Source organism: Hemiscyllium ocellatum, chromosome 37 (assembly GCF_020745735.1).
Source record: "Hemiscyllium ocellatum isolate sHemOce1 chromosome 37, sHemOce1.pat.X.cur, whole genome shotgun sequence".
NCBI classification, from domain to species: domain Eukaryota; kingdom Metazoa; phylum Chordata; class Chondrichthyes; order Orectolobiformes; family Hemiscylliidae; genus Hemiscyllium; species Hemiscyllium ocellatum.
In genome coordinates this window covers 40,460,561-40,572,516 of record NC_083437.1, presented here as the reverse complement: position 1 = coordinate 40,572,516, position 111,956 = coordinate 40,460,561, and the positions used below count along the sequence as shown (strand labels likewise).

At 44.5% G+C, this 111,956-nt stretch overlaps 2 protein-coding genes across 6 annotated transcripts; one reads left to right on the top strand and one right to left on the bottom strand.

Annotated features, from left to right (window-relative positions):
• Positions 1-19,954: 19,954 nt before the first annotated feature.
• nmnat1 (nicotinamide nucleotide adenylyltransferase 1) lies at positions 19,955-72,344 on the bottom strand. Its single transcript, XM_060851969.1, has 10 exons — positions 72,241-72,344; positions 71,542-71,651; positions 65,680-65,807; positions 61,865-62,048; positions 58,196-58,314; positions 54,414-54,824; positions 32,876-32,950; positions 28,878-29,056; positions 21,848-21,949; positions 19,955-20,063 (listed from the first exon to the last, which is right to left on the bottom strand). The coding sequence occupies exons 2-10, from the start codon at positions 71,571-71,573 to the stop codon at positions 20,004-20,006; spliced, it is 1,290 nt and encodes a 429-aa protein (XP_060707952.1). The 5' UTR covers positions 71,574-71,651; positions 72,241-72,344; the 3' UTR covers positions 19,955-20,003.
• A 12,390-nt stretch (positions 72,345-84,734) lies between these two features.
• Positions 84,735-108,390, top strand: LOC132833723 (uncharacterized). 5 transcript variants are annotated; one of them, XM_060852237.1, is made up of 8 exons: positions 84,735-84,902; positions 85,143-85,201; positions 90,155-90,253; positions 95,221-95,283; positions 99,631-99,710; positions 100,578-100,708; positions 102,197-102,263; positions 107,994-108,390. In XM_060852237.1, the coding sequence occupies exons 3-8, from the start codon at positions 90,180-90,182 to the stop codon at positions 108,122-108,124; spliced, it is 546 nt and encodes a 181-aa protein (XP_060708220.1). In that variant the 5' UTR covers positions 84,735-84,902; positions 85,143-85,201; positions 90,155-90,179; the 3' UTR covers positions 108,125-108,390. The 5 variants fall into 5 exon arrangements, with proteins under 5 accessions (XP_060708220.1, XP_060708221.1, XP_060708218.1 ...); XM_060852238.1 differs by lacking the exon at positions 85,143-85,201 and having other exon boundaries at positions 95,267-95,283; XM_060852235.1 differs by lacking the exon at positions 85,143-85,201.
• The last annotated feature ends 3,566 nt before the right edge of the window (positions 108,391-111,956 follow it).

Here is a 111,956-nt window from a genome sequence, read left to right as displayed (position 1 = left end):
GGCAGCTTCTAGTGGTGACAATGCACCTTCTAATTTACCATTGACTTCTTAGTATATCTTTCCCCTTTTTGTTTGTACAGCTGTGGCTTAGATGGGTAACGGCCTCGGTCCCGACTCTTTTTCTCTGGGGGAAGTGCTAGGGATGCACAGATCTATGGAGAGAAAGATATAGACAAATAGCTAACGGTTCGAATCTAATGACTCGTTGGAACTCTTCAGAGAGTTGAGTGCACCCTGTACGCAGAGGGAGTGCTACATTGTTAGAGGTACCCTCTTTCAGGCGAAATGAGAACTAGAATGATTCTAGCCTTTACAGTGTACTCAAAAGTTTGTCTGATCCAATTCTAAGTTTAAAAAATCTGAAATTACAGTGGGTCAGGCAGCATCCATGCACCTAGAGCAAGCTAATGTAATGAGTGTAGAGGACTCCTGGTCAGAGCTAGTGAAGAGTCATTGAGACTTAGTGTTAGCTTGCTCTTTCTCCACTGGTGGTGCCTGACCAGTTGTGATTTCCAGCATTTTTAGTTTTTCAGCACTGATTCTGGCATCTGTATTAATTTGCTCCTAGTTCTGAATGTTTATCCCTCAATAAACATCACGAAGAACAAATTATCTGGGTTCTTTTAAAATTGCTGTGTGCAGGAGCTTGTTGTGTTCTTCAAAATAACTTAATTGGCTATAAAATTTGATAAGATTTTGTGTGGTAATGAAAGGTGCCTCATGAATGCAAGTTTTTTTTTTGTAGGTAGCAAAGATTAATGAGGACCACCACCACAGCCCCCCTCCACCAAAGTAAAAGGTAAAGTTGTCATAGTCCTGCTCCCTCAGAAGAGACAGATAGCTGTTGGTGGCTTAACTGAGGAGTCATTGTGCCTCAGGTGAGGGGAGAAGTTGAAATCTTCATGGTCATCTTTGCTAGTGTGAGGAATTATACAATGCTGTGGATTACCTTGCAATGCAACTGAGCTAAACAAGATTCTTTATGCAACTAATAGCTTAGCAAATTTTGCTACATCCAACTATGTTGGAAAGTCCAAGATTTTCTGTAAGTTGCAAGAATTATGCTAGAAATAGACCCAGAAAATGCTGCAAAATGGTTAGAACAGGAGTGAAAGTCTACAATTTTGTGGCTGAATTTTCTAGTTTTATGGTTTGTGTATTGTCAATGCTTTCAGCTGCATAAAATTGTCATGATTAATGTTAGGGGAAAGTGTATCAGAATTAAATTAAGGTCAGGAGTAAACCATTCTCACTCTTGAGGTCAAGTCCAACCTGCTCCTGGATGTAATAATTTCTCTAAAATACAAAATAGTTTCTACCCCTGATGTATTAAATACTCCCACTCTATCATGCTGTGGGGAAAGGGAGTTTCAACAACTCAAGTTTCAGGGGGAAAAAAGCCTCCTTATTTCTGTCAAATGTTGATGTCTTATTTTGAGCTGTTTCCCAGCTTACTCTCCGAGTAAAAAATGAGGTCTGCAGATGCTGGAGATCACAGCTGCAAATGTGTTGCTGGTCAAAGCACAGCAGGTTAGGCAGCATCTCAGGAATTTCTCCAGCTTCCTCATTTCCCCTCCCCCCACCTTGTCTCAGTCGGTTCCCTCAACTCAGCACCGCCCTCCTAACCTGCAATCCTCTTCCTGACCTCTCCGCCCCCACCCCACTCCGGCCTATCACCCTCACCTTGACCTCCTTCCACCTATCCCACCTCCATCGCCCCTCCCCCTAGTCCCTCCTCCCTACCTTTTATCTCAGCCGGCTTGGCTCTCTCTCTCTTATTCCTGATGAAGGGCTTATGCTCGAAACGTCGAATTCTCTATTCCTGAGATGCTGCCTAACCTGCTGTGCTTTGACCAGCAACACATTTGCAGCCCAGCTTACTCTCCCCTACAAGGGGAAATGTTTACATTCTGCCATGTCCCCTCAGGATGTTATATGTTTCAATCAGCTCAACTCTTACTCTTTTAAACTCTGGATAGAGATCAAGCATTTTCAACCTTTCCTCTTTGGGTAATGCTGCAAATGTGTTGCTGGTCAAAGCACAGCAGGTTAGGCAGCATCTCAGGAATAGAGAATTTGATGTTTCGAGCATAAGCCCTTCATCAGGAATAAGAGAGAGAGCCAAGCAGGCTGAGATAAAAGGTAGGGAGGAGGGACTAGGGGGAGGGGCGATGGAGGTGGGATAGGTGGAAGGAGGTCAAGGTGAGGGTGATAGGCTGGAGTGGGGTGGGGGCGGAGAGGTCAGGAAGAGGATTGCAGGTTAGGAGGGCGGTGCTGAGTTGAGGGAACCGACTGAGACAAGGTGGGGGGAGGGGAAATGAGGAAGCTGGAGAAATCTGAATTCATACCTTGTGGTTGGAGGGTTCCCAGGCGGAAGATGAGGCGCTCCTCCTCCAGCCGTCGTGTAGTTGTGTTCTGCCGGTGGAGGAGTCCAAGGACCTGCATGTCCTCGGTGGAGTGGGAGGGGGAGTTAAAGTGTTGAGCCACGGGGTGATTGGGTTGGTTGGTTCGGGCGGCCTGGAGGTGTTCTCTGAAGCGTTCCGCAAGTAAGCGGCCTGTCTCACCAATATAGAGGAGGCCACATCGGGTGCAGCGGATGCAATAGATGATGTGTGTGGAGGTACAGGTGAACTTGTGGCGGATATGGAAGGATCCCTTGGGGCCTTGGAGGGAAGTGAGTGTGGAGGTGTGGGCGCAAGTTTTACATTTCCTGCGGTTGCAGGGGAAGGTGCCGGGGGTGGAGGTTGGGTTGGTGGGGGGTGTGGATCTGACAAGGGTGTTACTCTTTGGGTAATGGCCATCTTACCACAAGTCTCAGTCAACTGAACATTTTCAGAACTGCTTTGACACAATTGAAATCCTTTCTTAAATAAGGAGATGAAAATTGTGCATAAACCTCCAGATGTGGCGTAATCAATTCTCTATACAATTGTAGCAAAGCAGCTATCCTTATGATACAGGAAAGAGGCCACATAGGGGCATGGGTAAGATGCTATGATACAGGAAAGAGGCCACATAGGGGCATGGGTAAGATGCTATTATAAATGTAGTTGATGGACTATGATACAGAGAAATGTGAAATTGTCCATGCTGGAGGGAAAATTAGAATATTTTTCTAAAGGTGTGAAACTAGTCAATGCCATTCCTCAGAGGTAACCTGGTCTCATAGAGTTATAGAGATGTACAGCACGGAAACAGACCTTTTGGTTCAACTTGTCCATGCCCACCAGATATCCTAACCTACTCTAGTCCCATTTGTCAGCACTTGTCCCTATCCCTTCCTATTTATATACCCATCCAGATGGCTTTGAAATGTTGTAATTGTATCAGCCTCTGCCACTTCCTCTGGCAGATTACTCCATACACATACCATCCTCTATGTGAAAAAGTTGCCCCTTAGGTCCCTTTTAAATCTTTTTCCCTCACCCTAAACCTATGTCCTATAGTTCTGGACTTTCTCACACCAGGGAAAATACCTTATCTATTTATTCTGTCTATGCCCCTTATGATTTTATAAACTTCAGTAAGGTCACCCCTTAGTCTCTGACACTCCAGGGAAAACAGCCCCTCTCTGTAGCTCTAATTCTCCAATATTGTAAATCTTTTCTGCATTCTTTCAAGTTTCACAGCATCCTTCTGTTATGAAGGAGACCAAAATTGTAACCTCATTCCAAAAGTGGCCTAACCAATGTCCTGTACAGCCACAACATGACCTCCCAACTCCTATACTCAATGCTCTGAGCAATAAAGGAAAGCATACCAAACACCATCTTCATTGTCCTATCTACCTTATGCAAGAATCAGAGAATGTTCATAAATTTTTTTTTAAATTTACTCACAGGGCATCACTGGCTAGGCCAGAATTCATTCCCCATTCCTAATTGCCCAGAGGACAGTTCAGAGTCAACCGCACTGCTGTGGGTTTGGAGTGACAAATCGGCCAGACCGGTTAAGGATGGCAGTTTCCTTTGCTAAAGATGAGTTTTTCCTGACAATTGATTAATGGTTATCATTGCACTCTTAATTTTCAGATATTTAAAAATTAAATTCAAATCCACCATTTACCATGGTGGGATCAAACCCATTTCCCCACCGCATTACTCTGGTCTCTGGATTAACAATCCAACGAGGATACTACTAGACTATTGCCTCCCTGGTGCCGCAGCAGTTAAGGAAAGGAAAGGGTGTGTAAGCCTTCATACAGAGCAAGTAGAGAATAAACACACAAAATTCTTACTCCAATTATGGATGATGTTAGTGAGACTATGTCAGGAGCACTTTGCATTGTTTTTATCTCCTTGCCTAAAGACGAACATAATTGTGTAAGAGTGAGTGTTCACTAGGCTGACTTCTGGGATGAGGGAATTGTCCCAAGAGATTAAGGAGCATAGGCTCCTTAATTCACTAGAAATTAAAACAGTAATAGAGATCCCATGGAAATATAAGTGTTCTTTAGGTGCATGACAAATTAGACATTAGGATAATGTTTTCCATAACTTTGAAGATTATGACTACAGGTCTCAGACCCTGAATAACATCTGAATAACTGTTCAGGACTAAGATAAGAAGTTTCTTCATTCAAAACATTACAATTCATTGCAATTTTCTCTCCAGTGGTTACTGAGTGCTTCATCATTGAATTTATACAAGATAGATATTGATGAATGTTTGGATATTAGTGAAATCAAGGGATATGGAGATAATGTGGGAAGTGAAGTGGACTCAAAGGTCAGTATTGATGGAGGACGTTCAAAGTGGCCTATTCCTGCTATTATTTCAAATGTTAGCTAGAACTATTTCTGTGTACACATTGAGTTAAGAACCATTTATCACCATTCATTGCTCAGCAAAGTAAAGCACTCAAGAAACCAGAAACACGTAACATATTTTAATACATATATAACGCAACATAGTATGCTTTTCATACTGTTTTATCAAGTAATAAACAAAAATACATAAATATATATTGAATACAATAACTAACACCTTGAATTTGTACAGAGCCTTTAAAGCAGTTTAACTTTCCATCATATGACAGAGCCTTTTATTAAATATAATTTGACAGCAAGATACCAATGAAGATATTAGGACAATTGACCAAAAGTGCAATTGAAGAGCATAGGAACCAGATTGAAGACAGCTGACAATAGTGCAGGTACAAAAATAGGATTGCATTCGACAGCTGAAGTGGAAAAGTGCAGAATTCATGGGAATGTGATCATAAGGCAGGAAGAAGTTACAGAGATAAGAAGGTGGCGTAAGGGGAATGATGCAAGATGGTAGAGGGGTTTGAAAACAGGAGTGAGAATTTTTAATCATGCCATTTCAAGAGCAGGAGGCAATTAGACATTAGTAAGACCAAGGAGATGGGTGCACAAGACCTGGTACAAGCAGCGAAGTAGAGTTTAGAAGAGCTCAACTTTATAGGGAATGGCCAAAGGGAGTTGGGGGGGTGGGTGTCACAATTGTCAAATGTACACGTAACAAACACTGATATTAGATAAAATAACTGTATTATCTAATTTTAATCTACTAATCAGAAATGCAATTTGCAATATCTGGATTCCAAAAGTAGCCATATACAATGAGCAACTAACATAGTGGAAAGCACCAGGTTAGAAAGAACTTGTATTTATTTAGTACCTTCATAACCAATGCATTACATATACAGTGTAATAATTTACTATGTTGACATATCTGGTGGGATGTGTACAAAAGGAGATGCCCCAAACAATAAATGAAATTTATTTTATTGAATGAATGATAATCTTGGCCAGATGTGTTCAAGGGTTCCTCATAACAGCTACTTTTATTCTTTCAATCATTCTGGATATTTAGAGCCAAATCATTAAAACAATTGATGGTATCATCAACAATGCTACCATGTGGCACTGAATCAGCAATATCCTGTTCACGGATGCTCAATTCAGGTGTCGCCAGGGTTTTTTTTTAAAGCCTTGGTCCAAACACACACTAAAGAACTGAACTGAAGAGGTGAGGTGAAAGTAACTGCCCTTGACATCAAGTTCGCATTAGACTGAATGTAGCAGCAAGAAGCTCTAGAAAAAAATTGGACTCAAAGGCTACCAAGGGAAACTCTCTGCTGTGTTGGAGCAATACCTGGCAGGAAGAAAAGTGACTGTGGTTGTTGGAGGTCCACCATGTCAGTTATGCAACATCACTGTAGGAGTTCTGGGAAGGTCCAAACATCTTCACAAGCTTCGTCAATGATCTTTCCTCTGTAAGAAGGTCAGAAATGGGGATCTTCATTGTGCGATCGCACAATGTTAAGGCCTGTTTGTGACTCTCCAGCTACTGAAGCGTTAGTGTCAATGCACCAAGACCTCAACAATAAGCAGACTTGGAATGCTGGTTCACAAGTACTCACCTCCTGACTCCCTATGGCAATCTACCATCTATAAGTCATGTCAGAAATGACTCTCCAGTTTCCTGCATGATTTCAGCTCCAACAACACTCAAGAAGCTCAACACCATTCAGAACAAAGCAGCCCATTTGTTTGGCACCCCATCCATTACCTCCAACATTCATTCCCTTGACCACTCCTCCCCAACACACACACACACACACACACACACACAAACTGGCAGCAGTGTGTCATTATTGTGAGCTGTTGCTCAGTTTATAGATGATATCTACCCAGGGTCACGATTTCTGCTGTGAGTTCTGATGTGACTGAACAGGCCAATGCTTCTTTACCTGTAGGTCTTTCAGCACGAGGTCATACGTCCCACAACATTATGGGATCCGGTATGCAGTGTTTGCTTCATCAATGTGTATCAACTATACAAGCTGCTTTTCAACGGCACCTTCAAACCTGGAACCCCTGTCATTCATGAGGTCAAGAGAAACAGATGCATGGAAACACCACCACCTGGAAGTTCCCCTCCAAGCCACTGGCCAACTTGACGTGGAACTGTGTTGCTGTTTCCTCATTATTGCTGGGTCAAAATTCTAGATCTATATTCCTTTTATCATTCTGGCTGTACCTACACTTAGTGGTAGGCAGCTCACCATCAGCTTCTCTGTGGATGGGCAATAAATAACATGATGGTCTAGCCAGCTATGCCCTTATGCAAGAAATATTTTTAGAAATCGTACTGAATGTCGCTAGTATTACGTTATTTTAAATTGATTAAAACATCACATCAAGGAATTTCTCATACGTAATACATTTGTTACTAATAATATAGTGTGTTTTCAACCCATTTGACTTTGCAGTACAATTCTTGGAAAGATGTTCAGTAAGCTGATAGCACGTATCACAAGCCAATACTTGCCCTGATCGAAATGTTACTGAATGACTTTGTTGTTGTCTCAAGATGTTCTTAGATGAAAACATCTTCAAAATGAGGCACTTGGACAAACTTCTATTTTGTCACGGAATTTATCAAACTATTTTATGCCAGTACAATGTCCCTATTTGTAGAGAGCTTCATTGGTAAATCTCTGAGTTGGAAAATTGTTGGCTCAAAATCAATTCCAGGACTCAAACAATTTAATTAGGCTGGCACTTCTGTGCACTACTGAAAGAATGTAACACTTCCAAACAAACCTGACCTTCCAGTGAAACGTTCACCCAAAATGTATCCCATCTATCTATCCTGCTCATTTCTGTTGATGTTAAAAGATTTCACAAAACAGGAAATTGTGTAACTGAAATGGCTTAACACCCTGACAGCTCAAACAAGGAAAATAGTTAATCAGGTACTTTCCCTCCAGCCAATTGAATGATTCAGCAAGATGAATGCCAATATTAGACTACATGGAAGCAAAGAATCACAGTTACAGCGTGGAAGGAGGACATTCAGCTCAAAGTATCTTGACTTAGTTCTTTACAAAACCCACTGAATCCCAATTCATTGCCTTTTCCCTACTTGTCTTTTTGATGCGTATCCAATTGCTTTTAACTGTCTTCACATCCCTTAGATAACATGTTCCACATTCTAGCCACCCTCTGCAAGAAATGGCTTTTCCTCTTTGCTCTGCCAATCACCTTACATTACTCCTTGGGTCTTTACCCTGCCACTACATGGGAATGGTTTCTCTTTTTCTATGCCTCCAGAACCCTCATGGATTGAGCACCTGCACCCCTCAACATTCACTGCTCTAAAAAGAGTAACCCTAGCTTTTCAAACTATCCATATTTTTGAAGTCCTTCAACCCTGGAAGCAATGGGGTGAATTTTCTAAATCACAGTCTGACCATAGCCAGAGCCAACTCTGCTTGTGACACTACACCACAGCAACAAAATGCTAGGAGCAAAGGTCATCACTTTAAGTTGAGGTTTCTGCTTCTTTCCAAGTGGGACTCTCACCTTGGAGAGCTGCTGGCCAATTGGACTTGAATTTTAACTCTATTTCTTCTCCCACAGATGTTGTCAGACCTGCTGAGTTTCTCCAGCATTCTTTGTGTTTGTCTCCTGTTTGCACAACTTGCCTGAATTCCTAAATCCCCCCTTCACTGGACAAACATTTCCCTCATTTCTGACCATGATTTGTGTACAAAATTAAGCCTCCAGAAAATTGCTTCAATTCACAAAAAAAGAATCAATTGTTTTTGACTTAAGCAATGTATACCATCCTATATTACACAAATGAACCGAATATTTCCTTGTTCAGCACCTCAATAACTGAAGTAGAATAATACAGTGACACATTAATAGCTTATATTGTGATAAATCAGGTTGTTAACGATATAGCTTGGCACAAAATGCACGAGCAAAGTCTCGGCTCACTGAAGGCTAAAAAATAGAAGGAAACAAATTCTACTTGTACCAGCAGCAAGAACAAGTTGTTGTCTTGGGTTGAGAACATCACATCACTTGGAGTTGTAACAATACTGAGTAAGTTCCTTGACAATGGTTCTCAAGGTTTCACCCATCGAGCGATGATGGATTACAGTTTTGCAACTCTACAGCTGATGCACTGTGTTTGATTTGCTAGGAGTGCCTTAGACTGCAGAAATCATTACCTTTAGAGATGTTCCTCCGGCAGTCTTCCATTGCAACACCACATTGTGCAATGAGCATGTGATGGAGCAGGAACAGCAGATCGTCTCACAGTTATGCCACTGGCTAGGGCAAGGCTTTCCAAACATTTTCTCATTATGACCTCATATTGGAAATATGTCGCCGTTCCTTCAGTGTCACTTGGTCAAAATCCTGGAATTCCCTCCCTAAGGGCATTGTGGGTAATATAGTCATACAACATAGAAAGATAAAAATCACACAACACCAGGTTATGGTCCAACAGGTTTAATTGGAAGCACACTAGCTTTCGGAGCGACGCTCCTTCATCAGGTGATTGTGGGGGGCTCGATCGTAACACAGAATTTATAGCAAAAATTTGCAGTGTGATGTAACTGAAATTATACATTGAAAAATTGATTGTCTGTTAAGTCTTTCATCTGTTAGAATACAGTGATAGTTCCACTTTTTTCATGTGTAAATCACAAAACCCTTTTTTTTAAAGTTGCATTCTCGGGTTAGCTGTTAACAATGGTGATAGCTAGACAATATGTTGAAGGTGTTAGCCCCCCGTGTTCTCTGTCTATGGCCTGATGTTTAGATTAATTCTAATCTATGTGTGTAGGAATATCTGTGTGTGTGTATAGTTCAATGGTGATCACCTGTAATGTGACATGAACCCCAGATCCCTGTTGAGGCCCTCCCTATGGGTACCGAACTTAGCTATCAGCCTCTGCTCTGCCACTTTCCTCTGCTGTCTGTCCCGAAGTCCACCTTGGAGGATGATCACCCGAAGGTCCGAGGCTGAATGTCCTGGACCACTGAAGTGTTCCCCAACTGGGAGGGAACCCTCCTGTTTGTTGATTGTTGTGCGATACCCATTCACCCATTGTCGTAGCCTTTGCTCGGTTTCCCCAATGTGCCATGCCTCCGGGCATCCTTGCCTGCAACATATAAGATAGACAACGTTGGCTGAGTCACATGAGTATCTGCCATGTACAAGGTGAGAGGTGTTCCCACGCATAATAGTGGTATCTATGTCCACAATCTGACACGTCTTGCAGCGTCCACCGTGACAGGGTTGTTTGGAGGCTGATAGCTACGTTCGGTACCCATAGGGAGGGCCTCAACCGGGACCTTGGGTTCATGTCACAATACAGGTGATCACCATTGCACTACACACACACACTCTCACATACACACGGACACAGGTACACACAGACGCGCACACAGACTCCCACACACACCTGTATAGACACACACACTCACACACACACACACCCTCACAGACTTAAGACACTCTGCACTCACTACACACACACACTTTCTCACACTCACAACCCCCACCCCAGACAGACACACACACACAGACAGACAAAGACCCACATGCACACATATATTTTGTGTGGTGAATTTGTACTTGCAGAGTTACATTGTACTTTGCTGAAAAACTGCGTATATTCATGTAGAACTCTGAGCTCAAAAACTGCATTAATTTATGTAAAATTCTGTTATCTCACTTTTTAGATTAGAATTAATCTAAACATCAGGTCATAGACAGAGAACACAGGGAGGTAACACTTTCAACATATTGTCTAGCTATCACCATTGTTAACAGCTAACCCGAGAATGCAACTTTAAAAAAAATGGTTTTGTGATTTACACATGAAAAAAGTGGAACTATCACTGTATTCTAACAGATGAAAGACTTAACAGACAATCAATTTTTCAATGTATAATTTCAGTTACATCACACTGTAAATTTTTGCTATAAATTCTGTGTTACGATCGAGCCCTCCACAATCACCTGATGAAGGAGCGTCGCTCCGAAAGCTAGTGTGCTTCCAATTAAACCTGTTGGACCATAACCTGGTGTTGTGTGATTTTTAACTTTGTACACCCCAGTCCAACACCGGCATCTCCAAATCATGAACACAGAAAGACATTCTGTCCAACCAGTCCATGCCGACCATAATCCCAAATTAAACTATTCCCAACTGCCTGCTTTTGGCCCTTATCCCTTCAAACATTTCTTATTCATGTATCTACCTAAATGTCTTTTAAATGTTGTAACTGACCCTGCATCCACCACTTTCTCTAAAAGTTCATTCCACACATGAACCACTTCCTGTGTAAAAATAATTGCCCCTCATGTATTTTTTTAATCTTTCTCCTCTCACCTTAAAAATATGCTCCCCAGACTTGAAATCCCCACACTAGGGGAAAGACACCATCCATTCACCTTATCCATATTCCTTATTATTTTATAAACCTCTATAAGGTCACCTCTCAACCTTGTATGCTCCAGTGAAAAAGGTACCAGCCTATCCAGCCTCTCCTTAAAGCTCAAACCCTCCAGTCCTGGCAGCAGCCTGGGTAATTCTCTTCTGAACCCTCTCCAGCTTAATAATACCCTTCCTGTAACAGTGAGACCAGACCTGGACACAATACTCCAGAAGAGGCCTCACCAATATACTGTATAACCTCAACATAACGTCCCAACTCCTCTCCTCAAATGTGTTAGCAGTAAAGGCAAACAATATAAATGCTAGGCCTCAACCCACAGCACATGGACTGCAGTGATTCCAGAAAGTAACTCACCACCACCTTCTCAAGGGCAACTAGGGATGGGCAGTAAACGCTGACCAGCCAGTGATACCTCCATCTCCAGGTGAATTTTAAAAATTCCAGGTTTGAAAACAGTAGCAACGCCTCAGTAACAGCTGTGAAATTGGGCCGGCGGGGTGGATTACTACCGTTGTAATTCTCAGTTCCATGGCAACCATCATTGTTCAGAGCTTGTGATCCCAAAGTTTCGACTCGTGACCCCGCTCGGGGTCCCGACCCCCTCCCCCACTTTGTGAAGCCCAAGGCTGCAGCCTTGCTCAAGCTCCAATACAAATGGAGCAGAATTTTGCTTCTCGTGAGAATCAGCAAAGAGAGATGGCAAAACAACCGGAAAGTGGGAAAAAAAACAAAAAAAAACACAGATGCTGTAAATCTGAAACAAAAACAGAAATTGTTAGAGAAACTCAGCAGGTCTGGCAGCATCTTTGGAGAGAAGAACAGAGTTAACATTCCAAGGCTGATACCCCTTTAACAGAGCTCAGTTCTGAAGAAGGGTCACTGGATCAAAATGTTAACTTTGCTTTCCTCCACATTGGAGAATTATTCTGGTTGAGAAGCAGGGGAGTTGCTGTGCATCTGGAGTCACATGTAGGCCAGACCAGATAAGGATGGCATTTTTCTTCCTCAAATTGACTCAAGTGGGTTTATTTCTGACAATTGTTTCATGATCACCATTGGACTTTTAATACAGAATTCAAACTCCACCCTTTGTCCTGCAGGATTTGAGCATTATCAAGGTGTCTGGATTAATAGGTGAGCAATAATGCCACTAGGCCATCATCTCCCCCTTCAAACAGGCTGGCCTTGTTTCCACTGGAGTTCAGAAGGAACAATAGCCACATTGGTAAACTTGATTTTTCCTGAACGGTTGAACACCTAAATAGATTCCATTGATTAAGTATAGTTTCTCTGCAAAACTCCCTAACATCTTAATGTCCCTCAAGGATTACATCATAAAATATTACGCAATCTGTGTCACATTCCCTGGTATTTATGAAGTTGAGGGATGGCTCAGTGGTTAGCACTGCTGCCCCACAGTACCATGGAGCTGGGGTTCAATTCCAGCCTTGGGTGACTGTCTGTGTGGAGTTTGCACATTCTCCTCATGTCAGTGTGGATTTGCTCTGGTTTTCTCCCAAACTAAAGGTGTGCGGTTTAGATGGATTAGCCATGCTAAATTGCCCATTGCATCCAGGGATGTATAGTTTAGGTGAATTAGCCATGGGAAATGCAGGGTGATGGGGTGGTTTGCTCTTTGGAAAGTATGGGCCTGTTCCCACACTGTTGGGGTACTAAGGCAGTTTAAAGAGAATGGACAGGGTCAACAGAAGAACCCTATTTTTGAAGTTTGGGGATCTAGAACTGGAAGAATAATCTAAAAATTAGAGCCATGCCTTTTAGAAGTGGAATTAGTAAGAATTTTCTTCAGGCAAAGTGTAGTGGAAGTGTGGACCTTTTTTTTTCAATTATATTAAACAGTACAAAATACAGTTAACAGAAAGCAAGTATGGAACATTATTCAAAAATGACAATTGATGCTTGATCAATTATAATCTTTAACTCTAGGTGGCACAGTGGATAGCACTGCTGCCTCACAGCGCCAGAGACCTGGGTTCAAATCCTGTCTCGGGCAACTGTCTGTGTGGAGTTTGCACATTGTCTGTATGGGTTTGCTCCGGTTTCCTCCCACAGTCTAAGATGTGCAGGTTAGGTGAATTGGCCGTGCTAAATTGCCTGTAGTGTTAGGTGAAGGGGTAAATGTAGGGGAATGGGTCTGGGTGGATTGCTCTTCGGAGGGTCGGTGTGGACTTGTTGGGCCGAAGGGCCTGTTTCCACACTGTAACTAATCTAACCTCTAAGATTGGCAGTTTTTCTTAAGCAGAGTTGTTAAGGGATAGGAATTGTCAATCTGCTAAAATGTGAAGGAGGTTTGAGGGGCTAAATTTCTCATTTATGTTTTGGATTTAAAGATAGCTTTGTGCAGTATAAAATCATGTCCACCTTATACACACCTGTGAACGATGTTAACATCAATGTTTGCCAACAACTGCATGGAAAATATTCCTCTCAATGTAGCAGGTTCAGTCTTGATCTGAATTGCAATGGAACAGTGCACTCAGTCACACACTGTAATACTTAGAAAACCTGAGAGAATTATTCAGGATAAAAACTGGAGTGTTATAAACATGAGCATGACACTATTATGGTTTCTACCTTTATAAATTGAACTCTGGTGGGACACTATAACAAAATGACAAGGGGTTATTGGGTATTTATAATGGAAACTTATCAAAATGTAATCAAAATATTGTTACCATTTGTGAAGATGTACCGTAATTTGAGGTTTCTAACATTGCAGCTATATCAAAACAAAAATTCACTTTCAACATTCTAATTAGATTTTTGGCTTCCAGATAGAACATGTTCTTCATAAAAACAAACACAAGCCAAAACTTTGCTGTTCTGGTGATGAATGAAATTGGAACTAGACAAGCTGCATTTCAGAAAGTCTGGTGGAGAAACTGAGAAGCTTCCAGGTTTTGAACTGAAAGGTTACATTAGAGAAATCTGAGGTAATCAGACCGAGTGATAATACACAAAAGGGAGAGAGGTGTTCTTTTTAAATCAACAACCAAATGGATCCTTAATGAGCAAACATTCACAGGCATGGTTGGGTGAGAAAATTAATTTGGGCACTCTGTGTCCCGCAGAGCAGTGTGGCTTAACGCATTAACCACAAGGCACAGGGTTACTTTCACTTTAATGATCAGAACTCAACACAGCACTCTAGTTGCAAAATGATCAGAGCTTTGGCAAGGCAACATATAGTTTAAATTCGGTGATTAGATTAGATTACTTACAGTGTGGAAACAGGCCCTTCGGTCCAACAAGTCCACACAGACCCGCCGAAGCGCAACCCACCCATACTCCTACATTTACCCCTTACCTAACAGTACGGACAATTTAGCATGGCCAATTCACCTGACCCGCACATCTTTGGACTGTGGGAGGAAACCGGAGCACCCAGAGGAAACTCACGCAGACATGGGGAGAACATGCAAACTCCACACAGAGTCGCCTGAGTCGGGAATTGAACCCGGGTGTCAGGCGCTGTGAGGCAGCAGTGCTAACCACTGTGCCACCGTAACAATCCGTGGGTGGAAACTGACTGTGTGGAGTTTGCACATTCTCCCCGTGTCTGCGTGGGTTTCCTCCGGGTGCTCCAGTTTCCTCCCACAGTCCAAAAATGTGCAGATTAGGTGAAGTGGCCATGCTAAATTGCCCGTAGTGTTAGGGGCAGGGGTAAATGGGTGGGTTCTGCTCCGGTGGGTCGGTGTGAACTTGTTGGGCTGAAGGGCCTGTTTCCACACTGTAAGTAATCTAATCTGATTCAATGTCTGCAGGCCATAGAAAGAGCTATATGGGCTGGGGCTATATTCCCTGGAGCATCAGAGGCTGAGGGGTGACCTTAAATAGGTTTATAAAATCATAAGAGATGTAGATAGGATAAATGGACAAAGTCTTTTCCCTGGGGTGGGAGAGTCCAGAACAAGAGGGAATCGGTTTAGGGTGAGAAGGGAAAGATTTAAGAAACCTCAGGGGCATATTTTTCATGCAGAGGGTGGTGCATGTATGGAATGAGGTGCCAGAGGAGGTGCAGGGGGTGGGTACAATTACAACATTTAAAAGGCATGTGGATGGGTATATGAATAGGAAAAGTTTAGAGGGATATGGGCCAAATGCTGGCAAATGGGACTAGATTAATTTAGGATATCTGGCTGGCTCAGACAAGGTGGACCATGCTGTACAGCTCTATGACTCTATGGTAAAGAATTTTACAGATTTATAATTCTCTGAGAGAAAAACATTCTCCTCCACTCTGTCTTAGCTAGGGCAGCCCCTTACTCTGAGATGGTGCCCTCTGGTCCTAGCCTCTCCCACAGGGGGAAAGAACCTCTCTGTACTGTCCCAGACAAGCCTCCTAGTAACATATTTTATTCATTCATGGGAATCTGAACATCACTAACTGCTCATCTCTAATTGCCCCTGGAGAAGGTAGTGATGAAATACCTACTTTTACCACTGGAGTCCTCAGGGCATAGGGATATTTGGGATGGAGTTCCAGGATGTTGACCCAACTGCATTGAAGGAACGGTGAGATATTTCCAAATTAGGGTATGTATGTTTTGAAGAAGAACTATTTAGGGCGGCACGGTGGCACAGTGGTTAGCACTGCTGCCTCATAGCCCCTGAGACCCGGGTTCAATTCCCGCCTCAGGCGACTGACTGTGTGGAGTTTGCACGTTCTCCCCGTGTCTGCGTGGGTTTCCTCCGGGTGCTCCGGTTTCCTCCCACAGTCCAAAGATGTGCGGGTCAGGTGAATTGACCATACTAAATTGCCCGTAGTGTTAGGTAAGGGGTGAGTGTGGGGGTATGGGTGGGTTGCGCTTCGGCGGGTCGGTGTGGACTTGTTGGGCTGTTTCCACACTGTAAGTAATCTAATCTAAAAACAAAACTTGCAGGTGGTCCCCTGTACAGCTGCCTCTGTTCCCCCAAGACGATAGAGGCCATGGGTTTGAAAGGTTCATTTGAAGGACCTTCATGAATTGCTGGTACAGGCTGCTGTCACAGTGTGTTGGAGGCGAAGGGGTGAATGATAGCTATGTGGTGGATACTACTTCCACTATTCCTTTGTAATGACTGGACATTATTGGATTTGTGTCTGTAATTATCCACATCCAGGTCTTTCTCTGTTCCTCCTCATCTACTTCAATGCAACTCAATAAATATTTCTCTCCAACATCCACCAATCTTTTGTAGCTTTCCAAATAATCTGTAGAGAATATAGTCTCTGTTTTTTATGTATCAGGTTTGCTGCCTCACTCAGTCTCTCCTCTTCTTTATCCATCCTTCTCTTTCATTTTCTCTTTCCTCTTGTGAAATAACTCCATGGAGGCTGGTATCCTGTCACCAGGACACCCTTTACGTACACACGCACAATACATGGACTCTGACCAGCCAGCTCAGAGCCTGTCACTAGAGTGAGGAGTCAAGAGCGTGGTGCTGGAAGAGCACAGCAGGTCAGGTAGCATCTGAGGAGGGGGAGAATCGACGTTTTGGGCAAAAGCCCTTCCTCAGGAATGAGGCTGGGGGCCTCGGGGGTGGAGAGATAAAGGGGAGGTGTTGGGGCTGGGGGGAAGGTAGCTGAGAGTTCAATAGGTGGATGGAGGTGGGGGTAAAGGTGATATGTCAGAGAGGAGAGTGGTGCAGATAGGTGGGAAGGAAGATGGACAAATGGGACAGGTCATGAGGGTGGTGCTGAGCTGGAAGTTTGGAACTGTGAGGGGGGAATGAGGAAACTGGTGAAATCCACATTGATGTCCTGGGGTTGGAAGTTCCCGAGGCGGAAGATGAGGCGTTCTTCCTCCAGGCATTGGGTGGTTAGGGAGTGGCAATGGAGTCCCAGGGCCTGCATGTCCTTGGAGGAGTGGGAGGGGTAGTTGAAGTATTTGGACAAGGGTGGTAGGATTCATTGGTGCGGGTGTCCCGGCAGGTGTTCCGTCACCTACAAAGAGACCCCAACACCAGAGATATATTTCCCTCTCCAGCCTTATCCGCTTTCCGTAAAGACTGTTCCCTCCATGACTACCTCGTCAGATCCATGCCTCCCAACAACCCACCCTCCCCTCCCGGGACATTCCCCTGCCATCGCACAAATTGCAAAACCTGTGCCCCCACCTCCCCCTCACCTCCTTCCAAGGCCCCAAAGGAGCCTCCCACATCCATCAAAGTTTCGCTTATTCTTTCACACATGTCATTTACTGCATCCATTGTTCCCGATGCAGTCTCCTCTACATTGGGGAGACAGGACGCCTACTTGCAGAGTGCTTCAGAGAACATCTCCAGGACACCGGCACCAACCAACCCTACCGCCTTGTGGTCGAACACTTCAACTCTCCCTCCCTCTCCGCTGAGGACATGCAGGTCCTGGGCCTCCTCCATCACCACTCGCTTACCAGTGTCGGACACAGTGAAAAACAACAAGCATGTAAATCTTTATTTATATTCCACCACCAGGAAGAAAGTAAACATCCAAGTGGCCGGTGACAAGCAGTGACCTTCTCAAAGGGTAATGCTGCATGATCAAACATTGAAGGGGAGGGCAGGCATTAAATCAAAATAGAGTTGGGGGAGTGAAATAAGAGTCTCGTGTTTATATTTTTTTCTTGTTTTCCTTTTCTTTTTTTTAAACCCCCACACTACCGCCTAACTGCGATAGTGCTTATTTTTTCCCTGGCATCCATGGTGTGTGTGTGCAGGTGTGAGACACAGTGAGAGACACAAAGTGCACGAATCTTTATTCAATTTCCACCACCAGGAAGAAAGGAAAACACCCGAGTGGCCAGTGACAAGCGGTGCCCTTCAGAGCAAAGGGGAGGGCAGGGATTAAATCAAAATAGAGTTGGAGGGGGAATGATGCACTCCACTCCCTGCGGCACCCACCTCTCCCTGAACAAAGTCTCGTGTTTATATCTTGTCAGCCAGGGTTCCCTAATTGGCCCAGGTTAACAACATCTATTACTGAATGAATACTCAATGAGACCCACCTGGCCCTGGTCCCAATCACTACAAGGAAAAGGAGCCAGGAATGGAGGATGTGATGAAGACTACGGATGACTTGTGGCCTGAATATCTTTCTTCCTTTCCACTTTTTCAATCACGTGAGTCACTCCCACTCACAATGTCTCTTTTACCTCTTTCCCACTTTCCTTTCTGAATCTCTGATCAAATATGAACACAATTTTCAATGAACCCCACTTCCCATGAATGGGTACAGCTGGCTGAAGATGGAAAAATGAAAGATATTCATTTGAGAAGGTACGTTCTGGTGGAGAGTGTGTTTGAGTGTTGTGCCTGACTATTCCAATTTACAAAACTGTTCTGGAACCATAAAAATTCTCAGATGAAGCTGAGCTAATGAGACCAGCTAAATCAAAAGAGATTGCAGAAGGACTTAGACAAAATACAAAGGAAGGTGAAATGTAATGGTGACTAAGAGTAGTACTGGACAAAGGAATAAAAAGTAGTCAATGCATTGTACTCCATGATTTTTATTGAAATGCTTCAAAAATGATGAACAAAGCCAAGGAGCTTTAGTAGCTCATGAGGTTGATCTCAAATCCCAAGTAGGAATGTGACCTTCTCGATTCATAGAGAAGTACAGCCTGGAAACAGACCCTTCGTTCCAACTTGTCCATGCCAACCAGATATCCTAATCTATTCTAGTTCCACCTGCAAAGTCCATCTGGAAACCGGGGTAGATCTCCTGGCCTGATGGCAATGGTGGAGTGAGTATACTGGGCCTTAAGTTGGCAGATTGTGGTTGAATACAATGCTGTGGCACCTGATGGCCCACTGTGCCACGTGGGTAGCCAATTTTCTGCTAACCAACTGAAGTTTCCCTTGTCCGTATTTGACCTGATGTCATTAGAGCTCCTTAGGTAGGGGGACTCTGCAGGATCATCAGACCTGGGTTTGCCATTGTTGTTTCTCATGACTATGGGAATGCTGGGTGGTCTGTCCAGTTTCATTCATATCATTGGGCTTTGTAGGAGATTCACACAACTGAATGGGTCATTTCAGAGAGCAATGAAGAGCCAATCATAGCTCTGATCATCCATGTAGGACAGGTGAAGTAAAGATGGCAGATTTCCTTCCTAGAAGGGCATTCATGAACCAGGTGAGTTTTTATGGTAATAGTTACATGATCACATTGGGTTGGCGTTTAATTACAGATGTGATTCGTATCCAGGTTTCCCAGAACAGTTGCTTGGGTCTTTAGATTACGAGGCCAATGACAACAGCAGAGAGTCCCCATTCAAGTTTTGCAAGAACATGAAAGAAGATGCTAAACTCCTGCTCATGTCCTCTCCCCCTTTGGGATGGGAGGGAAGTGAAAGGTATTTCCTTACTAAAGTCAGAGGAGGGATATCTCTATAACCCCATAGAGTTAGTGAAGGAGAAAAGAATACTTTGGAGTTATATAAATGAAGAACACAGCACACACATTACTTTGGTATTCCTTTATGGTTATCAGATTCTCACATGCATTTGTTTCCAACAAACAACCATTTCAAAGGTATCAGGTGACCACACAATACAGAAGTTGATCACAGAAGATCCAAACAGAACAATAAACTATTTCAATTTTTCAATAACACGGAATGATAAGGTATCTTTATCACAGTACACTAAGAGGGCTAGTTATCCAAAACCAATGGATGACAGGTAAATTGATTCCTAAATGAAGAAAACCAGCTGTAAAATGTAGTCAAAATCATCATCTTTAAATTGATAGGAATCGTTTTTGTTTTTTTTCACCTGTTTCTATGCTGGGGGCACTTTCTTGTAAACTTGTTTGCATACTTGGTTTTCACAGCAGAGTTCCTAAAGAGAAAGAAATGATATAGGTTTATGGACACCAACAGTGTTATTAATCTGCAGCTTTTCAGGTTGTGATTTTATCCTCTGACTAGAAGAGGTACCATTGTGTCAGGTTCATCAGGTCATTCTTCTCCCTTTACCTTGAATATAATTGCAGCTATTTTAAAATGTTGTAATTTAAGAATCCTATTTCCTTTCTCTATTAAGGACTAAGAGGTCTTATTATGATACAAGGACGAATCAATAGCGGTTTGAGTTAGAACACTTTACGTCAGTCTAAGTAAGTCTTTGTTTTCAATATTTTATTTTTTTAAAATTAATTATCTATAGCTGAATAACAAAAAATTCTCTCATAGCAACATAAATGTAAGCAGCAGGATAATGTACTTTGAATTTTCAGTAACAACAGCGTGTTTTTAATTCATTTGTGGGACGTGGGCCCTGCTGGCTGGGCCAGCATTTATTGCCTGTCTCTAGTTTCCCTTGGGAGGGTGGTGGTGAACTGCCCTCTTGAATCCCTGCAGTCCATGTCCTGTAGATTAGATTTTTGATTAGATTCCCTACAGTGTGGAAACAGGCCCTTCGGCCCAACAAGTCCACACCAACTCTCCGAAGAGAAACCCACCCCGCTATATTTACCGCTGACTAATACATCTAACACTACGGACAATTTAGCGTGGCCAATTCACCTGGCCTGCATCTCTTTGGTTTGGAAGGTGCTGTCTGTGGTAAATTTCTGCAGTGCATCCTGTAGATGGTACACACTGCTGCTACTGACCATCAGTGGTGGAGGGAGTGGAGTTTTGTGAGTGGGGTGTCAATTATGCACACTGCTTTCTCTTGGATGCTGTTAAACCTTTTGAGTGTTCTTGGAATTAAACTTGTCCAGGGGGTATTCTATTTACTCCTGATGTAGGCCTTGTAGATGGCGGACAGGCTTTAGGGAGTCAGGTGGTGAGTTACTCGCCACAGTATTCCTACCTTTGGTAAGAACAGTAACAATGGTGCTGAAAGTCTGTAGTAATAATTGGTATTAGGAATCTAACTGGGCAAGATATGGCTTTTTGCAGAGCTCATCCAAACAACAATATATGTTTAAAATTATCATTTTGTTTAGAGGTCACAGTCCTATTTGTTTTGTGTACAACATTTTTCTCTTGACAGTTAAAACAGTTTAATTTGAACTTTGAGCAAAATAGTAAACTATTGTTTTAACAATTACTACATTTTACAGCTTTGGAATGAATGAAATTTTAAACTAAATGAATTTATCTCAGACTGACACATCAGCACTGGAATTTCAACTTGATATTTCAGAATATTGTGGGGAGTTGGGGTAAACAGAGGAAATAAAAGAGACAAATAATAACAAAAGAAAGTCCAGTCATGAAACAACAACAACTTCTATTTAGATAGTGCCTTTAACATGATAAAATGTCCTAAGGTGCTTCACAGGAGTTTTATGAAGTATACAATCACAAGACACAGAAAGGGTTAAGAGGACAAAAGAGGTTGGATTCAAGGATTGTCTTAAAGGAGGGCAGAGAAATGGAGAGGGAATTCCATGACCAAGGATCTGAAGGTACAGTGACCAAAGGAACTGTACACATCCAGATTGAGAGCTTGATTGGCAGAATTTGAGACATCAGGAGCCAAGCTGGTTCATATCCCACAACATGAACTGAAGAACGAATATCAACCACATTGCTCACTATTATTCAATTCTTCAGGAGCATGCCTACGTATAAAGTGATCTATTGGCATCTTGAAATGTCATGAGTACATACCAAGTATAATTTATCGCCCTCTATCCAATGGGTCCATCCTCGATCCTTCTTCTCTCCTTTCTGCACACACACCAGTTTGTTGTTGTCCCATGTAACAAGAGACTGAAAAAGAAAGCAGCAACATAGAGGTACAGCATCTTCAAAACCTGTTTCTATTGAAGTGTGTTGTATCCTAGGGATATGGCAGTCAACTTGTGCACAGTATGCTCCCAATTACAGCACTGTGATATTGACCAGTGACCTAACTGCACAGAGGCTGGTATCCTGTCACCAAAGTCATCCTTTATTTACACATGCACAGTGCATAGAGTCTGACCAGCTAGCTCAGAGCCAGTCCCTAGAGTGAAGATAATCTCTGAGACTCTTGTTTATATCTGTCAGCCAGGAGTCTCTGATTAGCCCAGGTGAACAGACCCAATCAGGGATCTCATATTCAATGAGATCCACCAAGTCAACCACATTCCAATTACGACAATCAAGTAATCTAACTTTGTAATAAAGGCAAAATGCTGTGAAAGCAGAACATTTTCAACATGAGTACATCTGGAAGAGGAATGACAGTGAATTAAACACTCAAATGAAAGCAAAATACTGCTGCCACTTCTGGGCTCTGAAGGAAAGTCACTTGCATTCCAAACGTAACTGTTCCTCTCTGCACAGATGCTACCTGACCTATTAAGTTTCTCCAGCACTCTTGCCTGACTCTGATGTTGTGATGTTGATTGAGAGAGCACCATCAGGAACAATAGCTCTCCACTCTTCTTTGACATAATGCCATGGGATATCTTAGGTTTACCTGAGAGAGTAGACAGGGCCTCATTTTAACAACTCATCTGAAAAACAGTACCTTGAATAGTGCAGCACTCCCTTAGCCCCGACCGTCAAACCTAAATATCTGGAGTGGGCTTGATCCTACAAATGTCTATAGCAAAATTTCTGACTGAAACACAAGCTGAAACCTAGGGAGGTGGTGTGGCTAAATAAGACCATACAACCATAAAGACTTAGGAACAGATGTTAGGCCATTTACCCATCGAGTCTGCTCACCATTCAGTCCTGGCTGAAAGACTTTTCAATCCCATTTTCCCGCTTTCTCCCTGTAACCTTTGATCCCTTTGGCAATTAAGAACTTATCTATCTCTGTTTTAAATGTATTCAATGGCCTGGCCTCCATGGCTTTCTGTGACAATATGGCAAAGAGTTATAGAGTGAAGGACTGCTTTCATTGTTTGGCAAATCATTAAGGGGGTATTTCTTCTGGGCTATCACTGGGAAAATAAAGATAGAAAATCATTTTTTTACACAAACCTGTGAGATTGGAATGTTTTGTTTGGTCATTAATGTAGAGGTTGTTACAACATTTAACACAGAGTAAGAAGCATTTAAAGAAAAGATTATGAAAAAGATAGCATTCTATCCCCATATCATTGTACACAGGGTGGAGAATGGGTGGTCATTTTAAGTATGTGTAGTTTTGTGAAGTTTATATTGTTCCTTAATGTTGGCAAATCGTGGATGCATTTTACATCATTTGCAATTTTTAATTCTGAAAGGGAGGTGCCAGTGTTGGACTGAGGTGGACAAAGTCAGAAGTCACCTGATGAAGGAACAACAATCCGAAAGCTTATGATTTCAAATAAACCTGTTGGACTACAACCTGGTGTCATGTGACTTCTGAATTTTTAATTCAGTTGACTTCAGTGGAAATAAAACTGAGAGTTTAAAACAAAGAGCGAACTTGTTATTACCCCTTTTACTTGATCACACAAAGTTAAGGTCTAACCAGGAACTGATGCACCCTTGGGAGAAGTGTTGAATGTGTTAAATGTTGTAATAGTCTTTTTTCTGTGAACACTGGTGATAAAACATTCCATTCTAATGGGTTTGTGTGAAATATATCTCCTAACCTCTTCCTTTATTCTTCTATGAGCTCATGGAGCTCATTCAAGGAACAGATACTGCAGGTCCTTGATAACTATATACCTATCAGGCAGGGAGGTAGTTATCGAGAGAGGGAGCCATGGTTTATTTAAAAAGTTGAAGCTGTTGTCAAGAGGAAGAAGACTTATGTGAGGATAAGGTGTGGAGGCTCAGATAGGGGGCTTGAGTGTTATACGTTAGTGAGAAAAGATCTAAAGAGAGGGCTAAGAAGAGCCAGGAGGGGACATGAATAGTCATTGGCAGATAGGATCAAGGAAAACCCTAAGGCCTTCTGTAGTTACATCAGGAATAAATGAATGACTAGAATAAAATTAGGGCCAATCATGCATAGTAGTGGGAAGTTGTGTGTGGAATCCAAGGAAATAGGGAAATGCTCAATGGTGGCACAGTGGCACAGTGGTTAGCACTGCTGCCTCACAGCACCAGAGACCCGGGTTCAATTCCCGCCTCAAGCAATTGTCTGTGTGGAGTTTGTACCTTCTCCCTGTGTCTGCGTGGGTTTCCTCCAGGTGCTCCAGTTTCCTCCCACAGTCCAAAAATGTGTATGTTAGGTAAATTGGCCATGCTAAATTGCCTGCAGTATTAGGGGAATGGGTCTGGGTGAGTTGCTCTTTGGAGGGTTGGTGTGAATTTGTTGGGCTAAAGGGCCTGTTTCCACATTGTAAGTAATCTAATCTAATACTTTTTGTCAGTATTCCCATTGGAAAAGGAGAAAGTGAGGACTGCAGATGCTGGAGATCAGAGCTTAAAAATGTGTTGCTGGAAAAGCGCAGCAGGTCAGGCAGCATCAAAGGAACAGGAGAATCGACATTTCGGGCATAAGCCCTTCCTCATTCCTGAAGAAGCGCTTATGCCCGAAACGTCGATTCTCCTGTTCCTTTGATGCTGCCTGACCTGCTGCGCTTTTCCAGCAACACATTTTTAAGTTCCCTTTGGAAAAGGGCAATGTTAGTGAGAATACAGAGATACAGGCTACAGGATTAGATGGGATTGAGGTTGGCAAAGAGGAGGTTTTAACAATTTTGGAAAATCTGAAAATAGATAGGACCCCTGGGTCAGATGAGCTTTACGCTTGGATTCTCTGGGAAGCCAGGAAGGAGATTGCAGAGTCTTTGACTTCGACCTTTATGTCATCATTGTCGACAGGAGTGGTGCCAAAAGACTGGAGGATAGCAAATGTTGTTCCCTTGTTTAAGAAGGACCCTGGTAATTATAGGCCAGTGAGCCTTACTTCGGTTGTGAGTAAGGTGTCAGAAAAGGTTATAAGAGGTAGGATTTATAATCATTTGGAAAGGAATAATTTGATTCGGGATAGTCAATATGGTTTTGTGAAGGGTAGATTGTGCCTCACTAACCTTATTGAGTTCTTCGAAAAGGTGACAAAACAGGTGGATGAAGGTAAAGCAGTTGATGTACTGTATATGGACTTCAGTAAGGCATTTGCTAACGTTCCACATGATAGGCTATTGCACAAAATACATAGTTTCGGGATTGAAGGCAATTTAGTGGTATGGATCAGAAATGGGCTAGCTGAAAGAAGACAGAGGGTGTTGGTTGATGGGAAATGTTCATCCTGGAGCTCAGTTACCAGTGGTGTGCCGCAAGGATCTGTTTTGGAGACACTGCTGTTTGCCATTTTTATAAATGATCTGGATGTGGGTGTAGAAGGATGCATTAGTAAATTTGTGGATGAAACTAAGGTAGGCAGAGTTGTGGACAATGCTGAAGGATGTTGTGGATTACAGAGGGACATAGATAAGATGCAGTGCTGGGCTGAGAAGTGGCAAATGCAGTTTAATGCGGAAGTGTGTGAGGTAATCCACTTTGGAAGAAATGACAGGAATGCAGAGTTCTGGGCTAATGGTAAAATTCTTGGCAGTGTAGATGAACAGAGAGATCTCAGTGTCCAGGTGCGTAAATCCCTGAAAGTTGTCACCCAGGTTGATAGGGTTGTTAAGAAGGCATAGAGTGTGTTGGCATTTATTGGTAGGGAGATTGAGTTTTGGAGCCACGAGGTCATACTTCAGCTGGTACAAGACAGTGGTAAGGCCACACCTGGTGTATTGCATGCAGTTCTGCTCACTTCATTATAGGAAGGATGTGGAAGCTTTGGCAGGGGTTCAGTGGAGATTTACTAGGATGTTGCCTGGTATGGAAGGGAGGTCCTAGGAGGAAAGGCTGAGGGAACTGAGGCTGTTTTTGTTGAAGGGAAAAAATTGAGAGGTGACTTAATGGAGGCATATAGGATAATCAGTGGGTTAGATGGGGTGGACAGTGAGAGCCTTTTTCCTCGGATGGTGCAGGCTAACACGAGTATACATAGCTTTAAATTGAGGGGTGATAGATGTAGGACAGATATCAGGGATAGTTTTTTTAACTCAGAGAATGATAGAGGCATGGAATGGCCTGTCTGCAACAGTAATAGACTCACCAACTTTAAAGCTATTTAAATGGCAATTGGATATACATATGGATAATAATCGAACGGGCATCAGATTATTTTCACAGGTCAGCGCAACATCGAGGGCTGAAGGGCCTGTACTGCACTGTAATATTCTATGTTCTATGTTCTAATGATAATCCAGTAAAAATATAATTTTATTTAATTAATTTATGGGATGAGAGCATTGCTGGCTAGGTCAACATTTATTTCCCATCCCAGAGGGCAGTTAAGAGTCACTATCCCCTTTTTAATGATATGCCAGATGACCGAAATAATCCTTTACATGATTTATACCGGACATTATAGATGTAACTCAGACCCCCATTCTAAAATCAGTATACTCTGTTCTGTTCATATTCCCAAAATAATTGTGTTGGTTTAGACATTTCCTTTGTGAATTTATCATGTTGCAGTTCCACCTTCCTTCTTCTGGTGGCGCTGTAACTCTTCCACAGGGTGTGTTGAAAGCAGCTTATAATTAAATTGTATTATAGAGTCATAGAGATGTACAGCATGGAAATAGACCCTTCGGTCAAACCCGTCCATGCCAACCAAGTTCTTCGGTGGTCTTGTGGCAAAGTGGCAGTGTCCCTACCTCTGAGCCAAGGGCATCTGAGTTCAAGTCCCACCTACTCCAGGTCACATGGGTTGACTGAAACTGTCTTAAAGATTGTTGTACTACAGTCATTGAGCCCATACCCTGCATTTGACATCCCACCTGCTCCAGGAGTGTGTAATAACAGACAGTCTGGGTTCAAGTCCTGGACTGCCCCTGTCAACAAGTTGATGAAAGCAATCTTAAACTTGTTAGCCAAGCTTTCAATGAGTCAAGATTGTGTATTATTTGTTTAGATTACTTACAGTGTGGAAACAGGCCCTTCAGCCCAACAAGTCCACACTGACGCACAACCCACCCAGACCCATTCCCCTCCATTTCACCCAACACTACGGGCAATTTAGCATGGCCAATTCACCAACCTGAGCGCTTTTGGACTGTGGGAGGAAACCCACACAGGCACAGGGAGAATGTGCAAACTCCACACAGTCACCTAAGATGGGAATTGAACCCAGGTCTCTGGCGCTGTGAGGCAACAATGCTAACCACTATGCCACCGTGCCAGGTGAAACGCAGAGCACAAGTAAATTTCAAATTCTTGTTTTTCTTTCTCTATGTATTATTATCCATCCAGAGAATGTTGCTGATGCTGCTCATGTATTGCAGAGTGTAATTACAATACAAAAACTGAAAGAAGTACGGATGCTGTAAATCAGAAACAGAAATAGAAATTGCTGGAAAAGTCCAACAAGTCTGGCAGCATCTGTGAAGAGAAATCAGAGTTAACGTTTCAAGTCAAGGGACCCCTTCCTCAGAATCGTGACCTGAAACGTTAACTGTGACTTCTCTGCACAGATGCTATAGATCTGCTGAGTTTTTCCAGCAATTATAATATGTTTGCTTACATAGCTTCCTTTGTAAATGTACACAAAGGAAATTATGACAGTAAGAGGCTGTCAGGACATTCATGCAGATGCAAGACCTTTATTTTTAGTGGGAAAAGGGAAGATTGCTACTGTTTTGAGCTAGCATCAGTATAATGGATCAAACTATTACTGCGCTGTAGTGTTTCTACTGTGTGCTAAGCTTGTATGTGATGACACAGCAAGGCTCATCTCTGAATCATCGTGTGAGGTTTATGATCAGTGGAAAGGTAGGGTTAAGTAAAATCCTCAGTGTAACTGTTACGAATCACTCAGACTGAATGGGCAGAATTTTCATCTCCAATAACACTGAATCAACGCACATCAGGAGAACCAAAAGGAGCCAGTCTCCCTGACTGCAGGTGACATCCAGCTCTTAGCAACCAAAACACCAGGTGAATGGACTGACTTTCCCCAAAGCCAAGAACATGACATTGGGAAATGGCTCTGCTCACAGTATCCAAATCAAAGCAAAGTCAGCCTTGTTTATCGCAATGTAATTATAATAACTGCACAGAGGCTGGTATCCTGTCACCAAGTCACCCTTTATTTACACCTACATTATATACGAGCGCTGACCAGTCCCTAGAGTGAGGAGACTCTCTGAATCTCCTGGTTATACTGTCAGCCAGGGCTCCCTGATTGGCCTATGTTAACAACCCGAATCAGGGATCTCATAGTCAATGAGATGCACCCAGCCCCAGTTCCAATCGCTACAGTAACTCTACATGAAGTTACTGGAATTAATCTGCAGTGCTTCAGACAGCTCAGTTGTCATTACAAGTACAACCACTGATCCCAGGGAGCACGACGGACTTTTTCCATATTTCCATTCTCTTGGACATAGACAGAAAGCAAAAACAAGATTTAATGCCTGTTTATTTTCTCCAACTAATGGTCATTTCACTTCTGTTATAAATAAGAGCCACACTGCACTCAAAACATTAACTCTATTTATCTCCCTTCGGATGCTGCCAGACTTGTTGAGTTTCTCCAGCACTTGCTGATTTGATCTGGTCATTTAGCTCCTATTGTCACAGGTCCAGCAGGCAGTTTAGGACATAAAGCCAAGAGCTAGTAGTAGGCTAGCCAGCCTTTCAAATTTGCTCCACTATTCAGTAAAATTGTGACTGATTATTATGAGCATTGTGTTGATTTCTTTCTTACCTGACATTTCCGATTGTCTAAACCTTTTGTATTTTCTTCAAATTCTTTCCCCACAGTAAACTGGACTTCATAGTTTCTGAATGTGCTTATGGTTTTGATAATGAAGGAATCTCCTTTCTGTTCAATAATCTTCTGAGGACTCAGCAGATTGGCAACTTTACGAGTTGCAAAGTCAATATCTACCGAAAGAACAAAAACTGTTATTTTTTTAAAAATTTCTTTCATGGGTTCTGGTAGTAACTATCAGGGACGGCATTCATTGCCTATTTGACCTTGGCCGTTTCAGAGGCTGGTTAAGGGTCAACCACATTGCTGTAGGTCTGGAGTCACAGGTAAAGATGGCAGATTTCCTTCCCTAAAGGACATTAGTGAACTAGAGTACCTTTTACAACAATTGGCAATAGTTTCATGGACACCATTATTGGAACTTCCATGTTGTAAATGTTAATTTAATGATTGAATTTAAACTCCACCAACTGTTTTGGTGGGATTTAAGCTCATTCCCTCCCTAGCTGACCCAGAGCATTAGCCTGGTCCTTTAGATTACACACTCAATGACCACGGCCTCCCATACATTTTGTGTGGAATTGGCTTCCTTTTAAACTGAGGAAGCAAACTGAGTTCTGAATCCCCACCATCAAAAACTATACCTTTGCAAAGGGCAGGTATGTGAAAAGGCTGTGATGCCTACTGCAGCCTAATAGCTGGAGGATACTGACTCAATCTTACAGAAGTAAACAGAAAATTACCACAGGAAAAGCCACACCGAGAGCAAGTCAACACAGCAAGGTCCGAAAACCGAAGATACAAATAAAGAACACTCCATGCCTCTTGGCATTTGAAGACTAATGGATAACACAAGTACATCACAGCAACAAAAGGTTAATAACTTTACAAAGAAACATTTTATCAAGAGTCCTTTCATTCATAAAATGATATGATATAGAGAAGATATGATGCCTCTACCATTTTTGTAGGACTATCAAATTAATCTCTTTCTCCTCCTCCAGTCATTTCTTTCTCTTTTCATTGATTTCTCCAATTTCCTTTACTATTGAATCTGCTTCTCTTTGCTTTTCCAAGCATCAAATCGTAGATTATAATAACCTGCTGTGTAAAGTATCATTCCATTGTGTTATCTATGGTAACTCTTTTACCTCCTCCTTCAGTCTTTAATCTACAGGATATGGGATCACCACAATTGATCAGTATCATTGAGCACCATTTTATTGGGTTGGCCTGATAGCCATCCTGCCACCACACTCTATAGTTATCTCGACTGGGGACCACTGCAGGCTTGCTCACACTCCCACCAACATCCCAGAGTGGGACTGAAACCTGCAGCCTTCCAGATAAGAAGCAGGAGAGTGATTAACTGGGCCACTCTAGGTTACTGTTGCTGGTTCTTTCTTTTTTATCTTAGAGAGATGAGGAGAAACGTTTTCTCCTGGAGTCATAAGTTTTTGAAACTCTTCCTCAAAAGCAGAGACCAGACCATGTATATTTGTCAGGAGGAAATGGAGATACTCATGATAAACAAGTGTGTGAAAGATTATCAACTGTGAAATAACTCCACAGAGACCAATATCCACTCACCCTTCATTTATATGTGGAGAGCCCTTGACTCTAATCCAGTTCCCACAGAACCAGCTCTCAGAGTGACCAGGATGTCTGATACTTCTATTTATTTTCTTATTTTTTACCCCCACATTACTGCCCAACTGCGGTTGCTGCTGGTTTTTTTATGAGTTACCTTTGAACTGTATTACCTGGCTACCAGTCCTTCTACCACTTGGAACTCTTTCCCCTTGCATTCTCTACAAAAGCTATACACAATTTTGTATGTCTCTGTGAAATTTAATGTTTTCTTTTAAGAAGAATAATCTCATCTTTTTAGGACTCCCCAAATAATCGATGTGACTCACTCCATGTACCACCAACCAGGGCACTGCTGTATCTAGAACTCTTAGTGTTGGGGAAGTCTAGTGCAACACTCAAGGCTGAAGCATCTTCAAGCCAGACATGCCAAATGAAGAACCTATCTTGGTCACTCTCTGACAGCCCCAGCATCAGAGATGCCAGACATCAGCAAGCTTGATTCACGCCACGTGACATCAGAGAATAGCTGAAGATATTGGATACTGTGAAGGCTATGGGCCCTGACAATACTTAGGCAACAGTACTGAAGACTTGTGCTCCAGAACTAGCTGTATCCCTCACCAAATTGTTACAGTCCAGCTACAATATTAGCCTCTGCCGACAATGTGGAAAATTATCCAGGTATGTTCCGTACACAGAAGACAGGAGATATCTGGCCAATTACCATCCCATTGGTCAACTCTTGATCATCTGCAAACGATGTCACTGACAAGGCTGTTAAGCAGCATCTGTTCACCAATAATCTGCTTGTGGGATCACAGATTGGATCCTGTCGGCTCCTGACCACATTACAGCTTTGGTCTAAACATTGACATAAGAGCCGAACTCAAGCAAAGAAGTGAGAGCAATTGCCTCTGACATAAAGACATCATTTCACCTAATGAGGCATTAAGTAGCCCTTGCAAACCCAGATTCATGAGGAATCTGAAATAACCACACAGAGGGTGGTATCCCAACATCAAGTGACCCTTTACTTACATGTGCACAGTACAGGAGCTGTGGCCAGCCAACTCAGAGTCAGTCCCTAAAGTCAGGAGCCCCTCTGAATCCCCTGTCAGCCAGAGGTCCCTGACTAACAATCCCAATCAAGGTGCTCATGGACAATAATATCCACCTGATTCCAATTAATACAGAATCACAGTAAACCCCTCCCCTGGTTGGAGTGGGACCTGGTACAAAGAAAGATGGTTGTTGTTGCCTCGGCTGCAGGACATCTCTGCAGGAGGTCCTCAGGGTAGTGTCTGAGGCCTGACCATCTTCAGCTGCTTCTTCAATGACCTTCCCTCCAAATTAAGGTCAGAAGTGGGGATGTTCACCAATGATTGCACAATGTTCAGCACCATTCACAACTCCTCAGATACTGAAGCAGTCCATGTCCAAATGCAGCAAGTCCTGGACCATATCCAGGTTTGGGCTGATAAGTGGCATGTTGCATTCATGCCATTTTACCATGAGCAACTCACCTCCTGACTCCCAAAAGCCTATCCACCATTGACAAGGTACAAACCAGGAATGTGATGGGATAGTCCACGTTTGCCTGGATGGGTGCAGCTCCAACAACACTCAAAGAGCTTGACATCATCCAGGAAAAAGTTTCCAGCATCTAATCATCTAATGCCTTCAAAATACCTAGTATCCCCACTACCAATGCTCAGTGGTAGCAGGGTGTACCATTTACAAGGGGCACTATTGCAATTCACCAAGGCATTGTAGACAGCACCATCCAAATTCATGACCTCTACTATCTAGAAAGACAAGAGCAGCAGACACATGAGAAATTCTATTAATCACTCACCATCCTGACTGGGAAAAATCATCATTCTTTCCGTGTGGTTGGGTCAAATTCCAGGGAAATTCCTCCCTAACAGCATTGGAGATGTGCCCGCACACTGACAACTGCAGTGGTTCAAAAAGGGAGATCACCACACCTTCTCCAGTGTAATTGGGGATAAGCAATAAGTGCTGACCCGGCCAATGACCCATCAACTAACTTACAAATTAGATATCCATGTAATCCACATACTGCTGGAGCAGAGCAAATCAAAACACTTTCAAAATTATCATCGTCCATTTACTTGAGCTCAAGACCAAAATTTAAAAATTAGTTGCTCTTTAAAATTCTTACTCCAAGTTCTCTTTAGCAGATTAGTTGAAACATCCCAATTTCATTATTAGTTACCATGCTCCAGAGAACGAAGCAGCAGAAAGCATTTACAAACCACCAAACCCTCATTTCCAGACAAAAGGAAAGACACTTATCTCTCCTGTTGAAAAGAAACATTACCCAACTCCGTGCAAAGTTGCATCAGAATTCTACATTGAAATGTTTTCACGCTCACCCAAGGCTTGCATGTAAGACTCAAAGTTGTCGTTGCTGATAATGTTCCAGGTGCCATTGAAATCGGTCGACATTGTAAAAAATCAAAAGGTACAATCAGCACAAATTGAAATGGAGAGGTAACACCAGTGGGAGGCCAGTAGCTGTGAACCTGCAAACACTGTTCAGCAAATTCAACAAACTAACTGGAAAAAAACAGAAGGTGACCTATGGACAGAAACTGCCAACTAGACTGCAAGTAAAGGTCAGTATGGGCAGGCATTCAAATATGTAACTTCCCTCAGCGAGTATAAAAGGACAGTGAACAAAAAAATTATTAAAACTAGGTTCTGTTTTAAAATTAAATATGTAGATATGAGAAGCATATGAGGTGATGGCCTAGTGGTATTATCACTAGATGACTATGTATACAGAGACGCAGGTAATGTTCCAGGAGCTTGGGTTTAAATCGTGCCATGGTGGAATTTGAATTCAGTATGGATTCAATACATTTGAATGAAATTGAATTCAATAAAGAACTGGAATTAAAGATCTAATAATGACCATGAATTGACTGTTGGGAAAACCCATTTGTTCACAAATGTCCTTTAGAGCAGGAAGCTATCCTTCTTACCTGGCCTGGCCTAGAGGTGACTCCAGACCCACAGCAATGTGATTGACTGCCCCTCTGGACAATTAGAGATGGGTAATACATGCTGGCTCAACTGTGATGACCACATCCCATGAATGAATTTAAAAAAGGCAATGTTTTATTCCCTTCATTTTTTATCAATCTTATTTTCCTTATTTGAAAGCATAGAAACCCAGCCAAAGGGAGAGGCTGAACAGGCTGGGGCTGCTTTCCCTGGAACATTGGAGGCTGAGGGGGGACCTTGAAGAGGTTTATAAAACCATGAGGGACACAGACAGGGTGAATAGCCAAGGTCTATTTTGGGCGGCACGGTGGCACAGTGGTTAGCACTGCTGCCTCACAGTGCCTGTAGACTTGGGTTCAATTCCCGACTCAGGCGACTGACTGTGTGGAGTTTGCACGTTCTCCCCGTGTCTGCGTGGGTTTCCTCTGGGTGCTCTGGTTTCCTCCCACAGTCACAAAGATGTGCGGGTCAGGTGAATTGGCCAAGCTAAATTGCCCGTAGTGTTAGGTTAGGGGTATGGGTGGGTTGTGCTTTGGCGGGTCGGTGTGGACTTGTTGGGCCGAAGGGCCTGTTTCCACACTGTAAGTCTAGTCTAGTCTTTTTCAAGGGGTGGGGGAGTCCAAAACTCGAGCACATAGGTTTAAGGTGAGAGGATAAAGATTTAAAAGTGACAACTTTTTCACACAGAGGATGATGCGTGTATGGAATGAGCTGCCAGAGGAAGTGGTGGAGGCTGGTACATTTAAAACATTTAAAAGGCATCTGGATGGATATATGAATAGGAAGGGTTTAGAGGGCCAAATGCTGGTAAATGGGACTAGATTAATTTCAGAATTGAGGACTACAGGGCATCAGTTTAAGGTTAGAGGGAACAAATAAAAGGGAACCTGAGGGGCAACCTTTTTATACAGAGGGTGGTATGCACAAGGAATGAGCTGCCAGTGGAAGTGGTTGAGGTCGGTACATTCTCAACATTTAAAAGACATTTGGACAGATACATGGATGGGAAAGGATTAGAAGGATATGAGTCAAGATGAGAGTGGTGCTGGAAAAGCACAGCAGGTCAGGCAGCATCTGAGGAGCAAGAAAATCGATGTTTCAGGCAGGAGCAGTGCTGGGAAATGGGGCTAGCATGGATGGACATTTTGGTCGGCCTGGACCAGTTTGGGCCAAAGGGCCTCTCTCCGTGCTGTAGGACTCTGTGACTCAATGATTTCTGGTTGGCATGGACGAGTTGGACCAAAGGTCTGTTTCCATGCTGCACAACTCTGTGGCTATGACTCTAAATATCAGACAGTACTGTTTGTGGATTCTTTCACAGTGAATGAAATGAACATAGGCGTACTTATCTTTTCCTGAGGTCAGGTATTCTGCATTCTGATTACAAAAAGAAATGCATTACCTGTTGCATTCAACGTTTACTCTTAACTTTTGTTAACACCCTTTCTGTTTGTGTCATTTATTAGGAGCATGGCATGTTTAATCATGGGAAGTGGCTGATGCAGAGATGACTATCCTTTCAGAGAAATATTTGAAGCAGGTTGATGGAATATGTTCAATGGGAACATTTTGGGATTGCTCTAACAAAGAATTGGCTGAAACATGGTATTGTGATTTTCTTCCTTCTGTGTTTGAAAAACTCACAGTAAAAAACAATGCAGGAACAATAAGGTGGCATGGTGGCACAGTGGTTAGCACTGCTGCCTCTCAGCACCAGGGACCTGGGTTCAATTCCCACCTCAGGCGACTGTGGAGTTTGCACGTTCTCCCCGTGTCTGTGTGGGTTTCCTCCGGGTGCTCTGGTTTCCTCCCACAGTCCAAAGGTGTGCGGGTCAGGTGAATTGGCCATGCTAAATTGCCTGTAGTGTTAGGTAAGGGGTATGGGTGGGTTGCGCTTCGGCGGGTCAGTGTGGACTTGTTGGGCCGAAGGGCCTGTTTCCACACTATGAGTAATCTTAAAAAAAAACCTATCATTGTGCTCTTTAACTTTTCATTAGCTCTTTGTTAACCAGAGGAACTGTTGACTACCCATCCCACACATTGGTTTGTTGAAACAGTTAGTGAGACAGATTTGTGTAGTTTTAGAGGACAGAATCAGACCCTTCAGTCGAACCAGTCCATGCCGACCATAATCCCAAACTAAACGCCTATTTGTGCTTGGCCCATATCTCCCCAAATATTTCTAATTCATGTACATATCAAAATGTTTTTTAAACATTGTAACTGTACCTGTGTCCATCACTTCCTCTGGAAGTTCATTCCACACATGAACTACACTCTGAGTAAAAGAAAATTGCCCCCATGCCTTTTTAAAATCTTTCTCCTCTCATCTTAAAAATATGCCCCTTAGTCTTGAAATCCCCACCCTAGGCAAAAGACACTCACTTTAACTATACCCTTCACGATTTTATAAACTGCTATAAGGTTACTCCTCAATGTCCCCCCTCCGGTGTAAAAAGTCCCAGCCTCTCCCCATACTGCAAACCCTCTATCGCTGACAACATCCCAGTAAAACTCTTTAGAACCCTCTCTGGCTTAATAATACCCTTCGTGTATAACAATGCATGTTGACACTAGGAGGTGGGGATTAGGAACCAGCAGAAACTCGAAGGCTGGACTGTTGTTTTATTTTTTGCTGACTGGATATTGACTAGGTTGCAATCAATTATCTGTATTTGTGACTGCTAGCTTTCTCAATCTGCTGTCTCAGCTGAGAAGCTGAAAAATTGGATTTAGAACTTCAGACGATTTTGAGAAACGCTGTTATCAGTTTCAGCATAGGTTTAAAGAAACTGCTGGGAAAACTCAACAGGTTTTGCAGCAACTGTGGAGAGAAATCAGGGTTAACATTTCGGTCCAGTGACCCTTCTTCAGAACTTCCTGTTTTTGTTTTTGTTTCTGATTTCCAGCACCCGTAGCTCTTTCATCTTTGTTTAACAGAACCATGTTGAGCTCACTCACATTCCCGCTGGTCCGTCAATGTTTCACAGGAAGTGCTGAGTCGTGGAGACCAGGAAAGCCCAGTATCAGTCCTTGTGACAATGCCATGGCAGCAGATTTTAGTTGGGTTTCCAATGGGTGAAATATTATGGGGGGTGACTTTTTCACCCACACATGGAGCTTGTGAACTATCTACCCTGGTACAAAGAATGGGAAAACTGGACCAATTTTAAGGTGACACAGTGGCTCAGTGGTTAGCACTGCTGCCTCACAGCTCCATTCACCTGGGTTCGATTCCAGCCTCAGGCAACTGTCTGTGTGGAGTTTGCATCCCCACCCTTCTCTAGCTTATCTCTCCACGCTTAAGTCTCTCTGCCTTTATTCCTGATGAAGGGCTTTTGCCCGAAACATTGATTTCGCTGCTCGTTGAATGCTGCCTGAACTGCTGTGCTCTTCCAGCACCACTGATCCAGAATCTGGTTTCCAGCATCTGCAATCATTGTTTTTACCACATTCTCCCCGTGTCTGCCTGGGTTTCCTCTGGGTGCTTTGGTTTCCTCCCACAGTCCAAAGATGTGCAGGCCAGGTGAATTGGCTAAATTGCCCATAGTGTTAGGTGCATTAGTCAGAGAGAAATTGGTCTGGGTGGGTTACTCTTTAGAGGGTCGGTGTGGGCCGAAGGGCCTGTTTCCACACTGTAGGGAATCTAATCTAATTTGTTGCACAAATGTCTAAATTGGGAAAGTAGGAACATTACCTTTTCACCAAGTAAACTTTGAGTCCTGTCTGTCCACCATACATTATCTTTTGAAGACCTGATTATAACTGCAAGGTTATACACATATCCCTTTGACCCTATGCCTATTATGCTTCTTCTTCAATTCCCTTGCTACAATTCTGCACCTCACCACCAACAAATTATCTACTGACATGGAGACAATAAACCAGATGGGAGACTGTTCTGCCTTCAACCCAAAACCAAAAACTGTCCAATCTCCAACATGGAGCTTCCATTTATAGATTGTGCTCACCCAGAAACTAAGCTCCAGGTCACTGCCTACTCGCTCTTTGAAGCCTCTGATAAAATACACCTTTCATGAAACACATGGAAACAGTGTCATCTCCCAAGCAGCTCCCACTGCCCCGTTGATTAAAAAAGGTCATAGAATCCCTACAGTGTGGAAGCAGGTCATTTGACCCATCAAGTCCACACCACTCCTCCAAGAGCATCGCACCCAGACCCTACCCCCTATCCTATCTCTGTAACCCTGTATTTCCCATGGCTAACCCACCTAGCCTGTACACTCCTGGACACCATGGGTAATTTAGCATAGCCAATCCACCCAAACCTGCACATCTTTGCACTTTGAAAGTGTTGCTGATTTCCTTGAACATTTCAGCAGGTAGGGTTTTCCTGCCATTGTGAATCCTACCAGCTACAAACAATAAACCATTCACAACCTCAGCCACTACTCTCTAAAATCAGATTTCTCATTTTTGCCCTCTCTTCCTAACAAACTACAAAACACAAAAACAAGTACTTTACCTCCCTCTGAGTACCACTCACTTACTTTCCCGACCTAGTTCCTGTGCACTTCAATTCCTGTTGGAGGGCTTATACTTGAAACACCGACTCTTCTGCTCCTCAGATGCTGCCTAACCTGCTGTGCTTTTCCAGCACCACACTCTCGACTCTGGTTCCTGAGCTGCCAAGCCTCCATCATTTTTGGAAACCTGAGGTCACCTCTGGAGCCCTGTGTCTGGATTCAGCTCTTCGACAAGGTGGGACCATTTCCCATATCTTGGTAGCCTCGACAATCAGTCTTCCAAATGCACATTGTTGCCATTTAAGTTACTTGTAGATCGGACAAGGTTCATGGGGGGGTTCATAAAATCAGTCCCGACATGGAATGCTGCAGTTGGGGTCTTCTGCATCAGTGGTAACATGGCATGATGCTTACAGAGTTTCATTGTCCCACTTTCCTGCAAACACCTCCAGTGAATTTTACAGCATAAGTCTCAATGGGATAATATTTTCATTGATTAGAGTAGTGTTGGCAAAGCACAGCAGGTCAGGCAGCATCCGAGAAGCAGGAGAATCAACGTTTCAGGCAAAAGCCCTTCATCAGTCTCCATTCTTGATGAAGGGCTTTTGCCCGAAACGTTGATTCTCTTGCTCCTTGGATGCTGCCTGACCTGCTGTGCTTTGCAGGACCACTCTAATCTTGACTCAAATCTCCAGCATCTGCAGTACCCATACTTTCATTGACCTTACCAGCTCACTTGGTCTTTTTTACTCATTATGGGGATGTGAGTGTCGCTGGCTGGACCAGTCTTTATTGCCCATCCCTGAGTTCCCTGGAGAAGACTTGGTGAGCTGCCTTCTTGTACTGCTGCATGTTGATATGTCACTGGGATCTATGGGGCTGCCTTTACTCATCAACCAGTAACTTGCAACCATCCACGTGCCAGGACATTTCAGATCCAGGAGGCTTGTTCCATCAATATGACTCTCAGTGAAACAGTGACAGTGAGGAAATTGCAAAAACTGCAAACACTAAACCGACATGTTTTTCCCTGTAAGGAACCTCTGAGACTTTAGTTGAAGGTAATTAATTGTATTTTTACTGCCAAGCAAATCTAATAAATAATAAAATAATAAGAAAACTGTAATACAATGCCACAACAGTCGTTAAGCGGAACTGTTCATTTTAATTACCTTTTGCATGAAAGAAAGTAGTGAATAATAAAGTTACCACAGTGCCACATTCTCATTAGGGAGAGATGACTGGTGGTGGTTGATACCTGAGGATTACCATGCCTCAGGCAAGGGAAGGGGTTGAGAATTAAACCCATACTGTTAGCATCATTTTGCATTGCAAAGCAGCTGTCCAGCCAACTGAGCTAACCAACCCCAACCCTTGGTGATTATTTTACTTGACTAACATAGACACTCAATGGAACAGAATGGGGCCTTCCTGCCCACTGAGTCCATGCTAGCTCTCTGTAGAGCAGTGCAGGCAGTTCTATTCCCCTGTTCCATCCCCATAGCCCACAAGGATATTTAAATGAACTGTGCAATTTCAGTCAATGTTGAGAAATACTTTCCCAGAAATGACTGGGACAAAGCCAATTTCATTGGAGGTTCATTCAGTTCCTAAACCATTGGTCAACTCTAATCTTAACCAAACCAACAAATCAACTGTACTTCACTTGAATGGCTTGGTGTCCTCTCCTGACGGATCCCCAGCTCAGACGAAATGGCTAATTGTAACTATTTTATCCAAATTAAGCTGAATTTTTTTTTGTCAATTACATTATAGAGTCATAGAGAGATACAGTGCTGAAACAGTCCCTTCCATCCAACTCTTCCATGCTGACCTGATATCCCAACCCAATCTAGTCCCACCTGCCAGCACGTGGCCCATACCCCTCCTAACCCTTCCTGCTGTGCTTTAACCAGCAACACATTTTCAGCTTCCTTTTAATATACCCATCCAGATGCTTTTTAAATGCTGCAATTGTACCAGCCTCCACCACATCCTCTGGCAGCTCCTTCCATATATGTACCACCGTCTGCGTGAAAACGTTGCCCCTTAAGTCCCCTTTCATATCTATCCCCTCTCACCCCCAACCTATGCCCTCTAGTTCTGAACTGCCCCATTCCAGGGAAAAGACTTTGTCTATTTATCCTATCCATGCCCCTCATGACTTTATAAACCTCTATAAGGTCACCCTCAGCCTCCAATGCTCCAGGTAAAACAGCCCCAGCCTATTCAACCTCTCCCTGTAGCTCAAATCCTCCCACCCTGGCAACATCCTTGTAAATCTTTTCTGAACTCTTTTAAGTTTCACAACATCCTTCCGATAGGAAGGAGACCAGAATTGCATGAAATATTCCAAAAGTGGCCTAACCAATGTCCTGTACAGCTGCAAAATGACCTCCCAACTTCTGTACTCAATATTCTGACCAATAAAGGAAAGCATGCCAAATGTCATCTTCACTATCCTATCCATCTCCGATTCTACTTTCAAGGAGCTATGAACCTGCACTCCAAGTTCTCTTTGTTCAGCAACATTCCCTAGGACCTTACCATTAAGTGTATAAGTCCTGCTGAGATTTGCTTTCCCAAAATGCAGTACTTCACATTTATCTAAATTAAACTCCATCTGCCACTTCTCAGCCCACTGGCCCATCTGGTCCAGATCCTGTTGTAATCTGAGGCATCCCTCTTCGCTGTCCACTACACCTCCAATTTTGGTGTCATCTGCAAACTTATTAACTGTACCTCTTACACTCACATCCAAATTGTTTATATAAATGATGAAAAGTAGTGGACCCATCACTGATCCTTGTGGCACTCCATTGGTCACAGGACTCCAGTCTGAAAAACAATTCTCTACCACCACCCTCTGTCTTCTACCTTTGAGCCAATCCTGTGTCCAAACGGCTAGTTCTCCCTGTATTCTCTGAGATCTAATCTTGCTAATCAGTCTCCCATGGGGAACCTTGTCGAGACATAGAGATGTACAGCACAAAAACAGATCCTTCTGTCCATTTGCAAACATTTGGCCCATATACCTCTAAATCTTTCCTATTCATGTTCTCATCCAGATGCCTTTTAAATGTTATAATTGTACCCACCCCCACCACATCCTCTGGCACCTCATTCCATATACGCACCACCCTCTGTGAAACCATTGCCTCTTAAGTTTCTTTTAAATCTTTCCCCTCTCACCCAAAACCTATGCCCTCTAGTTTTGGACTCCCCTACCTTGGGGAAAAAACCTTGACTATTCACCCTATCCATGCCTCTTATGGTTTTATAAACTTCTATAATTTCTTTTTTGAAACATTATGTTTTTGCTACAGAATTAAATGAGACATGCAAATGGACAGAGGAATTCTTTTTTCAGAGGAATTTTGTACAAATGAGTTCAGTGGAGAAGTATGTGAGGCTGAAGACGTTAGTTCATCGACTTCCAGCTGTAACACTCAGGCTTACAATTGTTGGCTTTCACTCATGTTGAAATATGTCAGACATCCAGAGTAAATAAATCCTGCAACCTTTATGTACAGATTTAGAAAGCGTTCACCGAGGTGAAGTGAATCTTTGACAGGACTGCAAATTGGGCAACGAGTGAATTAGTGATCTAAAAGAAAAAGTAAATCAGGAAGGATATAAATGGGCACTGATTATTTATTTGGGGCTCCATTTAAAGTTTCATCTCTGATATTGCTATTTTAGTCTTCCACCCATTTGAGATTCCCAATTCTGGAGAAATACCTAACATTTGGCTTCAGGAATCCTCAGTAATTGGAACTGATGGATTGGCTAAATATGCGCTTGGATCTACACATTCCTGCTGATCTCGCATTATTTTGCAGAAGGCACACAATGACAGAGCTGCTGATTAATGGCAAGTCAAAACAATGAGTCATGAATGGCAGGGATTAATGTCCATAGACTGGCCAACACTCTGATTCAGCTCTACTTTGTGAATGATTTAACTTGTTTACCACTTCCTCCAAACAACTTCTCTTTCCAATCCTCCCACTTCCTCCAAACCAAAGGAGTTGCCATGGGCACCTGCATGGGCCCCAGCTATGCCTGCCTCTTTGTCGGATATGTGGAACAGTCCATCTTCCACAGCGACACTGGCACCACCCCCTACCTTTTCCTCTGCTACATCGATGACTGTATCGGCGCTACCTTGTGCTCCCATGAGGAGGTTGAACAGTTCATCCACTTTACTAACACCTTCCACCCCGACCTCAAATTTACCTGGACCGTCTCAAACTCCTCCCTCCCCTTCCTAGACCTCTCCATTTCTATCTCAGACGACCGACTCAACACAGACATCTACTATAAACCAACTGACTCCCACAACTACCTGGACTACACCTCCTCCCACCCTGCCCCCTGTAAAAACGCCATCCCATATTCCCAATTCCTTCGTCTCCGCTGCATCTGCTCCCAGGAGGACCAATTCCAACACCGAACAACCCAGATGGCCTCCTTCTTCAAAGACTGCAATTTCACCTCCAACGTGGTTGATGATGCTCTCCACCGCATCTCCTCCACTTCCTGCTCCTCTGCCCTTGAACCCCGCCCCTCCGATCACCACCAGAACGGAACCCCACTGGTCCTCACCTACCAACCGACCAACCTCCAGATATATCGTATCATCCACCGTCATTTCCAACACCTCCAAACATACACCACCACCAAGGATATATTTCCCTCCCCTCCCCTATCAGTGTTCCGGAAAGACCACTCCCTCCGCAACTCCCTCATCAGGTCCACACCCCCCACCAACCCAATCTCCACTCCCGGCACCTTCCCCTGCAACTGCAAGAAATGCAAAACTTGCGCCCACACCTCCCCCCTCACTCCCCTCCAAGGCCCTAAGGGATCCTTCCATATCCGTCATAAATTCACCTGCACCTCCACACACATCATTCACTAATTCTGTTGCACCCGATGTGGCCTCCTACACATTGGGGAGACAGGCCGCCTACTTGCGGAACGTTTCAGAGAACACCTCCGGGACACCCGCACAAACCAACCCAACCGTCCCGTGGCTGAACACTTTAACTCCCCCTCCCACTCCACCAAGGACATGCAGGTCCTTGGCCTCCTCCATCGCCAGACCATGGCAACACGACGCCTGGAGGAAGAGCGCCTCATTTTCAGCCTAGGAACCCTCCAACCACACGGGATGAATGCGGATTTCTCCAGCTTCCTCATTTCCCCTCCCCCACCTTATCTCAATCCCAACCCTTGGACTCAGCACCGCCTTCTTGACCTGCAATCTTCTTCCTGACCTCTCCCCCCCCCACCCCCTCTCCGGCCTATCACCCTCACCTTAACCTCCTTCCACCTATCACATTTCCAACGCCCCTCCCCCAAGTCCCTCCTCCCTACCTTTTATCTTAGCCTGCTTGGCACAACCTCGTCATTTCTGAAGAAGGGCTCTGGCCTGAAACGTCGATTCTCCTGCTCCTTGGATGCTGCCTGACCTGCTGTGCTTTTCCAGCAACACATTTTTCAGCTCTGATCTCCAGCATCTGCAGTCCTCAGTTTCTCTTAACTTGTTTACAGGCAAGTCTTAAAAGGTTACTGACGTTCATAACCATTTCAGTCTCATTCAATATTTCTGTTTTAGAATCAGCTCTCCCCCTCAAGCACTTTAAAGCATTAAGAATGTGGTAAGTTGTTGGCATATTTAATTACAGAAACAATTAGTTTAAATAATGAATCCAATTAAACAGGAAGAGTTATTAAGTACAGGTAGGGCTGGGCAATTAATGGTGACCTCACCACGGCAGGGAAGATATTGAAGAGGACTTTGAGGAATGATTAAAGAAGTGGGACTAAGTCACAGAATGATGCAGGGGTTTGGTAAGCACTGAAGAGCTGTTGGTCAGCCCTGCACTCATTTCAGAGGTACAGGAACGGGAGAAAACAATGGAGCAGTTCCAGCTCACTATGAAAATGTCGATCAAATTTTTATCAGACTGCAGCCTTCCCCTCATCTCAATACATTTCTGTCTCAGCATTTGCAGTAGGTTTAGAGATGAGTTCGGTGGGGCAGGAGCAGGCTGAGACAATGGTGAAGGGCTTCCTGATGAAGGGCTTATGCCCGAAACGTCGAATTTCCTGTTCCTTGGATGCTGCCTGACCTGCTGCGCTTTAACCAGCAACACATTTTCAGCTCTGTCTCAGCATCTGATTTGATTCTTCTCTAAATGACCATTAGAGCATAACACACAGGAGCAAAGTGGGTCGTTCAGCTCAGTGAAGCTGCCCTGCTATTCAATGTGATCACAGCTGATCTGAAAACCCTCACCTCCGCTCTCCTGTCACTTCATCATAACCCTTCCTGGTTAAAACTCTGTCTCTCTCAGCCTTCAATACCCTGAATGTGGCAGCCTCGGGGTTGTGGTGCTCTACTCCAACAGAGGAGGTAAACATTCGAATATCCGGACTTTAGTCTCTTATTTTCTTCGTGCTCAGTTTGAATTTTGCCTTCCTTGACTATAAAATAAAGCATTTTCCTTCATATAGATCATAAAATGTAAGAGCAGAATTCAGTCTATTGAATCTGTTCCACCATTCGATCATAACTGAAAAGTTTCTCAATTGGATGTAGGTTTGCACACTGAGCTGGGAGGTTCATTTCCAGACACTTTGTCACCCTATTAGGTAACGTCTTCAGTGGGTCTCAGGCAAAACAGTGTACATGATTCCTGCTTTCTATTTATATGCTTGGGTTTCTTTGGGTTGGTGATGTTATTTCCAATGGTGATGTCATTTCCTGTGGTGATATCATTTCCTGTTCTTTTTCTTAGGAGGTGGCAGATGGGGTCTAACTCGATGTGTTTGCTCATAGAGTTCCGGTTGGAATGCCATGCTTCTAGGAATTCTCGTGCGTGTCTCTGTTTGGCTTGTCTAAAGATAGATGTGTTGTCCCAGTCGAAGTGATGCCCTTCATTATCTGTATGTAAAGTGAAAGAGGGTCATGTCGTTTTGTGGCTAGTTGGTGTTAGTGAGCAAATCTACATCCAGAACCTCAACCTGAGCTACAAATCTTCTCAAAACCCGTTATGCTTCTCAACCCATCTCCTGCATTCTCCCTGTGACCCGTAGTACCATTACTAATTTAGAACCTACCTATCTCTGTCTTAAAGACAACGATTTGGCCTCCCCAGCCCTCTGAAGCAATGAGTTCCACAGACTCCCCTTCCTCTGGCTGAAGAAATTCCTCCTCATCTCATCCTTCACTCTGAGCCTTTGCCCTCAGGTCCTAGTCTCTCCTCCTGGTGGAAACATCTTCACCATGTCCGCTCTTTCCAGGCCTCTCAGTATTCTGTAAGTTTCAATTAAACTCCATCAAGTACAGAGCCAGCAACAAATGTGCCAAAGAACAATAAAATCAGTGAATTTACATCTAAGTGCAGTCTCTCAGCGAGAGTGGCAGTCAGCTGGTGACACCAATAACTCATCAATACGACAGAACCAGGTCATCTGCTCTTGGTGACGCTGTTTGAGAAAAAAATGTCAGTCAGGCCCCTTTCATACAAAATAAAATACGGCAGCTACCAGAAAATTGAAATGACAACAGAAATTTCTGGAAGTTCTCAGCAGGTCTGGCAGCAATTGTGAAGAAAGAAACAGAGTTCATGGTTCACAGAGAGTGCCTTTTGTCTGATTAAAAACTAATTTTAAAAAGTTCTGAACAAACTGAAACATTAACTTCACTCTGAGGCTGAGCGTTCGGGTCCTAGTGTCTCCTACTTGTAGAAACATTTTCTCCACATCCAAACCTCTCAGTATTTTGTAAATTTCAATCATTTCCACTCCCGACCCTGACCTCCCCCATCCTTCTAAACTCCGTATTTGTCCCTCTATAATTAATAACATATCCACATATTGACAACATTTCGAAATATTATGATCCATAATGCTAAGATTTTTATTTTTATTTTTCTAACTTTTTTCCTTTAAGGATTAGTATTTAATGATCATGCCAGATACCTTTGTATCTACGTTGGTGCTGTAAGTTGCGACTTGTATACTTTTCACTGTATTCATTTGAGTACGTGACAATAAATCTGATTCTAATTATTGGTGATTGAGCAAAGTTTTGGTTTAATGTGATCTTTCAGTATTGGGGGAGAATTTTGATAAATGTTTAAAGGGAACATATTAAAGAGGACTTTGAGGAACGACTTGAGGAGTGGGACTTATTCACAGAATTATGCAGGAGGCCATTCAGTCCATCATGCCTGCACCAATTCTGTTACTTAGCCCCAATCTCTTGCCTTTTCCTCCATACCTTTGCACATTTCTATCCAGTTAAGTAGCTGTACTGTACAGCCTGCATGAGCACGATGGGTTTAATGGCCTCCTGCTGAGGTGGGGGGTGGTGTCAGTTAGCTCAGTTAGCTGGATGGCTGCTTTGTAATGCAGTGACAGCATAGGATCAACTCTCACACCAGCTGAGGTTACCATGAAGGAGTCTCCTTCTCAACCTCTCCCCTCACCTGAGGCATGGTGACAGTCAGGTTAAACTCACACCTATCATTTGTCTCTCCCTCTCTGTCCCTCTCCCTCTCTTGTGACTGGGACTATTGTGACTTTACCTTACTCTGTGCTGTATGATGTGACCTTACATCTTAATGTGGAATAAACTTGGACCAAATAATTAGCTCTTCCAGTTAAAATGTGAAACGAAGACTGATTCTTCCATGGTATGTTGTGTTCATGGGAATGAGAGAACTGAGGATCCAGGGTTCCATAGTAATCCTGGTGGAGGTGAACACTGATGGAATCTTGGGAGCAGCCTGGCTATCAGGAGATGAATGAACAGTGCCAGATTTAGAGACTAAGCATTGACTGCAACACATGAACAACTACTCGCTCTTCAAGTGTCCTGAGACTTTTGACATCCAACTGAAACATTGAAGCAAGATGGAAACTTCAGCGCAATATTTCATTACAATGGTTAGCACCTCTGATCTGGCAGCACTCACTAGACTGTGTACACGTTTGGTGACAGACCATGCATCCCCCCTGAAGCTAAAACTGCTGCCAGCTGGGGTAAAGAGACACACAGCTAATACACCCCTACATCTGTTGGCAACTGCTTCCTATACTTACCTGACAGTGAGGCCAGGAACAATCAGCAGCTAGAGGAACACACTTTCACTGAATCACTTTGACCTCCTCTGCAGAATTGTGCAGTTTTAGTGCATTTACGCCTGAACTTGAGCGGTGTGATGAGGTTACTGAACAGTTGTATTCTCTTTGATTATTTCTGCTTCTCCCCGTTCACCCTGGCTGCAGTAATTTTTTTTTCTGCATCACTTCGATGTTAGTTTGGTCTTAGCCCCTCTCATCCAACCCTAATCCTACCCAGGGACTGTGATTATATCTCGGGTTAATGGGAGTTAGGAAGATGTCAGTGGGTTTAAACAACCTAATCAGATTTCAAATGTAATCAATGAGCACATTTCCATTTCTCTAAGTAAGGCTCACTCAGGGTGATGGGCCTTCATTGCTACTCTTTACTAAAGTCCAAATAATCCAGTTTTGTGCTTTTTTTTGTAAATACATTTATTAGCAATTTTTAAAAATTTTACAAACATATAAAATTATTGAAATCAACAATCACAAATATCAGTTTAATAAAAATAAAAAAAACACAAATTACAATACAACTACCATCTACTAACCACTAACCTACTCTATAATACAAAGCAAATCCTAACACTGTGCAAAGCAACATCAAAAAAAAAGCAAAAAAAAACACAGAACAGCTAAGCTCGGCACAAGGCTCCCAAACAAAGGAACGGGAGCATTGTATATATACCTGTATTAACTCAGGAGATCCCCTCCAGGGCCCAGGGCTTGACAAATCTAATCATCCTGGTTAAATAAACGCTCTAGTTAAGACAACTGATAAATCTATATCCAAAGAACTCATGTAGGGCTGCCATGTCTTATAAAAATGGTCTGTTGTGTGGTGCATCACGTTTGTGACAAAGTCCAAGGGAATGTGCTCCATAACTAATGTCTGCCATCCCAGCAAGCCCGGGGGGGGGGGGGTTCTCAGACACCCAGTTCATCAGAATATTCTTCCGTGCACAGTATGCAAGAATATTAAATAGTTTCTTCCCATGCCCGTCTAAAGATGGTAAATTCAGTAAACCTAAGAGGAGAGATATCGGGTCTACTTTGACTTCAGTCCTCAATACCCTCCCTATCTCTCCCGCCACAGCGCTCCAATAAACACAGAGCCTGTGGTATGTCCAGAAGCAATGGGTAAGAGTACCTACACTTATTTTACATTTGGGGCACACTGAAGATACCCCTTTTTTAAACTTCGTCAGATAGTCTGGTGCCAGATCAGCCCTGTGCAGAACTTTTAACTGAGTAGCACATGTCCTGTTACAGATTAAGATCTCTCGAGTATTCTCCCATGTTTCAGAAGAGATCTCCACTCCCAGCTCTTGCTCCCAGACCTCACATAACCGATTAATATCCTAACAGGCCCTGCCACCCAGCAAGCGATAGAGGGCAATAACCGAAAGGGTGCTAGTGGAACGTAGCAACAAGCTCTCTGTATCGGATTTATAGGGCTTAGTGAGAAGCGTAGTCTTCTTCTGGATGCAATCCCTAACCTGAAAAAATGCGGAAAAATCTCTGCCGGGCAACCCGTATTTGCCGCTCAGTTGCTCAAAAGACATCATAACCTCTCCCTCAGACAAGTCACCCAAACTAGAAACTCCTCTCGCTGCCCATAGTGTAAACCCTGAGTCCATCATCCCTAGTTGAAACACTGGCATGCCAACTATAGGTGTAAGTGGTGAAGTCTTGGATAAGCAACCCTCACTCTGACACATCGCCCTCCATGCCTTGACTGTATGAATGACAATGGGGTTCCGGCAATGGTCCATAACTGTCCTCACCTTATCCATGAACACCAGGTTAATAAGAGGGCACTTTGCTTGGGAAACCTCAATATCCAGCCATATTGAGTTTGGATCGTTACCTACCCAATCACAGACAAAGGACAGCAGGGAACTCAATTGATACCTTCTGATGTCTGGGAAATCAACTCCTCCCCCTCCTTGAGGTAATAGCAATTTAGTAAGTTTGATGAGGGGCTGCCCACGATACCAGACAAAGGAACCAAATCACCCCATTAGCTTCCGCAGCATTGACCTGGGAAACATTATAGAGAGCATACGGATAGAATAAAGCAAACGAGGAAGAACATTCATCTTAATGAGAGATATTCGGCCCAGCCATGAAATTGGAAGAGCCCCCCCTCCATCTCTGGAGATCTCGCCTAATATTGTCTAGCAAATGAGCAAAGTTAGTCTGAAATAACAGATCAAACTTGAGGGTAATAAAAATGCCTAGGTATTGGAACCCTCCCCTTGACCACTTAAAAGGTAACTTAGAGCCACCTTCAACTTCTGGCACATCCTTAAGGTTCCCCAAAGGCATATCCTCCGATTCTGCAAAGTTAATCTTATATCCTGAAATAGCCCCAAATTAATTGATACATTGTATCAAATGGGGTACGGAGGTGATCGGGTTCGATAAAAACAGAAGGACATCATCCGCGTACAGTGTAATCTTGTGTGCCCTCGATCCCACTTCCGGACCGGTTATGTGGACATTCTGATGAATAGCCTCTGCCAGTGGCTCTATCACCAACGTAAACAACAACAGTGAGAGGGGGCAGCCTTGCTGATTACCCCGACCAATTGTAAAATTCCCAGACTTCACCCTGTCGGTGATGACTGCGGCCAGAGGGTGGCAATATAAAACCTGGCAAAGACCCCACCCAACCCAAACTGTTCTAAGACATAAAAAAGATACCGCCATTCCACCCAGTCAAATGCTTTCTCTGCATCTAAGGAAATCATCAGCCCCTGAATCGATTATTGCTGACAAACTTGGACCATATTCAGCAACCGTCTAATATTATTAGAGGACCTACGGCCCCTTATAAAGCCGATCTGGTCCTCTTTAATAATATGGGGCAACACCCTTTCCAATCTCAGCACCAGGATCTTGGACAGAATCTTGAAATCTGAATTTAATAGAGAGATGGGCCTGTATGAGGCACAATCCTCAGGAACCTTCCCCTTCTTAAGAATTAAGGAAATATTAGCTTCTCTCAAAGATGGTGATAGGCATTCATGCATATAGGAGTGATTGTACATCTCCAACATCGGCCCTGACAGAATCCCTATAAACTCCTGATAAAACTCACCCGGAAGAACATCAGGGCCAGGCGCTTTCCCACTCTGAAGTTGCCTAGCTGTATTTCCTGAACTGTCAAGGGGGCATTAAGGAGAGAGGCCTGTTCCAAGGTTACCCCTGGGAGGTCCAGGTTCTTAAAAAAGGTCTCCATTTTAGCACTCCCGTCTTTGCAACCTTCAGACCGATACAATTCAGAATAAAAGCTCTGAAAAGCCTCATTAATCTTTTTAGCATTGTATGTAAGGAGCCGGGCGCTGTCTCTGATTGCAGTAATGGACTAAGAAGCACGCTTTTTCCTAGTCAGTACGCTAAATACTTCCCTGGCCTATCCCCATATTCGAACACTCTCTGTCTAGCAAAAGCAAGTTCTTTCTTTGCGTTTTGTGTCAGTATTGAATTCAAGGCAGCCCGGAGGGCCGTGATCTGCTGTAGCTTAGTCACCAAAGGCCGCACAAAATGTGCTGCCTCTGCGGCTTTCAACCGCATCTCAAGTAGACTCTGCTGTTCCTCCTTCTGTCATTTCCGGCTAGCTGAATAGGAAATAGCTAATCCCCTAGAAAAGGCCTTAGCAATCTCCCACAGCATAGACGGACTACTAGCCATGTCCAAGTTGATAGTCAAGAATTCCTGAAACTCCTTCAAAAAGTATTCCACAAATTTGGAATCCTTAAGGAGAAAGGGTTCCAAATGCCAGTGCCACAGACCTAGCCCTTCACTCTTGGCCTTAACCTCCAAATATACTGCCGCATGATCAGAGACAGCTATATTCCCAATTTTACAAATCGTAATTGAATCCAGAAGGGCCGAGGAAGACAGAAACAGGTCAATCCTCATATGACATTTAGGTGGGTTTGAAAAAAAAGGTGAAGTTCCTGCCGGTAGAGTGAAGACATCTCCAAATATCCACCAGCCCCAACCCCTCGCATAAATCAACCACCTGCTTGGCCTGTGAAGAAATAGTTGGGGACCCACAAGGCATCCTGTTTGCTGTTGGATCCAAAAGACAATTAAAATCCCCCCCCCATAATAATGTGCCACATTCCAAAAGCACTCAACTTAGAGAAAGCACTAATCAAAAATTTGAGGGAATGTGCCGGAGGACAGTAGACATTTAAAATGCCATATTCCTCCCCATGTATCAGGGCTTCAAGTATCACAAACCATCCCTGCTCATCTTTCACTTGCTCTAATAATGTGAACGGAAGATTTTTCTGGATAAGTACCACCACTCCCCTACTTTTAGTAGTAAAGGGTGAAAAGAATACCCGGTCATAAACCCCCTGTTGTAATTTCAAGTGTTCCCTATCATCAAGATGGGTTTCCTGCAACAAAGCGATATCAACCCTTTCCTTCTTAAGGCTAGAAAGCACTTCTTTCCTTTTAATAGGCGAATGACTTCCCTTAATGTTCCAGGTGCACCATTTCATAAGACACTTAGCCATATCCCCATTCAGAGGCCCTTGAACCCCTCGGAGGGAGAACCCTGCTTACAAAGCGCCGAGCATAAGTAAATAGATTCGAAAAACTACATATACAAAAACTAATCTATCATAACTATAAACAACTATTACTACCAAAAAACTACAAAGAAAACCAACTATAGAACCTTGAATGGAAGACTCTTCCCCCTACCCATAGGGGGCACTCACCCTACCCATCCCCTCCTTCACAGCTCCTTCAAACCTGGACTGTGCCCCAGCCTTAGGCCAGAAAAAAAAACAAGGAGATGATCCTTAAATCAAAAGACAAAGTCAGAATGAGCACTCCACCTATCCCTGGCTTCATGTCACCCCTACTTGTGACTAAAAGAGAAGCAAAACAAATAAAAAAAAGGGAGAGAGACAACAAAGAACGTCCACAAATATCCCATCAGAAAATCCAGTTCTTAAAAAAAAGGAACAACTTATTCCAAAGTCTTTTCCCCCCCTTTCCAAAAAGGAAATATTAGGGAGAAGGAAAGGAATAAAAAAAGGAAGGGAAAACATGGGGAAAAATAGAAAAAAGAACAAACATATTCTTCAGGCCAATCCATCTATTTGAAAGTGTCCACAAAGTTTTTAGCCTTATCCGCTGAGTCAAATGTATAAACTGAGTCCTCATGGTTGAAACAAAGTACTGCAGGATACCTCATGGAGTACTGGATGCCCAGCTACTTTTTAATTTAATCTAAGGACTTCCTCTTTCAGATTACAGCTGCTGAAAAATCCTGGAAAAACATGATTTTTGATCCCTTGTACAGCAGCGCCTGTGGATCTTTTCCCAGGGATCTGGAAGCTTCTATGACTTTTTGCTTGTCCTTATATGAGTGGAAATACACGAGGACCAGGCGGCGACGCTGCACCGACCCTGACCTGTGCACTGTAACCCGATACGCCCTTTCAATCTGAAGCCTGCTGGACTCCATGTGAAGGCCCAAAAACTTCAGCAGCCAGCTTTCAAAGAAGCTGACTGGCTGCTCACCTTCCTCACCTTCAGGGAGCCCGACAATTCGGAGATTTATCCTCCGACCTCGATTTCCGAGGTTGTTGATATGGTTTCGCAAGGCCCGTACCTCTCGCTCCAGCACCTGGATCCGACTGGACGAGGACTCCATTGCAGCTTCCAAGGCCTTAGTTCAACCCTCCACCTCCTCCAGCCTCTCCCCGAGGCCCTGGATCTCCTGCTCATACTTCTGCAGCATGGATGTGATAGGTTGGACCTGGGCACGAATCTCCCCACGGAGCTCCTCAACTTTCAAGGTAAGTTTCTCCATCGCTGCAGCCAATTCCTTTGAGTCTGTCAGGTCCCCGGGGAGGTGCGGGTGGGGGTGGGGGGGGGTGGGTGGTGTTCAGGAGAGGCTGCTGTTGCTGCAATATCTGGTGTGGTCGGTGCTGCAGGGGACTGTCCTCCCTGCTGCTGTTTGCTCGCTCCTTTTCCCTTTGACATCCGTCCCACTCCCAAATATTAACAAATATGTGTTCTGTAAGGTTTTAAACTAATATTTCCACCACATAAGTTGGTCAGGGATGGCAAAAAACACTGGTATGCCTTGGCTGTTAGGCACAGCTGTCCACAGCAGTCCTGCAGAATTGCCACCATCTTGCCGAGTCAGTTTTGTGCCGTTTTTTAAAAATTCAGACTCAATCAAAATCACACAAGTTGAAAGTTTGGTCCATCCATCATCTCAACCCTGACACGGTATATTCAATATGTTTTAAGGGGGCTCCTCTGGCCCATCTCCTAAGTGTGGGTTGCTTAGCAATTAGCAGTTAGGCTCCAGGGCCTATGCTCCTTTCATATTAAAAGTTTTAAGTGCTCTATCCTGGGGAGGCTTTTACCTTGTGTTCAACTGGACTGTCCAGCACTGAGGACTCCAGCTCAGAGATCCAGGCATGGCTACCTTAGGCAAGGTCCATTACTAAACACTTGAGCAGTTACACTGGAGATGGGCAAGGCTCCATGACACATCCCCATTTTCAACAGGGTCTAAACTCCATCAGTCAGGCTCTGAATAACAAACTTTAGAGAGTGTGACATATGCCTCAGGAGCCTCCTCAGATAAATCCTCAGTCTCTAAGACAGGGAGATGGGGCAGGAGGTTGTGATCTCCATCACCAGCTCCCAGTTGGAGGTTGATGTTTGGCCTCTAGATGTAGGCGTGACCATTATCAAAACTGAAAGTGCTCAAAATGAGCACAGTCTAGGTTGGTAATTGGTTTACACAGAGAGTCATTGTAAATGGCAATGCCTCTAACGTCGACAGTGTGTGACAAGTGGTTGCTTACAAAGGATGACTATTGAGACTTCATAAATATCAATGAAGTGAAAGAAGAGACAGGTTGGATATCCAAGTTTGCAGATGGTTCTAGTTAGGAGGTCTAAAACAGCATAACACATCAACAAGGCAGTATTCCAAAACATTATAATTTAATATATTAAAATGTTCTCCCCTACAGTAGCCTTGAGACACATAATATGTAGCTAATTCCATGGACAATAATACAGCATTTATTTTTAGGTTTTGCCATGAGACAATGGCGTAAACAAACTCCTTATCACCCATCATATCAGACACCCGCATCCCCCTCTCCATCCTTGGAGTCTGATACAGCACTGAGGTCATTTACTCTATTAAAAATAATCCTTATCCCAAAACATACAATAAAAATAATACATGATCAATCTGATCCAGTCTGACCCTGTGACGAATTTCTATTTGATAATTTTCCATAACGTTCTAATGGTGCCAAAGTGACATTAGAGTTTTTGTCTTCACTACATGGATTGTACAAATTGTGCTGTTGAATATACTCAATGACGGAATCAGGTATCACATATTTAACACTCTGTCCCCTTCGCAAAGCTCGTCGAACCTTTGTGGCTGAGATATCATTGGCTATCCACTCTGTCACAAGGTGAATATTTTCCTTGAACTTCCACATGATGTCAGACTCGTAGACCAATTTCTCCACGTTGCTTCCGAGACGGCTGATGCACACAATGCCAAATTTCCCGACGATCTCTTCAATGTCTTCCTGCTTCCACAGGTTGGGAACGGCAAAAGACTCCACAACATCAGCTCCGCAGAGGAGCATTAAACCAGGAACCTCTGGAGAGGAAACAAAATCCCTTTAAATGCAGCAGGTTATTGGGTTATTGACTTTAAAGTAGATCGATGAAGGTCTTGAGAATGATGAACAAAACATGGAAAACAATTTTAGCAGTCACCTGAGGCTGTTATCACTATTCTAAGAAACAATTCTTGCATACAAACATAGGGGCAAAAGCAGGTCTCTCAGCCCCTCAATACATCATTCAAATTCTTTGTGGATGCTCTGATTTACTCCCACATTCCCATCCACCTTTCAGCCCCTTGTTAATCAGGAATCTGTCCATCATGCCTTCAAGATATTCCGAAACTCTGTTTCCACCACCTCGAAAGAAAGAGAGTTCCTAAGATTCTCAACCTTCTGAGATAGAAAATTCTCATCTGTCTAAACTGGGTGGCATTTTACTTGGAAACACGGAACCTTTGTACAGTAATAAATCTACAGTGCAGACAGAAGCCCTTCAGTCCAGTCTGTGCCAGTCAAAACCATCCAATCATTCTATTCCCATTTTCCGGCACTTGGCCTTGTATCTAGATTAGTGCTGCTGGAAGAGCACAGCAGTTCAGGCAGCATCCAAGGAGCAGTGAAATCGACGTTTCGGACAAAAGCCCTTCATCAGGAATAAAGGCAGTGAGCCTGAAGTGTGGAGAGATAAGCTGGAGGAGGGTGGGGGTGGGGAGAAAGTAGAATAGAGTACAATGGGTGAGTGGGGGAGGGGATGAAGATGATGGGTCAGGGAGGAGAGGGTGGAGTGGATAGGTGGAAGAGGAGCTAGGCAGGTAGGACAAATCCGGGCAAGTCATGGGGACAGTGCTGAGCTGGAAGTTTGGAACTAGGGTGAGGTGGGGGAAGGGGAAATGAGGAAACTGTTGAAGCCCACATTGATGCCCTGGGGTTGTATACCTTGGCATTGTAAATGCACGTTCAACTACCCCTTCAATGTGATGATGGCTTCTGCCTCTGCCATCCTGACAGACAGTCAGTTCCAGACTCCCACCACCCTCTACAAGAAAAAAAAATTCCTCACATCCCTCACCTTAAGCCCTCCTCGTTTTAGAAAAGAACATTGGAAAAGAACAGACTTTTTTAATGACAATCAACATTGGTCGCAAGGTCAGTGTTAGATTAATTTTTAATTTCATAGAATCCCTACAGTGTGGAAGCAGCCCATTTGGCCCAATGAGTCTACACTGAGCATCTCACCCAGATTCACCACTTTACCTTATCCCTGCAACCTCGCATTTCCCATGGCTAATCCACCTAGTCTGCACATCCCTGGATATTATGGGACAATTAGGCACAGCCAATCCAACCTAACCTGTGCACCTTTGGACTGTGGGAAGAAACTGGAGCACCCAGAGGAAACCCACGCAGACATGGGGAGAACGTGCAAACTCCACACAGACAGTCACCCAAGGTGGGAATCAAACCTGGGGCTTAGAGGGAGCAATGCTAACCACAAAGCCATTGTTGGTGAAATAAAATTTCAGATTTTATTCAATTCAGATTTGACCATCTGCCAAGGGTGACATGTCCTGGGTTTCTGGGTTACCACTCCAGTGACAGCAAACCAGAAAACACCAGTCTGCGAGATCCTTCAATGGGATATGAATGTTTCTAACTACTTTTGTTTGCTACTCACGGATGGCAAACAACTTCCTCCTGGAGCCTGCAGCTCCCGGAATGGCTGGGAGATAAAACATAGCAGCAAAACCAACACCCAACCAGGGGTTCAAAACTGTCCCCTCCCCACCAGCACCACTGCCTTCTATTGGTGATCTCGCTTATAGTTCCCGCTGATTGAAGTAGATTGGGGAATAATTCTGAACTTAGCTATGTGCCATTTCAGAGCGTTTGTCACTAAATGAGGTGGGACTCTAAACATTTTGTTTTTTTTTTCTAAATAAAAACCATTAATTTACTTTGTAGAATCTTAAATGCGTAGTGGGAGGTAGTGGCCTAGTGGTATTATCGCTGGACTGGTAATCCAGAGATCCTGCTAATACTCTGGGACCCAGGTTCAAACCCCACCATGGCAGATGGTGGAATTTGAATACAATAAACATTTGGAATGTGCAGTCTTATGATGACCATGAATCAATTGAAAGGAAAAACTCATCTGATTCACTAAATATCCTTTCATTCTGCCCTTAGTTCATAAGGTATGAGGGCAGAATCTGGCCCATTGAGCCTGCTCCACTATTCGGCCAAGGCTGATATGCTCCTCACCCCCACTTTCCTGCCTTCTCCCCCATAACCCTTTACCAATTAAAGATCTGTCTAACTCCTCCTTAAATTTACTGACTATCCCAGTATCCAATGCAATTCGGGGCAGCGAATTTCACAGATTCACAATTTGGGAGAAGTAGATTAGATTAGATTACTTACAGTGTGGAAGCAGGCCCTTCGGCCCAACAAGTCCACACCGACCCGCTGAAGCTCAACCCACCCATACCCTACATTTACCCCTTACCTAACACTATGGGCAATTTAGCATGGCCAATTCACCTGACCCGCACATCTTTGGACTGTGGGAGGAAACCGGAGCACCCGGAGGAAACCCACGCAGACACGGGGAGAACGTGCAAACTCCACACAGTCAGTCGCCTGAGGCGGGAATTGAACCCGGGTCTCAGGCGCTGTGAGGCAGCAGTGCTAACCACTGTGCCACCGTGCCGCCCACTAGTTTCTCCTCAACTCGGTTTTGAAATTGCTGCCCCTTATCCTAAGAATATGAGCTCTCATCCTAGAATGTCCCACAAGAGGAAGCAACCATTCCACGTTTATTTTATCCACACCTTTTATGTTCTTGAAGATCTCAATTTGATCTCCCCTCATTCTTCTAAATTCCTGACAGTATAGGCCTACATTCGTGGGTGGCACGGTGGCACAGTGGTTAGCACTGCTGCCTCACAGCGCCAGGGACCTGGGTTCAGTTCCTGCCTCAGGCGACAGACTGTGTGGAGTTTGCACGTTCTCCCTGTGTCTGCGTGGGTTTCCTCCGGGTGCTCCGGTTTCCTCCCACAGTCCAAAGATGTGCGGGTCAGGTGAATTGGCCATGCTAAATTGCCCGTAGTGTTAGGTAAGGAGTATATGTAGGGGTATGGGTGGGGTTCGCTTCGGCGGGTCGGTGTGGACTTGTTGGGCCGAAGGGCCTGTTTCCACACTGTAAGTAATCTAATCTAAAAAAAATTCTTTCAGGGAAGGAGGCTGCCATCCTTACCTAGCCCACATGTGACTCCAGGCCCACAGCAATGTCTCTTAACTGCCCTCTGAGCAATAATTGCTGACCTAGCCATGACGCCCTCAGCCTGTGAATGAATTTTTAAAAACGTAACCATAAGTTTTGTTACATCTGCTTTGTAAACACCTTTTGCTTCCAGGGTACTGTCATCTTTCTCATTGAGCTTCCTTTTCTTGCCCTTCCTGCGTTGGGTTGCGATTTTCTTCTCGTTGTTGCTGAAGCTGTCCAAATGCTCAGAATGGTATCTGTGTAAAAATACCAAAGGCAGTGTTGGGAAGGGAAAAAAAAAACTTCAAGCATAATTCTCAAAATGGCTGTTCTTCTTCTCTTGGCTCAACAACAGTTGAGTTTTTAGTGATATTTTGTGAAGTTCTTCTGCGCTGGAACCATTGGGTTTGTTGTTCCCAGGATTGTGGCAGGGTTGACTTCAGCAATGAAGTGATTAAGAATCTCCTGTGTGTTGTTTGGATTTGCAGTTGCACTGTAGAACCCACAGGGGGCTCTCGGAGGGTTGAGGGTCTTTGTAACAGCTTACCATAGAGCGATGTGGGAGCAGAGTCCTTGTGCATATTTAAGGCTGAGATAGGTTCTCAATCAGTTGGGGAAACAAGGATTACAGGGAAAAGGGCAGGAAAGTGGATGTGAGGAATGTCACATTAGCCATGATTCTACTGAATGGTGGAACAGGCTCGAGGGGCTGAACGGCCTTCTCCTGTTCCCATTTCTTGTTCTCCTATGGGAAAGGGGAGCAGAACAAGTCAATCCCCATCACCCATGTCCCAGAAACAGACAGGCTGGCTATCCCCAGCAGTTTTGATGCCAGAGTTGGGGATGGATATAAGCCTATGGAAGAACGCAATGACCAAGGAAGGCATAGGGAAGGAAAACATCATTGGAGTCTGGTCATAACAAACACTCAGTTTCATTAGGAAGACAAATTCAAGCAATCTCCTCCACTTTGGTCACTGGCACCTGATATAGGTCATCACTGAGCCAGAGTCTGTAAGGGGTTTCTCATGTCCCCTGTGCATTCACAGGACCGTCTATCACCCAACACAGGGTGCTCTGCCCATCAACCTGGGCCGCAAATGGACCAGAAAATACCTCCTGACATCAGGAGAAATTCAAGCCCACATTTAATGCCCACTGCAGACAGATTCAACAGGCCACTGGATAATTATATGGATAGAAATAATGTGTAAGGACGCTGGGGGAAGGGCAGGCGATTGACACGAGGCGATAATGCTGATGGGATGAATTGCCTCCATAACGATTCTGTGAAATAATTCAGCAACAGTTAATGGCCACCAGTGAGATACCAACAAGTACTTCAATTCTGTCCTCACTGCCAGAAATATATAGCCCCGTGAGAGAATCCCAATTAGAGTCAGAGTCATAAAGCATGGAAGCAGACCATTTGGCACAATTCATCTATACCAACCAGGTTTCCTGAACTAATCTAGTCCCATTTGCCTGCATTTGGCCCAAATCCATTTAAACCTTTCCTTTTCATGTACTCGTCCAAATGTTTTTTTTAGATATTCTAACAAGCAGCTTGTTTCATACACGCACCACCCTCTGTGTAAAAATGTTGCCCCTCAGATCCCTTTTAAATCTTTCCCCGCTCACCTTAAACCTATGCCCTCTAACTTTGGAATCTCCCATCACCGAGAAAAGACGTTGGCCCTATTTATGCCCAAAGTTTGGGAGAAGATTTGTAGCTCGGGGTGGTTCTGTTCGTCGAGCTGAGAATTTGTGTTGCAGATGTTTCGTCCCCTGTCTAGGTGACATCCTCAGCGTTTGGGAGCCTCCTGTGAAGCGCTTGTGATCTTTCCACCGGCATTTATAGTGGTTTGAATCTGCCACTTCCAGTTGTCAGTTCCAGCTGTCCGCTGCAGTGGTCGGTATATTGGGTCCAGTTCGATGTGCTTATTGATTGAATCTGTGGATGAGTGCCATGCCTCTAGGAATTCCCTGGCTGTTCTCTGTTTGGCTTGTCCTATAATAGTAGTTTTGTCCCAGTCGAATTCATGTTGCTTGTCATGGGTGTGTGTGGCTACTAAGGATACCTGGTCATGTCGTTTCGTGGCTAGTTGGTGTTCATGGATGCGGGTTGTTAGCTGTCTTCCTGTTTGCCCTATGTAGTGTTTTGTGCATTCCTTGCATGGGATTTTGTACACTACATTGGTTTTGCTCATGCTGGGTATCGGGTCCTTCGTTCTGGTGGGTTGTTGTCTGAGAGTGGCTATTGGGTTGTATACTGTTATGAGTCCTAGTGGTCGCAGTAGTCTGGCTGTCAGTTCGGAAATGCTCTTGATGTATGGTAGTGTGGCTAGTCCTTTGGGTTGTGGCATGTCCTCGTTCCATTGTCTTTCCCTTAGGCATCTATTGATGAAATTGCGCGGGTATCTGTTTTGGTACAGAGAACACCGAACGGAGAATTCACCACAAAGGTATACAGGAAAGCCACACACACAGACCAAGTCCTGAACTACGAAAGCAACCACCCCAACACACACAAAAGAAGTTGCATCAAGACACCATTCAAAAGGGCCACAACACACTGCAGTACACCAGAACTGCAAAAAGAGGAAGAAGAACATCTATACAATGTATTCGCCAAAAACGGATACCTGCGCAATTTCATCAATAGATGCCTAAGGGAAAGACAACGGAACGAGGACATGCCACAACCCAAAGGACTAGCCGCACTACCATACATCAGGAGCATTTCCGAACTGACAGCCAGACTACTGCGACCACTAGGACTCATAACAGCACACAAACCAACAGCCACTCTCAGACAACAACTCACCAGAACGAAGGACCCGATACCCAGCATGAGCAAAACCAATGTAGTGTACAAAATCCCATGCAAGGAATGCACAAAACACTACATAGGACAAACAGGAAGACAACTAACGATCCGCATCCATGAACACCAACTAGCCACGAAACGACACGACCAGCTATCCTTAGTAGCCACACATGCAGATGACAAGCAACATGAGTTCGACTGGGACAACACTGCTATTATAGGACAAGCCAAACAGAAAACAGCCAGGGAATTCCTAGAGGCATGGCACTCATCCACAGATTCAATCAATAAGCACATCGACCTGGACCCAATATACCGACCACTGCAGCGGATAGCAATTGACAACTGGAAGTGGCAGAGACAAACCACTATAAATGCCGGAGGAAACATCACAGAAGCGCTTCACAGGAGGCTCCCAAGCACTGAGGATGTCACCTAGACAGGGGACGAAACGTCTGCAACACTAATTCCCAGCTCGGTGAACAGAACCACAACTATTTATGCCCCTCACAGTTTTATAAACCTCTATAAAGGTCTCCCCCTCAGCCTCATACACCCCAAGGAAAAAAGTCCTAACCTATCCAGCCTCCGCTTATGACTCAAACCCTCCAGTCCCAGTTACATCTGTGTCAATCTGCTTTGCACCCTTTCCAGTTTAATAACATCCTTCTTATAGCAGAGCAACCAAAACTGTATGCAGGACTTCAAATGTGGCCTCACCGATATCCTGTACAGCTGCAACATAACATCCCAACTCCTTACTCAATGCACTGACCAATAAAGGTGCTAAACGCCTTCTTCACTATCTTTTCCACATGCGACTTCACCTTCAAGGATCTTTGTACTCGCACCCCTTGGTCTCTCATTTTGCTGCTGGATGCAGTAAGGTGACTGGCTAAGAGTACAGTGACGCATTAATCTTATAGAGTAGGGTTTTGATAAGAGGATTGAACCGAGTTTTCCAGAGCCTCACTCACCTGAGAACTTTAGCAGTCTCCAACCACTCTTCTTGTTGACTTTCCCAAGAGCTCTCTGTCACCCAGTCACTGTTCTCTGTTGCCTTTCTCACCATGGCTAGTCGATGTTTCACTTCAATTAGACCCTTCTTCTTGTATGCATCACCCACTGGCGATATAATACCCTTTATTACCTTGTACTTCCCTGAAAAAGATAAGTGTTAGATAAAGCTTTGACTGTACCTTCCAAAACCAGCAACTGTGGAAGGATAAGGGCAGCAGATACACTACCGCCTACAAGCTCCACTCCAGGCCACTCATTATCCAGACCTAGACATATCGTCATTCCTTCACTGTAGCTGGGTCAAAGCCCATAATGCCCTCCCTCATAACTACCGTTAGTGTACCCATACCACATGGACTGTAAGAAGGTGGCTCACAGGAAGGAATAATAAATGTCCTTGTCTTACCATAAATACCAGGAGACAGTGAGGTCTGCAGACGCTGGAGGTCAGAGTTGAGAGTGTGTTGCTGGAACCACAACTATTTATGCCCCTCATGGTTTTATAAACCGTGGAGCATCCGAGGAGCAGGAAAATGGAGCAGGAGCAGCAACACACACTTACCACTGATACCCACATCCCATCAAATAAAGTCTGAATACGTTTTGTTCACTATCCAGGGCAAAGCAGCCCATCTAACACCCTCAACAGTCACTCTCTGTGCTGCCAATGCACAGTTACAGCAGTGTGTACCATCCACAAGATGCACTGCAGCAACTCACCAAGGCTCCTCAGACAGCACCTTCCAAACCTGCAACACCTACCATCTGGAAGAACAAAGGGCAGCAGATGCATGGGAACATCAGCCCCTGCAAATTCTCCTCTAAGTCACTCACCATCCTGACCCGGACATTATCCTATCATTCCTTCAGTGTCACTGGGTCAGAAACGTGGAACTCGCTCCCTAACAGCATTGCTCTACGCCCCAAAGACTGTAGTGGTTCAAGAAAGCAGCTCACCACCACCTTCTCAAGGGCCAACCAGGGACGGGTAACAAATGCTGGCCCAGCCAGCAACACCCACACCCCATGAATGAATAATGAAGCATGACAGTCTGCTACTGACCCTGTGTGTAAAGTGGGTAACAAAGATACAGCCACTGATTAGGAATGGACACAACTGAGGAAGATGCAGATGCTACAAACATGAAATAAGGCAGGAATCACTCATCAGGCCTCTGGGAAAGGAAGAGAATTAACATTGAAGGTCAAAGAGTGGAGCCCAGAGGAGTGTTCTCAAAGACAGAGATATAGGGGTTCACGTACATTGTTTCTTGAAATTTGTATCACAGCTGCTGTTGGTGGCTTGGTGGCTCAGTGGTAGCACTGCTGCCTCACAGCGCCAGGGACCCGAGTTCGATTCCAGCCTCAGGCAACTGTCTGTGTGGAGTTCTCCCTGTGTCTGCATGTGTTTCCTCCCACAATCCAAAGATGTGCAGTTTAGGTGAATTGGCCATGCTAAATTGCCCCATAGGTGTGCAGGTTTGGTACACTAGTCAGGGGTAAACTTAGGGGAACGGGTCTGGGTGCGTCACTTGTAGGTATGGGCTGGTTGGGCCAAATGGCCTGTTTCCACACTGTAGGATTCTATGAGTCTTGGAAGTCTGGATGGTGAAAAAAGTGTTTAGTGCGCTTGCTTTCATTGCTCAGACCATCGAATGTAGGGAGTTGGGACGTCATGTTGAGCTTGTACAGAATGTTGGTAAGGCCACTTTTTGGCGTACTGTGTCCAGTTCTGGTTGCTCTGCTATTGGAAGGACATTATTAAATTGGAAAGGGAGCAGAAAAGATTTACCAGGATCTTACCAGCACTGGAGGATTGGATTATAAGGAAAGGCTGGAACTTTTTGCACTGGAGTGTCAGAGGCTGAGGGGTGACCTTATACAGGTTTATAAAGTCATGATGGGCATGGATAAGGTGAATAGGAGAAAGTGAGGACTGCAGATGCTGAAGATCAGAGCTGAAAATATGTTGCTGGAAAAGCGCAGCAGGTCAGGCAGCATCCAAGGAGCAGACGAGTTGACGTTTTGGGCATGAGCCCTTCTTCAGGAGGGTTCCTGAAGAAGGGCTCATGCCCGAAACATCGATCTACTGCTCCTTGGATGCTGCCTGACCTGCTGCGCTTTTCCAGCAATGGATAAGGTGAATAGCAAATGTCTTTTCTCGAAGATGGGGGAATTCAAAACCCCATAGGAGTTAAAAAGCCCAAAAGAGATATGCAAAGGCTTTACTATAAATCCACAGTTTAGCCCAAACATCAGGTTCCACCATTCCCTGTCCAGAAACACTAGGAAAAAAGTCAGTTTTTTTTTTACAAAGGAATAAACACAGTGCTAAATACTGTAGTCTAAGCATCCAATTGCCTAAATACAACCAGTGCCCACAAGGGCAGTGTGCCAAGATCAAAAAAAAATCAACAAAGGGAGGAGACTAATCAAAATGGAGTTGGTGGTGGGAAAAACCAATGCACCCCAGCCAGATCACCCAAATAAACAAGTTACTTGCACTGCAGTACTCCAACAATAAAAAAGAAAGGTGCGGAAAAACAGGGCAAGGAGCTAAACTTGGATGGTGTCGCTCCGGGAGATAATGCCCTCCAGCTTCCCCCCCCATGGGAGAACATAGCATTTTTCAAAAATGTTTAGAGGTGACTGCTTCAAAACAACAAAACAGAATGAGTAGAAATTGCCTGGTGACATCTGACCCCGAAAATTCAGCTATGGTTTTCTGCAATAACTACCTGTTTCATCAGAAAACTTTAGATATTTTTAATCACTCTTTTCTGAGGTGTTATTACACACCTCTGCAGCAGGTGGGACTTGAACCCAGGTCTCTGGGCTCACCACCACTGTGCCACACAGGTCCTCGAGGACATAACTTTTATTTTAAAATAAAACACCAAAATCAGCCACGTTACTAAAGAGCCGAAAGTGAGGTCTGCGGATGCTGGAGATTAGAGTCAAGAGTGTGTTGCTGGAAAAGCACAGCAGGTCAGGCAGCATCCAAGGGGCAGGAAAATCTTACTAATGTTACTAATGAAACAGCTTTACCCCAAGGAGAGACAAAGTGACAATTACAAAAAGGAAGGTTAGAAAGAGAGGGAGGGGATTAAATTAGATCTGGAGGTATGTAAAGAAGCCATCTCTTTTTCTTAGACACAGAAAATTTATTTGATTTACAAAATTATACCATTACCTCATTGGTTCCAATAGTTGTGACTTGCTCGTTTTTGATAATATAAATAGTTGCAGTGTCCAATGTGCATTAACTTCCTTAATCAGCTTGGAAGCTGTCCCTTTAAAAGGAAGGGCCCCCTTGTTGATCAGTGGTAATGTCGCTACCTTTGAGGTAGGGGGTCCTGGCTTGGAGCCCCACCTGCCCAAAGCTGTGTAACAGGCTGATCAGAAAATATCTCCCTTTAAAAAGGATTAAGAGCTGTTGTGGCACAGTGGCAGGTGACTCTACCTGAGAGCCAGGAGATCCAGGTTCAGGTCCCATCTGATCCCGGAGGTGTGTAGTAACATGGCTGATTAAAAAAAATCTCCCCTTAAAGGATCCTGCATTTCTATCACTGATAGAGGGAGGGTTTGTGGAAGGATGAGAGATGATATGGGAATGCAAAACCTTTTAAAATGTCCAGATAAAATTTTGGAATAACAAAAAGATAAGAAACAGCACAATCTCTGACCACACCTGACGGGAACACAGATTGATTCCAACAAACAATTTGAAGGATGCACAAGACTGAAAAACATAAAGAAAAAGGCTTCAAACCTGTTTGGTGGAGGTAATCACGGGCTAATTCAAACATCCTGAGATGCATGTTTGTGATGGGATTAAATGACCCACATGCCAGCAGCACCACCTCTGTCCAACTGCTAGATCTCTCCATCGTGGTCTCACTGTAAAACACAGAGCAGAGAGTTACCCTGTCAACCTCTGCTTAACTCTGTTAACTTGACAGAGTCCACTTGACCTAAGTTAGCAGCCCAAGCTGCCACTCTTCCAGTGGTAGATCAAACCAACCTAGCGGTTCAACCAAGGAAGGCATGTCCATCTAGTTCTGTCCAGCCTCTTGACCACCACCTTCAGACAGACTGGGATATCGCAAATGGATTGGAATATTGGTAACACAGAACAGCCTCGTGAGTACAATAACAACTGAGCAGTTTTAAAATCAGGAGCAAAATACTATGAATATTGGTTGTTTAAAATAAACCTGGAAAATGAAACGAGCAGGTCACAGGGACAAGAGTAGGCCATGCAGCTACTCCACCACTCTAGATCATGGTGGATGATCTATCTCAACGCCATGTTCTCACTCTCTTCCCCATATCCCTGAATGTTATCAGTAACTGGAAATCTATCAGTCTCTATCTTGAACTTGCTCAATGGCTGAACTTCCATAGCCCTCTGGGGTAAAGAATCCCAAAAGGTTCATCACCCTCTGATTGAAGATGTTCCTCATTGTCTCAGTTCTAAATGATCTGATGCTGCAACTTGTATCCCCTAGGGCGAGACCCCACAAAGAGAGGACACATCCTTCCTGCTTCAACCCTCTCCAAACCTTTACACATAAAAGGTAAAGGTACATTGGTCTTACTGGACCACAGGACTGCTCTCCCATTAGAGAGACAGATGACTGGCGGTGGGTTTAACCACACCTTAGGTGAGGGGAGAGGGTGAGAAGGAGAAATCTTCATGGTAGCCCTTTAAGAATATTTTACCCATGTATTAGATCACCGTTCATTCTTCTAGACTCCAGAAAATACAGGTCCAAGCTCCTCCAACGCACCCCCCCCCCTCAGGGGGCAGTCCCACCATCTCATGAATCAGTCTCTGGTCAGTATGTCCTTCCTGTGGAACTGTACCGAACATGCCAGGTGTAGCCTCACTGCGTTCTATACAATGGAAGCAAGGCTTCATGGCTCCTGTACGCAGAAGATCAGGTACTATTTGTAGAAAGGGTCACAACTGCTACCATTTCAGATGCTGACCTTTCATCAGCACTCAGTTCTTAAATCTAAACTCCTCAGTTTTAAATAGTGTTAAGCAATCTTTAGATTTGAACAACCAGCAAGTATTACACATTGTATTGGGGCAGCTCAATGCAGCCAGTTTGATCAATTGGGTCCTTTTCATAAGAACTAGGAGCAGTAGGCCTTTCAGCCCTTCAAACCTGCCCTGCCATTTACTATCATCATGGCTGATCTCAGATCGACCTCATCTCCACAATCCTTCAACCCATTACTAAATTTCAAATCTGTCTGTCTATCTCCTCCTCAAGTTTATTCAGTGTCCTGGTGTCCACTGCACTCTGGGGGAAGTGATCTCCACAGGTTCACGACCGTTGGAGATAAGTCATTTCTTCTACCATCTATGGGCACTGCCCGTTTCCACCACATGTCCACGTCGTGGGCACATCCAGTCAGCAGACTCTGACCAGACACAGCCACCATCAAGCCAAGCACTCAGCCCGTTGCTGATGATACAGTCATTCGCTGCAGCAATCCTGATTGTGTGTTCCAATCATCAGTCTATCTCCATCCTCGCCCACTCACTACAATTTGTCTGCAACTGCTCTGTGATGCTTACCTGTTTCTACTGTCCTCCAGCTCTGACCAAGTGTTTAAAGTGTTCTTTTGCAATTTTTTGCTCTTGCAATTTAAAGCTCCTCTCCATTCATCTTACAGTCTATATTTGGAATTTTAAGCAGATATCAGAGCACATATCTTTCAAAGGCCTCTGTGTTCTTCTGGAGATCTCACTGTTCACATTTCTGATATGAACAAGGACAGGAACAGAATGTAACATCTTCATTGCTGCAGGCTTGAGTTTTCTGGTTGAAACCACAGCTCTTTAGCTTCACAGGATTTCTGGCTCTCTCGATCCTTCTTCTAACTTCTGCACCACATCATATAATGTGTGAGAAATCCAACATTTCCATAGTGTGTGGGGTTAGGATCTGGAATGCATTCTGCTCCCTGGAAATGTGATGCAGGCAGGTTCCATTGAGGCATTCGAGAGCGTATTGGATGATTATTTGGATAGAAATGTGTTCAAGGATATGAGGAAAGGCAGGAAATGAGCACTATATGATGGTGTTTGTCTAACAACGGGTGCAGGTACAAAGGGGTAAATGGCTCCTTCTTTATTTTTTTCTCTTTTATTTTTACTTACCTTTTTCCTAACAGTACACAGGGCCTCAGTAAGATGGAATTAGCAAACCTGGCTATTGGGCAACAATTTATTTTTACGTTTGTACTGACTGTTATGCCTGAAGCAGTGTTCTTACCAAATGCAGCAATGCTTTTGTGATTCCTTACAATTGCACTTTGGTCAGAAGAATAGAGACATGGACTATTTTCTCATTGGGGAGAAAATTCAGAAGTCTTAAGTGCAAAAAAGACTTGGGAGTTTCCGTTCAGGATTTTTTCAAGGTAAACTTGCAGGTTGAGTCAGTAGTTAGGAAGGCAGATACAATGATGACATTTATTTTGAAAGGACTTGAATATAAAAGCAGAGATGTACTTCTGAGGGTCTGTAAGATTCTGGTCAGACTATATTTGGGGTATTGTGCGCAATTTTGGGCCCCATACCTCAGGAAGGATGTACTAACCCCAGAGTGTCTTCAGAGGAGGTTCACAAGAATGATCCCAGCAATGAAAAGTTTAACATATGAGGAATGTTTGAAGACTTTAGGTTGATACTCAATGGAGTTTAAAAGAATGAGGGGGGAATCTAACAGAATAATACAGAATGGCCTGGATATAGTGGATGTTGGGAAGATGTTTCCATTGGTAGGAGAGACGAGGACCCGATGGCACAGTCTGAGAGTAAAGGGAAGACCTTTTAGATCGGAGATAAGGAGAAACTTTTTCAGCCAGAGAGTGGGGAATCTAGGGAATTCATTGCCACAGGAGGCTGTGGAGGTCAGGTTATTGAGTATATTTAAGACTGAGATAGATAGGTTCTTCAGTATCAAAGGGATCAAGGGTTATGGGGAGATAGTGGGATAATGGGATTGAGAAACTTATCAGCCATGATTGAATGGAGAAGCAGACCAATAGGCTCGATGGGTACAAACAAGGACTGCAGATGCTGGAAACCAGAGTCTAGATTAGAGTGGTGCTGGAAAAGCACAGCAGGTCAGGCAGCGTCCGAGGAGCAGGAAAATCGATGTTTCTGGTAAAAATGCTCCATCAGGAATAGACCTAATTCTGCTCCTTTGTCTTATGGTCTTAAATGTAAGAAACTGGATGTCGATAACATGGCATTGAAGAATCCAAGATACATTTGTTACAACCAACTATTATCTACAAACATTACAATTGAAAGCACATAAATGGCTGGGCAAACATTAAGTTATTAGGATCGAAGTGAGCCCTCTTGGGGAAGGCCACTTTGGAGCAACTACAGGCTTATGGCTCACAAAAGGACTGCAACGTTCGACATTCTAACTTCACTTCTCTATTTTTCTACTTTTATGCTAAGAAGACTATACTGCTGAACTTTTTAAACTTATTTCTCTATTTCTGTAACTAAGATTTTGTACCTAAGATGATGCTGTGTGTGGCAAAATTGCACTCTTTTCTTTGTACAGAGAAACCTTGATTATCCAAATTTCGGATTATCCGAACAAGATCTCACGGTCCCATAAAAAACATTACATCAAAGAGTTAAGTGAATTTGGATTACCTGTACTGAAGAACATGTGAAAACAAAGGAACACAAGCACCTCAAGCATCAATGACTGGATATTGTTTTTACATAAGAGTTAGTTACACAGCCCTTTACAAAATTGAGTGCTTTATTCACGACACTTTTCCAGGCTGTTCATCAAAAACAATGGTAAAGGAAGTAAACGCATGTGCAAGGCACTACTTCTATCACGACACTGAGTTCAGCAGAATCTGACAAACGCTCTTGTGATTGTAGAAGCTGTTTGAGACCTTGTTTAATGCTGGGATTTCATATATTTATGCGGTGGTAAGGGTTTAGTCCTTCTTAGTTTAACCTGCAATTTGCAGAGTGCAAAGATTAGTTTGTTTAAATAGCAGACATCAAAATTATAGATTTAAACAAACTTTCCGGTACAGCACAGCGTTAGATCAGTATGGCTTCCCTTGCTTAAGGTCAAATCGATTATCCAAATAATCAGTTATCCAAATGAAATACGGTCTCTGCCGGTCTCATTCGGATAATTGAGATTCCTCTGTACTCATGGACCCCAAACTTGAGTACACATGACAATTAAAACCTAAATCCAAAATCTACAACACAGCAGCAAGCTTCCAATAGTGGGTCATGCTACAAGTGTTAATCTGAGATCCTAATACCCATAGGTCACATGTTATGTTACACTCAAGAATATGCCTCTTAAACATACACTGACAATAAAGGCAGTCTTAGGGGGCATCACTACAAAACAGACCATGTCTACCTCCAATAGAAGTGATCAAGCTTCTAATTTGTCATTTTGCTATATTGACTGGTTGTGAATCTTCCCCAGTGAAGAATACCATCAGAAACAACTACAAAACTCCACTGAAACTTTGTTCATTTAAAATATTTTGAAGTTGTTTTCACGTGTCATTATAACCCCAATTGGCGCTAAGATCATCAAATCAGATTCCAGAGAGGAACCTGCCCTGACATAGTTTGAGGTTCTTTTTTCGCTTTTAATGAAGTGATTCCTCACTGCAACATGAATATGCAATCCTGCAGATTTTGCTTAAACAATAAAATGGAAATTTATCCCAAAGATATTAAGATAAAATAAAATTATCCAAACTATTATAATAAACATTCAAAGATATTAAAGACACAGAAGTCTAATCCAATTAATTCTAAAAACACACTGGCTTTTACATTGCACCCAAACACACCCATGGTACAGTTCCTACAATATCACTTTATAATATTCACACCAGAGTCTGAATCTAACTCCTCAGTATAGCTAAGTAGTTTGTGACTTCAGCTTTTTAAATTGGAACTGCAGATAGAGTCATAAAGTCACAGAGATGTACAACAGGGAAACAAATCCTTCGGTCCAACCCATCCATGCCGAACAGATATCCCAACCCAATCTAGTCCCACCTGCCAGCACCTGGCCCATATCCCTCCAAACCTTCCTATTCATATACCTATCCAAATGCTTTTTAAAATGTTGCAATTGTACCAGCCTCCACCACTTCCTCTGGCAGCTCATTCCATACACGTATCACCCTCTGTGTGAAAAAGTTGCCTCTTAGGTCTCTTTTATATCTTTCCCCTCTCACCCTAAACCCATGCCCTCTAGTTCTGGTTAACATATCGCTGCTTAAATGTACACCACTTTAAGTAACCTCTTCAGGGTTTTATCACAACACTTCTGGTCTGGGACTAGCACAAATTTGCTACTCTGAGGTAATCTATACATTACACACTTTTTATTTCTGATAAGGGGAGGCAATGGTGTGGTGGTATTATCACTAGGGTGTTAATCCAGAGTCCCTGGTAATATTCAGGGACTTGGAATCAAATTCCACCGCAGCAAATAGTAAAATTTGAATTGTGACCATGAATCTACAATTGACTGTTAGGAAAAACCCATCTGGTTCTCCAGTAGAGAAGGAAGGGAACCGCTGTCCTTACCTGGTCTGGTCTACATGTGACTCCTGATCCATAGCACCGTAGCTGACTCTTACCCTCTGGGCAATTAGGAAGGGGTAATAAATGCTGGGCTAGGCAGCAACACTCTCAGCCTGTGAATGAAAGTGCCCACAGATGATTAGAATTTAATTTCTCAGGGTTGAAGAGGGCACTCCTAGTTCAGTGGTAGTGTCCCTATCTCTGGGCCAGTCAGCCTGGGTTCAACTTTCAGCTTCTCCAGAGGTGTGTCATAACAGGTTGATTAGAAAATATTGCCCAGGCTAGTTTGGGATTATGCTTGGCATGGAGTGGCTGGTTTCCATTCTGTACTAAGACTCTATGAATGATGCATTACAGCAGGTGACCATTCTGCCAATCTGACCTGTGCAAGCTCTATGAAAATGCAGTCCAAATTTCCTTTGTTCTTCCCCACCACATTGTAATTTTGCAAGATATATATTTGAGCTGCTTTGTCTCTTTGTGTGGCAGATTCGCTGCGAAAGCACGTTTCTCTACCTCTCAGTCCTCCTTTTGGAAGTGACCCAACACAGTCAGCAGCAAAGCCGAGGGGGTGTCTGTAAGAGAGACACTGCGCTGTAGCCCCGAGACTCGGGAGGGTCCCTTTAACAGGAGTCATTGCTGAATGCAAGTGTTTTTTCTAAAAAAATACAATGAACACACAAGTTTGCATTTGCAACCTACCGGCATCAAACCAACGTGCAGAAGCGGGCCTCTTACAGATCTGTTTCGGTTTTGGGTCACTTCCTGCCACTGCATTTCCTGGTCATTTCACCAAGAGGCAAGATTTCAAACAGGGATTTCCGAGCTCCAAAAGGCGGCGCACCAGCTCCCCTAGAACACTTTGCAAAAAACTTAATCATCATCCACCTACTGAGAATCTTCCCTTTTTTTTATTTCCAAAACCACACGATCCGACAGTGAGCAATGTTACAAATTGCAACAATGACTAAAGCTCATCTCTCTAGGAGCAGGGGGGCCGACTGAGCCTGACTGCTGTAATGATTATACACAACACCAGATTATAGTCCAACAGGTTTATTTGGAAGGACTAGTGTTTCCAAATAAACCTGTTGGACTATAACCTGGTGTTGTGTGATTTTTAACTTTGCCCACCCCAGTCGAACAACGACTCCTCCAAATCATTACAATATGATTAGGATTATTACCCCTGCCCCATGTACATTTAGCATAAAATTTATAAAGAAATGTTACAAAACATTTCAATTTGAAAATCACAGTAAAATTCAATGTGTCTCCACACATGATCCACGCTATTAGCATTGTAATGTTCCCAAATTGGTGAAGTCACCATAGTCATAGAGCTTCATAGCATGGAAACAGACCCTTTAATCAAACTCGTCCATGCCAACCAGACACCCTAAATTAATTTAGTCACATTTGACACAAATCCCTCTAAACCTGTCCTATTCAGTTAAAAGTCACACAGTTATAGTGCAACACACACACACACACATGCACCCTCTCACAGACTCATACCCCTTTACATTCACACTCTCACACACACACGTCATGTAAGTGAACCAAATGTTTTTTCCTGACAATCAATAATTATTTCATGGTCATCATTAAATCCTTAATTCCAGATCTTTATTGACTTCAAATTCCACAATTTGCCATGTTGGATTCAAACCCAGTTCCCAGAACATTCCCTTCATTAATAGTCTAGTAATAATACCACTGGGCCATCAGTTCCCCTGAGAGAGGGGGGGTGGGGGGGGGGTAGAGAGCGGTGGAAGAGTCTCCCATTTTCAATTTGAATGAGTAATATGACTAGGTTTATTTGAAAGCACTAGCGTTCAGAACGCTGCTCCTTCATCAGGTAGTTCTGAAATACAAGATCATAAGACACTAAATTTATAGCAAAAGTTTACACTGTGATGTAACTGAAATTATATATTGAAAAAAACCTGGATTGTTTGTTAAGTCTCATCTTTTACAATGAACATATTGGTTTCAGTTCTTTTGTATGTAAATTGCAGAACTTTTTAAAGTTACATTCTCAAGTGAAATTTAACAATTGGCGTCATGTTGGCCCAGATAATGCATTAAAGGTGTGAGACTGTCTGTGCCACAACAGTCAGACTGATTCTAATCTAAAAAACAGATTTACAGCTTCTTACATGAATTCATGCAGTTTTTGAGCAAAATAAAATATAATTCTGTAAGTACAAATTCACCCCACAAATATATATGTGTGCATGTCCATTGTCGTAGCCTCTGCTTGGTCTCACCAATGTACCATGCCTCAGGGCATCCTTGCCTGCAGCATATGAGATAGACAATGTTGGCTGAGTCACATGAGTACCTGCACAACACTTTAACTCTCCCTCCCACTCCACCGAGGACATGCAGGTCCTTGGACTCCTCCACCGGCAGAACACAACAACACGACGGCTGGAGGAGGAGCGCCTCATCTTCCGCCTGGGAACCCTCCAACCACAAGGTATGAATTCAGATTTCTCCAGTTTCCTCATTTCCCCTCCCCCCACCTTGTCTCAGTCGGTTCCCTCAACTCAGCACCGCCCTCCTAACCTGCAATCCTCTTCCTGACCTCTCCGCCCCCACCCCACTCCGGCCTATCACCCTCACCTTGACCTCCTTCCACCTATCCCACCTCCATCGCCCCTCCCCCTAGTCCCTCCTCCCTACCTTTTATCTTAGCCTGCTTGGCTCTCTCTCTTATTCCTGATGAAGGGCTTATGCTCGAAACGTCGAATTCTCTAATCCTGAGATGCTGCCTGGCCTGCTGTGCTTTGACCAGCAACACATTTGCAGCTGTGATCTCCAGCATCTGCAGACCTCATTTTTTACTACCTGCCATGTACAGGTGGGAGGTGTCCCCACGTGTAATGGTGGCCAATGCACAATAATCAACAGACAGGAGTTTTCCCTCCTAGTCAGAGAATATTTCAGCGGTCCGAGACATTCGACCTCGGACCTTCAGGTGACCGTCATCCTTTGGGACTTTGGGACAGGCAACAATGCAAAGTGGCCAAGCAGAGGCTGATACCCAAGTTTGGTACCCATGGGGATGGCCTCAACGTGGACCCTGAATTCATGTCATACTCTAGGCCCCACTGGACCACACACACACACACTCCTACAGAACTCATACACACTCTTCCAGATCCCATCCACTCATGCAGAACTTCTCTCATACACAAGCTCTCTCCCATACGCTCACACATACAGTCCCACACACACACACATGCACCCTCTCACAGACTCATACCCCTTTACATTCACACTCTCACACACACTCATCTCACTCACACACACACACACACACACACACACACACGTCATGTAAGTGAACCAAATGTTTTTTCCTGACAATCAATAATTATTTCATGGTCATCATTAAATCCTTAATTCCAGATCTTTATTGATTTCAAATTCCACAATTTGCCATGTTGGATTCAAACCCAGTTCCCAGAACATTCCCTTCATTAATAGTATCGTAATAATACCACTGGGCCATCAGTTCCCCTGAGAGAGAGGTGGGGGGGGGAGGGGAGGCAGTGGAAGAGTCTCCCATTTTCAATTTGAATGAGTAATATGACTAGGGAAGGGGTTACATGGTGCGGTTTCTCATTTGCACTTAAAGGAAACACTACCTGCTTCCTGAAGGATTCTCCACTTGGATACAGTTGTTGTCCATCAAGGTTCAAACTCTTCAGTGCTCGCTGAAATTCACTGGCTCTGCTGCTATCATGGCTCTCGCCCTGAGTTCAGGAGCCTCACCTGGGCATGGGGAAGCATGCAAAAGGTCTGAGACAACCACTCCGGAAAGTCTCAAATGATCCTGTTACATACCCTAATAGCTGATAACTATCACATTAATGCACTCAATCATTTAATAATACCAAGCTATAAGCAGCAATTGAGAATGATGTCAGGCTTCATTATTGCTAAGAAAGGGAACATTTTCTTTCCAGTTAACCTATATTAATTTTACTTGTTCCCTTTGATATGACTTGTAATTGTCACAGGTATTAAGATTGGAGAAAGTGAGGACTGCAGATGCTGGAGATCAAAGTCAAAGAGTGTGGTGCTGGAAGAGCACAGTCAGTCAGGCAGCTTCTGCTCCTCGGATGCTGCCTGACCTGTTGTGCTTTTCCAGCACCACACTCTTTCACAGGTACCAAGATACAGTAACAAGTACTGTTTGTGTGCTATCCAGACAAATCTTAAGTACATTAGGGTAATAGAACAGAATGTAGAATACTGTGTTACAGCTACAGAAAAGGTGCACAAAAAGGTCAACTCTAATATGTGAGAGATCCATTCATATGTCTGATAACAGCAGGGAAAAAGCTGTTCTCGAATCTATTGGTCCATGTTTCAAACTTTTTTACCTTCTGCTGGATGGAAGAGGGTGGGAGAGAGTATAACCGGGGTGGGTAGGGTCTGTGATGATGTTGGCTGCTTTCCCAAGGCAGCAGGAAGTGGAGACAGAATCAATGAAGGGAAGGCTGGTTTCTGTGATGGACTGGGCTGCGTTCACAACTCTCTGTAATTTCTTGCCATCTTCGGCAAAGCAGTTACCATATCAAGCTCTGATGCATCTGGATAGAATGCTCTTTATGGTGCATCTATAAACATTTGTAAGAGTCATTGTGGACATGCCCAATTTCCTTAGCTTTCTGAGGAAGGAGAGGTGTTGGTGTGTTTTAATAACTTTGGGTTGACAAGGATGGACCAGGATAGATCGGTGGTGATATTTACTTCTAGGAACTTGAAGCTCTTTTGCTCCAACACATCCCCCAAGGTTAGTAACACTATGGCTTGTTCTGGATCATATAAACTAACTGCAGGAACATGCTTCATTGTAATACTCTAACATAATGTCAACGAGTGACAGTGACAAAAGACACATTTTGTCAAAGGTTTTCACCTTGCAGACATCAAATTATTTATAAATGCTAAAAAAAATGAAGTTGCTGGAAAAGCTCAGCAGGTCTGGGAGGATCTGTGGAGAGAAATCAGAGTTAATGTTTTGGGTTGAGTTCTGAAGAAGGGTGATTCGGCCTGAAACGTTATCTCTGATTTCTCTCCACAGGTGCTGCCAGACCTGCTGAGCTTTTCCAGCAACTTCTGTTTTTGCTTCTGATTTACAGCATCTGCAGTCCTTTCGGTTTCCATTTAGAAATACTGTTCTCTTTTCCCCGTTATTGATATTCTTGTGAATCATCCTGATGTGTGCAAGACGAGCAGCTTTTGACAATGTTTTTTCCCTCAGCAATGCTCAAGTTCGATACTATCAAAGATATAAAACTGCAGACGTAGACTATTCAGCCCCTCAAACCCGCTCCATCATTCAATATGTCTGATCGGTTTGGGTTTGAATTCCAAACTCCCAGCTATCCCTGATAACCCTTGATTCAACTTCCTAACAAGCTTCTCTCAAAAATATTCAATAATCCTGCCTCTATCTCCTTCTGAGACAGAGAGTTCCAAAGTCACAGAAAAAGATTCTCCTCGGGACAGGGGGTTAGAATTCTCATCTTTGTCCTGAAAGAGGGACCCCTAATTCCATGCACACTTCAATCAAAACTATAATATAAATGATAGCTTTTTTTATCTAAAGCTGTACAGACTAAAATAAATTAGTAGAGTCTGTAAGAGCCAGGCTAAATTAATTAAACAGAGAAATTGCACCCGCTCTCCTGTAATGCTGTAGTTTTCTGCACTTTAAATGGTTATTGGCCACATCCTCATTTAAAAACCTCACCCTTTTAGGAGTTGTTCTTCCTTTTAGAGCAGCAGTTCAGGTTCAAATGTAGAACTGTATGAGTGGGCAGTTTAGAGAGAAAGAAAACCTGAACTGGAACATACGAGCAAAAGAATCGTAAAGAACAAAATGGAGACAGGCCCATCTACAGGAAAGTAAAAAGGGGGTTTGTAAAGAAATCCGATTGGTCATGAGTGATTTTTCAGCCCGGAGAATGAGTGATCCTTCTTTGCACATTCCTACACTCATTTGGTAGTGCAACACCAGGAGTGTGGCTGATCTATCGAGCACTTTAAGCCATTGAACCAAATGTCGCAAGAGGAAAATGGTTTTGTAACCCATCCGCACCCTTCTCTCAGCTCATCAGCTGTTGCTGCCCTCATGTCTTCACTCAGAGGATGGTGAACTTGTGGAATTCTTGAGCACTAAAGGCTGTGGAAGCCAAGTCACTGAATATATTCAAGATAGAAATAGCTTTCAAAAAGTTAAGGGAGATGGGAAGACAGTGAGAATAGGGCATTGAGATACATCAGCTGTTATCATGTCAAATAGCAAAGTGATCTCAATGGGCTGAATGGCCTATTGCATCTCCTATTTGCACTATTCAATGGTCACAATAGGTAAAAACAATGACTGCAGATGCTGGAAACCAGATTCTGGATCAGTGGTGCTGGAAGAGCACAGCAGTTCAGGCAGCATCCAATGAGCAGCGAAATCGATGTTTCAGGCAAAAGCCCTTCATCAGGAATAAAGGCAGTGAGCTGGAAGCATGGAGAGATAAGCTAGAGGGGGGTGGGGTGGGGAGAGAGTAGCATAGAGTACAATGGGTGAGTGGGGGAGGGGAGGAAGGTGATAGGTCAGGGAGGAAAGGGTGGAGTGGATAGGTGGAAAAGAAGATAGGCAGGTTGAACCAGTCCGGACAAGTCATGGGACAGTGCTGAGCTGGAAGTTTGAATCTAGAATGAGGTGGGGGAAGGGGAAATGAGGAAGCTGTTGAAGTCCACATTGATGCCCTGGGGTTGAAGTGTTCCAAGGCGGAAGATGAGGCGTTCTTCCTCCAGGCGTCTGGTGGTGAAGGAGCGGCGGTGAAGGAGGCCCAGGACCTCCATGTCCCCGGCAGAGTGGGAGGGGGAGTTGAAATGTTGGGCCAGGGGATGGTGTGGTTGATTGGTGCGGGTATCTCGGAGATGTTCCCTAAAGCGCTCTGCTAGGTTGCGCTCAGTCTCCCCAATGTAGAGGAGACTGCATCGGGAGGAACGGATACAATAAATGATATTAGTGGATGTGCAGGTAAAACTTTGATGGATGTGGAAGGCTCCTTTAGGGTCTTGGATGGAGGTGAGGGAGGAGGTATGAGCACATGTTTTACAGTTCCTGCGGTGGCAGGGGAAGATGCCAGGATGGGAGGGTGGGTCGTAGGGGGGCATGGACCTGACCAGGTAGTCACGGAGGGAATGGTCTTTGCGGAAGGCGGAAAGGGGTGGGGAGGGAAATATATCCCTGGTGGTGGGGTCTTTTTGGAGGTGGCGGAAATGTCGGCGGATGATTTGGTTTATGCGAAGGTTGGTAGGGTGGAAGGTGAGCACCAGGGGTGTACTGTCCTTGTTACGGTTGGAGGGGTGTGGTCTGAGGGTGGAGGTGCGGGATGTGGATGAGATGCTTTGGAGGGCATCTTTAACCACGTGGGAAGGGAAATTGCGGTCTCTAAAGAAGGAGGCCATCTGGTGTGTTCTGTGGTGGAACTGGTCCTCCTGGGAGCAGATACGGCGGAGGCGGAGGAATTGGGAACACGGGATAGCATTTTTGCAAGAGATAGGGTGGGAAGAGGTGTAATCCAGGTAGCTGTGGGAGTCGGTGGATTTGTTAAAATGTCAGTGTCAAGTCGGTCATCATTAATGGAGATGGAGAGGTCCAGGAAGGGGAGGGAGGTGTCAGAGATGGTCCAGGTAAATTTAAGGTCAGGGTGGAATGTGTTGGTGAAGTTGATGAATTGCTCAACCTCCTCGCGGGAGCACGAGGTGGCGCCAATGCAGTCATCAATGTAGCGGAGGAAGAGGTGGGGAGTGGTGCCGGTGTAATTACGGAAGATCAACTGTTCTACGTAGCCAACAAAGAGACAGGCATAGCTGGGGCCCATACGTGTGCCCATGGCTACCCCTTTGGTCTGGAGGAAGTGGGAGGATTCAAAGGAGAAATTGTTAAGGGTGAGGACCAGTTCGGCCAAACGAATGAGAGTGTCAGTGGAAGGGTACTGTTGGGGACGTCCGCACGTTTAGGGTGCGAGGGAAAAGATATAAAAGAGATCTAAGGGGCAACTTTTTCACACAGAGGTTGGCACGTGTATGGAATGAGCTGGCAGAGGAACAATTGCTACATTTAAAATACATCTGGATGGGTATATGTGGGAGAAAGAACTGTCACCCTGCCCATCTACAGCATGACCGCATTAAAAAAACACAGAAGCAGGTTTACGAAACACAGATCAAGCCTGCTAACACACACAGAACACACCCACAATGCACCAGTCTTGGCCAAACAGGCTAATGTAGAAACCAGACATGACCAATCTATTCCCAGACCTGAGAATATGCTTCCCAAACAGCCTTCTCAGTAAACTCCCAGCCCAGATTAGCACTGCAGTCCCAATACCCTAAGAGCAGGCTCATTTCCCATTGAAACCGATACTGCATAAACAATGAGGCACACCAAGAGACCCTGAAAGATTTCGCTCCCAGGAGGAACACAATGGACCGACCTGAATGCCAGAAGGGACATTTACACATATTCACACGGACAGGATATAGAATCTCACCTCCGCACGGAGATGGCTGGAATCTCCTGTGTCAATTACAAATGAATTGCTACGACCAGACGCTTGATTAACTTCCATTCAGATTATTCTTGTTACAATCGCTTTACAATTATCACCTTTACGTTGTATCCCTATAAAGTATGCCTGCACCTTCTGTTCTGGGAAGGGCATTTTGGTTGTCTGTGCAGAGAATCAGTTCTGTGTCAGCCTGGTCACCGCAATCCTCGTTTGGTCACTGATTCATTGGGCTGAATTTCTCTGACAGTACATGAGTAGGAAGGGGTTAGAGCGATATGGGCCAAGTGCTGGAAAATGGGACTAGATAAATTTAGGATATCTGGTCGGCATGGACGAGTTGGACCGAAGGGTCTGTTTCCATGCTGTCCAACTCTGTAACTCTCTATCTATTTATAGTAATAGGCAGAAGTAAAAATGTGAGAAAAAGGGTATTGAAGCAGGGAGTAGTTAGGAACTAGAATTCACAACCTGAGATGATAGTTTCAACCAAGGCATTAGAAAGGGAATTAGATTGTTAATTGAGAAAGAAGAACATGCAGGATTACAAGGAAGAGACAGGAGAAAGGGAGCTAACTGAAATGCTCATTTGGAGAGGCACTGTGGATGGGCTGAATGGTCAGTATTTCTCTGCTGTAACAGTTCTGTGATTTCAGAGTTCCACATGGAGGCTGAATGAAATATAAAGTCCATGGACAGGGTTGGGTTGAATGGATTTTTCTGACTTTTTTGCAAAATCTAAGTAATTCTATATGGCATCTCCATGTTGAAAAAAGGCTATAGGCGCTCAATGGTATATGAAATTATAAAAATTAACATCGAGCTAAAAACAAAAATTATGGTTGAAATGTTGTTCAAAGATTCCTCAGGTAGATGTAAAAGATCCCATGTTATTGTTTTAATAAAGGACGTGGGATTTTCGGTTATTATGGTTAGTATTATACCCAGTTCTACATTAAAAGTCAAATTATTTGGTTATTATCACGTTGGTGTTTGTGAGATCTTGCTGTGTACAAGTTGGTTTCTCTGATTCCTATTTTACAACAATAACCACGTTTCAAATAAGTATTTCACTGGCAATTTTTGTGGTGATGAAAGCTGCTACATAAATGCAAGTCTCTCTGTTCCAGAAATCTTTACAAGCACAAAAGGAAGAGTTGCAGAGAGATGTAGGGGTGGAATCCCAGGTTCTGCTAAAGAGTAGCTGAAAGAGAATAGATAGGAGGCAGAACACCAGAGGATTATGGAGATCTCAGGGGAAGGTCTGGGGCTGGAGAAATAAACAGAAATAGGAAGGAGGGAGCACATTGAGGAACTCCTCACAGTCACAGAATGGTTATAGTACAGGAGGCCATGCAGCCAGTTACATCTGTTCTCACGCTCTGATTGAGCAGTGTGCCTCATGGTCCTCCCTGTATGCACCTTCTTTCTTTTCAGAAAATAATCCATTTCCATCAACTGAATCTGCCTCCACCACAATCACCAGCAACAGATTCCAACCCTAACCCATAGGGGTTCACCTGCCTCTCCTCCAACCAAGTTTACTGCATGAAAATATTGCTCCTTGTGTCGTCTTTGCCTCTTTTGCCAACAAATCGGGGGTTTTGATCCTCCCACCCCCTACATCCCCTCTGCCCAGACCTCCCATGATATTGAAGACCCCGATCAAATCTTCTCTCAAACTCCACTTCTTCAGGGAAGGCAGGCCCCAGACTATCCCAAACTCCAATCTCTCCTTCCTTGTCCACAAGACCAATAGATACAGGAGCAGAAGTAGATCATTCAGCCCATTGTATCTGCTCTGCCATTCAATGAGATGATAACTGATCTGATAATCCTTAACTTCCCTTTCCTGCCTTTTTCTCAGAACCCTTGATTCCTTTACTGATTAAAAATCCATCTCAGCCTTGAATATACTCAACAACCTCACACCTCCTCCATTGCCACAACGAACTACACCGCAAATTGGAGGAACAACACCTCATCTTCTGCCTGGGCTGCCTGCAGCCCGGAGGACTTAATATTGAGTTCTCCAATTTCAAATAATCTCTCTTCATCCCCCGATTCCCTTCCCAGCTCCTCCCCCTCCCTTCCACTCCTCCCTGCCACCAACTGGATTCATTCCTCCCATTGACCAACCAGGTCTGTACCCTCTGCCTGTGTTCACCTATCTCCACTTTACCATCCTGCCCCTACCATGCCTTTTATCTGCAGCTCCCCCTACACCTACCCCCAGTCCTGAAGAAGGGTCACACCAGAAACGTCAACTTCTCCACCTTCTGATGCTGCTTGGCTTGCTGTGTTCTTCCAGCATCATGCCTGTCTATTTTGGATTCCAGCATCTGCAGTTCTTTTTTGTCTCTAAGCAGGTTTGTTCCACTGTGAAGTCAAATCCTAATGAGGCAGATGGTTAAATTTGAATTAAATAAAGCTCTGTTCACCCTATGTACTACCAGACTGGAGGTTGGCAAACGTGGTGCCACTGTTTAAGAAGGGCAGTAAAGACAAGCCAGGGAACTATAGAACGGTGAGCCTGACCTCGGTGGTGGGCAAGTTGTTGGAGGGAATCCTAAGGGACAGGATGTACATGTATTTGGAAAAGCAAGGACTGATTATGGATAGTTAACATGGCTTTGTGTGTGGGAAATCATGTCTCACAAACTTGATTGAGTTTTTTGATGAAGTAACAAAGAAGATTGATGAGGGCAGAGTAGTAGATGTGATCTATATGAACTTCAGTAAGGCGTTCGACAAGGTTCCCCATGGGAGACTGATTAGCAAGGTTAGATCTCATGGAATACAGGGAGAACTCACCATTTGGCTACAGAACTGGCTCAAAGGTAGAAGACAGAGGGTGGTGGTGAAGGGTTGTTTTTCAGACTGGAGGCCTGTGACCAGTGGCGTGCCACAAGGATCGGTGCTGGGACCTCTACTTTTTGTCATTTATATAAATGATTTGGATGCGAGCATAAGTGGTACAGTTAGTAAGTTTGCAGATGACACCAAAATTGGAGGTGTAGTGGACAACAAAGAGGGTTACCCTAGATTACAACAGGATCTTGACCAGATGGGCTAATGGGCTGAGAAGTGGCAGATGGAGTTTAATTCAGATAAATCGAGGTGCTGCATTTTGGGAAGGCAAATCTTAGCTGGACTTATATACTTAATGGTAAGGTCCAAGGGAGTGTTGCTAAACAAAGAGACCTTGGAGTGCAGGTTCATAGCTCCTTGAAAGTGGAATCGCAGGTAGATAGGATAGTGAAGAAGGCATTTGGTATGCTTTCCTTTATTGGTCAGAGTATTGAGTACAGGAGTTAGGAGGTCATGTTGCGGCTGTACAGGACATTGGTTAGGCCACTGTTGGAATATTGCATGCAATTCCGGTTTCCTTCCTATCGGAAAGATGTTGTGAAACTTGAAAGGATTCAGAAAAGATTTACAAGGATGTTGCCAGAGTTGGAGGATTTGAGCGATCGGGAGAGGCTGAACAGGCTGGGGCTGTTTTCCCTGGAGTATTGGAGGCTGAGGGCCGACCTTATAGAGGTTTACAAAATTATGAGGGGCATGGATAGGATAAGTAGACAAAGTCTTTTCCCTGGTGAAGGGAAGTCCAGAACTAGAGGACATAGGTTTAGGGTGAGACGGGAAAGATATAAAAGAAATCTAAGGGGCAAATGTTTCACGCAGAGGGTGGTATGTGTATGGAATGAGCTGCCAGAAGATGTGGTGGAGGCTGGTACAATTGCAACATTTAAGAGGCATTTGGATGGGTATATGAATAGGAAGGGTTTGCAGGGATATGGGCTGGGTGCTGGCAGGTGGTACTAGATTGGGTTGAGATATCTGGTCGGCGTGGACAGGTTGGACCAATGGGTCTGTTTCCGTGCTGTACATCTCTATGACTCTATAAAACCTTTCACTGTACTGAAGTACATGTGACAACAACAAATCAAATAAAAATTTTGTAAAACAAATACAGAAAGTGCAGGAAAAGCTCAGCAGGTCTGGGAGCATCATTTCGGGTCTGGTAACCCTTTCTCAGACGTACCATCAAGTTATGGGTAAGAGAGACTGGACCTGAAACATTAGCTCTGATTTCTCTCCACAGATGCTGCCAGACCTGCTGAGCTTTTCTGGCAATTTCTATTTTTGTTTCTGATTTACAGCATCCACTGTTAAGAGCCATAGAGAAGTACAGCTTGGAAACAGACCCTTTGGTCCATCTCTCCCATACTGACCAGGTGTCCTAACCTAATCTAGTCCCATATGCCAGCACTTGGTCCATATCCCTCCCATTTACCCTTTACCCTTCCTATTCTTAGACCCATCCAGATGCCTTTCAAATGTTATAATTCTTCTGGTTTTTAAAATTTGGTAAAACACCCTTGCATGTTTCAACGGAGGGGGCTCTTATTTCTCTAAACTCCAATCAGATTCTCCTAAATCTGAGTGTAGTGCACTGGAAGAGAAGGGGGTCATTTCCAGGCTCCTACTTGGGGAGAGAGTGAAAGCCTGGATGAGTGGATCAGAGGGAGGGGAGGGTGTGGACGTGGGGAAACCTGACCCGGATTTCCGAGCCACTGGATCGGAGCGGCGACCGGCAACATGTTGAGGTTGATCGCTCAGTCTCTCGCAGTTTTCCTCCTCATCTTCCTCCTGGTCGCTAACTTCCTGGTAGCTAAAAGCACTGAGGTTGTGGCGGTGGTTTACAGGAAAATCTGCCGACAATGAGGGCGAGCCTGCGGGAGCCGGCACTTCCCGGTAATTTGTCTCCAAATTGGAAACGAGTGAGTGAGAGAGTGAGAGAGAGACCTGGCGGCCGGGTGGGCTCTCTCTTTACTCCCCACACCAGCCCTCCCTTTCGCTGTAACAGTACGTTCGTGAAAACAAAAAAAAAAGTTTAAAAAGCCATAAGATCTTTAAGAAAGTTAAAGCAGACGCAGAACCAAAAAAAAACTTCGGGAACTGGTTTTAATTATTCCCTTGTGTGAATTCATTCAGACAGGGAAATGGACAAGATTTCCATTAAACAAAGAGCAAATGATGGAATGTTGAGACAGGTATTTTGTTACAAATTGTTTCTGTTGCTAGGAGACAGCAATCGCGCCCCCCCAATTTATTCCCCCCCTCTCTATTTATCTTTGCCCCCTTCTCAGTTGAAAGAGGGTTCAGTTAGTTTCCTTTTCAGCATCATTCCCATCTCCTCTGTTCCCCCTTTCCCCTCTCTTTGTGCTCTGTGCAAGCTGAGACCCAGTGGTTGGTAGATTACTGCTCAAGGTTTCATTCGCCCCTCCCTCCCCCTCCCCTGCTGTGGGGGTAACTGTCTGGGATTCCCATTGTTTAGATTTGGTCAAATTGCCCCTAAAGAGACAGTTCCAAGGGGTATTAGCTAGACTTTTGCCTCCTGCAAGCTATGTGGATCCTGTATGTGAGCATCAGGCGAGGGAGCTATGTGATAAAGGTTTGTCATATATTCATAATTTGGGAACTCCAGCTCTAAGGTAGATGGTATGGTTTTCAGTTCTGTGAACCTTTCTTAATTAATGGTCAGAGATTCAATTTTTATTTTATCAGTGGGCAAAACAGCATTTACTTATGCTGATTGACCAGAAAAGATATCTAGTGAGAAAATTGCTGAAACTTTTACAAAATTGAGGCTTTAGGATCCAAAAAGAGAGAGAAGAACCAGGTCCAATTCAGAGAAAAAAGATCAGTCCCAGGAAAAGTGCAGTTTAGGTATTTTGGCAGACTCCAGGCCATCAGAGCTGGAAAGGAGTTGAGTTATTTTACTAGTCCAAAGAGACAGGTCTGGGACAAGTGCTGAATTTTTTTCTCAGAGTTCAGCGGGTTGGCTTGAGTCTTGAAGAGAGATCGAGAGAATCCGATGTATTAAACGTGCAGAAAGTCACTGAAGGGAAACACTTACTAACTTATCAGTCAAGTAAAAAACTAAAGCATGAAGGAGTTGTGATACTTCACTGGGATTGAGTGCCTGTAAAGGATATTGCTCGGATAAGAGTTGTATTTTTCTTTTTGCCGTTTCGGTAAATATTTTCAGATTCTCTTTAAAATATTTATAGAGAGAGAGAGGAGAGAGAGTGCTTTGTTTGTTATACTTTTGTACAGTAAACTTGTCTTTTATTTTAAGAATTGTTGGCAGAATTGTGTGAATGTCTTCAGTGAATTGTGTGAATGTCTTCGGTGTCTAACTAATGTAAACAAATTGCAAAAATAAAACATTGGTCTATCTATCCAGCTTTCACTGGGGGAGCTGACTTGTCTAGTACTGCAAACTGCTGGAATTATAACACTTACCTGCTTGAACAGCCTGAGCTATGACAACTGACCCCTGGACGAGGTGCTGAGCTATTGGCTGCTATGGTGCTACTAGTAGCGTGGTAGCTCAGTGGTTAGCACTGCTGCCTCACAGTGCCAGGGACCCGGGTTCAATTCCAGCCTCGGGCGACTGTATGAAGTTTGCACATTCTCCCTGTGTCTGCATGACCCCCCCCACCCCCCAACCCTGGGTGCTCTGGTTTCCACACTGTAGGGATTCTGTTCTAAATAGAGGAAAAAGGGAGGTGAGGATAAGGGTGGATATTCATAAAACTCAACTTACTGAATAATATCCAGGATTGAAATATTGGATCTGAGTTTAATAAGTTTTGGCTTTCTGTTACTTAGTCAATTGATGGCTCAGCTCTACTCACTTCCAGCATCTCAACTAAATCCTGATGTAGTTTTAGATTAGATTAGATTACTTACAGTGTGAAAACAGGCCCTTCGGCCCAACAAGTCCACACCGACCCGCCGAAGCGCAACCCACCCATACCCCTACATATACCCCTTACCTAACACTACGGGCAATTTAGCATGGCCAATTCACCTGACCCGCACATCTTTGGACTGTGGGAGGAAACCGGAGCACCCGGAGGAAACCCACACAGACACAGGGAGAACGTGCAAACTCCACACAGTCAGTCGCCTGAGGCGGGAATTGAACCCAGGTCCCTGGCGCTGTGAGGCAGCAGTGCTAACCACTGTGCCACCGTGTGCTAGTGAGAATGCAGAACATGGTCCAGGCTGTTTAGGCAGAGAAGAAAACGAGATGGAGTAATTCAAACACAGGACAGCTGGTGAAAACAAACCTGCTGGAAATCACAGTGGGTCTGGCAGTGTCTGTGGAGATAGAGAGCAAGCTAATGTTTCAAGTCTTCATCAGAAACGAGGTGATCGTGGATTTGGGAAGCCACATTCACCAAACTGAGAAGAGGAGAAGGAGTTTGATGGAGTCATTGGTCAGCTCAGGAGGGGTCAATAGTGACATAATAAAATAAAACAAAGGACTGTGCTTGCTGGAGATCGGAACCAAACAAAAACACAAATTGCAGGAGAGACTCAGCAGGTCAGGCAGCATCTGTGGTGAGAGGAACAGAGTTAATGTTTCAAATCAACTGACCCTTCTTCAGAGCCCAATTTAAAGCAGGGTCATAGCATCGAGTCATAGAGCTGTACATAGCATCGAGTCATAGAGCTGTACATAGCATCGAGTCATAGAGCTGTACATAGCATCGAGTCATAGAGCTGTACATAGCATCGAGTCATAGAGCTGTACATAGCATCGAGTCATAGAGCTGTACATAGCTTAGAGTCATAGAGCTGTACATAGCATCGAGTCATAGAGCTGTACATAGCATCGAGTCATAGAGCTGTACATAGCATCGAGTCATAGAGCTGTACATAGCATCGAGTCATAGAGCTGTACATAGCATCGAGTCATAGAGCTGTACATAGCATCGAGTCATAGAGCTGTACATAGCATCGAGTCATAGAGCTGTACATAGCATCGAGTCATAGAGCTGTACATAGCTTAGAGTCATAGAGCTGTACATAGCATCGAGTCATAGAGCTGTACATAGCTTAGAGTCATAGAGCTGTACATAGCATCGAGTCATAGAGCTGTACATAGCATCGAGTCATAGAGCTGTACATAGCATCGAGTCATAGAGCTGTACATAGCTTAGAGTCATAGAGCTGTACATAGCATAGAGTCATAGAGCTGTACATAGCATAGAGTCATAGAGCTGTACATAGCATCGAGTCATAGAGCTGTACATAGCATCGAGTCATAGAGCTGTACATAGCATAGAGTCATAGAGCTGTACATAGCATAGAGTCATAGAGCTGTACATAGCATAGAGTCATAGAGCTGTACATAGCTTAGAGTCATAGAGCTGTACATAGCATAGAGTCATAGAGCTGTACATAGCATAGAGTCATAGAGCTGTACATAGCATAGAGTCATAGAGCTGTACATAGCTTAGAGTCATAGAGCTGTACATAGCATAGAGTCATAGAGCTGTACATAGCATAGAGTCATAGAGCTGTACATAGCTTAGAGTCATAGAGCTGTACATAGCATAGAGTCATAGAGCTGTACATAGCTTAGAGTCATAGAGCTGTACAGACCTATGGAAACAGACCCTTCAGTCCAACTTGTCCATGCCAACCAGACATCCTAACCTAATCCAGTCCCATTTGTCACCATTTAGCCCATATCCCTCTAAACCCTTCCTATTCATATACCATCCAGGTGCCTTTCAAATGCTGTAATTGTACCAGCCTCCACCACTTCCTCTGGCAGCTCATTCCATACATGCACCACCCTCTGTGTGAAAAAGTTGGCCCCTTGAAATGTTAGCTGAAAATGTGTTGCTGGTTAAAGCACAGCAGGTCAGGCAGCATCCAAGGAACAGGAAATTTGACGTTTCGGGCCAGAGCCCTTCATCAGGAATGAGGAGAGGGTGCCAGGCAGGCTAAGATAAAAGGTAGGGAGGAGGGACTTGGGGGAGGGGCGATGGAGATGTGATAAGTGGAAGGAGGTCAAGGTGAGGGATTTCAGTGAGTCCCTCTCTCACTGCACCCCCCCAGGTCATCTCCTCTGCACAGAAGCTCTTCAGCCACGTTCTCAAACAGACTCGTTACCACATCCACATCTCCTTCCTCAGACCCTGCCTACGGAACCGACTGATCCCGCACGGACTCCAGTTTCCTCATTTCCCCTTCCCCCACCTTGTCTCAGTCGATTCCCTCGAACTCAGCACCGCCCTCCTAACCTGCAATCTTCTTCCTGACCTCTCCGCCCCCACCCACTCCGGCCTAACACCCTCACCTTGACCTCCTTCCACCTATCACATCTCCATCGCCCCTTCCCCAAGTCCCTCCTCCCTATCTTTTATCTTAGCCTGCCTGGCACACTCTCCTCATTCCTGATGAAGGGCTCTGGCCTGAAACATCGAATTTCCTGTTCCTTGGATGCTGCCTGACCTGCTGTGCTTTAACCAGCAACACATTTCCAGCTCTGATCTCAGGCATCTGCAGACCTCACTTTTTACCCTTGAAATGTTAACTCTGTTTTCTCTCCACAACTGCTGCTAGACCTGTAGGTCATTCGTGAACTATTGGAGGACACTGATTTTTGAAAGAGAGGTGGTCAGTACCTAAAGGGAGGAAACGATTTATAATATGAACCAAAAACAGTCACTGTTGGCAAAGCTGAGGCGTTCTGGCAGCATCTGTGAAGAGAAATCAGAGTTAATGTTTCAGGATGGAGTGACCGTCGACAGAACACTTCTGAGGAACCATCACTCAGTTGCAAAACATTAACTCCGATTTCTCTCCACAGATGCTGCCAGACCTGCTGAGGTTTGCCAGCGATTTCTGTTTTTGTTTCTTATTTTCAGCATCTGAAGTTTTTTCAGTTTTTCTTTATAACATGAACCAGCCTGGGAACCAGAGGAGTGAGCTGGATAGTGAGCTGTTTAATGGCAGGTATAATAGAACCTAACGAGTACAGGTCCTTTCACCCGTTGAACTTGCTCTGTAGATAATCTTACTCATCCCCAACAATCCTCCAAGTTCATTTCGAAGACACACCTTTTAGTGATAATTTATTTGATTGAGTTTAAGGATTGGTCATTGCGACATTTATTTAGTCATTTTTTTTGTTTCAGATATCACAGACTGCTTGACTACAGGATGCTGCATTACTGTATCGCCCACCTTGCCTATCATTTTAGCAGACAGCTGCCCAAACGCAGCAGAGCAAAATTGTAAGCACATACCGCTGAATTTGAGCTCTTTATTTTCTTGCCAATGAAATCTGTCATTTTTGCTTCTGGTTCTACTCCTGAAGGTTTTGGAGGTGCAGTAATCTATCACACGACAGCAGGTTATAGTCCCAACAGGTTTATTTAAAATCACAGGCTTTTGAAGATGTCACTGACATTTCGAAAGTGTGAAAAGTTTGATTCCAGTTCTTCCTTCACACAAATCTACACACACACTCTTCCAGCAACGGTTGGTTGATTAGAGTGAGGACTGTGACCAGCTATCTCTTCCTTTAATCCTTGATGGGTGCTGAAACCAACTGCTAGTGTAAGTGCCACTACTGTGGCAATTAGTGCAACACTGATGGACAAACTGACCATGTGACTTCTGAACCATCCAAAACAACAGGGTCTTGCTGTTTGCCTCCGGCTACAGAAAAATAATCTCTCCGGCCACTTGGGGAAAGCTGTGAAATTGGAGTCTTTGATGTACATAACATTGTGTCTTATGATGTCGGCATTCTTTCCATGTGTTCTCTCAAGCTGAGCAATGGAAGAATGTTTCTGTAGAAAAGCTCACATTTATGCATGAACTATTTTGGGGAGGATGTATAATAAGTTCCTTAACATTGCTGATGTGAAACGCTAACTCCAGAACACGCTGAAAACATCATCTGATCACGGCTAGCAGCATTATAGTCAGGTCCGATCACACTCCAATTTGACACCACACATTCAGTGAGTGGTTGTTACGGGTAGAAACACTGGCTGTTTCTAGCTCCTTAGTTTAGGGATGTTGAAGCCAATGTTCCAGGTGGGTCTGGGTTTAATAACAATGAGGAGAAAGTGAGATGCAGGTGCAGGAGAGTCAGAGTTGAAAAGTGTGGTGCTGGAAAAGCACAGCAGGTCAGGCAGCATCCGAGGGGCAGGAGAATCGATGTTTTAGGCATAAACCCTTCATCAGGAATATGGAGGGGAGGGGTCTGAGAGCTATATAGAGGGGTGGGGCTGGGGCTGCGGGAAGGTAACTGGGAAGACGATTGGTAGATGCATGTGGGGGGGTGATGGTGATTGGTCAGAGTGGAGAGTGGAGTGGATAGGTGGGAAGGAAGATGGACAGGTACGACAGGTCAAGAGGGTGGTGCCAAGTTGAAGGTTGAATCAAGGATGAGGTGGGGGAGGAGAGATGAGGAAGTAGGTGAGGCCGTGTGGTTGGAGGGCCCCAAAGCGGAAGGAGGCGTTCTTCCTTCAGTTGTCAGGTGGATTTGATTTGGCACTGGAGGAGGCCCAAGACTTGCATGTTCTTGGTGGAGTGGGAGGGTGAGTTAATGTGTTCAGCCACGGGACGGTGGGGTTGTTTAGTGCGTGCATCCCGGAGATGTTACCCGAAATGCTCCGTGAGTTGGCATCCTGTCTCTCCATGTAGAGGAAACCACGTTGAGAGCAAGGGACACAGTAGATGAGATGGATGGATGTGCAGGAACATCTCTGCCGGGTGTGGAAGGATCCTTTGGGGCCTTGAACGAATGTAAGGTGGGGGGGGGGGGAAGAAAGTGGGGGCATAGGTTTTACACCTCTTATGGCAGCAAGGGCGTGGGGGGAGAATGTGGACCTAACGAGGGAATCACAGAGGGAATATCTCAGCGGAATGCAGATAGGGGTGGGGAGGGAAATGCAGATAGGGGTGGGGAGGGAAATGCAGATAGGGGTGGGGAGGGAAATGGTGGAAGATGATGCATTGTATCTGGAGATTGGCAGGGTGGAAGCTGAGGACTATGGGGCTGGTTCTATCCTTGTTGTGGTTAGAGGGGTAGGGTTCAAGGATGGAGTTGCAGGGCTGGAGAGCATCATTGATCACATGGGAGGAGAAATTGCAGTCCTTGAAATAAAATTAGCAGAAAAGGGGGAGGATTATTAGCAAAATATATCACAATGATGCAATGAATTTACAGAAATTAGCAAATGTCTCCCCTGAACCTGCATTCCCCTGTCATTGGTAGACAGAGCAGTGAGAGAAAGCTGATAAGTGAACTTGGCTTATCATAGGGTTAACAATCTCACTCCCTTGCTGCTAACCTGGAACAAGTGAGGAATTGTCTGCCCTATTTCTGTCAGAAAGCTGCGGTGAGTTGACTGTTCAGAAACGGGGTGAAAAGAACCCATTAAGAGATTGTAATCAGGGAGCTGAGAGACAGTGATACGCATGGCTTCCATCATTTGGGTAAACTCACCTTATAAACTATGCAACTAACAAAACTTCCAGTTGCTTACCAAACTTTAACAAACAACCGTGTCCAAATTACACAGTAATTGTGCAAATTTCAACTGTCCGGCCCACATCTGGTATTTTAACAGTTTTAAAAATATTTCTTTAACATCTGCAAAAGCTCAATTTCGGTGTCACTTTAATGATCTCACCAAGTCACAATTGGCGTCACCATCTCTAGACTAAGGGGCAAGAAGCAGCCAGCATTTCTGTCCTTAACGACCGCTCAGTGAAAACTGTCTGAGTGTGGGGCAATGAATCAGAATGGGATTAGACCTGATTGTAATGCTGCTACCCACAGTTAGACAATGTGTTCAGACTGAAGCTTGTGTGATACTGAAATGAAACACTCTTACTGTCGCTGCTGCTGAGAAAAATAATTGACAGTAAAATGACTAGGATAGGCAGAGGGGCAGTATGATAATGCCACTGGATTAGTAACCCTGAGGCTCAGATTAATAGTCTCAGGTTGTTGGTTCAAACCCCACTTGACAGATGGGGAATTCAAATTCAATGAAAATCTGAAATTAAGAGCTAGCCTAATTGCAACTGTCATGAAACCTTGTCTGGAGTTTGCACATTCTCCCTGTGAGTGCGTGAGTTTCCTCTGGGTGCTCCGGTTTCCTCCCACAGTCCAAAAATGTGCAGAATAGGGTGGATTGGCCATTCTAAATTGCCAGTAGTGTCCAAAGATGTGCGTGGTGGGTGGATTAGCCATGGGGAATGCAGGGTTACAAGGATGGGAGAAGGGGGTTCAGAGGGTTGATGTGGACTCGATGGGCTGAATGGCCTGCTTCCTCGCTGTGGGGATTCTATGATTCTATATATGATTCACTGATGTTTATTTAGGGAAGGAAACTGTCATCCTTACCTGGTCTGGCCTAGATGTGACTCCAGACTCCAGACTCCCAGCCATGTAATTGACTCTGAGCTGCCCTTGTAATGGCTTAGCAAGCCACTTTGTTCAAGGGCAGTTAGGAATGGGCAGTACATGCTGTTCCAGCCAGTGATACCCACGTTCCATAACTGAATAAAATTATCTATTTCCAGGATCTCAGACTGTCAGGAGTTATTCCACGAATGTGTCTTGCTAATGTGTTTTGATCCATGTTGATAATCCAATCCCTTTGTATTTCCAACACTAACATGACATGGTTTTACAGGCACTCATTCAGTTGCCTGCATTTACACTGGGTTCAGTTTAGTTCAGTGTTGAGCTCATCAAATTGTGCTATTTTTAAATATTTAAACTACATGTATTTAGAAAAATTCCACTAAATCTGTACATGAAAGCTGGAATACATTTTAAGGAAGAGTTATGCAGTCTTTATAATTGTGTTCAAAGTTACAGTGCAGTTCAGTTAGAGCCTTCTTTTGAAGGGATATTATCCTCTAATCCTGTTTTCCTGCACTTTGGTGTCTCGTGCGCCAGACATCCTCTGGGAAGGTGGCAGAAAACATGGCCCAGATTTTCAATCTCTTCCAGTAGTGGGTCAACGTTTCACAATCACCAATGTCTCTATAAATAGCCAGTAAAGAAATTTTGAACTGTGGTCAGTCCCTGTTGTGATGGAGGACATTTGGCATCAAGCTCTGTCACATGACGAAGTGATCTCTGACCTTTGTGTTGTTGTTTGAGGGATAAACACTGAGGATGTGTTGAAGAAAACCAAAGGAATGCAGTAAATCAGAAACAAGAACAGAAGTTGCTGGAAAAGCTCACCTGGTCTGGCAGCAACTGAAGAGAAATCAGAGCTGACCCGAAATGTTAACTCCAATTTCTCTTCACAGATGCCAGCAGACCAGGTGAACATTTCCGACAACTTCTGTTTTTGTTAGTGAGGATGACTTGCTTGCTTTTCTTTGACAGTGCCTGAGACACCGGGTTCAATTCCTGACTCAGGCAACTGACTGTGTGGAGTTTGCACATTCTCCCCGTGTCTGTGTGGGTTTCCTCCGGGTGCTCCGGTTTCCTCCCACAGTCCAAAGATGTGCGGGTCAGGTGAATTGGCCAGGCTAAATTGCCCGTAGTGTTAGGTAAGGGGTAAATGTAGGGGTATGGGTGGGTTGCGCTTCAGCGGGTCGGTGTGGACTTGTTGGGCCGAAGGGCCTGTTTCCACACTGTAAGTAATCTAAATCTAAGACTTACTGACACTGGAATGCTTGCAATCATCTGTGGGAGCAGACAGGGCTTCAGTTTGAATACTCACCCGAAAGGTGGCACCCCCATCCAAGGGTTCACCAGGGTCTAGGGCAGCTGCACGCTCCAAGTCAGGAGTAGCAGCAGGACCTGGGACTTCTGTCTGTAACCCTGCCTCCAACAGGCTAACACTCCCTCAGTGCTGCAGTCATAGCCCTGTTTGTGCTTGGGTCCTGAAGTCAGAATTACAAGTAAAAATGCAAATGCATATTGGATTGTTCTGATGAAGAGTCATACTGGACTAGACAGTTTCTCTCTCCTGCTGAACTTCTCCAGCAGTTTATATCTTTATTTGGATTGAGTAGGGTTTGGGAGCTGGGCCTGTTCTTGGGTTGGAGTGTTGGATGTGTCTGGATCAGAGGACTTTGCTCCCCTTGTAGGGAGAGAGAGAGAGATTAATGGGCAGACAAAGTTTGTGTAGAGATTTGTAATTAACTTGCATTTGAATTTGCCTCAAGAAAGTGGCACTTATTGCTTCTGTTACTGATCTGTGTTTGCTTCTAGTGAGATCCTGGTGATAATGCTTGTGACCATCATTCTTTTCCCGCAGATATTTGTGCTGCTGAGGTAAGTTCAGTCTTTGAAACAAAAGGTGACTTGATTTCCACTGAATGGTTTTCCCCGGAGCTGACGAGGGGTCACTGTGTGGTCTGGGCTGAGCAGGGAAATATTGAGAGGAGATGAACCATGAGTGGCCAAGTTCTGTTTTATTCAATATCACATAATGGAATGATAGCACACTGAAGGTGGCCCATTACACTTGTGCTACCTCCATTGGTAGAATGATCCAGGAATCCCCTTCCCAGCCCTGACCCTTCTTACACTGGAAAGCTTCTCCTCATGTCTCCTGCAGTACAGGGGAACTGGAGTAGGCCATTCAGCCCCTCGAATCTGTACTGAGATCCAGACTGAGCAGTTAACTCCACACCTCCCTTTAGTATTGTTTAATATTGTGCCTCAGATTCAAAAAAATCTTTTGATGTCGGATTAAAAGTTAACAATGGATCCAGCATCGGCTGCTATTTGATGCAGAAAGCTCTGATTTATTTTTGTGTGCTGAAGTATTAACATCTCCACTCCTGAAAGGCCCGACTCTGACCATTACACCGTGTCCCCTGTGATCTCCACGCCCCAACCAGTGGAAATAGTTCTGTCTATTTACCCTGTCAATTCTCCTCCATATCTCAGAAACATTGCTGAAATGAGCATTCTAATTCCGGGGAATACCACACTAGATTTTGTCACCTCTCCCTGGAATGTAGCCGTAGGAATGTTGGTATCCTTCTGTTTAATCACCCTCTTCCAAGGCATTCAGAACTGTTCACAGTAACTCCAGATGTGGTCTAACCAGGAGCCGAAACGTGGCTCCTACATCCCTTGTGTATTGATTGGAACGAGGTCAGCCAACTCCTAGAGTATGAGTTGTTAACATGTGGAGCTGGAAAGGCACAGCAGGTCTAGGTAGCATCAGAGGAGCAGGAGAAGCAACATTTCAGGTCAGAACGTTGACTTTTCCTGCTCCTCTGATGCTGCCTGACCTGCTGTGCCTTTGCAGCTCCATATTTTATCAACTCTGACTTGCAACATCTGAATTTGTTATTACCTCATAGAATATGAGTTCCCTGATTGGGGCTGTTAACCTGGTCCAATCAGGGAGCCCTGACTGACAGACCTAAACAGGAGTGTCGGGGGTTCTGCTCACTCTAGAAGCTGGCTCGGAGCTAGCTGGGTCAGTGTTATGTACTATACATGTGTAAACAAATAAGGCAAGTCAGGATTCAAGATAGTGCTGACACTTTATGAGCTCCCTACATCAGATCTAACTGGAACATTCCTTACAACCATTCTAAGCTTTTCCTCGCATATGCCCTGTGCATGTAACCTGTATGTCTTACTCTGTCCAAGATATTTTGTTCACCCTGTGATCTCTATGTTCTTGCTAACTATGATCTGCCTATACTGCTCAGAAACAAAACTTTTCACTGTACTTAGGTACACATGACAATAAATCAAATCAACTCAAGGGTGACTTAGTAATGGGTTACTGGCCTTCATGGAGTTATTTCATCTTATACAGTTAGCGTGGTAGTTTTATAACGTGGTAGTTCTCTTCTCATGTAATCCTGTGTTATAAGAAAACTGCATAATATCATTACCATTTAAACTAATGGGGCCGGAATCACATTATAACCAATACATGCTTTAAAACTTTGCGCTTTAGATATAGTGCCCTCAATTCATCAATCGCGTTATAGCAAATTCGTGAAAAAGAAAAGTGCAGTGTAGCAGAACCAGTTTTCTTGATACAAAGGCCTGCATTCTGTTGGCCACTTCACTTATTTTCTGCCTGGGGATATTTAATTTTCTGTGACCCATATGTCTCTATGAACCTCTGCTGTCCAGAAGATACTTTGATCAGTCCTTTCCTTCGGTTCAAAGTGGATGACCTCATACTGGCCCGTGTTGAAATCCATTTCAGGAGCTTAAATTTTGTTTGACTTGAACACAAGTCAGTATTGTGCTCAAAATAGACATTTAAACGGATTTCAGAATGACGGTGTGATGTAATTCACTTATGGTTTCCATAGAAACTAGGAACAAGAGTAGGCCATTCAGCCCTTTGAACTGCACCCCCATTCAGTACAATCATGGCTGGTTCACTATCTTAATGACATATTCCTATTTTCTCCACACACTCCTTATGTATTTAACATCTCAAAAAAAAACACTGCCTTGTCCTCTACAGCCTTCTGTGGTAGAAAGTTCCACAGCTTCACTACCCTTTCAGTGAAGATGTTTTTCCTCATCTCAGTCCTAGAAGGTCTATCCCATATCCTGTGACTGTTCTAGACTCCCCAATCAGGAAAAACCTCCTCGCTGCCTCTAATCTCTCCAACCCTGTTAGAATTTTATACATTTCAATCACATTCCCTCTCATTCTTCTAAATTAGAGTCCTAGAGATCCAGACCCTTCGGTCCAACTTGTCCATGCTGACCAGATACCCTAAATTAATCTAGTCCCACCTGCCAGCACTTGGCCCATATTCCTCCAAACCCTTCCTATTCATATCTCCATCCAGATGCCTTTTAAATGCTGTACCAGCCTCCACCACTTCCTCTCTCAGCTCATTCCATACATACACTACCCTCTGTGTGAAAATGTTGCCCCTTAGGCCCCTTTTAAATATTTCTCCTTTCACCTTAAACCTATGTCCTCTAGTTCTGGACTCTCTCACCGCAGGGAAAAGACCTAGTCTACTTACCCTATCCAAGCCCCTTATGATTTTAGAAACCGCTGTAAGGTCATCCCTCAGCCTCCGACGCTCCAGGGAAAACAGCCCCAGCCTGTTCAACCTCTCCCTGTAATTCAAACCCTTCAACCCTGGCAACATCCTTGTAAACCTTTTCTGAACCCTTTCAAGTTTTGCAACACCCTTCCGATAGGAAGGAGACCAGAATTGCATGCAATATTCTGAAAGTGGCCTAACCAATGTCCTGTACAGCTGCAACATGACCGTCTTGTAAATATAGACTCAATCCCATCTTGGCGTCAGGAAGGGGTGTGTTTCTGTGGGCCCTCCTTTTGATTGTGTTTCTTAATGAATCAGCCTATTCAGACAGACCTCCGGGGCAGGTGGTGTCAAGTCAGACCTCCAGGTCTGAAGGTATGTTCACTTGATTTGTGGTAAATCTCCCTGTGCCTGGTGGGGTTCCACCTAAACCCATTCAATCTGGGGGTCAGGCACTCTAACCACTGCACTGTGGGGACACCTTGGGTGATGATGTGGAGGTGTCAGTGTAAGGCTGGGGTGGACAAAGTTAAAAATCACACAACACCAGGTTATCGTCCAACAGGTTTATTTGGAAGCACTAGCTTTCGGAGCACCGCTCCTTCAGGTACCGAGTGACTAGCTTCCTGATGAAGCAGCGCACTGAAAGCTAGTGCTTCCAGATAAACCTGTTGGACTATAACCTGGGGTGGTGTGATGTTTAACCTTGACTGCTCTTTAAGTCACCCTCCTCAGATATAGTCCACACATGTGTGGGGCAATTGGGGCTTGACCTTCTGCCCCAGAGGCAGGGACACAGCCACCACACCACAAAACATTCCTGATGGTTTTGTTGTGAGTCCAGCTGGAACTGGGGGAGGCGTTGGGGTGTTATTACCTCCAAGTGGGGAGTCCACCGAGCCCCAGATTCAATGTTCCAGTGAACTCTCAGCCTGAGATTACAAATACCAGCCACACAAAATGCTGGGGATTTGTCACAAACTCCGAGCTTTGCAAATGGCTTCCTTTGGTTCTGGAGGCTAATAGGGTATCTTGTCTGAGTCTTGATCTGGTACCAACTCCCTTACCATTCACATTGAGACCTTCTGAGGAAGAGTGTGGGAGGAGGTTGAGAGAATATGAAGGAGAAGGTGTCTCCACCTGCAGGGGGGATGTCTGAAATGGAGGCACCAACACGACGTGGAGGTGCTGGTGATGGATTTGGTGGACATAGTCAGAAGTCACATGACACCAGGTCAGAGTCCAACAGGTTTATTTGAAATCACTTCACCTGACAAAGGATCAGTGCTCCCAAAGTTTGTGATTTCCATGTAAAGTATTCAAGTTCATTTGGGAATTCCGGGGACGTTATTTTCAGATAGAATGAAAAACTCCCTCCCTCAGGTTTGATGTGAACAGCACGATGTGTCTAAGAGGGAAGCCACATTCAACATGAGGGGAGGGGAGTGGAATGGTTAGCCAATAGGTGAGTGCTATGGTTGGGGAGGGGTCGGATTGTGAGAATTTAAATAGGAGCAAGCTCCTGTAGAACAAAAACATGTTTTTTTTGCCATCAACTAACGGCAACCCCCAGTCTCTGTCAAAAATCAATTTCCTTTAAACTGATTCTTAGTTTATATTCCAGACCAAAGTCATCTCGATATTGTGGCCAGCCCCTCCTCATCAATTTGACCAGTTTTATCATCTTCACTTTTATTATGACAGGTAAGAGACGGATGCTATTTTTCATTTCCGGGACTGATTTCCCAATCTGTGCCAGTGAAGAAGCATTGTTCTCTCAGCTTCCACAATCTGAGATAAAATTACTATTTTTGGGTTTCATAAACATTAACTGAAGGTGCAGTTAAAATTCTGCGTGTTTTGGGACAGTTCCCATTGTGATTCAGAAAATAAGCATGTGGGTGCCTCACTCGCCAACTGGACTGTCAGCAACAAGCCCATGTTATGTCTCCCTCAGATTGGTCACCAAACCAATCAGGCAGGGGTGAGATCAGCCATGGGCATCTGAAGACCCTGGGGTCAGAGGTCCTGCCAAGGAGGACTTGCAGCCAGCCAGGGCTTGGTAATTCTCGCGCCCAAGAGGGTCAGCGAGGCAGCCGTTGCTGGTCATTTTAATGGCACAGGGCAAGGTAATGGGTGTGTAAGGGGCACCTTGGGTGGATCTTGAAGGGGAGGTTGGAAGCAAGGGCAGGTGGGCATTGCGCCCCCCCCCCTCCCCAGAGAGTGCAGAGCAGTGGAATTTATATTTGGGATCGCTAAACTAGGGAAGAGGTGCTGTTTTCAAGGATCTGTGGTGTTGGTGCTGTAAATCTGAGGCAGTTTTTTGAACAGTGTGGTTTGTTATTTGCAGGATGGAGCAGATTGTTAAATTATTCATCACAGTTGGGTCAAATGGTCAGTGTCTGCTTTGTAAATTCTATATGATTAAATAGAAAAATGAGTCAACTTTCGCATTGGCTGGAGTGTAGATTAGTAGTTACCACCCGCTGATATTGAAGCACTTGGTTATTTTATCAGAATCATTTCTTGCCAAGTTGACACTTGGATCTAATTCCAGTGAAACTTCCTCAGGGTTTACAGTCGTTCTGACCTTGATGGATCCGGTCTCTCACGAGGTGAAGGTGACTTTCCACATGTATGGAGTTGGATCATTTGCACAGGGAATCATTACGACTGCCTTCACCGTTACTGTTCCACAATGTGTAAGATCATCTTTATCACCCTGTATAGTTTTACATGTTACGGTCAGAACGCCAGATGTTGTATTCAGTCTTTCTGTTTAGAATCATAGAATTCCTACAGTGTGGAAACAGGCCATTTGGTCCAACAAGTCCGCACTGACCCTCCAAAGAGTATCCACTCAGATCCATTCCCCTACCCTATTACTCTGCATTTCTCCTGACTAATGCACCTAACCCACACATCTCTGAGCACTACGGGCAATTTGCCATGGCCAATCCATCTAACCTACGCACTTTTGGACTGTGGGAGGAAACTGGACCACTCAAAGGACCACTCATGCAGACACAGGGAGAATGTGCAAACTCCACACCCACAGTCACTCAAGTGTGGAATTGAACTCTGGTCCCTGGCGATATGAAGCCATGGGAACAGGAGGAGGCCATTCAGCCCCTCGTGCCTGTTCTGCCATTCAATACGATCATGACTGATCTCATATTGGCCTCAACTCCACCTTCCTGCCCATTCCTATCACACTTCAACCTGTTACTGATGAACAATCTGACTAGCTCCTTTACTCAATATCCCAGCACCCACTGCACTCTTTAGGAGTGAATTCCATAGATTCATGACCCTTTGAGAGAAGTAATTTTTCCTCATCTCTTTTAAATCTGATATCTATTGCCTAACCTATTCATTCTAGATTGTTCCACAAGGGGAAACGTCCTCTCTACATCTATTTTGTGAATCCCCTTTAGCATCTTTATAAATCTCAATTAGATCTCCTCTTATCCTCCTAAACTCCAGAGTGTATCGGTCTAAATTGCTCCAACTCATTGCATTGGTCTACCCTTCGGACTTGCAGGATTTTCCCCCTTGAAAACTTGGTGAAAAATTAAAGCACAAGGCAATGATTAGAGTGGAGACACAGAGCAGCCAATGGCCAGGCTCAGCTCAGACCCTGGGTTTGCCCATTTCCGGTGGGTGGGTTGTAACTGGCGTTTGCACCCCCTCAGTAGGGAAGGAGTCACAATCAGCCAGACCCCTCAAACCCGAGGGGTCTCGTGTCAAGTCAACACTGCAGAGAATCTCACAGACATAGAGGAAGGACAGGATTGTGCAGTAATGATGGCTTCACGCTATGATGTCCCAATAAATTATACAAATTAAAGGAGCTTTTATGGTAGTGTCCCTACCTCTGAGCCAGGAGGCCTGGTTTCAAGTTCAGATAATGAGCAGGTTGTTCAGAGAATATCTGCAAACTAGCAAATGGAAAATGGGCAATGTGTGGTCAGTTCCTGTGGAACTTTGCCTCGATTGGAATCAATAACATCAGGAAAATACCAGAGAACATTAGTAACCGAAATCCAAATGTAAACACTGGCTGCATATCACAGGGAACCCTGGGTGATAAGACTCTGAATATAAAAGGGGGATGTATCTTGATTTTGTGGCTCATTTGGCTTTGAGGATTAAAACTGATGAGGATATTGTTTGTTTATCATTGTTAGGCAAACACAACTCCCGAGCTGTATTACCTGAGCTTAGTGCTGTCTGTACTGAGTGTGCTTGCAACAGGTATGTACTTTGTCATTACTGAGAAAAGTAGGTGAAGGGACATGACCGGTGTCGCCATCATTGTGGTTAGCTCAGTTGGCTGGTTTGCAATGCAGAGCGATGCTAACAGCACAGGTTCAATTCCTGCACCAGCTGAGGTTACCCAGAACTCTCCTCTCCCTTTGGTGGCCCTCAGGTTAAACCCCCACCAGTGGATCCTCTCTGAGGGAGCAACCCTGTGCTGCAGTAGCAACTTTACCTTTACTGGGTAGTAATAATTCAGTCCTGTCAAGGCTGAGTTTTAATGGCCTTAACACTTACAGGAAAAGACAGAAGGCCAGTGAGTTCTACAGTTTTAATGACTTAACTCCTTATGGTGATTTGTCTCTTCTATTGGATTTCCACAGTGTACAATAACATATTTTTTGGACATGTATCATTATCTCCTATTTTCTTTTAATGGTATTGATGTGATGTTATGATATTTCTGTGTCTCAGGCATGAACACTCCATTTAGAAGTCATGACCTTGTCATAGTAACATGAGAAACAGGAGGCAGCCATTCAGGTTATTGAAGTGGCTCTACTACATTTTTATTCTACCTCAGGACCATTTTCATGCACGATCCCCACATCCCTTGATATCTTTAATATCTGTAAATCTACCCATCTGTGTTGAACACATTGAGTTTCCATGGCTGTGTGGGGTACAGAATTCCAAAGATTCATCATCTTCTGAATGAAGACATTCCTCTTCATTGTTGTCCTAAAAAGTCTTCATCCAACGCAAACCTCGCCCCCCCCTCCCCGTGTTCCCCTCTCCCTGCCCTCAGCCCCCCATGTTCTGGAGCCCTCAAACCTGAGAAAACATCCTTCCTGCATCGGCCCTGTCAGGAAGTTCTTGTGTTTCCAAGTGGATCGTTTCCTGTGAATGAATCATGTAAACTGATTGACAAGAAATGGAAGGCAGCTTTGCTTCCCATCAGCTTTTGCTCCAATACCTGACAGGAATTTCTATTGACCTTAATCTTGCATCTTGAGTCCTGAGTTTTGAATCTTGTTATAATGGGGAAATCCTACGTCAAAATTTGACTGTCACAGTTCAATTGCAGACTTCCTGTTATCAAGAGATATAATTGTGCATCTGGTTCATGTTGCTGATGTGTCACCATTGGTCACTTATAGATTAGATTCATTAAATGTTACATTGAATTGGGACTTCGAATCAGGGGAGGGGGAATTGTAAAGGCTGCTCATTTACTGTGATAACCCAAAAAAAAACGATTCTTGGTCCATCTGGAGTAATCACTTTGGAAGAGTCCAGGAAGGAGAATCCAAAGGATTTTTACAAATACATTAAGGACAAAAGGGTAACTAGGGAGAGAATAGGGCCCCTCAAAGATCAGCAAGGCAGCCTTTGTGTGGAGCTGCAGAAAATGGGGGAGATACTAAACGAGTATTTTGCATCAGTATTTACTGTGGAAAAGGATATGGAAGATATAGAAAGTAGCAAAATAGATGGTGACACCTTGCAAAATGACCATATTACACAGGAGGAAGTGCTGGATGTCTTCAAATGCATAAAGGTGGATAAATCCCCAGGACCTGATCAGGTGTACATTAGGACTCTGTGGGAAACTAGAGAAGTGATTGCTGGGCCTCTTGCTGAGATATTTGTATCATCGATAGTCGCAGGTGAGGTACCGGAAGACTGGAGGTTGGCAAACGTGGTGTCACTCTTTAAGAAGGGTGGTAAGGACAAGCCAGGGAACTATAGACTGGTGAGCATGACATCGGTGGTGGGCAAGTTTAGATTACTGACAGTATGGAAACAGGCCCTTCGGCCCAACAAGTCCACACCGACCCGCCGAAGCGCAACCCACCCATACCCCTACATTTACCCCTTACCTAACACTACGGGCAATTTAGCATGGCCAATTCACCTGACCCGCACATCTTTGGACTGTGGGAGGAAACCGGAGCACCCGGAGGAAACCCACGCAGACACGGGGAGAACGTGCAAACTCCACACAGTCAGTCGCCTGAGTCGGGAATTGAACCCGGGTCTCAGGCGCTGTGAGGCAGCAGTGCTAACCACTGTGCCACCGTGCTGCCCAATGTTCTAGGGAATCCTGAGGGACAGGATGTACATGTATTTGGAAAGGCAAGGACTGATTAGGGATAGTCAACATGGCTTTGTGTGTGGGGAATCATGTCTCACAAACTTGATTGAGTTTTGGAGGAAGTAACAAAGAGGATTGATGAAGGCAGAGCAGTAAATGTGATCTATATGGACTTCAATAAGGCATTCAACAAGGTTCCTCATGGGAGACTGATTAACAAGGTTAGATCTCTCGGAATACAGGGAGAACTAGCCATTTGGATACAGAACTGTCTCAAAGATAGAAGACAGAGGGTGGTGATGGAGGGTTGTTTTTCAGACTGGAGTCCTGTGACCAGTGGAGTGCCACAAGGATCAGTGCTGGGTCCTCTAATTTTTGTCATTTACATAAATGGTTTGGATGCGAGCATAAGAGGTACAGTTAGTAAGTTTGCAGATGACACCAAAATTGGAGGTGTAATGGACAGCGAAGAAGGTTACCTCAGATTACAACAGATGGGCCAATGGGCTCAGAAGTGGCAGATGGCATTTAATTCAGATAAATGCAAGGTGCTGCATTTTGGGAAAGCAAGTCTTGGCAGGACTTATACACTAGATGGTAAGGTCCGAGAGAGTAAACAAAGAGACCTTGGAGTGCAGGTTCATAGCTCCTTGAAAGTGGAGTCACAGGTAGATAGGATAGTGAAGGCGGTGTTTGTTATGCTTTCCTTTATTGGTCAAGAGTATTGAGTACAGGAGTTGGGAGGTCATGTTGCAGTTGTACAGGACATTGGTTAGGTCACTGTTGGAATATTGCGTGCAATTCTGGTCTCCTTCCTATCGGAAAGATGTGAAACTTGAAAGGGCTCAGAAAAGATTTACAAGGATGTTGCCAGGGTTGGAGGATTTGAGCTAAAGGGACAGGCTGAACTGGCTGGGGCTGTTTTCCCTGGAGCGTTGGAGGCTGAGGGATGACCTAATAGCGGTTTACAAAATTATGAGGAGTATGGATAGAATAAATAGGACAAAGTCTTTTACCTGGGGTGGGGGAGTCCAGCTGCAAATGTGTTGCTGGTCAAAGCACAGCAGGTTAGGCAGCATCTCAGGAATAGAGAATTCGACGTTTCGAGCATAAGCCCTTCATCAGGAATAAGAGAGAGAGAGCCAAGCCGGCTGAGATAAAAGGTAGGGAGGAGGGACTAGGGGGAGGGGCGATGGAGGTGGGATAGGTGGAAGGAGGTCAAGGTGAGGGTGATAGGCCGGAGTGGGGTGGGGGCGGAGAGGTCAGGAAGAGGATTGCAGGTTAGGAGGGCGGTGCTGAGTTGAGGGAACCGACTGAGACAAGGTGGGGGGAGGGGAAATGAGGAAGCTGGAGAAATCTGAATTCATACCTTGTGGTTGGAGGGTTCCCAGGCGGAAGATGAGGCGCTCCTCCTCCAGCCGTCGTGTAGTTGTGTTCTGCCGGTGGAGGAGTCCAAGGACCTGCATGTCCTCGGTGGAGTGGGAGGGGGAGTTAAAGTGTTGAGCCACGGGGTGATTGGGTTGGTTGGTTCGGGCGGCCCAGAGGTGTTCTCTGAAGCGTTCCGCAAGTAAGCGGCCTGTCTCACCAATATAGAGGAGGCCACATCGGGTGCAGCGGATGCAATAGATGATGTGTGTGGAGGTACAGGTGAACTTGTGGCGGATATGGAAGGATCCCTTGGGGCCTTGGAGGGAAGTGAGTGTGGAGGTGTGGGCGCAAGTTTTACATTTCCTGCGGTTGCAGGGGAAGGTGCCGGGGGTGGAGGTTGGGTTGGTGGGGGGTGTGGATCTGACAAGGGAGTCACGAAGGGAGTGGTCCTTGCGGAACGCTGATAGGGGAGGGGAGGGAAATATATCCTTGGTGGTGGGGTCCGTTTGGAGGTGGCGGAAATGGCGGCGGATAATACGTTGTATGCGCAGGTTGGTGGGGTGGTAGGTGAGAACCAGTGGGGTTCTGTCTTGGTGGCGGTTGGAGGAGCGGGGCTCAAGGGCGGAGGAGCGGGAAGTGGAGGAGATGCGGTGGAGGGCATCGTCGATCACGTCTGGGGGGAATCTGCGGTCCTTGAAGAAGGAGGCCATCTGGGTTGTGCGGTGTTGGAATTGGTCCTCCTGGGAGCAGATGCGGCGGAGACGAAGGAATTGGGAATATGGGATGGCGTTTTTACAGGGGGGGAGTCCAGAACTAGAGGGCATAGGTTTAGGGTGAGAGGGGAAAGAGATAAAAGAGACCCACGGAACAACTTTTTCATGCAGAGGGTGGTACGTGTATGGAATGAGCTGCCAGAGGATGTGGTGGAGGCTGGTACAATTGCAACATTTAAAAGGCATTTGGATGGGTATATGAATAGGAAGGGTTTGGAGGGATATGGGCTGGGTGCTGGCAGGTGGGACTAGATTGGGTTGGGATATCTGGTCAGCATGGACGGGTTGGACCAAAGGGTCTGTTTCCATGCTGTACATCTCTGTGACTCTATGACAGAATGGATGGGTGAAGCAGTATTGACTTTGATCCCTTGCTGTGCTAAAGACCACCTTTAATGTGCTGACCAGGCAGAGTAGAGTTTGGAACTTTGTAAAGGATATAGACACATTAATAGAGTGGGCTGAAATGTTGCAAATGCTGTTTAAGGGGGAGAAGTTTGAGATGATGCATTTTGGACATGGATAGACAGTAAGAAATCAAGGGTACAATTCTAAATTCTAATGGGACTGCTCAAACAGAGGGAACAGAATGTTCACACAACCATTAATATAGAAACATAGAAGCAGGAGGAGGCCATTCGGCCCTTCATGGCCCAATCAGCCATTGGTAAAAGAAGCAAACGTGATATGAGGGAAAGTGTTTTCATGCAGCGACTGGTTCGGGTCTGTAATGTCCTTCTAGAGTGTGTGGTGGTGAGGGAATTAGTCTGACATTTGGAAAAGGAAGGAAGGGCAGGGTCATGCTGAGACAGGAGAATGGCACTAAATGTACTGCTTGTTCAGAGAGCTGTCCCCCACCTGATGGACCGAGTGGCCTCCTTGGTCATTTACGAGTGACAAACCCTTGTACGTCTGTTGTGGAGGAAGTTATTGGAACATCAGAAGAATCTTCATCTCTTGTATGGATTTACTTTGAAAATATTTATTCTTTCCCAGGAGGTGGGTGTCATTGTCGAGACCAGCATTCGTTGTCTACCTGAGTGATTTGCTGGGCTACTACAGAGGCAACCACCCTGCTGGGGGTCAGGGGTCACATGTAGGCCAGACTGGGTAAGGATGGCAGATTTCCTTCACTGATTGGCGTCAGTGAACTCAATGGATTTTTACGACAATCTGGTGGTGTGTGGCCTGGCCTCTAGATCATTGCTCCAAAATCATCACCTTCTTCCCCCTATTTAACTTTATCCATCAGCACCTTAATCCGCCAGCACATTCAGCCCTTTGTGTTTGTGCCCACTCTTTCCAATTAGTCCCATTTCCTGCCATCCTTACCCATAATCCTCCAATAACGTCAGAGTAAAGAGTCACAGCAGATTCACCTGGTTCTGTGGGAGAGTGGGTTTGCGTGCAGTGCTTTCGGAGACTGTATCTTGCTGAAAATGTCACTGATTGTTTGTGACGTTACATATATTTTTCCCCCAAAAACAGTTTTCATCGTTTTCTTGATCCCGTTCTGGCTCGCCGAAGTTCTGTACCCAGGAATGGTTTTGAATGGGCGATCCCAATCCGGAGTCTGTCACAAACCAGTTGCTAGCTACCCGTATCTGTGGCACGTATAATGAAAGCACTCGAAAAAAGAATGCCAGCATGAATAATGCATTTGGTTGCCATGCGACAGTCATTTCTGGAACATTCCACCAAGTGAGAGTTTGAGCCATTGCGGTGGAAGCAACCCAAGACAAGTGATGTCAAAAGACTCTGGCTGAGTGGATTAGTTAACAGTATTTGCTTTGTAGCTTTAATGTAATTGACTGCAATACAACTGCTAGAGTTGGAAAATCACTTTCTATGTCAGCTTTGTAATAAAGTTTCAGATCAATTTGAATCTCAGTTGTCCCCTGACAAATGTCTAAGAGAAGCAAAAAAAACACTCAGAAAATGGCAACAGTTTATAATTTATCAATATTTTAAGCAGTGAGAACTTTCTTAACTCACTAACTACTGAAAGCGGAATATTCATTTTCCTTGAATCAAAGCAGGATCGTGTGGATGCTGGAAATCTGAAACAAGCACAGAGTGTTGGAGAAACTCAGCAAGTCTGGCAGCAGCTGTGGAGAGAGAGAGAGAGAGAGAGAGAGAGAGAGAGAGAGAGAGATTGAACTCCTCTTTAATCCTGGACTCAAATGTCATTATTGCCCAGTTAGCTGATGCTGCCAGACCTGCTGAGTTTAAAAATGAGGTCTGCAGATGCTGGAGATCACAGCTGCAAATGTGTTGCTGGTCAAAGCACAGCAGGCCAGGCAGCATCTCAGGAATAGAGAATTCGACGTTTCGAGCATAAGCCCTTCATCAGGAATAAGAGAGAGAGCCAAGCAGGCTGAGATAAAAGGTAGGGAGGAGGGACTAGGGGGAGGGGCGATGGAGGTGGGATAGGTGGAAGGAGGTCAAGGTGAGGGTGATAGGCCGGAGTGGGGGGGGGGCGGAGAGGTCAGGAAGAGGATTGCAGGTTAGGAGGGCGGTGCTGAGTTGAGGGAACCGACTGAGACAAGGTGGGGGGAGAGGAAATGAGGAAGCTGGAGAAATCTGAATTCATACCTTGTGGTTGGAGGGTTCCCAGGCGGAAGATGAGGCGCTCCTCCTCCAGCCGTCGTGTAGTTGTGTTCTGCCGGTGGAGGAGTCCAAGGACCTGCATGTCCTCGGTGGAGTGGGAGGGGGAGTTAAAGTGTTGAGCCACGGGGTGATTGGGTTGGTTGGTTCGGGCGGCCCAGAGGTGTTCTCTGAAGCGTTCCGCAAGTAAGCGGCCTGTCTCACCAATATAGAGGAGGCCACATCGGGTGCAGCGGATGCAATAGATGATGTGTGTGGAGGTACAGGTGAACTTGTGGCGGATATGGAAGGATCCCTTGGGGCCTTGGAGGGAAGTGAGTGTGGAGGTGTGGGCGCAAGTTTTACATTTCCTGCGGTTGCAGGGGAAGGTGCCGGGGGTGGAGGTTGGGTTGGTGGGGGGTGTGGATCTGACAAGGGAGTCACGAAGGGAGTGGTCCTTGCGGAACGCTGATAGGGGAGGGGAGGGAAATATATCCTTGGTGGTGGGGTCCGTTTGGAGGTGGCGGAAATATACCACCCCACCAACCTGCGCATACAACGTATTATCCGCCGCCATTTCCGCCACCTCCAAACGGACCCCACCACCAAGGATATATTTCCCTCCCCTCCCCTATCAGCGTTCCGCAAGGACCACTCCCTTCGTGACTCCCTTGTCAGATCCACACCCCCCACCAACCCAACCTCCACCCCCGGCACCTTCCCCTGCAACCGCAGGAAATGTAAAACTTGCGCCCACACCTCCACACTCACTTCCCTCCAAGGCCCCAAGGGATCCTTCCATATCCGCCACAAGTTCACCTGTACCTCCACACACATCATCTATTGCATCCGCTGCACCCGATGTGGCCTCCTCTATATTGGTGAGACAGGCCGCTTACTTGCGGAACGCTTCAGAGAACACCTCTGGGCCGCCCGAACCAACCAACCCAATCACCCCGTGGCTCAACACTTTAACTCCCCCTCCCACTCCACCGAGGACATGCAGGTCCTTGGACTCCTCCACCGGCAGAACACAACTACACGACGGCTGGAGGAGGAGCGCCTCATCTTCCGCCTGGGAACCCTCCAACCACAAGGTATGAATTCAGATTTCTCCAGTTTCCTCATTTCCCCTCCCCCCACCTTGTCTCAGTCGGTTCCCTCAACTCAGCACCGCCCTCCTAACCTGCAATCCTCTTCCTGACCTCTCCGCCCCCACCCCACTCCGGCCTATCACCCTCACCTTGACCTCCTGCCACCTATCCCACCTCCATCGCCCCTCCCCCTAGTCCCTCCTCCCTACCTTTTATCTCAGCCTGCTTGGCTCTCTCTCTTATTCCTGATGAAGGGCTTATGCTCGAAACGTCGAATTCTCTATTCCTGAGATGCTGCCGAACCTGCTGTGCTTTGACCAGCAACACATTTGCAGAGCTGCTGAGTTTCTCCAGTATTCTCAGTAGTTTCATTTTTCTTGGCCCATACTGTGACCATTTTAAAACATTAGTTTCTTATCAACGGGAAGTAGAATGGTCACGACTTTCCTGGGCTCAAGGCTGGTCCTGAGCTCCAAGGAGTTAAAAGAATCAACATTAATGTTAACAGGAAGCCAAAACCTCTGGCATATGTGTCCGCTGTCATCTACATCTCCCAATGTGCCTTACAGACAATAGGGTGTGAAGTGGGACTGTGGATCAATATGAGGCACTACAGAACAGCACCAGTAATTACCAATTTTTTTTTATATTTCAAAAATATACTTTATTCATAAAATAATTTGATACAGTGTACATTAGATAATGCCATACATATTTCCACATTTACATACACAGCTCAGAATTTTCATTATTACATACAGATCAGTGCATTTCTCACTCATATATTGAGCTGAGGCGTCAGCAGAGCCCCCATACTGCATGGGCCCCCTGATCTTTAGACAGGCAGATGTTAAACTGTGGTCTTTCCCCACCGCGCCTTGGCGGCAGCTGCCCCAAGCTTCAGCGCGTCCCTCAACCCGTAGTCCTAGACCTTGGAATGTGCCAGTCTGCAACACTCAGTCGGGGTCAACTCCTTCAGCTGGAAGATCAACAGGTTTCGGACCACCCAGAGAGCGTCCTTCACCGAGTTGATGATCCTCCAGGGGCAGTTGATGTTCGTCTCGGTGTGCGTCCCGGGGAACAGGCCGTAGAGCACGGAGTCCCACGTCACGGCGCTGCTCGGGACAAACCTCAACAAATACCACCGCATTCCTCTCCAGACTTCCTCTGCATAGGCACATTCCAGAAGGAGGTGTGTGACAGTCTCGTCCCCCCTGCAGCCGTTTCGAGGGCAGCGTGCCGTGCGGCTGAGAGTCCGGGCGTGCATAAATGATCTCACAGGTAGAGCCCTTCTCACCACCAGCCAAGCCATGTCTTGGTGCTTGTTGGAAACTTCTGGCGATGAGGCATTCTGCCAAATGGCTTTGACAGTCTGCTCAGGGAACCACTCGACAGGATCCGCCCTCTCCTTTTCCCGAAGGGTCTCAAGGATGCTACGTGCTGACCACTGCCTGATGGACTTGTGGTCAAAGGTGTTTTTCTTCAAAAATTTCTCCACGAAGGACAGGTGGTACGAAACGGTCCAACTACTCGGAGCGTTCCGCGGCAGCGAGGCCAGGCCCATCCTTCGCAACACCGGGGCCAGGTAGAACCTCAGTACGTAGTGATACTTGGCGTTTGCGTACCGGGGATCCACACACAGCTTGATGCAGCCACACACAAAGGTGGCCATCAGGGTGAGGGTGGCATTGGGTGTATTTTTTCCCCCGTTGCCCAGATCTTTGCATAGCGAGTCCCTTCGGACCCGGTCCATCTTTGAACTCCATATGAA

Excerpts from the sequence above, each read along its gene's own strand:
- nmnat1 (XM_060851969.1), bottom strand. The coding sequence starts at position 71,573 with ATGGATCAGGAGTCACATGTAGACCAGACCAG. Across the intron at positions 58,315-61,864 it reads GAGACTGCTAAAGTTCTCAG|ATACCATTCTGAGCATTTGG; the intron begins GTGAGTGAGGCT and ends ATTTTTACACAG. Across the intron at positions 29,057-32,875 it reads GTCTTACATGCAAGCCTTGG|ATATTGACTTTGCAACTCGT; the intron begins GTGAGCGTGAAA and ends TTCTTTCGGTAG.
- LOC132833723 (XM_060852235.1), top strand. The coding sequence starts at position 90,180 with ATGCTGCATTACTGTATCGCCCACCTTGCCTATCATTTTAGCAGACAG. Across the intron at positions 90,254-95,220 it reads AAACGCAGCAGAGCAAAATT|TGAGATCCTGGTGATAATGC; the intron begins GTAAGCACATAC and ends GTTTGCTTCTAG. Across the intron at positions 99,711-100,577 it reads CTTCACTTTTATTATGACAG|GGTTTACAGTCGTTCTGACC; the intron begins GTAAGAGACGGA and ends AAACTTCCTCAG.